Source organism: Falco rusticolus, chromosome Z (assembly GCF_015220075.1).
Source record: "Falco rusticolus isolate bFalRus1 chromosome Z, bFalRus1.pri, whole genome shotgun sequence".
Taxonomy (NCBI): Eukaryota; Metazoa; Chordata; class Aves; order Falconiformes; family Falconidae; genus Falco; species Falco rusticolus.
The window spans coordinates 68417089-68519965 of record NC_051210.1 but is presented as its reverse complement, the minus strand read 5'-3'; the positions used below and the strand labels follow the sequence as shown (position 1 = coordinate 68519965).

General features: G+C 40.0%; 2 protein-coding genes across 7 annotated transcripts; one reads left to right on the top strand and one right to left on the bottom strand.

Moving 5' to 3' along the window:
* Positions 1–2390: 2390 nt before the first annotated feature.
* PAIP1 (poly(A) binding protein interacting protein 1) lies at positions 2391–29992 on the bottom strand. Of its 4 annotated transcripts, XM_037374232.1 has the most exons (12): positions 29899–29992; positions 28688–28804; positions 25060–25241; positions 19710–19898; positions 16162–16274; positions 13309–13420; positions 11866–11991; positions 8330–8436; positions 6842–6959; positions 6651–6705; positions 5965–6058; positions 2391–3788 (listed from the first exon to the last, which is right to left on the bottom strand). In XM_037374232.1, exons 3-12 carry the CDS (start codon positions 25168–25170, stop codon positions 3695–3697), a joined length of 1119 nt encoding a protein of 372 aa, XP_037230129.1. In that variant the 5' UTR covers positions 25171–25241; positions 28688–28804; positions 29899–29992; the 3' UTR covers positions 2391–3694. The 4 variants fall into 4 exon arrangements, with proteins under 4 accessions (XP_037230129.1, XP_037230128.1, XP_037230130.1 ...); XM_037374231.1 differs by lacking the exons at positions 28688–28804; positions 29899–29992 and adding an exon at positions 26397–26732; XM_037374233.1 differs by lacking the exons at positions 28688–28804; positions 29899–29992 and adding an exon at positions 25841–26368.
* Positions 29993–30350: 358 nt separating this feature from the next.
* On the top strand, positions 30351–77300 carry NNT (nicotinamide nucleotide transhydrogenase). 3 transcript variants are annotated; one of them, XM_037374227.1, is made up of 22 exons: positions 30351–30431; positions 31427–31624; positions 38179–38408; positions 40105–40322; positions 41721–41808; positions 42499–42587; positions 44196–44383; positions 45086–45219; positions 46927–47118; positions 48203–48356; positions 49254–49415; positions 51069–51179; positions 51944–52089; positions 53038–53233; positions 53493–53726; positions 55053–55213; positions 55947–56126; positions 61036–61195; positions 62550–62631; positions 72671–72789; positions 73767–73882; positions 75130–77300. In XM_037374227.1, the coding sequence occupies exons 2-22, from the start codon at positions 31474–31476 to the stop codon at positions 75277–75279; spliced, it is 3261 nt and encodes a 1086-aa protein (XP_037230124.1). In that variant the 5' UTR covers positions 30351–30431; positions 31427–31473; the 3' UTR covers positions 75280–77300. The 3 variants fall into 3 exon arrangements, with proteins under 3 accessions (XP_037230124.1, XP_037230126.1, XP_037230125.1); XM_037374229.1 differs by lacking the exon at positions 30351–30431 and adding an exon at positions 30556–30575; XM_037374228.1 differs by lacking the exon at positions 30351–30431 and adding an exon at positions 30693–30789.
* Positions 77301–102877: the final 25577 nt, after the last annotated feature.

The following is a 102877-nucleotide window of genomic DNA, read 5'->3' as shown; positions in this document are numbered from 1 at the left end:
CTGTCAATTTATTACCAATTCCTGCTTAAAGCAGTTACATGTAATGCAAGATCCTTTGCTATGCAGGCCACCCCATGGTCTTATCCAGCCGCAACAATCACTCCTTTACCTATGGATGTAGGGGTTTCTCAGGTCAGCATGCCATCGGGGGGAGATGCATTCAGTACAGCTCCCCGCTCCCTACAGCTGCTTCCTCAGCAAGGCAGAAAGCAGGCCAGCATCCAGCCAAGCCCATGCATCAATCTGGGTCTACTTGCAATACCCTTTTTAATATTATTCTGCATAATACCTGCCTGAAGCAAGTTTGAATGTGTATGTTTGGCCTATGAATCTTGCACTGTTGTTGTTTGGGTTTTTTTGGTGGTGTTTTTTTTTTTTTCTGTTAACCTCACTGCTACAGTTGGAACCCTTGGCGTAGGAACTATGTAAGTAGGTCACGTAGGCTGAACTCGAGGTGGCAAATCAGCAATTCACAAACAGTGCAGGATCTTCCCAGGCTTTTGGCTGGAATGTCATTTTCTGTCCCAGTATCAACTGCTAGGATCCACAGGCATAAACTTGATCATTAGCACATAATTCATTCAGAGAAAGTTGCGAACTTGAGCTATAAATGAATTTCTGTGCAGCAGGAAGGGAAGACTGAACATGGCAAGGAAGTACTGTCCCACAGAGAAGTTAAAATTTCTATTACAAACCAGATTGGCACTTAATGCCATAATGGATTATTCTATTTAAAAAAATAATAATCGCAGCTATGTGCAGTTTGTGATACTGGAACATAGCTAAACCAGTCTTGCTTCTTTCTGTAGAGCTATAATTACACTTTGAACCCAGCACTCAAAACCACTTTTTTTTTTTTTTAAAGGCAAACTACTGAGAAAATGTTTTCATTTCTTAATATGTAGCTCTCATTCAAAAACAAAGCATATGCAAAGCAGTACCTCTTGCAGCCCAGTTTGAAACTGCTTTTTAAGCTATGTATAATTAACTATGTATAATAATATATAAAATAGCTATATAAAATAGCTATAAAATATAGCTATTATTAGCTATGTATAATGTATAATAAACAATTTTGTTAAATCACAAGCGATTTGTAATGAGTGACTATTACTGTGCATACTTTTTCTGATGTGGTCTGTTTCTGAAGCTTGGTCATGCACTTGAATTTGAATCCAGATTATGTTTCTTTTTGGAATCAGTGCTAAATAAGTTTAAGAAGTCAGCTTCACTTCTCCCCCAAAGTTTGCTCTCCATGCTTCCGTGCCTTCGCTAGCTTACCATCATGCCACAAAGAAAATAAATCTTTTTAAAGGGTTGTTTATCTTCAAGGTACTGTTCAGAAACTTGGAGATGAGAAACACTTTCACACAGTGCACTTGGAATTTCTAAATGCTGAAATTCAGGTGAAACCATCTTTCAACCTCTCAAGACCCCTCTCTATCATACATAGAACTATCAGCAGCCAGAAGCGGGCAGAGAAGCAGCAAATGGCAATTATGACAGTGCGAAATGTGCTTTCTTCTGCTCTCTTGCAGAAGGTCTCATTACACCATCACTAATTTGTATTAGATTCCTGGAAGATTTAAGACAAGTAGGAAAGATTAAGTATTTAAGGCAAAGATTATCCTGTCTCCCTTACTCAGTAGGCCAGAATTAAAACTAATTTTTCCTTATTGCAGTACATGCTTAAAGCTCTTACAAACCTTCGTATGTACCAAGACCATGAACTTCTCCACTACCCTAAACAAAAAAGTCTTACTTCATGATTTTTCAGTATTTCTGGTGGAGGACAAAGCTTATTTTGCAAACCTGCATCTGAATTGCTTCATATAAACAATTCCCAGTTCCCAGCATTTTCCTATGGAATGACTTGGCATTTTTTATCTACATGTAAGACATACTGTCTCCACAAGCTGACAGAGTACACATCTAGAGCCTGACAGCTACTTTACAGAAAAAAGACACACTACAAAAGATGTAAAACTAAAACATGTAAAGTGGAGTCTCTTGAAGACACAATTATTTTACTCTAATGCATATATAAATGCTTGTTCCTTGAGATTTTAAGTTTTGAGTAAGTATGTTTTCCACAAGACATCTGCTTGTAAAGTCAGCAGGAAGTATGAAAAATACGCTCAACGTCAGAGAATGTGTGTGAAAACCATCTAATCTAATTTTCACTTTTCTAGTTTCTGGATTTTAGTCTACAGACTTTGAAATGGTGATACAGTTTTTACAACCATACTGCCCTTTGGTAAGTTTTATTTTTCCAGTGAGTATTAACAGATAATACTCTCTGCAACTGTGTACTTTAAAGAAAAACGGGGAGACAAAAGAACACCCCCCCAATTTTTTTTTTAAAGCAAAATGACAAGGTAGTGAAATTATACCAAAGGAAACAAAGCTAGTTAAATTTTATTTTTCAAAACTCCAAACTATGTAAGTATGTTAAATAAACACCCAGAAAACAGTCAGTGCTCACTCCATTAGCAGATGCAGAAGTTATTTAACCAAACAAGTAACAGTGAAATATTAACAGAATTATTTACATGCATATTTACAACATGTGTTCTTTATAGTAGCTAACTTTTGGGAAATATTTCCCTTTGGTTTTGGTAAGGGATTCTACTCAGTCTAACCAGTAACATAACAGGAAACAGTACAACTGAGTTTTGGCAACAAAATGGAGTATCCTAGGAAAACTAACACGATTATATGGAGTCAAAAAAGAGCAGCTGGCTTCAGAAAGTTAACATTTATGAAATATATGAATTTACTCCAACTACAAAATCAAACCAAACTACACAGAATTAGAAGAACGGAGAAAGTTACACAGGTTGCTGGATGGTTAGACATGTTAAATACATTACAAAGAAAAAAAAATACAGGGCACTACACATACTCTTTGAGAAGCATGGGTTAAAACAACTGTATGCATATAGTCTTAAAAACAAGAATTTATAGGTTTTTGCTTGTAAAAGTTTAAAATAAGCTTATCTGAACCAAAGATCTTGAAAGCACCCGACTTATAAAATACTGCTTGCTTTTCACATAGCAACATATAACACATTATTCCACAAAAAAAAAAAAAAAAGATCCAGACCTCACCCATATGGGTTTTGGAATAGGAAGAAAAAGAGAATAAACAAAACAAGAAAACCCCCACAAAACAAAACCTTCACAAACCACTTCTCATGATTGTGATCTACAGAAAAAAAATATCCGTATTTGTATCATAGTCTCCTTAGGGGGAAAAAAAATAATTAAATACCTGATATTTTGTATATGGTGAAAAGGATAAGTAAATCCCAATATATACTAAACCAAGCAAACAAGCAATTAAATTTAGATCAAGCTATTCTTCCCCCCTCTCCCTCAAGGGAAATTTTATGGGACAGTTCCACATTAAATTTTCATGTCAGTTATGGTAATTTAAAAATTATTTTTATTTCAGCCAAAACATTGCTCATATAGCTGTACATAAAATAAACTATGATATATACACAACATTTTAAGTTACCAGGTGTAAGTTTACAATTTTTGGCAGATTCTGTTAAAACAAAATGGAAATTGTGTAACTTCAGTACTTAGAGAAACTTAAGTTCCTTATTTTGGTACAAATGTTTTGTGTCCCCTTGTGTTCTAACCATACCTGAACTGGCTTAATAAACTAACATTAATGTGTAACATCTCACTGTCTTCTCTTATGTTCTGATTCTAGACAGAATTTTTCATATGCTTCTTCAATTTCTGGATCCATCTCATCATCAATGTCATCGAAATACCTTAAAAAAAAAATCACCAAAGATGTTAAGTTTACATACAGGTTTTCAGAAACATTTATGTAGATGTCAAGAATAACACAGAGCTTTACAAACAGCAGTTAACTGTAACTTTTTCTTAATGGGGATGAAGAGGAAAAAAAATCATGGGCACTAGGAAAACAAATGGAAACCTCAAAGCAGAATAGATAGAAATAGCTACAGTTTTTTGTCACCAATTTACATCATCTTATGCTGTTCAGAGTTTTAAAGACAGAAGTAATTCCTGAGATGATAGAAAATGTGCTAAGACAATCCAAGCTAAGACAATAAAAGCTTCCCAAAATTTAATAATGCATCTGTACTGATCTATTTGCAAAAACCGTAATTAGCGTCATATTAACATAATTCTTGGTTGGTCAACTTCCTAGTTCCGGTGCTGCATCAACCATCTTGGCTGCACACTAGTCAAAAGATGTATTTATGTAGAAAACATACATTCCTGTTTGTTGATACATGAAGGAAGGCAACCTTCATTCCCCTCCCTATTGCATCTGCATTACATTATGTTCTATTCTATGGTAACCAGCCTTTCAGAAAAGACCTGTCTTAGGTCACAGAAAAGACTGGATCCCATTAATGACAGTAAGTATTGCACAGAGTGGAGACTATTGCAGAGTTTCAAAATAAAGCTGGGAAGTGATGAGCATCACTTCAACTTTCTTTCTCCCCAGTTACGGGGACATAACTTGAGTATTCCTTGTTTTCTCTAGGTTCAGCTGGAGTGTTCGTCAACATAAATTAAAACAATGGACATGGTAAGTGTATATAATTCTGAACAGCCTTAAAGAAAAGAGTCAGCAGCTACTGATGCAAAAAGTGTGCATTAATTTCAGGTGCTCAGTTTATCATCTTCTGCATGCCTTAGTTCCAGACTAGGGAATGAGCGTATTTTATCTGTAGAGAGGTCATAAATAGTATGTTTCACACAAAAATTACAGTAAGCGTCATAGAAACATACAAGGAAAGCATTTTTTTCTTCAGCATTGTGCATTGAATCTCAGAATCGTGGAGTATCTTGAGCTGGAAGGGACCCATACATATTTATTTGTTCTTTCTTGTAGAAGTGTAGTGTTGAGAAGGGAGTCAACACAGAACCTTCTCCCTGATCTTGGTCATGAGAAATAGCTGACAGAGGATCAGCATATATTTGGCTAAGCTCTTCTTAAACCTTCAACAAAAGAAGGGTCCACAGCCACCTTGCATGAAGGTTGACTAATGGTCTTCCACATGTCACTCTTCAGATTTGCTGTGTTTCGTAACCTTCTGTCTCCATTTTGCATTTAATTTAATCTTCTAAGCACAGAGGTTCACATGGCTCTTTTTTTCCCCTCCATATGAGCTTGTTGATTTCTAATGACATGTCTAGTCTTCCAAAGTTCTTGCCATGCCCCTCAGCTAGGTGCAATCTAAAAGTTTTCTAATTTACTTACAAAAATACTGATCCAGGTCAGAACTCTTACCACACATAAAACACCTGAACACTGAAAATGTTCTTAGGTATCAAATCATGATCTGAAAGTCCTCCTCCTTCAACCAGATGAGTACAAAGCTCACAGCAATTTATTTCAGACCGTACTTCTTTTACTGGTTTCCTACCGAATTCTCATAAACCAGTGTCAGAAAGTCTGACTACAGTCCCATCCATTCCTTCCCCCTTTGCCATTAGATTGCTTTTCTAGTTCTACAGGAATAAGGAATAGCCATTTAATTGAGGGAACACTACTTATCCTAAGGAGAGAAACAACCTCCTCCCTTTGAAAAAATGAAAATTTTGTAATCAGCTCTAGCTGGGATGTGTATGTGCATCAGACAAATGAATTTAGGTTGCCTCGCTACCAACACTTGAAGGTCTGGTGCTTCATTTTGCTTGTAAATTAAAAAAAAAATGCAGAAGAGAGTATGTTCATACATGTGCATAAATATCTGAAATTTAATTACCCTACTCCAGTGAATAAATATAAGATTTGTTAAAACCTGTCTGATTACAAACCAACTTATTCCCAAACAAATGCATAACTTCCACTGTAGAGCTAAACAGTAATTGTATTTAGTTTCATTTTTGTCAGGATTGGATTCCTAACCCTGCAGCAAAAATAACTTCTATTAAAAAACCCTGTAACTCAAAAAGAAAACATACGGATCTCCAGGTCCCGATAGATCTGTTCCATTTTCTTCATAATCTGGAAACAAATCTTCTCTTTCAAGCAGCTCTTGGTATTTTTCTTGATAATCTGGCAAAGTAAAAGTGAGACTAAATAATATGTGGGAGTAGCCCGCTATATTACCATACATCTATACAGTTTGAAAACAGCCTGTTTAACGAAACATAAATGTCATGAAACATATTCTAGAAAAAAGTTCTGCTAGTGTTTTCTCAGGACGTCAGCTGACTTCTAAGAATGATACCTAAGCTCCCAAAGAACTGTAAAGGTAATCACAGATGTCTTTACCTCAAATGATGCTATACCACATTGTACTCAGTTTACAGAAAACAAAAGAAACCAAGGAAGAAACAAACCCTTTTGCTACTAACAAGTGATAAAACAAAAGAAGACTTGAAGATACCCGACTTTCTGGAGAGACCAAGTGCTGAGGATTATGGCACAAGTTCTGAACTATAATAACTCAAATATGTATTCTCCATTTAATTTACCTTCTTTTAATACAGAATAAGGCATGTGTTATACAAAGCCAAGAATTCAGATACAATTTTGTCTTTTAAGTTGTATGAATTTCAGACATGTGAAGAACAACTTTTTATGTACTTAACTAAAACTTTTTAAAGAAGACTGAGAAGACAGGTATACTAAGCTTGTGACATACCTGGATCTGCTGCAGTGAAAGGAACACCATCAGATGTGTAAAATGTTGGCTCATTCTAAGAATAAAGTTATACAGAAAGTTATATGAATTCAGAAGAGACAGCTGTTTGTAGTTTTCAGCAACATGTTTGTCTATGAACCAAATTAAATTTGCATTAAATTAAGGAATCTTAAGTGTCTGTACATCCTTACCATAAAATAGTTTGGGTCATTTTCAGGGGTAGCTTCTGTAAGTGGAGAAGTTCCATGAACTCTACCCCAGTTACTCGATCGCAGTTCTACTAGTTTCAGAAGCATATGTTTCACATCTCTGAAATAAAAAGAAGCACTGAAAAAGTTAGAATATTTTGTGCTAAGCAGTAAACTGGGCATCCCTTATCTTGCAAATACTAGATAATTAAATACCCACCCTCCCCCTCCCAAGCTCTAGAAGACTGTATTTGGTCCAGTGTCTAGGTAATTTTGAGTTTGTTTTTTTTCCCCCCCTGCAAGTCTAGATGCTTTATGTGTCAATTATGAGACAGTCACCCTCTCACTTCCTCTGTGGTAAAATAAGGAGCCCATATGAAGCAGGAATTGTTATAGTTTTTATCAAGATACCAAGCCTGAGCACAGGTTAAGGAACAAATCCTTTTCTGATAAAAGCATAGGACTGGGAAAAACAAGGGGATGATCTTCAAATTCATTTTAATCATCTAATTTATGCTCCTAACTTCAGCCCTCTTAATCACACTGAAATTTTCCAGTCAATAGTGAGAAGTAATGTCTCTCACACATTAGGTACTACCACCTATTTCATCCCTAATATAAGAGAAATTGCGTTCTTCTTTTGAGCGAGTCCATTGAGAAGAGTCTCATTAAGGAATAAAAATACAAATAAAATCTTCAGTTGTAGTTTGTGCTTCTGTGTCTTTGAAGCCTTTGCCTGTGCTATCAATTTTCTCTTGTTCCTGAAGCAAAATCTTCCTCATCCTCACTGGGGGAAACTCAAATTACAACCCACAGATGCTATGAGCTACCTGTTGGCCTCCCTCCATGTGGCAAGAGATCAGGTCACAGTATCTGAACCCTCTATAGGTTTTTATTAAGTCTGCAAGAAGCTGAGGATAAAGCACAGCAAAATCAGGTAACCTCATGCATGCAGTTCTTTGCAAAAAGAAGCACAATACATCAACTAACCACTCATTTTTTTCCAGACTGCATGAAGAACCTGCCAAAAAGACATGCTCTCCAGAAAAAAAAACACAAAGCATATTCCATTTTGCCTTTACATGTATAGTAATTTGCATATATTTAATACTGTTTGTATCGATTTAATACTGTTAAATTCAGATATAAAAGTATAAACTATGAGATTTCAACACTATTGTCTCTTGTATATATACTTGCTCTTAGAGCCTAAAGCACTTATGGAAGTTTTCAAGACCTAGAAGGTTAAAAAAAAATAAAATAAATCATTAAGAGTGGAACTTGCAACTCTATTAAAAAATAAAAAAAAAAAACAAAAAGCCCCCAAACCCCCTCAACTGAAAAATACCCTTTTTTTAACATAGAAAGTGACCGAAACATCATCTTACTTTTCATAAATAAAAGTTTTTAACGTGTTCATGATTCTTGCAGATTTTATAGTGTTCTCTGTAATATAAAAACAAAACACTGCACATAAATTTATCTTCTCACCTGCTACAGTTTGCATCCAACACAACATTTTCAATTCTCTGAATCATTTCCTCCATATCATTCTTTCCTTTTTCTTTCCAGGCATCTTCTAAAACTGAGCCTGTCAACTAAAGACAGACAAAAGGATAAAGTTTGGGTTTTTTAAGAAGAAAACTACAAAAATTTAATAAACTATCAACAGAAGAGATTCTGTAACAATCCATAATGTTCAGATACAGTGTGTGACTGCCTGAGGGCTGAAGCTCCCAATTGGCTACATCTTTTTGCCCCACAGATTAACAGACCTTGTAAATAAGACTATGAACAGTATGGTAGCTCTGTGTCCAATGTTTATTTTACCTAGAAGTTTACAGCCACTTCTCTCCTTTCAGTGAAATAAGATTTTAAAACAACTCTTCAATGACATGTCAGATGTTACTTGATTAAAGTACATGCTTCAAAAAGGGGAACCTATTTTTGCAGGTTATGCCACCAGCTCACCTCACAGTTACAAGTGGTTTAATAAACTTTAGAAACCCTTCAGTCAACTTAGCTGACATCACATGTGCCAGAGAATTTCATCTGGGTGTATATATGAGGAGCCAAGAATTATCTGACCAAGCCAGCCTGAATTTTAATACAAAAAATCTGTGAGACTGAAGCTGCTGCTAAGAGAGCTCTAGAACTGCTGTGGATGAACACATTTTATGTTAAGAGTAAGTGCTTCATTGCCCAATAATTGCACAGTAGGAGTCAAATTGGAAAAAAATATTTTGACCCTATGTCCTGGTTTTGGCTGGGATTAACTTAATTTTCTTCTTAGCAGCTGGTGCGGTGCTGTGTTTTGGATTTAGCATGAGAAAAATTGGTAATATATCAATGCTTTTAGTTGTTGCTAAGTAATACATATTTGTATCAATTTATACCAAGTCAAGGACTTTCACTTTTTCTGGCCCTGCCAGAGAAGGCTGAAGGGGAATAAGAGAGTGGGAGGGGACAAAGCTGGGACAGCTGACCTGAACCAGCCAAAGGGATATTCCATACCACAGAGCATCATGCTCAGCATATAAAGCTGGGGGAGGAAGGAAGAGGGGGATGTTTGGAGTGATGGCATTCATCTTCCTAAGTCACCATTACGTGTGATGGAGCCCTGCTTCCCTGGAGATGGCTGAACACCTGCCTGCTGATGGGAAGTGGTGAATGAATTCCCTGTGTTGCTTTGCTTGCATGCGTGGCTTTTGCTTTACCTATTAAACTTTATCTCAACCTTCTCACTTCTCCTGATTCTCTCCCCTTTCCCACCAGGGGACAGTGAGTGAGTGGCTGCATGGTACTTAGTTGCTGGCTGAGGTTAAACCATGACACACTATGATCAAAGTTAATTGCAATTCCTGATCTACTCAGCATAAACATTACATGATCCACAATGCCTGGAATGGCACCTGACCATACAAAGGAACAAAATGCAAAGATAAAAGCAAGCATCTTGTTGGTATTCCCAGTTTTCTACTGTGGTCCTAGCTTGATCCTAGATACTTAGATAATAGCACCAAGAAAGTTTAATTAAGAGTAAACATACTGCAAAGCAAACAGGTGAAAAATCTTTATCTACCACTATATTAAATGGAAAAGACAACCGGAGACATTTATTGCTTCAGTAGTGTTGTGGTCTAACCCCAGCCAGCAATGAGGGTTTATCAGGTTGCCCAATCTTGCTACAGATACACTCAAACATTTGTATATACTGTAAGGCATCAGAAAACACTTGCATTGGAAAAAAATAAGTATCTGTTCTGTAACACCTTTTAGATTTAGCAACATGTCATATAATTATTTATTCACTGTCTTTTATTTTAGAATGGATGCTGTGAAGCCAAATAAATATTCCAAGAATATCCACAGAAACAGTGAGATCTCCACCTTCTTTGGGGAAAATAATAAAAAATAGCAGCACTGGAAAGATTCCTGATCTGTGTACTGTCTTTCTGAAAGGTCCTTCAGTGGGCCTTGCTTCAGAGAAGACTGCCAATATAAGGATTAACCACAGCTGTGAGTGGACTTGTTGAACACCCTCACACTTGCTGTGAAGCAACCTTCATAAATATCCAAACTTCAATAAGGATTTAAGTCAGAAGATGTAAAATCTCTCTTCCATATCCTCTATTTACCATATCAAAAGAAGCTGCCAGAATTGGAATTAAATTCAAAAAAGAACAGTGTAAGGAACTGTTATATTGATAATTGCCTTAAATGTTGCTTAGTACACAAATTCAAGTGGAGGTGGTGCAAAGCTGTTCTGCACAGACTAGAGAGGAACTGAAGAAACTTCTGTGGTAACATAGCGCAATTGCTGATGTGCACAGCAAGGGTGCCCTAGACCCCTCACGACCACCAATGAGGACCCCCTGCTACCACAGCTCACATGGTGAGCTTGCACAGACCATACCTCACTTTGTATATAAATAAGGAGGCATCCTCTAGAGAGTATAACCCAAATCAACAAAAAGCTTGGGTGGGAGCCCCACCATGAAAACACCCAGAGTGAAAAGATCTAGTGGGATGCTGCTGGAACCACAGGTAGTGATATCTCTTTTTTCTCTTTCACTCTCTCTCTTTTCTCCTCTCCTCTTGTTCTTTGTATTGAATAGTGACCAGATCTAAGTTACAACGTGTGGCACAGGACTTGCTTATCCAGTTAAAATAACCACCACTGAGTTATTGTATCTGACCATGTCTTGTATTTTGTGTTAATAAATCATAAAACTAGTTGGTCGCTGGTCCTAAGGGGAAGAAGGTTGTCCTACACAACTCCTTCTGGGTCAAAACAAAAAAGACTGAAAAATAGTGGAGTGGCAGGAAGAGGGTAGAGTGAGGAAAAACAAACCTACCAACCACAAAAAACCAGAAATAAACCTCCAGAAAAATACTGTTTAGCTTTTAAAAACCCTTCATTTCTAAAATAAACTGTGTTTTCCCAAATATGAGTATAACCATGGCTAGTGAAGATAAAAGTTTCTCCCTGTATAGGGTCTAACAATTTTTTTAAGAGAAAGTAAAACCTAAGAGCAGAGGTTTGTTTTTATCATGAAAGAGACATACATATTTCTACAGCAGTAATGATGCAGACAATACAGGATGAAGTCACTGATATCAACAACCTTCTGCTACAAAAAGTAGTAGACCCTAACTGCTAAGTGTCATTCAGAACAGAGAACATACCCTAACCCCCAAAATTCATTCAAGTTGTGTTAATTTTTCTCCCGTAGCAGAAGCAGCAAAAGGAGCCCTGAATAGACTGCTTACTCCTTTGTGCCTTGCTTCAGTTCTATTGCTCTTTTATGTACATAATTAGCCTTGCATTTTACTTTCACAGCAGTATGTACTTTTTTGTTGGCTCAGTTTCATAATGGTACTAACTGGCGGGGAAGTACAGCTTGCTTTGCTACTGATGTAATGCATAAAACCATGTAAAGAGTTCCCATTTGCCGTTTCCCCCACTGCTCCCAACGTAGGAAGTTTAAAAAACTTGATGATTTTTTTAAGAACTACTGTTTCACCTTCAGGAGTTTCACTGCACATATCAAGTTACTGTCCACAGGGTTAGAGAAAAGCGCATTTAGTAATTCCCGAAGGCCTTCTTGAAGAATTTCTGCTCGTGTTACCTGTCCCTTTGTTCCTTTAATCTGCAAAATACATATATAAAAAATATTTTAAAGACTTAAATTTTAGAAATTAATTGTTCTATTTTCTCTCTTGAATGCTGTATGATTTGGTTTGTGATAAACTTATTTGAGCTCTTCAGTTGGAAGAACATACCAAATACAATAGCTATTTTCAGAACACAGACTTCAGATTAACATCCTTCCAATTCCGAAATATACATAACAACGCATGTCTAGCATTCTGTTTCTTTGCTAATAAATTGTTAAGAAAAGCTACCAAATGCCTGGCATTGTCCACAAAATCCGAAATTGCCCAAATCCTATGCTCTTTCCCATACTACTTTAGGCACTCCCTAAAACTGTAGTGGCTTACTTCCAGAAGACACTATGTATTTAAAAATTATAGAAAATGTTTTTTTAAAAAAATGGTATACTCCAGAGAACTGGACAACTCCCTCTCCCCCAAACCCATAGCAAATCTTCCTTTTTACTTCTAGCAAGTGAAAAGTAGATTTCAAGGCCCACTTATGATCAGAAATGGACGAATCAGAGAATTATTTTCTATCGTCATGCCAGCAGAACATTTTTATAATGTCTGCTTAAATCAAACCATTGAAATTATCAATCAAAAATGTATTTTTAAGTACATTACAGCACAGGTAGCGTAGTTACTGAACTCACAGGTATAAAAGTCAAGCAAGTTTTAAGTGTACATACACTTTTTTGTACATATCACAGATACAAAAAAAGCAATCTCGTTACAAGATTTCATGCTTCGTGCATAAGCCAAGGACTTGGCCTTTAGAAGAAATATCTTTAAAGGTCTGCATTTTTAATTGCTCATTTTGATTTTAATTGCTCAATCATTAATAGGAACTATTAGCAAACCCTTGAGGATTTAATAAAAAGGGTTTGCTAATAGTTCCTATAAGTGGCTGAATACAGAATTACATGGTTATTGATCCTGCTTCTGCTTCTGCTAGATTGTAGTATTTCCTATGTTGCTTAAGCACAGTCATCTTGGTGGTTTTGCCAGTTAAAGAAGGTATCAAAAGCTTCATTGCAAAGGTGGTTTATGGTTGTTTTTTTAATGAATTCTTACACACACCCACGCACACACCACTCCCCACTCCCTTTATATACTTCTCTTCTAAGGCCTTGTCCTTTTTTTGCTTATCTGTTTCTTGGATATGCATTACAATGAAACTGTTCTAAGTTCTTTTACTGTATTCCTGTCTCCCTTCAGAAAAACACCTCATATTATATTCCATTTCAGGGTTTACCTAAACACAACAAAAAATTAATTAAAAACTACCTGACATGCAACTTTCTTCTTACCTCTAGATTAAGGTAAAGTTCAGCCAAGAACAGCACAAAGGCATGAAATTGTTTTCGAGTAGTCTCATCCCCTTTGGTAGCTTCATCTCTGTTTTCATACTCTGTTCGACACCTGTAAACATTAAAACAAAATCATATCTGTAGACATTGCAACACATGTAACATGATACTTATTCAACACAATACTCAACTTACGAACTGCATTAAAACTGCTAAATGCTGAATGCTGGGAAGTATGATTTGTGAAGGAAAAGAGAGGACTTCACAAGGACACTGTGGATTTGTGTCCTTTTAGATGAATATGTATGGTTACATGATTAGGCTTTCAAGCACTGAGATACTTGGGACAGCAAAATTAAATAGAGCAAACTGTAAAGACAGTTACACAGCATATATACTAGAATATGGGACTAGGAAATCTAACACAGACAGCCAAATATCCACAGAAATATAAAAGAGATACACTCTGAAAGACATTTTCCCCTTTTCAGGGTGTTGCCCACATTGTCTTAGATGCCTTTACACTTGTTTGTTAAATTCTCTATGTCACCATTTTAAGTGGCAGTGATGTGTAATTCATGACACTAGGCTGAGTGGTGCAGTTGATTCGCTAGAGGGAAGGGATGCCATCTACAGGGACCCTGATAGGCTTGGGGTGGGACCATGTGAACCTCAGAAAGTTCAACAAGGCCAAGTGCAAGGTCCTGCACATGCACTGGGGCAACCCCCAGCATCAATACTAGGCTGGGCAGAGAATGGACTGAGAGCAGCCTTGAGGAGAAGGACTTGGGAGGTGTTGGTTGACAAGAAGCTTGATATGACCTAAAGCATGCGCTTACAGCCCATAAACTCAACCATATCCTGGGCTGCATCAAAAGAAGCGTGGCCAGCAGGTCAAGGGCAGTGATCCTCCCCCTCTGCTCAGCTCTCATGTGACCCCACCTGGGGTACTGCATCCAGCTCTGGAAGCCCCCAACATAAGGAGGACATGGACCTGCTGGAGGTCCAGAGGAGGGTCACAAAGATGATCAGAGGGCTGGAGAACCTTTCCTGTGAGCAGAGAGAGTTGGGGTAGTTCATCCTGGAGAAGAGAAGGCTGCAGAGAGACCTTACAGTGGTCTTCCAGTACTTGGAGAGGGCCTACAGGAAAGATGGAGAAGCATTCTTCACCAGAAAGTGTAGTGATAGGATGAGGGGGTAATGTTTTTTAAACCAGTTTAAAACCAGTTTAAAGAGGGTAAATTTAGATTAGGTATCAGGAAGAAATTCTTTATTGTGGAGGTGGTGAGACACTGGCACAGGTTGCCCAGAGAAGCTATGGATGCCCCATCCCTGGCAGTGTTCAAGGCCAGGCTGGATGGGGCTTTGAGCAACCTGGGCTGGTGGAAGGTGTCCCTGCCCATGGCAGGGGGGTTGGAACAAGATGATCTTTAAGGTCCCTTCCAACCCAAACCATTCTGTAAGTCTTATGGTTCTATAATTTAGATATAAACACAAATAGAGACAATTAAGATAACATAGCAGTGAGGTAATTTTTCTAGTAGGATTCAACAACTGTACCAAAAATATACAAGTTTACATAGCTGTTCAAAAACAGAAAAAAAAAAAAAAAAAGAGATAAATGGAAAACAGACAAATTCTAATGTATCCTCAATGATTATGTAATGGATTAAGAAACACTACAGAAACTGAAAAAGCTAAGAAGCTGAAATACAAAATTTAAGGTAGAAACTCAGGCTGAGAAATAGAAGAGGAGCTCTCTGAGGGCATATTGTTAGGTTGTTCATTCCCCAACCCCCCCCTCTAGTTCCATCAATATTAGCAATAAAAACATAAGCAACTTTAAATTCATGGCTTCAGAGTGCTAAAATGAATGTTACCTGTTGGGTTGGCTTTAAAAAACAGGAACCAGATAATCCAACACTAACAGGGATTTCCTTCAAGTTCAGTAACAAACACAGTTAAAAAAAAATCAGCAGATGAAAGTGCTAATTTTGAAGGCAAAAGGGCTCATCTGCTTTGGGAGAAGGGAAAAAAAAGTATTCCCAGCTTCTCCATACAGTAACACTCCTGAGAAAAGATCATCGGAGCACACTGCTGTCAAAAGTTTATCACGCTTTTGCTCCTAAATATAGGTGGACTAGAGTGAAACCTTTAAAATAGGCAGCAAGCCTACGACTTAGAAAGCCAGAAGTCCTTAAAGAAAAAAAGGTTAATTTCTAAAGAATTCTGAAGTGTTAAAGTGTACTACTCTTTCAAATGTCATGCTGTTAAGATTTTAAAGGAAATATATCCATTTAAAAAACCTTGCATTTTTGTTAATTACAAAGTCTAACCATTATTAAACCGTACGCTACCAGAACTCTGTAGTAACTGAAAATCGAAGAAATTAATCCTTCTGGATTTTAGCATCTACTTCATAGACACAAAATCAGTTAGCCGATCAATGAATGAACCTTACACTGCAACTGCAGCTGGAAAAGTAATTAAAGAAAAAACACAATGAAGAAAGTCTTGGCAAGAGTCAAAGGACAGGGACAGTACATATGCATTTAGTACACTTTTAAAGTTGACTAGCTTTCAAATTTACCCTGTAATTTGGGATCAGTCTAAGATACTCAGTTCAAAAGAGCCTACAGTACTCTGAAGAGACCTATTTGCATGTTTAAAAATATTAAAATATTTTAGAATACATATATTCAATATCCAGTACATACCTGTGCTTATTAACCCTCAATCTAAACTTCTGTATTAAATATATACCTCTTTGCACACAACGTTGACAGTTACATACAAAATAGGAAGACGTAACCTGAGGAAGTAATAGGTTTAAAATTACGTGCTGCTACTGACCTTTGAAGCAACAACTGTCGGAAGTTCCCACTTTGTGGACTAATGGTTAGATGGTGAGACAGATAGTTACACAACCGTGCTCCCATGTAGGAAAAGTTTGGGACAGATGTGGCCTTCCAAAAGAAATGTGAAAAAATACATTATTCATAAAACTCATGATTGGGCTGTCAGGAAATACCTTTACAAGCTTTTTTGGAAACTGTGATAACAGTTGATTAGAAAACTGAAGAGCAGAAGATTAATAATTACTATTTTTCATGTTAATTTTTGTATGTCATCAACACTTTGCTGTATGCATATCAGCACTCAGAAATTCATTATACTGTTGTGGTTTTGAGGCTCTAAGAAAACAACTGTCATTATGCCACGTATCCTCAAGACTCCTCTGTTTTGACCTACAACCAGAGAGTGTTTTAAAGTCACTTACAAACTGTTCATACAAAAAAATCAACAGTGGACACTAAGATACTTTTTCAAAGAGTGATGAGTACATTAAAACAACATTAAAAAAAGTTGCCTTAATTCAGTCTAAGAGCTCTTTAACCTAGAATCTGTGCTTGGCAATAGTGAGTGCACAGGGAAGGAGTGCAAGAACACAACTAAAGATAAGTATTTTCTCCTGTACATGCTGTAGCAATCTGCAGAATAGCAAACTCCTCATTCAGACATTAAAACTGTATCATGACAGTTAATAGCTCTTGACGGATCCTTTTTTCCAAAGCAAGTCCTGTTTCTGTTGAACTTTTACACTTCTGTCATCGAAAAACAGGTGGTAGCAATGAAATTCCACAATGGAAGTTACAGACTGAAAATATTTTGCTTTAATCCTGATACCTTCTTCCACCCCTTGAAATTTTGAAGTAATTGGGAACTCAACAGCATCTACATTCAACCTCTCATGGCACTTAACACAGAACATGCCCTTATTTTGGCAATTTATTACTGTTCTCTTGTTTTGAATTTCCTTTCAACACCACCTGAATTTGAGATTTTTTCTCAGATACAGCTTCAGTGAAAATAGGTTCTGGTGTAAATAAATCCATCAGCTCTGCCAAAAAGAAAACATGGACACCAAGAATTCATTAAACTTCTCCTTCGGCTTTATCATCTTTGAACATTCCTTTTACATCTTGATTATCTATTAGTGTCATAGATGTGCTTGCATGCTTCTGCTTCTAACATGTTCAAAAAAAGCATCTTTCCATTAGCACGTCAGTGCATTACAGCTAGTTACATTCTACAGGCAAATAAAAAGATGCACTCACTGTAACTGTACTATATGCATAAAGTTGCTGGAAAAAAAAAATAGGAATATACAACAAATTAAGTAATTAGCATAGTCTAATAGAATTTCGTTTCCAGTAAGAGACATGTGAAATAGCTAATGAGCTTTTTTGGTGCTTTGGTTCAATCAGTTATTTGGACCAGAAGAGGTGCCCTCTTTTCTGTGCAAAATACATCACTTAAACTACACTTCTCTTTCCTAACAAAAAACACACACCCACACTCAGTTCTCCAAGCCTCATTTGGGTTTAAAACATCATCTTCCTCATTAGTTAGTCTGTATTTGTTGTTGCATCAAATACTGAAACAATTAAATTTTAGGTATTATGACCTGGCATAGCACACAGAGACAAAAACCCCCACCTTATATCATCTTAATAACTAGTCATTAAAACACAGTATCATCTTCCCTGAATTACTGTTGCTGATAAATTCAGTCTATCTCTGACTCAAAAAAGTCACAATCTAAGCATGAAGGCTAATCTACCAATTCATATATTGAGAAATTTTAGTTGCTTTAACACAATCCACTGTATTAACTACACAACTGTAAAGATTCTTAAACTATGAAGTCAGTTCAAAAGTTCAACTTTTGGAAAACAAGAGAACTGGAACTTCACTCCGTCCAGAGACATAAATGGATTGGGAACAACGGGGAATTATGTAATTAATACTTTTAGATAGGTGAAGATAATTGACACGCAGATGAAGGAAAGACTGTACAGGACTTGGGTTTCCTTTATTTTAGTCTTTTTCCTTCACAAACCTAACAACTGTAAATCTGCTCATTTGGGCTAAATTAGTATCACTGACGCAAATGCTTATAAATGTACTTCAGCAATTTTAACTGTTTTTTGGTAAGCCAAGAAACACAAATACTTGAGCCTCTGCTCAAGAGAGAACAAAAATAAGCATAGTTGACACTGGAACACTATCCTATCCTGACATACAACAAAACTAGAATCAGATGCTTTTGGATACTAGCACAGATGTTTTGTGCTGTTCTATTTTTCACGTAATTTCAGACTGATAACATTGAATGCTTCTCAGTTAAGGAAGGCACAGCCAACCCTAACACTGTACTTGTTTTTAAATAGAGGGAGAGAGGAAGAAGCAACATTAAGACTTACATTAGAGTCAATGTATTTAACATGTAAGAAGTTAAAATGGGATAAATTCCTCTTTTTTTCCTCCAATAAAGGTAAGAGAGAATATGCTCTTTTTTAACTATCATCCATGTGTTCAAATAAATTACGGGAAAATGATGTCACCAAACATAGCACAGGTAATCTTAACATCTAACTAAATCATCCTGAATTGAATGTGCATCAATTCTGTATAATAAGAAACCTGAGACTCCACAGTTCTGTACAACGACTAACCAGCCATGCAGATTCTACATCCCCCAGATTACAATATTCTGCAAGTACCTGCACTTAAAAGGCGAGTAAGAATTTGCACTCTTCAAGGTAGAATCTGAAAGCAACCAACCCAGGAAAGTGAGAGACACTTGATGTTAAACATAGCAAGCACAAGCCTGACTTCACCCTTTGCAGCAAGACCAAAAGACAGTGACAGCAGCTCATTTGCTAAGCAACATGTATTAAGCTGTTCTTTTCAATGGCTCCCCCAATTAGTACAAAGTTCAGCTCAAGGTCTGTGTCCTCATTTCCACATCCATCAATGGGTTTGGACGCAGTTACCATTAGATGAGCTTTCCTTTTCTCCAATTATGCTATTGTGAAATAGGTACATTCCAAATGAAGAAAGCCTGTCAAATAAAGGAGCATTTCCAAAGGGTGATGTGTACAGTAGGTATATATATATATATATATTTATTTTAAATACCAAGGAATTAAAGGTCTCATAGTATTATGAAAAAAATTTTTGCAGGGTAGAATAAAAATGTACAACTCATTGCTCAAGTTTCTTCAATCTTTCCTACACAAATACAGCAAGTCAAATATAATTCCTTCAAGTGCTGTAATTTCAACTCTAGTACGTGACCCAGGAGATCCAAACACACAAAGGAAACAGAGTAAACCAGGGAAATTTATCAACCGTCCAGGTGTCCTACTTGAGCTACCATTTCAATTTATTGAACAAAATCTTTCCCTGTATGTTTCTGTTTAAAAGGAAAAATTCAAACCATCAAAATACTGTGTAGATACGACTATGTAACAGATAATACTGGTATGCATATCTTGGATACCAGGTAACAGAGGTATAATATCCATGTTTTTAAGACAGAATATACAGGCTACCTGCTGATAGATGAGTTCAACAAGTTCTTGTAAAGCTTCATCTGCAGTGACCCAGCCATTCAGTGTTCCGGCAAACTGCTCAATTTCAGTTTCAAAACAACCTGGTTGCTCAGTGAGATGGTTTAGGAAGTCTTGTACATATTCTGCCAAAGTCAGATAGCCATCGTATCTATCTTCAAAGGAAGAATCCTATAGCAGTGAAAGAATATACCAAATATTTAAAAGAATCTAAAATAATATTGTTACACTTACTAGCTCCAGAAGTAACCATACAGTGCTTAAGTCTTGAGTCTCTGCATGCTTGACAGTGATCTTATTACACAGTTCACGTCATCATTTTTAGAGAGCATAGGCCTCAATGCATCTGAAAGCTCCAGCAGTCCTATCATCTTAAAAACTAGTGTTTTTATAGATATTTGGGTCTCCCAGCAAAACACATCAAAAGACAGATTAAAAATAAATCAGTCTGCAAAGTTGGGTGCAAGATTAACTAACAAACAAAGTGTATCTGTCAAGAACAAGCTGAGGCTATGTGCACATAAGCTGTGCTACAGCTATATGAACTGTAGAAGGAAAATCTGAAAATTTGAAACAAACTATTTGGGTTTACACAGAGTTATAGCGTTCTACAATATGCAGAAGAGGGAGAGATTACAGAAGATAAATACAGTGTTCCCATGTAGAAAGTGTAGCCAGGAAAACTGATCTTTTCAAGTTTTCAAGCGAATTCGCATCTCTTAGCAATGGATGAAATATTACAAGGTGTGACATGAAACTATTCAAATGGTACTGCATTATTTCCAGCTGCTGAGGTTAAAAAACAGACAGCAAACACACCTGTCCCCTAGAGAAAGGATAAGGTAGCATAATATCACTTTATTGATGTTTATGCTCCCGCTGACAGAACAGAAGCCTGCTAATTTTGTCCACTCAGAAATGAACATGTGTAACAACACAAGTCAATAACGTGCTGGATGATTACAATGCTAGTGTGTGAGAGGAACAGCAAAGGAAGCAGCATACTTTGTGATGTCACCAGTAATGTACTGGCCCTGGCCAAGCCCCACGGCATCCATCATAGTGCTGTGCTTGTACTGGCAGCCAAAAGGGTGGTAGTAAAACACCAGTTTTGACTACTGCTAAGCAGTGCTCACACATCATCAAGCCTGTCTCTCCAACCTTCCCTTCCCCACCCGCTGTCATGCCCCACCCCCCGCCCCAGTAGGCTGGGGGTGGGCAAGATCTTGGGAGGGAATATAGCTGTGACAGCTGACCCAAAGTGACCAAAGGGATATTCCATACCATATGACATCTGCTCAGATACAAAAGCTAAGAGACAGGAGCAGGAAGGGGGGCACTTATTATTTATGACCTTTGTCTTCCAGAGGAACTGCTATGCATATTGGAGCCCCAGTTCCCAGGAAGTGGCTAAACACTGCCTGATGATGGGAAGTAGGGAGTAACATCTTTTGTTTTCCTTTGCTTCCATGTGTGTGATTTTTGCTATTGTTCTCTTTAAACTGCCTTTATCTTGACCCACAAGGGTTTTTTTTTTTTCCATCTTAATTTCTCCCCCACTGTTCTAAGGAGCAGAGTGATGAGTGGCTTGGTGGGCAGCTGATGTCTAGCCAAGGTGAACCCACCACAAGTAGTAACACAGTACAACAGTGTCATGCTACACAGAAGGTTGTTGAAATGCATCTCATATAGATGTCAAAAGTGCAAGCAGGAGCTGTAGGAGAGACTGCTAAAGAAATTACTTATAATTAACAATTCAAGATGTAACTGTAACATACAGAATATCAGAATCCTCAACTGAGGTACTACTTACAAGAAAAAGGTTTACAATACACCTACTGTAATGAAAAATTTAGCTAAAAATGGTAAAAGTTTCTTTATTTAGCAGACATAAATACATTGATAAGGTTTATAATTAAATTCTCCCTCTCCCCACCACCCCTCCCTCAATGACAGGGTGTTGTTTGCTGTTTTCAAAATGCCTCAGTCTCTACTGTGAGGCAACATGGATCTGTGAAAGATTTTTATCTCGATATGCGCTGTGGAGAAAGGCAGATACACATTTCTGAAAATCAAGTATTGACATTAATTTCACAACCTGTAAAGAACATGTTAGGAAAAAAATTTTTTTCAAAAGCCTTCAATAGGTACACAACTTAAGCTAACGGGGGACATATCAGTATAACAAAAGGAAAAATAGAAATATTTCCTAGGATGTTTAATTAGCTAAAGTATTTGCTCAGTGAACAATACTGAAGATAAAGTTACTTAATGTTGCCCATCAGAAATAGGAAAAAAACCCCACGAGTTTATGGAAATGGTGGCAAATTGTTATTACTTATAAGGGTAAAACCTTCAACAACTTGACCCAAGTTGGTTTTGCTTTGACTTGGGGACTGAAGTGGAGGAGCTTCAGAGGTCCTTTCCAGCCTAAAATATTCTACAATTCTAATGGTTTGGAGCTTATAAAGCCAAAGAATAAAGGCTAACAGGCCTATGTGTAACTTGCTAAATATTCTGTTTCACTGAAGGAAATCAAATGTACTAGGCAATTTCAAATTGCTCAGTAAAAGTTCTGTACAATAAACTTATTTTGTTCCACAGAACTATGACATCATTGTGCAACAACTGCAGCTTAATCACACACAGCTGAACTAGCATCTCTCCGAACAACCTGCTTGGAAACTCTCCAGCCAGGATACACCAGAAAGCTGTGCTGCCATTCAGTGAGACCTGGACAGGCTGGCAAGTTGGACAGAGAGGAACTTAATGAAGTTCAACAAAGGCAAGTGTAGGGTCCGGCACCTAGGAAGGAATAACCCCACGTGCCAGAACAGGCTGGAAGGCAGCTGGAAGGCAGCTGCTGGAAGGCAGCTTTGTGGGGAAGGAACTTGCTGTCCACTAGGGCTCCCTGGTGCCCATGAGCCAGCAGTGTGCCCTGGTGGCCAAGAAGGCCAGTGGGATCCTGGGGGGCATTAGGAGGAGGAGCGTGGCCAGCAGGTCGAGGGGCGTTATCCTCCCCTCCTACTCTGCCCTGGTGAGGCTGCACCTGGAGTGCTGTGTCCAGTTCTGGGCTCCCCAGTTCAAGAGAGGCAGGGAACTACTGGAGAGGGTTCAGCAGAAGACTACACTTAAGATGATAAGGAGATTGGAGCATTTCCCTTTTAAGGAAAGGCTGAGAGAGCTGGGCCTGTTTAGCCTGGAGAAGAAAAGACTGAGAGGCAATCTTGTCAATGCACAAATATCTCAACGGCAAGTGTCAAGAGGATGGGGCAAGGCTCTTTTCAGTAGCACCACGTGACAGGACAACGGGCAGTGGGCACAAACTGCAACACAAGGAAGTCCATCTGAATATGAGGAGGAACTTCTTTACTTTGAGGGTCACACAGCCCTGGAACAGGCTGCCCAGAGAGCGTGTGGAGTCTCCTTCTCTGGAGACATTCAAAACCTGCCTGGACGCAACCTGCTGTAGGGGAACCTGCTTTAGCAGGGCGTTGGACTAGATGATCTCCAGAGGTCCCTTCCAACGCCAACCATTCTGTAATTCTGGAATAATCAAATGTTGTATGGACACACATAGTAATTACAGTAATGTGTGATTAAACAAGAAATCAGCATTATTTCTAAAACAATAAATGCTGAACAGCAAAACTACAGTGTAGTTCATAAAAGAAATGGGAGTTTTCAGATTGATAAATTCCAGGAAACATTCTAAATGAAAGCTAAAAAGTATTAATTTTAGGTCATAAAAATAGAAGTTTCTCAAAACTTTGATTCAAATTTTAAAAGTTGTCAAAATGTGTGTAACAGTAAAGTGATAAATTTATTTTTATTGCAGCTGGGCCCAATTTATGAATTTAATTCAGTCACTAGAGTAAAAATTCCAAAACATCATAATAATGAAGAACAGAAGTCTGAAACACCACTATTCTGTGCCTAGAATATTCTGATTAGATTAAGGTCCCTGCAACATACTTCCAAATAAATGTTCTAGGTGTTGCTAGCATTTTAAGACTTATTTCTACCAGTAGATGAGTCACATATAGCATATTCCCACAACATAGCAACCAGGAACTCCTACATACTTGTGTGTTTTTGCAAAACAGCTGAAAAGCAACATTGCTGGCCTCACAACTTTTCAAGTATGCATTATGTACGCCATTCCCAATGGTGGGGATTTTGGCCTTTATGCGCTGAAATCCTTTATTTACAGAAAACATGTAACAAGTACGGGGGCAAAGTAGTTATTTTTCCCCTGACTGTCCGTCACTGAAGCATGTTTGTGTTGGCATTTTGTTAACAGTTGTTTGGCTATGGGTTTGTATTACCGAGGACAGTAATTCTATTCAGTAAGCTGGCAAAGCTGGTAACGTTTAGATAACATCAATTTTACTGCTGAGGAAAAGACTTTTAAAACACGAAACCACTGTATTTAGCATTCAAATCAACTGTTTTTCTGTAAGTTATTCAAAATTCACTTGCTTCAGTATAATTGATCACTTGATTGCACTTGTAAAAGTAATAGTTCCCATCTGTTTATATATAGTAACAGAGTTTGGCTGTGTAACAGAAGAATATTCCAAGAATTCACATAGAACCTCCCTGGAGTAGAACTACTAAAGCAGTAACATGGAAGAAAATGGCGTAGACAGTAAGACGTATCAACTTTTTATACATGATGCACCTACAATATTGATCTGCGAGCACCTTTAGTCTGGCTGCAAAATTCCTTACAAGGTATGTGGGTAGGTAACTGCTAGGAATGAGCCTAACCTATTTTTTTTGCCCTCTGGGGATACGATATCACTGAAGGAATTACAAGACACGTGACTGTACACTGAATTAGGCAGTCATGGCCAATCATATCTATGGCACGGTAAGTTTAGGAAAGGTAAACTTTAGGCTCAGAAAAACTAAAGTTCAAGCTTTCTCCCACACTTCCTTCAAAAACCTGTGAAATCTGCATAGAAGTGCAGCCAAGCCTTTACTTAAATTGCAGTCTTGGTGATAGAGGCATCATAGTTCTGCCTAAAATCTCAGTCACCAAAAAGACAGCTTACTGTGATATTGGGTGTAATCAACAAGGAACATGGTTATGTACAGCAAGCTTTTGCAAAATATCCCATGATAAAAGCTCTCATGTACACTGTAATATTCACTCATTATCACTTAACATTCTGACTGTGACTCTGGGGGGTTATGATCAGATTTTCTGGAATATCTTCAGTAAATGCAGCATTCAAGTTATCTGATATAAAAGATCTCAAGAAAACACTGTTAATTTGAATAGAAGTAAATTGGCATATACTAAGAAGAGAAGATAAACACTCACTGTGAAGTTCTGATGGAAGTTCTGGTTGTATCCTGATGGATAAAATTCAGGTGCTTTAACAGACAACTTTGACGTTACCACAGGAGCCACAGCCACCTGAGGTTCAGCCATTTCTCGTCCAGAATCAAGAACTGAAACTTTATCTTGTGATCCAGATGGAATTCCCGTTTGTTGCAGATGTTCTGAAAAGTTTTTGTTAACAGCTTCTCTCAGAAATCACTAAACTAGTATGTATTCACACAGAGTACACACAGAACATGTAATTTTTTTGGGACTTTAAATATACTTTTACTACAAATATGCTTTCAAGTTTGAGTATACTGCTTTTGCTGTTTTTCTTAAATATGAAGTTTTCACTTTAGCAATCTCCAGATGTCTTTCAATGCGACATAAAGTAAACATAAGGGTTATGTGAAGGTGACAAAAAACCTAGGGAGAGGAAGGATAAAAAGAAAAAAAGAGCTCTCTCCCCTCCCATGAAAACATGTTTTCTGAAAGAGCTAACCTGAGAAACTAAACTAGTATGTCTGCTTATGGTACGCTTGCTCATCTTGTGGGTTTTTCTCAGATTTCAGACACAAATGCAAGACTCTGAGGGTTGACGAATGGAAGACATCACTAATCTTTAACATAATCTTCAAAGAAACATCATTCTTGTACATCATTTGCCAAAAAAATCCAATGAAATAGTTTTTTTAAAACCGTATTATCCACATTTTCCAAATGTACCTCTATAGATTAGCAGCTCCTGAGTCTACGGAAAACAGAATCTGATACGTACCTGAACGCTAACTGACAAACAATGCTTTGTGTTACTGTTCGGTTGGGTTTACTTTTTGGCAAACCTGTAGGCTGGAGTTCTTCAGCGAGAAGGTTGAGGCCATCTGCGGTCAGATTAACGGACGGATAAAACGCACACACCGATGTGCGGGCACAGAACGGGGGGAATGAGCAGGGAGGCGCTGCGAGCGGCTGCCACACCGCACACCGCTGCCTGGGGACAGGCCCGCGGCTCGGACACGCCGCGCTGCCGAGGCCCGGCGCCCCCCGCGCAGCGACCAGGGGCCGGGCGGGCCCTCACGCCGCCGCCACCTCTCTGCGCCTGCGGGGGGTGGGAGAAAGGCCGCGTCCCCGCCGCCCGGCCGGAAGGAGGCGAGGAGGAAGCCCCACGGCTCCGGCCTCAATGGGACGGCGAAGGGAGGGCAGGGGAGCCGGAGCGACAAGCGAAGCAGGAGCAGAGCGGAGCGCGGCGGGGTTCAGGGGGCTGCTACCCGCCACCTCCGGCACTGGGGGCCTCCGGATTAGCGGGGAGGGGGCCGCTGCGCGGCGGCCCGTACCTGTGATTCTGGTGCCCAGCGGCGCCGTCTTCGGAGGCCGCAATGGTTCCTGCTGCGGGAAGAGGCCGCCCGTTTGCTGCTGCTGCTCCTCAGCCGAGCCCGAGCTGTGGGCGCCGCTGCCCTCGAGGCGGGCCGCGCCGCTGAGGGGAGCGGCGCTTCCCCGGCCCCGGCCGGCACCTGGAGCTCGGTCGAAACTCTCCGACATGCTCAGGCCGGGGCAGCTCAAGCGCTCATGGGAGGGAGCTGGCGACCGGCGCAGGGCTAGGCAGGGGGCCAGGCGCAGCGCGGCAGCTCGGTCCCGCCTCCCCGCGGCCCGATCTCTTCACTTTCAGTTTCACCCCCACGGGCACCGCCGCGATGGTCGCGGCCCGGCGCCACTGACGGCACCCTCTCGCGGCTTGGCCACGCCCGTCGCCATAGCAACCGCGGCGCCGGGCGCCGCCGGGGGCGGGGAGCGCGACGCGCCGGGGAAGCCCGGGGCGCCCAGGGGGCTGCCCCCGCCCCACGGCCCGCTCGGCTGCCCCGGCTGGAGGCCCTCGCCCGCGCTTCGGGCCGCGCTGTTCGCCTCGCGTACGCAGAACCGGTACGTCGGCATTCCGCCCCCCCCCCTCCCGGGATCGGCTTCAGCATCCAAGCAGCGTGCGCCTGCCCTGCGCTAGCGGCCGGTTCCGTCCCTCCGTCCCCGGGAACCTCGGAAGCTTGGAAACGACATTTCCAAGAAGGCAATATTCTCTGGTAGTTGCTTCCCGACACGAACAAACAGCGCAAGGTGTCCGTAACGGGACCAAGGCTGCAGCTACACCTAGCAGGACACCTGTAGCTACAGGTGCATCTCACCCCGCCACACTGTGCCCTGTGGCTGCCTCCGCAAGGAACAGGCTCCTGCAGAAAAGCTGCAGGTGAAATTCTAAATTTAATCCAACAAAGTTAAGCCTCCAATGTGACAATATTATTGAACTGTCGAGGCTATTTAAAATAAGTGTTTTTTCAGAATAATATATTTTCGTGCATAATTTATACATGATGTGGTAACAATCTTTTTAAAACCTTCCACACCAACAGGAACTAAATGAAGGAGCCACCATGTAATGCATTTTTCTAATATTATCACATTAACTGCAAATGATTGAATTCACATGTCCGCAGCACAATTTAATTCACCTATTTTTGTTCAATTTCAGTCCAGAGTCTTGCTCCACTTATGCAAACTCCAGATCACAATTTGCTTTTAGGATGAGGCAGATAACTGATATCTGGGGTGCCCAGAATACACGTCAGCTGATCTGCTGGTTATGCTTTTATTTTGTCTCCCTGAACAGGCTGGCCTGTGCTGGCCTCACCACCTGGTTCCTTCCACAGCCAAAGTCAAAGGCTGGTGTGATGCTGGGTCAAACTCTGTTCCAATCACTCATGAGGGGATGGAAAAATACGAAAGTAGGTATGAAACATTATTAAAAAACTCAGAATAGCACTGTCTTGTATTTTTAAAAAATCCAATTGTATTGTAAAATGGTGCCTTTAGAAGTTCTGTTCCTATTTGTTTTATTACATTTTTACCATTTTTGATTATTAAGGTGGAGGGGGGGCATGGGGTGTGTGTAGGGTGTAAAGTATTTGTGACTTCCCCAAGGTGTGAATTGGACAGGCTTTTGGTGAGAGAAAAATTTGGGCAGACACTAAAGGTGACACAGTTAAAATTAATTAGGCTCATATGAAAACTGTTCCTAGGCAACCTTACTGACAGTGAAGACTAGCAAACTAACAAATCTATACTCTGCTACTGAAATGAGAGCAAATGTAGGAGATTTTGATGAGTCTTCAAAAAAGTTGGAAGACTTCCCTTGTGTATACAATTGTCAAAACTAGATTTAAGCAGTATTACCAATCCTTTAAAGATCAAATATTAGCTACTAACTATATTGGAAATATTCAGTATTCTTGTGTTATTTCAGGTCCACTTTCAAAGCCTAGATTGTGACCTCTGGTCAGACTTTACCTTGCCAGGGAGAGAAGGAAAAGCTTACATCTGTATGAAAAGGGAAGCTGAGATTCTCAATCGCTGGTCTCAGGATCCTGAGGTTTTAAAAAACCCATCATCATATACTGGCATCACTTTTTAATATGCCCATCTTTCAAGAAAACAAAGCTTATTCTTTAACGTATATACCTATTATATGCCTCTGGTTATCACTATTGAACCAGACAACGTTTCACCTTTGGTCCTAAATGTGAACTCTTTTCACTTAGTGGATGTTCTGTATTATCTTAACGCCTGTTTGGCAACTACTCACCATTTACAGTGGAATGTGATCATGGATCCATCTTTTTGTTACAGATACACTACTGAAGTTTGCATGAGAGCAGTTGTGTTTGGTTGGGAACCCAATTTCTCCTCCCCGATGTAGACACTTCAAACAAAACCAAAAGAGATTCTTTCAGTTAAATCCATAATTACAATCCCCCCAAAATACCTACAATAGTCAACCCCTTTAGACGATGCCTGAAATTCTGCTTAGAATGTTCCAGTCTGAGTCCTGACAATTACTTCAGTCCTCTGAAACCAAAAGAGCAGAAAACTGGAGATAGCTAAGCTAGCAAGACATATCCTAAGCACCAAATGAGTGGGTTAAAACTTTCACCAAATGCAGTTATGACCACTTATAAATATCCAGTAAAGGAGTCACCGGCTTTGTCCTAAGTGTGTTACCTCATAGTCTAAAACTTAATTCAGAAGCAATACTGTGCAGACCTGCAGTACCTGCTGCTAAAAAACTACAAACTGCAACTTTTGTCACTATTCAGAACAAGCACTTTAACTTTTTCCTTTTTACGCTGATGACATATTTTAATTAGGAAAATGGAAAGGGCTGGTTCTAGCTTTTGAAACTGAATATATTATTAGTAACTGGAATTATGCTGATCCCTACCATACTGATGAGGCATGTTGTTGCACTAGTCAATGGTTACTGAGTGCAAAACATAAAGCTCATATATTAGGCTATAAGCTGTAACTTCTAAATGGAATCTTTTCCACAAATTATTTAAAGGCATGGTAGTCTCCTGAACATCTAGTAATAGGGTACCCTATTAATTACTCCTGGAGACTTGTGTTTTCAGTGCTTCACTTCTAGTCATGCATGTATGAGACTGGAAGCTGTGTGACACCTCTGGCAATGCCTGTTTTGCAGGAACAATTACACAGATGTAAATAAATGAAAAGCCCGATGTACATAAAACACTCTTAGCTCTTATGCAGAAACTACGGATTGTGTGAAGTAAGACAACATACACAGGCAACAGGTAACCTGGCAAGTTGTCCTCTGTGGACTGTCTCTTTTAATAGCATGTTCTCTTTATGGATTCACGTATTATTTACGCGATTGCCAGCTCTCCTCTTTGTTATCCTCCAGCACCATAGCTAGCACTCTTGAGTCCAGCACACACACCAGACCACCTCTTTACTACACGTTTCAAGAAACAACAGTAATAAGGAAGGTACCACCTATACGCTGCGGCGTTTGTCCCCGTGAAACAAGCGCGCTGCAGCCGGCCTCTCCGCAAGACGCCCGCCTCGACCTTCCCCTCCTCGCCCCAGCCGCTGGCGGCCAGCCACGGGAGCGCCCGCTGCTGCCGCCCGACACCCGCGGGCTCCCCCAGCGGCTGCGACGCCTTCAGCCCTAACAGCGGCACCGCGGCGTCCCCCGGGACACCCGGCCAGCGCCGCGGCATTGGGCGCAGCGCAGCGCAGCAGCGCGTAACGGGGCCGCCCCGGCGCCCCTCAGCCGCGCGCGGGCTCGAGCGGCCGGCGGCGCACAGGAGCCACGTGACAGAGGCCCGCCGCCGCCTTCCAGATGGGGGACGGGGAGGCCGCGTCACACGACCGCTCCGACCTCCGCGTTCCCGCCACTCCTTCCGGGTTGGCAGCCAGCCCCTCCCCCCGCCCGCCCCGTCCCCCGCCCCGCCCCGCGCCTGCCGCGCCGCCTTCCCCCAAGGTCGGTCAGTGCCGCGGCGGGGCTGGCGCCGGCGGCACCGTTGGTGGGTACGGCGGGCTGGGGGCTGGCGGGGCCGGGGCGGTGGCACTGCCACCGCCGCTTTCCCCTGGCGTGGGCGGGGTCTGGCCGTTGCTGAGGAGAAGGCGGCGGCGTCCCGCTCTCGCAGCGCCCGGGAGGGGCGAGAAAGGCGGGCGGGAAGGGCGGGCGGGAGGAAGGACGTGCGGGAGGAAGGACGTGTGGGGAAGGCAGGTGGCCTGGGCAGGGGCCTGCGGGGGCGCTTCCAGGCGGGGAGCAGGGAGTTGGCGGCTGCGGGCCGATCCCGGGCGGGCGGGTGGCCACCAGCCGTGGTGGCGGCGGAGGACAGCGTGCCCGGGCGGCGGAGGGCGAGCCGCCCGCCCAAGGTCAGTTAGTGGCCGCGGGCTATAAATAGCGGCGGGAGCGAAGCGGGGCCGCCGCTGCCTTGCGAGGCGGGCCAGCGGGGAGCGGTGGGCCGCCGCCGTCAGCAGGAACGGGCCGGCCTGGCGCGTCCGAGCCCGGCGGACGGCGGGGTTGCGGGCGAAGGGCCTTCCCCTCCGCCGGCAGCAGGCAGCCCCCGCAGCGGGCGCGGCCCGGCCCCGCTCGCCCGCTGTGCCGCTCGTCCTGCCCCGGGTCCTGCCTGGGTGCAGCTGCTGGCTCCCCGCAGGCTGCTGTCCCGCTCCGTACCTCCTTCGGGAGCTCTGCGGGGGGTGGGGGGTGTGTGTGCGTTGTTTGTCCGGTTCCCTGCGTTGCGGGAGGTTTTCCTCTGTCAGATTTGCTTGTTTGGACCAACGGTGTAAAGAGAATCTGATCTCGAGTCGCAGAAATACGATCTCGTGGGCTTGCTACGTTAGTCTGATAGTTGTCTTAGTTTTAAAAAAAGTTGTTTTCTAGCTAGAAAGAAAAGGGGGGGAGAAACAGTCATCCCATGGCTACTGGCAGTTGACCAGTTTTAAGCTGCTGGGTTTACATACCTTCTATCTATTGTGATTAATAATTCTTGCTTTGTTTTTGCATGTGCAGCAGGGATTCCATACGTGGCAAGGAGTCTGCTGTGAGGTCTGAGTGAAATGGCAAGCCTTCTGCGTATTGCTGTTAGTGGGTGCCCAGCTCTTGTTTTTGGCAATGTGTTGCCACCTAAGGTGCATTCTGCAAAGATGCCGTGTTTGCGAATGTTTAGAACCCACCAGATGCGCATGTCTCAGGCAGCTCCAAAGCCAGGTAAATTAATTCAACCGTTGTAAATAATCTTTTGGTTTAAAACGTGAAGATAGCTTGAATTTTTCTTTCAGATATGCATTAGTACGGAAAGACTTAAAAAGAGCACTTCAGTTGTATCAGCAGCATAAAGGGCTTATACAGAAGGTGTTTGTGTTCATTATGAATACTTTGGATACAAGTAGTTTTTTACGGGTGGGGGATCAGAGTTCCTGCTGACACCTTGCTTGAGGGAAGTATTTAAACAAATGCTTTTCTTAGTTAAAAACCTGAGTTCTGCATGAGTTTTGGGAGTGCAACTCTTCATGCGCATGCAGGGGAAAACAGCCCCAGCAAAGAAAGCATCTGCAAGTGTGACTATATGTAGATGTGGTTAGCCCATCTAAAAAATCTCTTAACTTTGTTTTGGAAACTCTTACGTTGTACGACCTTGAAGAACTTTTGATCTGCATCTTCACATGTAGGGTTTGTTGGTGTATTTGCACTAATTACATTTCAGTGCAGGTAATAGACAGCTTTGGGCATTTTCAGGAAAAAAAGGAGGGGAGAGTGGGTCATCCTTGATTCCAGTTTATGATGTGAGCCTTGTGTATGAAAATCAGAACGGACTTTTTTTGCTCAATCATACGCTGTGGATAGCCTGACAGCTGGAAGACTGGAAGATATATAAAACTGAGTTAATGATATTTTTGCCCATTATCCTGCATGGCTCATGTCTCCCTGAAAGAGTTTAGAGACCCTGCTTCAGTGCAGATCTAGGTTCTTCTCAGTCTGCCACAGGTTAATGTGGAGAGTTAGACTGATTATACATGTGCTGTTTGGTTCTTCCAAATATACACAGTAGGTAACTGCATTAGATATTTTAGAGTATTAGGGAAGTAGTGCTGTTTGTGAACAATGTGTCTGGTTGTGAAAACACAGCGACGTAAGACTATGCTGTATAACTCTGAGAAGCCGTTGTTGCATGGAATTTATAGTGATATTAACAGTGGCTGGTGCATTTTGGGGTCCTTTCAAATCAGTGACTTGGTGTTCTGGAGCTTCTGAAGAAACGTGGTGAGAGGAAGAGTTTATTTACCCTGAGAGGTCTTGATAATTGTATTGCATGGCTTTTTACCCCAGTTGCATGGTGAAACATGAATTTCTTTGCTGTGACTGACAGATTTGTGATGTTCCAATTTTTTTTCCATATTAAGTATCTGAGTGAGACATCTGTCTGTCTTGATATGGCAAATTGTCCCTTGGTTGGGAGTGTTAACCTGGGACGTAGGAAACTAGGTTCAAAGTTCTTTCTCAAATGACCCAGGTAAGTGCCCTTGTTGTTTGAGTTTGGTATCAGTCTTTGTATTTGACTTAGATCACAAATTTGATCATGAAACTGAAAGATCTCTTCAGTTCTACTGAAATTAGTATGCTTGTCTCTGTGTGTGTGTACTTTTCTTGTTTTTATGAATCACTTTAGAGAAATTTTTCCACAAGGACAGAGAATTCTGGTTAGTGTCATGTTTAAGAATTCAGTGCTGGCCCTTCAGATTTGTTGTGTGGAAGCCCTTATTTAAGGACGAGTAGTATTCATGCAACGCAGTTATTTAATGCTGAGAATTGTAAGTTTGGTAAGTCTTTTGATAATTAAGCTGTCCTCATAGCTCATTTTGGTAACATGAGATTTGTCATTTGGTAGAGGACAAACCAAGGATAAAACAGCCATTGAATGGCAAATAAGTAACAGTACTATTGCCTACGTATACTTTTTAAGTGCTCTTGAATCAGAATTTAACAGCATATAAAATAAATTTTATTATTTTAGAAATTATCTTTGATTATAGTGGCACTTGGTAAAATCACTGTAATATTAACAGGAGTAAGTTTTCTGAAAAGACTAGTGTCACAATAATTCTTCTTAAGCCTGTCGCTGTTACTTCTCTCAGATTAGCTTTCATTTAGTGGAGGATATGTTATGTACAAGAACAATAGCTGCTTGAGGAGTGAAGAGATTGAGTCAGTCAAAAAGTAAACTTGGAGGATGGATAATTTTCTTATTGCTGTTTATTTTGCTGCTCTTTTCTTTGTTTCTTAGAAACATAGGTGTTTTCATACAAGAGTAAACTAGTATTCTGTAACCTGTCTCAAATTGTTGCTAGCACCAGATGCTTGAAATGGATGCAAAACTTTCCAAAGCCCTGGGAAAGCTGCTTACAGAGTGACAGACTCAGAGGTTTCTGATATACTTCCAGATTGGTTTATCCTACAGCTCTGTGACTTTTACCCCACGTATTTTGGAATTTTTAATGTCCTTTTTATTTTGATGCTTCTTTCTTGCAGTTCTAAGTCTTGCAGAACTTTTAAACCTTTTATAGTCTATTAAGTCTCTAGATAAGCTGTGCATTATTTATAAAATATAGACATTCTCCTTTAATTTCTTTGGGTTTTTTGAATCCTCTTGCTTGTGTAAGAAGAGGGATCAGGTGTTTGTTTAATACTCTGTACTATTCTTTTTTTTATTTTTTTTCTTATTGCCAACAACATATTGCTGTTCTTCGGAATATGTCCTCATCTTCAGGACAGGTGAGATGGTGTTTTTAAAGCTGCTATTAGAGTAACTTAGAAATTAGGCAGGTTACATGTCTTGTTTTCCCATCCCAGAACATGTGGTATGTGGTCAAAACTTCTCCTTCCTCTATTCTCAAAGGCAGTCTCTAGTACTGATACTGTTTTGCTACAGACTACTTCCTGGAATCAGGTTAAGGAAATGAAGCCCTGTATTTTCGTCTATTTCTCTATGTAAAGTGTTTTGAGTTTTCTTGATTGTTTTAACTTGGGATCTTCTTTAAACCCTCAGTTTATAGATAGAAGTTAAATGGAGAAAATCGCTTTTATAGTTATTTTCAGTTGTTTGATTTCTGAAACTTGGAGATGTAGACTACCTACTTACTTTGTTTAGAAGTCTAGGGACTGTGCTTTGACTATGTCTTCATTATGCAGGTGAGATTATGTTAAGGGGATGAGAAAAAGTGGCTTCTTTACTAGTTTTTCTAAATTGTAATTCATGTATATTCCATACTAAGCTTCTAAGGCCTGTGAAATTTAATGATTCTACTTTTGATAGTGGCAGGATCCTTTTGCTGTTGATTTTTGGTATCAAAAAAAGTCCTGCATTTCTCCTACTCAATGAACAGTATGTTAAAAATCTTCAAGTAACTCAAAGGTGCTCAAGGTATGTGTGTGTTGGTCTGTTTCTGGAAAATGTTCTTTATGTCATAAAGCAGTAAAGTAGTTACTATAACATACTTGAAGCAGTTCTGAAAGAGATTATTTGGTGTGAAGGCTTAGGAAGGCAACTTGGAAGCTTCACACACTCATGCAGTTTTAAACCCATGGCAAAGGTGGCAGATGTGCTTCCTCAAAACCTAAATTAAGATCCTACATTTTTAATTTTGGATTTCAACCTTTCAAAAGTGATTACTTCGATGAAATTGCCAAGTTCAGCAAACCAAATCTGTGTTCATGGTATAGCTTCTTTCAAACACAGTATTTATCATACTCTGTCCTGAACTTTTAACATAGACTTCGCAGTTGTAGACATCTACTCTGTTGCTCTGCTGAATGATGTGATAGCTCAGGGTAGTCTGCTTGAAAAATGTCCTATATGTGCTGTGGCTAAAAGCTGGCAAATGGACATGTATTTGCTTCTGTATTTACTGGTTGCCAGGAATTTGGTAGTGGGACAGAGAAGAGGTGAGAGGTAAATGATACTTGTTGAATGTTTATCTTGAATTTGATCCCCAAAACATTGGAGGAGGGCATAGTCCTCAGTATGGGTCTCTGATCATTCTGCTTACTAAATAAGGTGCAAATACTTTCTACCTGAAAAAGGTTTACCTACTTTTATTGCATGCAAGATGTAACAACATGAAAGGAAAAAAAGGAGGAAACACATTTGGCATATAGCAAGTGCATATTCATGTACCATCCCTCCTAGCCGTTTACTCTTCTACTCTGGTACTCCACACAAAAGCAAGTGAACAAAAAGAAATCAGAAGCAGCAATTGTCATTTGAGCCTTAGGAGCTAAAACCCCCAAATCTTAAGTTTTTTGCTTGAGAAGTGTATAAGCTTTAGTCAAGCGTATGTGTAGCCGAGTACAGGGGTATGGTCACTTCCCTACTCCTGTTGGCCACGCCATTGCCCATACAAGCCAGGATGCTGTTGGCCTTCTTGCCCAGCTGGGCACACACTCCTGGCTCATCTTTGGCTGGTAGTCAGCCACTCCACGCAGGTCTTTTCCCACCAGGCAGCTTTCCAGTCGCTCTTCCCCCAGCCTGGAGCGTTTCATGGGGTTGCTGTGACCCATGGGCTGGACTCGTCACTGAGCCTGGTTGAACCTCATACAACTGGCCTGGGCCCATCGCTCCAGCCTGCCCAGATCCCTCTGCAGAGCCTCCTGCCCTCCAGCAGATCAACACATACACCCTAACTTGGTGTCACCTGCAAACTCACTGAGGGGGAACTCAATCCCCTCGTCCAGGTTGTTGATAAAGGTATTAAACAGAACTGGCCCCAGTACTGAGCCCTGGGGAACACCACTTGTGACCAGTAGCCAGCTGGATGTAACTCCATCCCCCACCACGCTCTGGGCTCGGCCAGCCAGCCAGCTTTATACCCGGCGCAGAGTGCACCTGTCCAGGCCATGAGCAGCCAGTGTCTCCAGGAGAATGCTGTGGGAGATGGCGTCAGGCTTTATTAAGGTCCAGGTAAACAAAATCCGCAGCCTTTCTCTCATCCGCTAAGCTGGTCATCTTGTTGTAGAAGGAGATCAGGTTCATCAAGCAAGACCTGCCTTTCACAAACGCGTGATCAGGACCTGATCACCTGGTTGTCCTGCACATGTGTGTGATGGCACCCAGGATCTGCTCCATAACCTTCCCCGGCATCAAGGTCAGGCTGGCAGGCCTGTAGTTCCCTGGAAGAATTGGAAGTAATACACTTCTTTGTCTGGTGATCTTCCATTCTGTCTTGTTGGATGTGTTCAATCAGGCTTTTTTAATGGGTTGGAAGACTGACAAGTACAGGTAGATACATAAGTACCAGTTCTTAGCAACTCTGTATTGTGTTTTCAGAACATTCTAGGTTGATAGTGTCTTGAAAATCGTTAATTAAAAACATTTTCAGATCTTCAGCTTTAAGCACCTTTTAGTCCCAGTTTTATTTCTTAGATTTAGAATTAAAAATATTAAGATAATTCAGTTCAAAGCTCTTACGGTATGGTATGCTTTTGGCTTTGTTTTGCTTGTTTCTGTCTTAACAAACAAAGAGGGGGAAAAAAAAAAGTGAAAAGAAGACCTTCCTGAAATGTGCAACACATTACTAATCTAGTACAATTTTTGTAGGACAATACATAGCGTGGCCAAATTAAAAGCAGATTTGTAATTTAAAACAAGCCTTTCATCCCCCTTCTATTTTGCTTGGGTGTGTTTTTTTGTTTTTTTTGTTGCTTAATCCTTCATATGAGTGACTGTTTAGGCTGCTCAAGTTATATTTCATTAATATGTAGTAAGTGTCTTGTGCAGGAATGTCACAATCCAGGTTTAAGTATTTGATAGATACCGGTGAAAGCTGGTGTGGAACCGGGCCTGTATGCTGGACTGCATGCTGTGTATTGTAACTGATATGGTAGTTCGATATATGATTGTTATGCTTGAATCTGTGTATTTATAAATAATATATCTTAAACACTTGATTGGATCTGAGAAGTTTAACTCTCAGATATTAGACTGGATGCCCACAAATTCACATGAACAAAGTTTAATGTCTGTAATTTGAAACCTAAGATAAAACTGATAAATTGCAGCTTCAGCAGTTTCCTGGTGTAGTTTAGCAGAGCTTTGAACAAGTTAAGACAAGGAGATAACATTGAAGAAACTATTTATTGGACTGATATTGCATTATTCTTCAGCTAGTCCTAAATTCACATTTTTCATTTCTGTAGCAACTCTCTTAAGATTACCTTACTGATGTGGTTCTGCCTTTCAATGTACTTTGTGGTATGCAAGTTATGCTTCATTAATAGATTTCTGAGACAACAGTAATTTAATAGACATTAAAACCATGTTCAGTTAAAATGCAGTTCAGCTGTTCAAACTCATTTGCTTATTTATTCACAATAAAGTTGAAGTAACTAGAGAGGCATTAAAATTCTTTTTTGGGAGCAGTGTGTTATCACCAGAACACTGTGTATTCTATAAATCAGAACACCAATTAGACAGTCAGAAATATATACATGCAGATGGGTATGAACTGCACCAAACAGTTGTTACCCCTTGTGGAGCTGATTGTGCTGACCTGCTGATTCCTGAAAGAACTGGGATCTCTAGGAAGATGCTGTAATTAAGGAAATGTAAACTACACTGCTAGAAAATACTGTTCTGCTTCCTCTTCCCTTAGGAGGGAGAATTGCTGAGTGTGACATGTCTGCATGTGTCTCTACAAACACTGAAGAGTGCCATTAATATCAACTAATCTTCAGTCCAACTAATGCTGTCTTATCTGCCATTCTTACAGGAATTCCATATAAACAGCTGACTGTAGGTGTCCCCAAGGAGATATTTGAGAATGAGAAGAGAGTGGCTCTATCACCAGCTGGAGTTCAAGCCTTGGTTAAACAAGGTTTCAATGTTGTGGTAGAATCTGGTGCTGGAGAAGCTTCTAAATTTTCTGATGACCAGTACAGAGAAGCTGGAGCAAAGATCCAGGGGACCAAAGAAGTCCTGGCTTCTGATTTGATTGTCAAAGTAATTGCTTTATTATATATTTCCCATTACGTTATTTTGGAGAAACATATAGGTCTTTTTTTTTCCAGTAGTCTGCTGAAAGTTCAGTAAGTAAACTCCTTTAATATTTTCCATTTTAAGATCTGTTTCAGTTTTAGTCTGTTGTTTTTTTTTAATAGCTCAGATGGGCACCTACAGTAATGAACTAGTAAATGGCAACGCTGAAAAAAATTGAGGGTAATTTCTTATGAAGGTTTCAGCTGCTTACTGTGGCTTAACACCAGCTGGCAACTAAGCACCACACAGCCACTTGCTCACTTCCCCCTGGTGCGATGGGGAAGAGGATGGGAAGGGTAAAAGTGAGAAAACTCATGGGCTGAGGTAAAGACAGTTCAATAGGAAAAGCAAAAGCTATGCACACAGGCAAAACAACACAATGAATTCATTCACCACTTCCCATCAGCAGGCAGGTGTTCAGCCATCCCCAGGAAAGCAGTACCTCTCCGTCACGTGTAGCAGTTACTTGGGAAGACAAATACCATCACTCCGCGCATCCCCCTTTTCCTTCTTCCTCCAGCTTTATATGCTGAGCATGATGTTCTGTGGTATGGAATATCCCTTTGGTCAGTTGAGGTCAGCTGTCCTGGCTCTCCTCCCTCTCAGCTTCTTGTGCACATGCTCACTGGCAGAGCATGTGAAACAGAAAAGTCCTTGACTTAAGAGTAAGCGCTACTTAGCAACAACTAGATAACAGCGGTGTGTTACCAGTAGTATTCTACTAAATCCAAACCACAGTGCTGTACCAGCCAGTAGGGAAAAAATTCACTCTATCCCAGGCAAAACTTTGAGGAGTTGTTTTCTAGAGCGAGGTAGACTGTTCCAGGCTCTAATGAGATGAGACGCCTGCTCTAAGAAACTGTCACTCCAAAATTCATTAACATACATGCAAGTTACTCTTTAGAAAGAGTGGCTTGGAATTTTGAAGATACAAGTTCCTAGCTTTTCTTAGTCAGACATCCAACAATTCCACAGCAGCAGTGTGTTTCGAAAGTAGTTGTAACTAGTTGATTTATAGCTGATGTGGGAAGGCTGCTAAAAGTGAAGTTGCTTAAGAGGTATTAGGTTGTGCAGAGTCCTGAAGCAAAAAAGAAAAAGCTTAAGCTTGGATGTTTAAGCTTCCTTTAACTGCCCTCTTTGAAGTTATCCTGTCAGGTTTGAACACAGAATTTCTGTGAACTACTTTGTGAACAACGCTTTTAAGTAGGTTTCTTTTTGAAGAAAAGTGAGAAACTTGGAAGAAGTGAAGGCATATCAAGATGAGTATCTGCTGGACTTCATCCTTGAAATTCCCTGCATGTAATGGTGCATTGCAGCCTTATTAATGATTCTTAGCCTGTAAAGCTTAATTGGCTTATCTATTCAGTAATAATTTTGCTTAAAAATGTCAGGTTTTGAAGCAGCTGTCTGTCATAAAAGCCAATAACTGCTCGTTGGGAGCCATGAGATCTTGCTGCCCTGCCACCAAGAGGAAATTCTAGTATGTGCACTGCAGTTAAGTGCCATTACTTGGTTCAGTTGTGTAAACAGCCTTTGATACACTTCCTTCCTTCTGTCGTTGGTGGGTGGGAATGGACAGCCTGCAGGCTGGGAGAGAGGAAGTGGAATGTGTTCTGATTTATTGCCTCAGATTAATTTGGAAACTTCTTTCTTTCTTCAGGTGAGGGCTCCTATACATAACTCGACTCTAGGTGTACATGAGGCAGATCTTTTTAAGACAGCGGCTACCCTGGTTAGTTTTATCTACCCAGCACAAAATCCAGACCTCCTGAAAAAACTTGCAGAAAAAAAAACTACTGTGTTGGCTATGGATCAGGTTCCACGGGTCACCATTGCTCAGGGATATGATGCACTTAGCTCCATGGCCAACATTGCCGGGTATGAACCTTACTTCTTGTGATTTTTTGTTTTTTTGTGGGTTTTTTCCCCCCAGCCTGAGTAAGTATAGCTCAATTAAAAGCTGTTAGGTGTATCTAAAGCAATTCTGCATCTCTGTACAGCTGTTTCAAGCAGGATGACACTGTTGGGGGTGCCAAACAAATTTTCTTATGGTCAGCTTTGCAGCAGATGAGAACAAGGCTTTGAAAAAAACTAAACCAAACCAACCAAAACTGAAGACAGTTTTAATTCCTCAGCTGCTTTGTCTAGTGCCTTTTTGATCTGTACTAGATTAGAGCAGGCACAAAGATATCCTTAAGACAGCTTGAACACAGATTGTCTGTAGTTGGGATCTGATGATTTTGGGAGATAATTAACCCAAACTGCTTAGTATGACTGCAGTTGCTATGGCAGTTATGAACAGACCAAATACTCTCAGACATCTTCATGCTTTGCGCCTGGTATTCGCCGTAGCGAATTAAGATGTTGTCATCAAGCTGACTCCTGTTATTAGGTTCTCTGTTCTTTTTTTGGTAATATTTTTGGCTTTGTACTTGGTTGATGTCTGTGAGGTGTAATAAGCATTGGAGAAGGCCACCATATTTTGTGGGCACCAGCAGTGTACATCCATATACATGTTTGGCTACTTCTCTGTGTTTTTATTCTTGGTAATTTTACTAAAATACAGAAAATCATAATTATTTAAAGATATAAAATCTACAAGCTGTATTCCAAATTAGAACTAATTTTATGGCATACGGATCTCTATATGTGCCTGATAAAGATAGGGAAGAGAGTGGAACACGACTGTTGAATGACAACACTGTTAGGAAAAAAATGCAAGAAAATGTGCACTGTTGTTAAGAAAAGGCATAATTACACATTAATCTGCATTTTCAGATAGCTCTACTGATGTCAACTTGGCATCCAGCCACCGATTCTCAGATGGCTACAAAGCAATGGGACAGAAGGGGTGGCAAGGTTAAGCCATATCGTTCTGCAAAATTAGGGTCAGAGTATGTTTTTTGAATGTGTGCTTGCTTGTCTAGGTGAATTTACATAAAATTATTCTGGGTTTTGCAAGTGCTTGTCTTCAAAGACCACAGAGTTAACTTTTGGAAAGTTACCCATTTATTGTTCAGATAAAATTGTATTTGAGAGTGAACAGTTGTGGACATGTAGTATACTGCGATCCAGAAACTGTCTAAAAATGCATTCCATGATTTTTTTTTTAAAAAGGAAGAAATATTAAGAAAGACATACTATTAAACTTGTGCTTAATAGTAAAATATTGAATCTGCATGCTATTGTCAAAAGTTCATCCCTTTGATTGCTGTCATGAATGAAGTTGTACTGAGCCTGGGAAAATACTGATGTGTGTTCATCCTTAATTGACAGTTACAAGGCTGTGGTACTGGCAGCAAATCACTTTGGCCGATTTTTCACGGGTCAGATCACAGCTGCTGGTAAAGTTCCTCCAGCAAAGGTATGTGCAATTAAACAGATACTGTGGCAGAAGAATATTTGGGTTTGAGTACAGCTAACCATTGCTGAAACTGTGTTAAAGGACTTTTCTGCCTTGAGGCTAGTTCTAGAGACTTCAGAAATCCCTGTAGTTATTCCCATACCATTTTTTGTTCACTACCTGTAGTGCCATGTTTTTGGGGGAATCACAGAATAATTTGAGTTTTATTTATGTTTGCTTAGTTTTAAACATCAAACTCTCTCTCTCTCTATATATATATATATATACACACCTTTTTTTTTTTTTTCCAGATGGGGAAAGGCAAGGAGGCAGTTAAGTCAGAGATGGTGGAATTTCTGGTGCATGGAAGGCTGTGATGGAAGGGATTGCTTGATGGGAATTGCAGGTGGATGGGATTGAAGAAAAACTACAGTAGAATTAGGGAAGGAAAAAGAAAGAAGATAAATTAAGGAGAAAACCTGTTCTTACATAAACTGATGAGTTGGCTTTTGGAGTTAGGAGCTTTTAAACTGTTAGATTGATGGGGCAGCTTTACCAAAGTCATTTTGGGTTCTCTATCCTGATGTAACTTATTTAAATGGCTGGTTAATGAGATCTGTCTGCAGTTGTGAAAGCAGTATAATGCCACTGCTCTTCTAACCAGCTGTAGTACTAGTTTATACTCCAAGCATAATAATGGTATCATTCTAGGTCTTGATCATTGGAGGAGGAGTGGCTGGCCTGGCTTCTGCAGGAGCAGCTAAATCGATGGGTGCAGTGGTTCGTGGATTTGATACTAGGTGGGTGTGTAAAAATGGTAATAGCAATCAGAAATAATTTTAAGATGAAATAGTTTATGGCTGTATTACAGTGAAAGCACTTGTACTGCATTGAATCACAATTCCTTTCCTACCATTTTTACTCCATCATTATTCCTCCTTTTTTATACCTCAAAACAACCAAACCTTCCAAAGCATCCTTCTCATTAAATAATTTGAACTATGAGAAATTTAGGGCTTTTATCCAGAAATTCATGTCTCTGTTCTTCTTGGGGACATGGAGAAAATAATAAAGAAATCATCTTTAATGCCCTCATTTATAGCTTGTTTTGATCCAGGTTCCTAGCTACATACTCTCATTCACTTGTACTCTCCTGGTCCCAGAGAGGCCAGCTAGGATCTCTATGGAGTGACACTTCTTTCAGTCTGCTGAAGGAGAGAAAAACATAGAGTTACTTTGTTCATGAAACTCAAGATTCAAGAACAGAAACTGCAGCTGAAGCTGCTTCAAATACTGGTTTCTCAGGTCTCTTCTTTATGTTCAGAAGGATTATTTTGTCCCATAACCATTTTTTAGAGCAATAGACTGGGAAAATTACAGAGCACAAGCATTTTCCTTCTTATAGCTACAGGGTCTGCAAACTTGATTTATTTGTTTTTCTATTATATGGCTTTCTTATATTGAATTTGTATGTGCTTAATACTGTATTTGCATTAAAATTACTTGTATGTTTTTTTGCAGAAGTGGCATCTAGTGCCACTTTGCTATATCTAATATGAAAGAATAAAAATTAATATATCTGCAGTTTTATGATGTGCAATATGAAAAAAACATTTGCTCTGGTTTGCTAGAAAATCTGCATATGCCTTAAAACAAACTGGAAACAGTGTATTTTTTATAAAAGTATGATCAAAATCTGTCTAAACTTCCCAGATTTTTTTCAATTCCCTTCTTAAGCATCCTATATACTTCTGTCTTGGTGTGCAAGAATTTGTTAAATCCTCTGCATGTTGCAAATGTTCACCCAGCACTGAAATTTAGTCTCATAATTTACTGTGATGCCACATGATGCAGACTAAATTACAGATTTACAGGATAACCGTAAAAAAAGAAAAAAAAAAAAAAAAAAAAAAAAAGAAAAAACCCAAACTCCAGAACAGCGTCACCTGCCTGCACCCCCCAACCAGTTCTCCCTGTTCAAGTGAGACTGACTCCTATTCCCATTTCACAGATTAAATCAGGGCCACAGGCTGTGTGTTTATCACCCATCTTAGACATCGGAGTTTGGGCTGTAGATTTACCTGGTCATGACAAGAGAAAATGTGAGCAGACAGTTAACAGTTAAAGTTCCTAGGTTTGAGACTTTTCTTGGAGCAACTCTCCTGATCATACAGGAAACAGTAAGCTATGTTCATTCCTCATCCAAGTATCTTTATTAGGACATAAATAGTGATGCAATTACTTTTTTCACTAAATACACAAAGTTAAGGACTTTAGTTATGGTCTCCTTAATCCTAAAATAAGTTTTAGATCTCTTGTCTGAAGACTTGCTACTAAAAATACCAGAAAAGCCATGGTGGATTTTTAAAGTAGTGGTTGTTTTCTGTCCTGCAATTTTCTTTTCCTAGAGCTGCAGCTCTAGAACAGTTCAAGTCTCTTGGTGCTGAGCCTTTGGAGGTAGACTTAAAGGAATCTGGAGAGGGAGAAGGTGGTTACGCTAAAGAAATGTCCAAAGAATTTATTGAAGCTGAAATGAAACTGTTCGCCAAGCAGTGCCAAGATGTTGATATTATTATTACTACAGCGCTTATTCCAGGTATGTTTTATGTGCAAGATGCTAATTTACATTTATTTTGTGTAAGTTGGCATGTTTTGGAAGTGCATATGCAGTGAAAACAGAGGTGGTAACGAATTAGGTCTGTGTGAGCATGTATCTTTTTCTCTTTCCTGATAAATGCCTGTTTTTAAAGTGTGCGCCTTTTTCTAAAACTTGGTTTTTCACAAATTAAGTCTTTGACTCAGTATCATCATGTTTTCTTATTAAACAAGGACTAGATAGTAATAAAGTAAGAATATATAATTCTCTTGCATATTTATTGCATCATTGCTACTTTGCTATCCAGTTTGTGTGGTGAAACAGGACTGTCTCTTGTAAATAACTTACGATGTGGGGTTCTGTTTTTTTGGGAGGGTTTGGTTTTTGGTTTTTTTGATTATGACTTGAATTGTAAGATTGGATGTTGTCAGTTTACTGAGGACAAAATTGGACTTGTCAGCACCTTTAGTAGACTGCCCATACTTTTTTTTATACACCTGGGAGCAAGATGTTCTAACATATCCTCTCTGCCTGTATAAACACACCTTCTGTGACACTTCAACCCAGGTACCAATGACTTGAAAATTTGGCTTAGAGAAATACGGTTTAGAGAGAGAGAGAGAAGGGAAGAACTCATCTCCTGAGCAATATGGATGAAATGGTATTATTTTGTGTTTAACTTACTATGCCTTGTCTTGTCAGGCAAAAAAGCGCCTGTCTTGTTTAAGAAAGACATGATTGAATCAATGAAGGAAGGTTCAGTTGTTGTGGATTTAGCTGCAGAAGCAGGGGGAAACATTGAAACTACAAAGCCCGGAGAATTGTATGTTCATAAGGTGAGCATTTTAATTGCAGATTATTCTCAAGTTTGCATGAATTCATGTTGTGTTTTTTAAACTGTATGCTGAAAATAAGTAGCCGATTTTGCTCTTTGGGTTTAAGTAATCCTTTAGATTTATATTTGATTGCTAGTCATCTCTGTACCATTTTGATGATTTTTAAAGAAACAAATACCTTTGTATAGCTTTAATTTGGTTGTTAAGTGTGGAATTCTTACTGCTCAGACTTCCAAGTCCACTGATGTATTTCTGCTGAGTTGAGGGTGTAGTTTGATGTCTTTTGTCTTGATCTACCTGAAGAGACAGCAGTAGGAATAGCTTCATTGACTTATCTCATCACCTCCCACAACTGGAGGTTAACAGTCCCTGTCATAGGTAAGCTATGTCAGTGTTTACTTCGGTGCAAAGTCTCTGGCTTAGCACGGTATAATTTCAGCTTCAGGAGAGTGATGATATCTTAGTATGTCTTTAGGCTTGCCAGCATGAGGGTGTCTGCTCTAAAGTATCCAAACCACTTGTAACCCAAACTAGGATTAGCATGAATTGGTTTATTAAAATACACAGTTTTGCTCTAGATGAAGCTAACTGCTTTGGTTTTGCTCCCGTGTTCGTGACTCAGTTAAGAACTTGTTTTTCTGCTTTTTGGGTTTTATTTTTACTACTTGGGACAAATCTTCTAGCAAATAGAAATCTGGGTGATGAGATTTAAAGTAAGCTGTTATTTGGTAATGTAAGGACATAATGCTGTTATTGGGGAAGCCTGTAGCACATATTGATGCCATGATTGTCATTAATATAAGCAGGGCTGTGTGTGTATGTATGATGAGTCACGCATTGTATTTGGCTTTGTGGTTTTCTAGGGCTTTTGATTTCATTGCTTAAAAACTGAAATCAGAGTATGCAAAACAGAAATAAGTAGATGCTTGCATAAAGAATTTATATAGAGCACTTAGATGAACATTACCCCTGGATATAGTGTACTGGCACAGAGCTGTGGGCAAAACTATCAGCAGTGTGCTGGAGTATTGCATTAAGAAACCAGAATTCCTGGAAGCGTGTGTGGATCTTACCTGTAAGTTGTTGGAGCAGTATTCTAATACAGCTTGCTTGAACAGGAAGAGTGTATGCCAACCTCAGCTTTCCATACATTCCAAAAGCCTTGATAGCTAGTTATAGTCACATATATTCTTAAAACAGTTTGGATATATTGTGTTACATATTTACGTAAATGTGAACAGGGGCATATTACTTGCACGGCTAGCTAGCTCTGAGGAAGCTCCCTTTGCTCTGTCATACAGAAGGTTACATCCAGTGCACACCCTCCAGAAGGACTGGGAAGATGCCAAGGATTGGGCAGAATAATCTGTTACCTGGTTGCTTTAAGAATCTAGGTTCTGATAGAATGGTAGGATTTGGAGAGGACAAGCTCTTGCACCAATAAATCTTTCTTGTTGAGTAGGCTTATTGCTAATATCATTTAAGGTGTTGAGTTTGATCATGTTGGATTCTGTAACTGTTGTGAGTAATATGCCCCCTATATAATAATATTAGAGCTGCAGATAATAGTTTTAGCTGGGGTTAAAAACAGAAATCTAAGTGAAACAGTTTGCATATATATTTCCAGAAGGATATGTTGGAAGAGATGCGGCTTCTTCAGAGATTGTGCTAATCCTTAATATTTGATTTTATTTTTTTTTTTTTCAGGGTGTTACACACATTGGCTACACAGACCTGCCTAGCAGAATGGCTACTCAGGCCAGTTCTCTGTATTCCAACAATATTACCAAACTCCTAAAGGCTATTAGTCCTGACAAAGAGAATTTCTATTTTGATCCGAAAGATGAATTTGATTATGGGACTCTGGATCATGTTATTAGAGGAACTGTAGTAATGAAGGTAAGTCAGTAAATATTATCTTCCTAATCTGTTGTCTCTTTAAAATGCATTCAAAGATACTGCATACAAATAGACTTCAGATGTGATTTGATGGACAAGTGTGGGCAGGCATGTGTGTTCATACTCAGCTCAATATTCCTCTGTCTGTTCTTGTGAAGGGAAGCCTCTTTGCTTTTGTTATCTTGTCGTGGTTAAACAAATACCTAATGTCTACTATTGAAAAATACAAAAAATATTAAATCTGCATGTTGTATTCATGTGATGAAAGCATAGTTATTTAGAACATGTTTGAAACATTACTACAGGACAAGAAAAAGTCTTCCTTTTTTTAAAAAAAAATACATGTTTCTTTTCTTAGAAGATTAAGTTCAGAAAAAAATGGTGGAATTAGATTTTGCAGGATACTTTTTATCTAAGCTTTTCTAGGAAATAACAGAACACAAACTTAGGGCATGGGCCAGTGCAGGCTCTCCATCTGCAACTGTTAGGAAATAATAACTTGCAGTTTAGTTAAGAGGTATTAATTTCTGTTGAGTTTCGCTTCATAATGTTGTCAACATTTTGTAGCGCTCATCATGTCTGCTCTGGAGAAGGCTTGTATGGATTTCAGCTCTCCTAGCTGAAGTGGTGTGTACAGCTCAGGTCTGACAGCTCCACCAGTTATTCTTCCAGAGGCTTGAAGAACAGCAAGCAATGTGAGACCTACCCTGACGCCTAGCTGAGGTCTGGTCAGTCTGTAGCAGACTGCAGTTTCAGAGACCCTGTTTTATTTTGCATAAATGTTTTCCATTTAAGGAGCTTCACCTCTTTGTTTTGGTTTCTACTTTCAAGCCTTATGCTGCATTTCTACCAGGTGCTCTTGGACACTGATATTAAATCTTGTCTGGAAAATGTGTGAACTGGTATGGTTAACTTGATCAAGCTGTACTGATCATCCAGCCTTGCAAACTTCTGCAGATGCAGAAAAGGAAAATGTTCCTGTACAATGTTAAGACTTACCTGAGTTGCAAGGTTAAGAAGAGTAGGCTTCTCTAGCTGTAAAACATCTGCCATGTCAGGGATAACTGTAAATATCTCTTGTCAGGATGGCAAGGTGATTTTCCCAGCACCTCCACCAAATAACATTCCTCAAGGAGCCCCGGTGAAGCAGAAGACAGTAGCAGAGCTGGAAGCGGAAAAAGCAGCTACTATTACACCTTTTAGAAAAACTATGACTAGTGCATCTGTATACACAGCAGGTAGGCAACTTCCAGAGCTGGAGAATCAGTGTAGAGTGCTCTTCATTTGCTTAGTACTTTTTAAGTGATTCCTCATCTTACTCATTCAATTTAATAACTATTTGGGGGAGCAGTTGATTGGCTTGTGTATCCTCATGCAAAATCAGTGTAGTGTAGTAATTGCTTCTGAGAGGGGAAAACAAAATTTTAGAAATTTAACCAAAAGTATTAACATTACAAACAGTGCTGACTCATGTCTTGTGTATGTGTTTGGCTTTATTTAAATATCAGTAAAATACTTAAGCTTCTGAAGGACTGCTGCTAGGGACTGTGTCCATACTTCGCAGCAGAATCAATTCAATGCCATTACTTTCTTCAAACTTGAATATACTGTATGGGACTTACATGTCCACAGTCTACTGAAGTAGTGAGACGAGGACATTTGTCTTCACAAATAAATATTGGCTCTTCTTGTTAATTGGTATTCTGTGTGCATCAGAATTTCTGCATGAGGTAATTAAAGAATTCAGTGCTCTTAATTTTAATCTCTGTTCTTTGTAAGCACATTTCAAGTCTTCCAAGTAGTGTCTCAACATGGTTGTGATTCGGCTACGTGTTTGCTGTAGAACGATAGAGGAGGATTCAGTATTGGTGCAGAAACCTTAACTTTCCTGGTTTGTGTTCATGTGTAACAAAGATGTGTGTATTATATCTAGGGTTTTATTTTCTACTGTCAATGAAACACTAGCACCAAAAGAGCCTGGTAGTTGACAAAGATGATCCAGCTGATCTTGCAACAAGTCCATACATAAAACTCGTTTTTACTTTTAGCTCAATAATGGACTCCTGTTGTATAGAGTTTAAATGTAAGAAACCATTGAAAAGTTACAGAAATGTTTTGCTGTGCTTTTCTTCTAGGTTTAGCTGGCATGTTAGGACTGGGCATGGTAGCACCTAATAATGCTTTCACACAAATGGTGACGACATTTGGCCTAGCTGGAATAGTGGGGTACCATACAGTATGGGGTGTGACTCCTGCACTTCACTCTCCACTTATGTCAGTAACTAATGCTATCTCAGGTAAGTAGCTGTCACACAACTGCTTATTTTCTGTTTCAAGTAGGCACAGCTCCTTTTACTTGCATTTCAGACAGTAGTCTGCTGATAATGCCTTTTAAAATGCCAGACTTTGCATGTTCTGAATTTACTTTCATAAATGTCAAGGACACCTCAAACACACTCCTTGTGAGAGTGTGGATTTTCAAAAGGAGGGAGAATGTGATGCTGTATGTTTTTAATTTTTATAAGTAATTTTTCACTCTTAACATACTTGCCTTAAAGCTTGTTTTGCTTGGACTGCTCTGGTCTCTCCTTTCATAGAAGACATTTTCTTTCCCACCTCTCCAAAATGTTGCCCTGAAAGTAACTTCCTTTTTATATTTTCTATGTTCTTTCTCTCCTCAAGCTGTGTGTTTGGAGAGAGGGGGAAAAAGAAGAAATTCCTAAACAACCTCTAAGATTCATAACTATAAATATGTAAGATTTTATAGATGTGGGTGTATATGTAGAATTGTAGAATCATTTAGGTTGGAAAAGACCTTTAAGATGAAGTCCAACCCTTAACCCTAGACTGCCAAGTCCACTGATAAACCATGTCCCTAAGCACCACATCTACATGTTTTTTAAACACCTCCAGGGATGGTGATTCCACCACCTCCGTGGGCAGCCTGTCCCAATGCTTGACCAACCTTTCAGTGAAGAAATTTTTCCTAATACCCAATCTAAGCCTCCCCTGGTATAACTTGAGGCTGTTTCCTCCTGTGTTGTTGCTTGTTATCTGGGAGAAGAGACCAAGCCCCAGATGCCCACAGCCTCCTGTCAGGCAGTTGTAGAGAGCGACAAGGTCCCCCTGAGCCGCCGCCTCTCCAGACTGACCCCCCCAGTTCCCCCAGCCGCTCCCCACCAGCCTTGTGCCCCAGCCCAGGCACCAGCCCCCTGCCCGTCTCTGGACACGCTGCAGCCCCTCTGCGTCCCCCTGGCAGTGAGGGGCCCAACCTGAACACAGGAGTCGAGGGGCGGCCTCGCCAGTGCCCAGTGCAGGGGGACAGCACTGCCCTGGCCCTGCTGGCCACGCTGTTCCCGGCACCAGCCAGGGTGCTGCTGGCCTCCTTGGCCACCTGGGCACACGGGGGGCTCATGCCCAGCCGGCTGCCGACCAGCCCCCCCAGGCCCTTTCCCCCCAGGCAGTTCCCAGCCCCCTGCCCCCAGCCCGCAGCGCTGCGGGGGCTGGTGTGACCCACGGGCAGGACCCGGCACTCAGCCTGGTTGAACCTCACACAACTGGCCTGGGCCCATCGCTCCAGCCTGCCCAGACGCCCCTGCAGAGCCTCCTGCCCTCCCGCAGATCAACACTCCCCCCAGCTGGGGGTCACCTGTGAACTCACTGAGGGGACACTTTATGTATGTGACAGGTCACAAGTCTGATCTACTTTGACTATTTAAAGCAAAGTGACTCTGCTTGAGACACTGTGCTTCAAAACTGTATTTGTATACTAATTTTTTGGAACATGTTTGTATTGATGAAAAAGACCATGGCAGTCTTTGTTTAAACAGTAATGTGTAGAGTAGTGGTCTAAATTTGGGTCAGTGGGTACCTGTTTGCTGAAAGGAAACTTGATGCAGGTATTAGAGCTTTTTAAGGTTCAGTGACACTTTTTTTTCTCTTTTAAATAGGGCTAACTGCAGTTGGTGGGCTGGTATTGATGGGTGGAACCTATCTCCCTGCAAACACTCCTGAAACTCTAGCAGTGCTTTCTGCCTTTATCTCTTCAGTTAATATTGCAGGTATGAATGTAAGTTTTCTCCTGAGGGTAACTTTAAGGCACTTGTGTAATTCTTTTATTTCTTCTAGCTCATGTATTGTATAGATGCCAGAAATACTATTCAGGGAGTAGGATCTGAGAGCATACATCAATAAAGAACCCTCACCAAAATTTTCATAGTAGTTATTGCATCCAGTTTGTACACCCTGTGGTGTAACTTTTTTTTAGGGAAATATTTAAATGTGAATTTTTCTTCTGTGCTATCCTTTAGATGATGATAATTTGAAATACCTTTTCCTGTATATCCCAAGATGGTACTGTACTTGTCCTCATATTTCTTTTCCTACTTGAAAAATATACTAGTGGCAAAAACCAAAATTCTGCTTGCTTAAGCTTCAGAAGTCCCAGCTTCATGAATAAAAAAGATAAGAAAATGAGCCATGTGACTTGTAAATACTGTTTTTTGTTGGAGTAGATAGGGAAATGGACACAGTCATAATCTAAGCTGTATCCTACAATAGAGTATGAAGCCAGAGCAAGTCTTCAGGCTTTCCAACTTCTCCTTTTATGAATTTCTTCCAGAGGTTAAAAAAGACAACAGGATCTCACCCTGATTACACCTTTGTTTCCTGGCAGTTTTCCAGCTTCCTAGCTTTTCAGAGGCTTTATTGGTGTCATTTGCTAACTTTGTGTGATAATATGGTTGAAACAAAGATTTCTGTAATACGTTGGCATATACTTAGTTACAGATTTTAGTTTTGAAAAGTGTTCCCTTGCTTTGGCCAGGTGGGTTTCTCGTTACGCAGAGAATGCTGGATATGTTCAAACGTCCCACAGATCCTCCTGAGTACAACTACTTGTACTTACTTCCTGGTGGTGTGTTTGTGGGAGGCTATGCAGCTGCTCTCAGCGGTGGCTATAATATTGAACAGGTAAGATAACTTTGTGGCTTTTAGCCTGCTGTTCACAGCATGGTATGCTTCTTCACTGCCATGGTCTCTTCATCAGGTTCATATTCCCGCAAGGGCAATCTGAAATGTTACTAACTTTTAAGCTTTCATCATACCTCAGATGCTGAATCTGCAAACTTTAAAAAGCTTTGGGGTTTTATTTTTCATGTGAAGCAGCAGGTACTTTGTTATTTATTGGATAGTTTTCCCTCAATTACAGCTTAAATATTAGAGTAGCTACAGAAATCAGTCTTTGGTTTAATTTTTTTTGAAATTCACCTTGGAGTGACAGTTAAAGTAGGTATGACATCTGGGTGGGATGAAATTTCAGCACACAGGGATAGACAGGGATTGTATCTATAGAACCTTTTACAGTACATTTTTCTTTGCATTTGTTTTAATGGTGAGTAAAATCAGTATTTATTACCTTCTGTGTTTGGGAAAAGTGATCCAAGCATACCTTTATGCCAGGGGTTTGTAATATATTAGTTTTTCCAGTTATCTAGACAGGTACAGTTCATTTCATTTGTCTGTTTATACTTTCTGAAAACAGTTCATATATGCCATAAGTAAATCCTGAAACTGTTCCTATAATGAACAGGACTGTTTAGCTTTGGGCTTGTACTAAAGGAAAACTTGCTTCTGAACTGATGATGAAAATTGGCTTGACTCAAGTTTAGCATTCACAGTGCAGATAAACCAAGGTCATAAAGTGGGGAGAAAGTTTTGAGAGATACCACATTTTATTTGACCAATATCACATCCCGTAGAACAGTTTCTAACAATCAAGAGTTTTGACTTAAGAATTGTGACTTATACATATTCTGGAGAAATCAGCCCTTTTGTGTAATAATCACAAAGATTTTTATAATGATTATGCAATTTGTCTCTATTTCATGTATGCATTTTGATGTTTTTCTTACTTTAAAGATTATGTATCTGGGCTCAGGCTTATGCTGTGTTGGTGCCCTGGCTGGTTTGTCCACCCAAGGAACAGCTCGTCTTGGAAATGCTTTGGGTATGATTGGTGTTGCAGGAGGTTTAGCAGCAACTCTTGGAGGCCTTAAACCTTCACCTGAATTGTTGGCGCAGATGTCGGGTGCAATGGCACTTGGTGGTACCATAGGTATGTGTATGATACTATAATAATACATGCTCTGTACATGCATTTATGCAAGTTGTATATACACAAAATACTGCATAAAAATAATGTGTAGCTCACAGGTGAATTGACTAACTTGCATTTATGGAAGTTCCAATTTTTCCATTGCAACAGGCATGTGCATGCATGTATTCATTGCACACTGAACTGTCCCTGATACGTTAATTTCTAGCTGTACAGATTGGTTGTGTTTTGTAAGACTTCCCTTCTCAACTCTCAATAGGTTTGACGATTGCTAAACGCATCCAGATTACAGATCTGCCTCAGCTAGTGGCTGCTTTCCATAGTTTGGTTGGTTTGGCTGCTGTGCTCACCTGCGTAGCAGAATACATGATTGAATATCCTCACTTTGCTACTGATCCAGCTGCAAACCTCACCAAGGTTGTGGCGTATCTTGGCACGTACATTGGTGGAGTGACTTTCAGTGGCTCTCTTGTTGCCTATGGAAAACTTCAAGGTGAGACCTTCCATTTGGAATAAAGTATTTGTTAAAGGGCATTCCCTGCTCCCCTGCCCAGGGTTTAGCTCTGCCTTTAGACTGCTGTGTAATTGGAAAGAAGTCTTGTATTTTGCATCGGGTAGAAGTTTATATGTTTAATTGTTATGAGTGTACTTTTTTTATTAATTGTATTTAACTTATATACAGCTTTAGCTATGAAAAGTTTTTCTCCAGTGCCTGAGCATACTACTGCTGTTAATTACCAACTCTTGTAACCTTACCTCCATTCATCTTGTCCAGAAATGTGTTGCTTTAGTGTTGTTAAGACACTGCCTGTCACTGTTTCTCTAATTAATTTCATTGAACTTTTATGATCACAACTTCAGATTCCTGAGCAGACATTTTAATTGAAAATCTGGTATTGCTGCACTTAGCACCACTTATATTTATGGGATGTTGTTCTTAGCATAGAAGGCTGCATTTAGTTAGGTAGGTTGCAGTATCAGTTCAGACTGCCTCACTTTAAACGACTCAAGTTCACTGTCTTTTTACCCACAACGCAAACTCCATCAAACTCCATGCTTCATACCTCTTACTGTTTTAGTAAATATGCCTTCTAAATTAAATACTCACTAATTCCTGATTCTTAAGCACCTGAAGGTTTCTTTATCACATTTATTTTTGGTTTTGTAAGCACACAGCTTTTGAGAGACTGAGATAATACCATAATAAGAAGTTCCAGCTTAGAGCTTTTTTTACTACTAATCTTGTTACTAGCTTTGCAATAGTTCGTTTGGGAGACGTCTGTTTGCTTTCTTCAGTGTTTATGAGACCAGCCATTGAGGGAGAAAGCATGACACGGATGGAAAGCTGTCTTCTCTAATAATCTTTTGAAGGATTTGTCAGTAGTATGTATTTCAGATGTATTTCTTCTAAGTAATTACTCATTACTGAGATAATACTGTACTGAGAAGCTCTGGATAAAGGCTTCCTGTTACAGAGTGTCAGACACAACGCGCAAAGACTTGAGGCTAGAATGAGAGTACATTTTTAAAAAGGCTTTTCAAGAGAAGAGTTTTTTTGGTTTTTCTGAAGCACTTCAGTGAGATTAGGAAGTAAGACAAGTTTAAACAGGAGTATTTGAGAACCTAGAGGAAGTTTGAATGTGTTGCAATACTCAGTCGGCACAATGTCTCAGCTTCAGCTAGCTTGTTTTTTCTTCAGCCCCTCCCTTTTTCTTATTTTTTGATTCTTCTTTTGCTGAAGTATTCTGTCTTCTCTGAAGGTGAGAGACAGGCCCTCCTGCATATATCTGTCAGTCTCTGAATATGGATTTGATTGCAGGTATCCTGAATTCTGCACCACTGCTGCTGCCTGGTCGACATGCATTGAATGCAGGATTGTTGGCTGCCAGTGCTGTTGGAATGGTTCCGTACATGATGGATCCTAGTTATACTACGGGAATTACTTGCTTAGGTTCTGTGTCGGCTCTCTCAGCTATAATGGTAAGTTGGGGAATTGCAGGAGGTGAAACAAGTTAAATAATCATTTTGTTGTTCAGCTTTGCAAGTTTCCTGGTTATGATTATATTTTACCATCCCGAGTCACAGTTGCCACAGGTGCCCATATGCTAACTTTCAGTAGCAAGTAGCCACTGACTCTCTGTAAGCCAGAACTGTTGCTGAAAACAGGTATGTATGTATATAATTACTTTTTGCAGCTATGTCTTAATGGAGCCTTTTATATGACAAACTGATATTTTAAAAGACTTTTTGTAAAGTTTACCCTTAAAATACTCAAAAGAGCAGTGGATCTACAGGTTATGATAATAACTTAGTAAGACTATCCCCAGGTGTAACTTTTTCTGTTCACTCACACCAGCTCTTGCAAAATTTGTGCTGAATGTTACCATTGTGTAAACTGAGTCTTGCAAAGACTGCTCTGTTGTGAATCCTTTAAGGGTATGAACAGTCCCGTGGAGCTGGTAGGATATTTTGTGAGTAAAAATATGTGGCTAAACACAAGACTAAGACAGTGGAGTGCCTTGCTGTCTCCTCTCAAAAGCCAGAACCACTGACTCCTATCTCAGGCCACAGCTTCATGCCTCCTACGTTGAAAATACCTTAATACATTATTAAGTACCTTGGTGTTTGTTTTTCAGTGCTGGACGCAGACAGTCTTCTCTGCATGTTCTCCCTGGTCATAGCTTATACTGAAGTATTTTCTTTCCTTTTCCAGGGTGTCACTTTAACAGCAGCTATCGGAGGTGCTGACATGCCTGTAGTTATTACTGTCCTGAACAGTTATTCTGGATGGGCTTTGTGTGCTGAGGGCTTCCTACTGAACAACAACTTGCTGACCATTGTTGGTGCACTTATTGGCTCCTCTGGGGCTATCCTCTCTTACATCATGTGTGTGGTAAGAAGTCAGAAGAAACTGTGCTTGTTCTTGAAGTAAAGAACCTTATTCAGCATGTTTGTTAGGAACATAAGCAATCAGAAGACCAAACTGGTAGGTGTTTACAGAGTAGAAAATTCTTGATTGAAACTGTTGGACTGGATGTTGGTCATCTCTCTTTGTTTTGGAGAGATAGGTACCTCAAAACTGAGGAAAACTTTTGCATTGACTTGGACATTGAAGATTTCAGTCTGAACTGAAATATTTATGATTACATGTGCTCGGTCGTTTTGGTTTTTTTAGCCTATCACTCCACAGTGTTGTTAAAGTATCTCCTGCTGATAAATTTTAAATTTAGCTTAAATTTAAGTAGTGCGTTCCTTTAAAAAATTATTAGTTAAATTAGAGAATAATTTAAAATTTGGATTTTGGAGTGTAAGAAAGTGTGCTACTTTCTTCAGAGCTGTTACTTTGAAGTACCACGTGGTGGCAGCAGTTTTGCATTAATGTATTGCTGATGCCAATGTTTGTGTCAGAGCAAACCTTAGCTTCAACTTTGTGCATAAGTCATACTATATTACTAGTAATGGTCTCCTTTTCTCCAAAACAATTGTTTGGAAGTGTCGTGTTTTCCTCTGGCTCTCTCCTTTTTGTTTTCAAAGGTGGATGGGTAATGACTTTAAAGAAAACTGTCCACAGTGCAGCAGCTGCCAATGTCCCGATTTTCTGTAATGCAGTTCTGTTTCACTTATGCTCTTGTGTTCTTGTATGGCCATTGTCACTGTTCCTGTCATGATGTTTTGCTATGGTCAGTCCTAGCTGTCTTCTTTTATTGTGTCTCTGCTGATAAATAGTGGTGTTACCATGTATCACAGTCCACTCAGTGGACCCATGATGGTTCGTTAACCATGATCTCGAAGTGCAAAAAATCAAGGCGACCATGCCAAGGGGTTATGCTTCAATCAAACAGCACAATTTTATTGTTTGCCCGTAAAGCGGAGTGCAATAGAAAGACAAAAAGTGAATAAAAGGAAAAGTAAAAAGAAAAGGAAAGAGGATTGTAGCTACCACCACGGGTCCAAGGCGTCCTGTGGTCCCAGGTCCAGGCAGCGTCCCGCCGGTCCTTCCGATTGTCGTGATCCCTGGTGGGGAAGATCTCCAGAGTTCAGTTGCTAAGAAGGCATCTTTTTATGCTAAGCAACACACCTTGCTCCTCCTCTGGTCCATGGACTTCTGCCAGTCTCCGCCCTCTCGAGCCAGGTTAGCTTGCCCCAGAAGTGGGTAGCTTCAGACCAGGAGGCATGTTCTCGTATTGTTTTCTGGTTCGTTGTTATGAGCACAGTTGTGATCCATCTTCTGGACAGCTGTTATGCAGCCTTATTCAATCCCAGGTGGCAGGGAATGGCATAGTACTCCTCGTACCGTTCAGTTCTCCTTCCCAGGGTGTTCAGTCCCAGGTTGCAGGGAACGGCATCGTACTCCTCGTACCGTGCAGTTCTCTTTCCCAGGGTCTTTGTGTCTTGGTGTCCATGAGGACCACATTCCATCTCCAGGTCTCTGTTGGCAATGTTGAGACAATATTGTTCTCTTTAGACCGACTCTTACACCATGTTAGGAATGTTTAGTATGATTAATTCTTATGTCTCTTGAGGAACAATTGCAGTAAACCTTAAAAAGTATTTTTGAGCAGCTTTGTGAAGGTGAGTTCAAATGAACAATCCTAGGTATGAATTTTAAAGAGTCTTGTTCTTTCTTGAACATTTTGTGTATCCTTATCAAAAGGAAATCAGATTGTGGCTCGTGGGACTTCTTTTTAGATGTAAGTGTATATACATGTGTATTTGTATACAGTCAGTGATTTAGTCCATGTCATAGAAAGATTATGCTTATGAGCAACACGGGCATGAAAAGTATGTTGTTTAAAGATCAAATTCTTGTAAGTCTTGTGAAAATACAATCTGTTGGGTATGGACTTAGCAGTAGGCATTGTCATTCTATACCTTCATTTTAATTTTACTGTCCTGTTCCTTTTTTTTTGTTTATTTACTGGTAGCTTCTCTCAGCACTTGTAAGAGTTTTGAGGTATTTACATCTGTTGGTTGGAGGAATCTAGGTAAATAGGAAGCCTGGGGAAGTAATTGTTGAAATAGTATGCAGTGACAGAGTGGCTTTCCTCTGTGTTTCTCAAACTTCAGAAAGTTTAGCTTTTGAGGTAGTAATCTAGAAATACTGTGCTGTGTTACATAAGCTTAGACAATTACAATTGATCAGCCATTAAAATTAAAATTACTTTGTATGGTTGCTGCACAATAAGCAGAATAACTTGTTTCTAGCCCAGCGTTTTTCTTTTTTGCTTTACTTCCTTTAATGGAAATCATTACTTTTAAAAGCATTGTTATAACCAGGGGATTCACTGTGATAGTATTGAAGCTGCATTTCATGAGAAAAGATGTTCAAGAGTTTCAGTGAACTCTGCTTCAGGCATTTGAAACCTGTGCTAATGAAGTACCAGGTTTCCCCTCCCTCCCACCCCTGTATGACTTCCATCCAAAGCAGTACATTTATTGAAGCTTATCTAGTACAAATGGGAAGGTGTTTGTGGAAACATCTTAATGGTTGAAACCTCCTTTTTACAACATTTCCAGTTACTTGTTGTCATAAAAGTGCAGCTTAATCATCCAAAGCCTATCCAGATAATCTCTTAAAAGTTTAAGTTTATAAAATTGGATAGTGTGTATTCAGATAGCCACTTTGGTTTTGCACTCTTACCTACTTGATTTTCCATCCATCCCTTTTACACCTACTAGTAGGGTGAGTTAAGGGCAAATAAATGAACTTCAAATCAAAAAAGCAAAGGCATGTACTGTTCACTCATCCTGTGAATTGTGACATTTGAAACACTAGCACAGTGTGTCTTCTTCAGAACACTTGATTGTATTAGCATATCCTTCTCCCATTGTTTTGCAGAGTGAATACTTGTTGATTGCAACTGTAGTGTTAGAATTGGTATGCTTGGGGACGGAGAAACTGCTTCAGGTCAAAGAAGAACCATTAATTGGAGTGATGAAACAGCAAGAGAAGGGACGAGTCTTCTAAATAGTATGCTGGCCCATCACCTATATTAGCTGTGTGGTTTCTGTGGGCACAGTGGAAGGACTTGGGAGTTCTTGGGAGTCAAGAGTTTGGTTTTCCCTGGGCTGTAAGCTCCTGGCCAGTATCACCTGTGTATGCATAGCATAGAGGGCTGTTTGCTGCTGGTTGAATTATTTGTGAATGTACTTTCTTCATGTATGTTTGTGGTGGTAAAGAAGGTGGAAGAGGCTGCAGAAGAGTTTCCACACTGTCTGTGTGCTGAGTAGGTCATAGCTGCATTGGTTAATTGTTGCTTGGTGAGTCTTGGCTCATTTTTAAGCCTTCTGTACCCACCCCCTTTTTTTTCCCAGACTTCCCTTCTCTTTCCTTGACTCTTTGGTGCAGACCCAGGCAAGGGTGCTTCGATCTCATGCTTGTTTTGTGTGGGCTCTCAGATTTCTAATAGTTGAACTTTTTTTCCCTTTGGCCTGGTCTTACTGTTCTTTTGGTTTAGTTGTGTGTAGAAAGTGGTTTGCTTCTTGTAAGCTTAGTGCAGTGTCTGAAGAGGGTATTTTTCTGTCTAGGCTATCTTACCTAGATGCTTAACTGTTGTCATACACCAAGTAGTCTGTTTTTCTGTTTGGCAGTTTAGTGTTGTGATACACATCAAAGGCAGTGTATTCTTGGAGGATATGAACTTGGAGGACAGTAGCAAGATGATGGTTCCACTGCCTTTGTGTGTTTTCCTTACAGTATCTGAAACGGTGATGATTTATCAGGAAAAACAAAAGTTCTAGTATCTTTGTTGTGCTTATTTCCTAGATGATGAATTTCACAGAATAGCATATCTTAGGCTGTAGCAAAAAACTTGTGGAGTTGCATGATTTAAAATGTCAGTGAAAAATGGATGCTTGGAAGCATACTTTTGTGTGGGTGTTTCCTCTCACTTGTATGTGTGCCTCTCCAGATCCATTCTTAAAATTTGCTGTGGTTTCTGAGCTAGCACAGCAGATGTATGACACACATGTTTAATTAAAGAAGCAATTTATCCTGTTCCTTTCCTGCTTCTAAAGTTTTGTTTACTGCAATTACAAGTTTTGCCTACTTCCAGATACTGCTTTGGGACCACACTCGCAAGGAGACATGCCAGTGAAAACATTTAGCCAGTGGCTTTTCCTGGCTATGTATCTAACAGAACCAAATTTTCAGGATGTGTTCTCCTCTTAAAGCTCCTAGTTTAAGATCTCTTGTTCCTATTTGGTGCTCAGCCAGTAAGTTAATGGTCCCATTCAGTTCATTACAATTTATTTTGAGTTAGCATTTGGTTAGTTTTATGTGGCTACTTAGCTTTGTTACGTTCTTTCCTGTCTTGGTGCTGTAGGATCATTGCTTCTGTACTACCTGTAAGAGCTGCTGTCATATAGCAGTTCTGTGCTTACATGTTGAATTGTTCAAGAACTTAAGAAAATATCTTGCAGAAATTGTGTGGGTGTGTATATATACGTATGTAAAGCAAAAAATCAGTCATCAATTGTGCATTCTTTTATATCCCTCCCTTTTAAGATATTTGCTGTTTGTGGTGTTTTGTTCTCTCTTGTCTTGGGCCACTGCTGTTATCCTCTGGTTACATGTGTAATGCAGTGTATTAGAAGCTGATGTTTGGCTGTTATGTTGATCTGGGTCTCTGTTTTAAGGACCCTGTTTTAGAGAAGCTCTGGCTTGTAAGCAGGGCAAAACCAGCAGATAAAAACTATTGTCAGGAAGGCTGTAATATTTTCGTAAGTTTTCTGTGTGGTCATTTTCTTTCCTTTATTGTTTTTATTTCATCTTTAGCTGATCAAACCCTCTTGCCTTTCAGGCTATGAACCGTTCCCTTGCAAATGTGATTCTAGGGGGGTATGGCACCACATCAACAGCTGGTGGGAAGCCCATGGAAATTACCGGAACCCACACAGAAATCAATGTGGACAATGCAATTGAAATGATAAAAGAAGCAAATAACATTATTATTACTCCAGGTAAGACACTCTTTGACTTCCTACAGCAAGATGTTTAGATGATGTATTATTAAAAAACCAAAACAACCAACAAACAAAAACCCAAACTAAAAAACTGTAGCCTGACTTGCAGCTGCAGCATCTCAGTATGTCAAATATTGACTGGGTCTGTAGAATCTGTTTTTGTTCCCAGGTCAGTTGTCATTCCTCTGTGTAGACATGTGTATGCCACTTTATTTTTCCTTGTGTATGTCTCTTCAGAATTCATCGTATTTTTTTAGATTTTAAATTCTTCAGCACAAAGGCTGTCTTTTGTAAATTTTATTTACAGTGAATTTTGTGTGCAGCTGTTGTGGTGTGAGTTACCAAGCACTACCACAATACCAGTGGTATCGATACCAAAACACCTGTCTGTTAAGTTACTGAAAGAGAGGATTTTATTTACACTTCTCATCTACTTGCTTGATGCTGCATTGTTTTATTAAAAAAATTTGCCAGAAACCCATGTAAAACTTAGTTAGTTTACCATATATACTGGAAATAAAGTAGAAAAAACCCTAAAAACCAAACCCCTGAGTTTTCTGAAACTGTTACGTTGGCTGTAGGCTCATACGGTTTGATAGCACATTCCCTGTTAAGAGAGGTAAGGTAGGGAATAGCTCGAGACTTGCTTTCCTTCAACTGAATGCTACAGCTATTGTGTTAAATTTAATTTTACTGTTGGAATGAGAAGGTGGCTAAAAACCAAAGTCGTCTTTTATTTTGCTTTAGCTCAAGGGAAAAACATCAGTGAGGTGGAGTTCTAATTTGGGAAGTTACCTTTGTTTCCAACAAAGTTTGCAAACATCTTCAAGGAGTTTTCCTCTTACTGCTGTGGTCAGACCTTGAGGACACCATTAATAATTTATACTTTCCTTTTTCTTCCTGGACATTGTTGCTGTGATGAATTAATTCAGACAGAAAGACTGAAAAGAGTATTTGCTGCTAAAAGTCATATTCAACTACTAGATTTGCATTATGCATAATTTTGTTGAGGATAATGGTGGTGAAGCAACCTGACAGTAGCCTCTTTATCAATTTTTCAGTGTCTGAAACGTCCTTTTTTAAAAAAGGAACATGTATTTTGTGAAGCTGAAATAAGTTGCTTGTGTAGTTTGGCTGGTCAAACAACTACATTATTAGTGGCCAGGAGACCAAAAAGAAGAGATAAAGTGGTTAGGCTGTGAATGTGAGAGTATCAGAGGGATGTGTGTATGTGTATATATATTTATAATTTTTTTTTGTTTATTTTTATTTATGAGAGCTTCTGTTGGTGTGTAACTGTTCTGTCTGCACCGAAACAGAAAAATAGTTTAAAACTTGGAAATTCTTTCAGGTTATGGCTTATGTGCAGCAAAAGCTCAGTACCCCATAGCTGATTTGGTGAAGATGTTGAGAGAACAAGGGAAAAATGTCAGGTAAGTACTTGCCTTGATGAAAAGTATTCCAGGTTTTTGTCTTCCCCCCCCCCCCCCCATTCCATTAAAATCTCCTACAAGTGTTTGTTTTGGTCTCATTTTTCTTTCAGCAGTCATGATTATGTTGACCTCTTTCTTGCAGAAATAGTAGCCGGAGGAATGCTGTAGTTTTATTAACCTGTAGCTGAATATCTAGAAATTTTATGCTTTAGTGTAAAAGATCCCTTACTTTCTTACATTCTTCTTAAAATTGGCTTTTGGAGGTAACCCCAGCAGCTGGAGAATAGGTTTTTGGTTTTTTTTGTTTGGTTTTGTTTTGGTTTATGTCATGCTGAAGTTCAGTTAAAAAGAATGGCTTTAAAATGTCATACTTTATTGTAGCAATAAAATCTTACTTTCTTGGAAGGTAAGTTAGCTCCTTTAGGTATGTATGCTCTGCCTTTTTGATGTAGTAGTGTTTTTGTACAAAACAAGCAGGAAGTTTTTTGTAAAAATAAAACTATTGTAGCTTTTCGTATTGTGTTCAAGGGAACAGTTAGAAGCCTTTTCTAAAGGTGGGGAGCTTGGAGAGCTCTATGAAAGCAACCGTTTGTGGAAATACGTTACCGTGAGGAGTAATCACAAGAGCAGACTTCAGTGCAGGAAGAACAGTTACTCGTTACGCTTGTAGTCAACAGGGAGAGAGCACAGGCCTAACATAAGTGCCTTGAATTGCCTACTAGAGAAACCTCCATTAATGGGGATTGTTTACTAGGCTAAAATAGCTTTATTTTTTTTTCTAAGTCCTGATTTCCTAGGGAAATGGACTCGTCTGCTTGGGGAGTAGTTAAAGGTTTGCAGTGGGAATAGTGTGAAGATCCTACACAGAAAATGAGAAGCCCCTTGCAGTATGGAGAAGTGTTTGCTGCGGTCAGTCTGGTATGAAGTAGAAGGGTAGATCGGATTGGGTAGCAGCCTCTGCACCGTGAACATGGGACTTTCTTCTTTCCTGGGATAACTGACTTGCATGGATAGAAGTGATGCTTACTACTACACAGAAACATTTTTATATATATAAACCCCAAAATATACAGACAGTAACATCTAATTCTGATTGACATGTTTTAAACAATACTGAGAAGAATTAACCACACTATAATATTAGGTGTCCTTAGGTTAGGAATCCACAGTTTACCTTGCCTGTTCACTCTTCTGCTAACCCCTCCTGCAGCTGGAATAGCTGAAGACATTCAGTGTGCATTGATGAGAAGTGTCTTGCAGATGCTCAAGAGCTCCTGTTTCTGGACTGCATATAGTGTCTCTGTTAAAAGTAGATCTTATGCCTGTTACATTCCTTGCAATCCTCGTAAGTCAGTCCATGTGATCTTAACATTACCAGCAGGACTTTAGCTACCACAGATAGCCCTTTGCCTCTTACAAGCGTTAAGGTTGTGGTATCTTCTTTCATGCCATGCTTTGAAAGTTTCTACAGTCTGATTTGTTCAGAAAGTAGTTAGTGAACACAGGAAGGTCGGAGGGTTTAAACGTCTGTCACTGTTTTGATGTAACTTGAATCTTCACAGAATTCCAGAGTGGTTGAAGTTCAAGAGATCTGTGGAGATTGTCTGGTTCAGCTAGCCCCCTTGCTCAAACTAGAGTCAGCTGGAGAAGTTTGCTTAGGATCTTGTCCAGTTGGATTTTGAATACCTAGTCCCCCAGAGATGAAGACTTGAAGCCTTCTGGGCAATCTGTTCCAATGTTCAGAGTAAAACAGGTTTTTCCTGTGTTTCAGTTTATGACCGTTGCTTCTTGTCTCTTCACTGGATACCAGTGAGAAGAACCTGGCTCTGTCATCTTTACTCCCCTCCATCAGTATTTATACACACTGATAAGATTCCCTTGAGCCTTCTCTTCTGGAGGGTGAAGAATTGCAGCTCTGATCCTCTCCTGTTGTGATAATCCAATCCATTAAGTAACTTAAACCTGCACTTACTGGGTTCCTGTAGTTTTTTGCTATTGGAAGCAAGGCCACTATTAGACTTATTTGATTACTTCATGGAAGCATTATTGGAGTGCATGTGGCCAGTCCCATGGATTTATTCTGGAGTGCTGCTTCAAAAAGCAGAGATAATTCTTAGGTGCCAGTATTGGCCAAAAGTCATTTCCTCCTTCAATTTTTCTTAGGCCTTACAGATATTGAAAGTACTGGAAAGCTGACATTATGCCTGCCTTGCTGATTGTTTGGGAAACTATTTTCCAATTATGGTAACTTAATACTTTAAAATTAGTCAAGGCTTGGTTTTCATTTTGACAGATGCTGGTTAGCCAAACTCATTCTCTGATTTCCATGTGTTTATTTCAATTGGGTGGTAACGTTCCTTGGGACTCAGTATTCTAGCAATCAGTGTATTTTGGTTTTGGTTTTTTTTTTCTTGCAATATTTTTCTAAGCTTACTAAAAGTTCATGGGCAAGTTTTTGCAGTGTTTTACAGCAGGTGTTGTGATGGATAACAGCAGGGTTACTGTAGGGTTTATAGGCAATTACTTGTTAGTGTTAACGCAGAACATTGCAATTTTGCATATAAAATTGCTTTATCAATGTATTTGTTCATGCATACATGAAAAATGAGTGTGTGTGCTGGTATATCTGCTTCCTGGAGCAGTTCTCTTCACACCTTACTTCTGTGTTTAGCAAAAGCTCTGTGTGTGTCCAAATGGCATTAAAAGTTTTGAAGACCCATTAGCTGTGCGACAACAGAACCTTTCTTGGCTAATGCAACGAGTGTCACATGCTTTTGGCTTTCCTTTCAGCACTTCTGTGGGGGTGAGCTTTATGTTTTTTATCAGCCTTAGTGAAATGAGAATTAATGGGTTTGCCTTTTATGTTGGCTTTGCAAGGGAGAAATGTGAATGAATCCTTGAAATAACTGGCTTATACTTGAAATGAGTCGATTTCAGGAAAGGATCACTGCAGTGGTTACCTAGTATTTAATGAAATAAATCTGTATTTACAGTTTGTGGTAATTCAGGCCTTTCATCACTTTGTGGAGCTCCCACGGTGTTCATTAAGTGCAGCTGCTGTCCCTCTGGTTTCAGTTGGCCTGGAGTGCCTCGGGACCCTAGTACGGTCACCATCCAGATGTAGTGACACTCACACATCCTCTGTGGAGGGGTGCCAGCATGGACATACTATTGTCATCAATTTGTAATGCCCATGCTGTGCCAAGGAAAATTGCATCTGTCTTATGGGTTTTTTTTGCTTCATGACTCACGATTGATCCAGAGGAGCTGTTGTTTTCATTTACTTTGCCTATAGCCATAACATTCTCAGTGAAGTGCACAGATTATATAACATGATGCATAACCTTTGACTAGGTTTAAATTTAGAAATATGGGAGAGTGTGGAAACTTCAGACTCTTTTAGTTATTAAATTGCATAGCTAACATCATTGCTTACTTGAGATAGTTTTGCAGCAGAATACATCTTTAATGCATTAGCAGGATCACATAGAAAGCTGGGTATTGCTGAGCCTTTGTTATAGTTTTCCCGTGTGAGGGATGGGTAGAACAGCAAAACTACTCATAGGCTGAATCCTGTAGTCCCCAGAATCCATTGGCCTTAGGGAGGAAATGCCTGTTCTGCAACTGGTGTATTTCTGCAGAGTTACAACTGAGGAAATTGTTGAAAGATCTCACCAAAGTTCCTTGGTGACATGCTGTGTTGTTTGTAGGCCCCTAGTTGTGAAATTCTGAGTTCTTTTACATAATTAAATTATATTCCATCGTAATCTTATATGTAGATATATAACGATTCTGTGTCATTATAGTACTGTTAACTGTATATATTCCCATAGGTGCATGAGTAATTGACGCTGTTTGTGTCCATGTCTAGTTAACTGTTTTGCCACAGTATGACTTTCCTGAGACTTTTTCTAACAATGAGGGGCTTTTTTTGTGTAGTAAAAAATTCTTGCTAAGAAGAATGTATTGCAGGTGAAAGGACTCTTAAAATTGTGCTTTGTATAGAGTTTCTAAACCTAACTCATAATTAAATATGCTGCTTTTCTCGTAACTCATAGTTGAGAGAAATGCAAATTGCCTCTTTAACAGCCTTTCAAATTAGTTACTAAGATGCTAGTGTTTTGGTTTGGGGTTTTTTAACCTCATTTTTATGGGTGGATGTCTTAGAATCGTAGATTATTTAGGTTGGAAAAAACCCTTTAAGATGAAGTCCAACTGTTAACCCAGGGCTGCCAAGTCCACCGCTAAACAGTGTCCCTAAGCAGCACATCTACACATTTTTTTTAAACACCTCCAGGGATGGTGATTCCACCACCTCCGTGGGCAGCCTGTTCCAATGCATGACCAACCTTTCAGTGAAGAAACTTTTCCTAATACCCAATCTAAGCCTCCCCTGGTATAACTTGAGGCTGTTTCCTGTTGTCTTGTTGCTTGTTATCTGGGAGAAGTGACCAAGCCCCAGGTGCCCACAGCCTCCTGTCAGGCAGTTGTAAATACGAGTGGTAAAGGCCCCCCCTGAGTCTCCTCCAGGCCAAACACCCCTGTTCCCTCAGCCGCTCCTCGTAAGAGTTGTGCTCTGGACCCTTCACCAGCTGCACTGCCCTTCTTTGGACACGCTGCAGCCCCTCTGCGTCCCTCTTGAAGTGAGGGGCCCAAAACTGAACACAGGATTTGAGGTGCAAAAGTCTTGGATTTCTGTCTTCTGATGTTAGAGAATCTTAATTACTTTTGAGCACATGGAAGCACGAGTTTTTGAAAATGTGACAGCATAGATTTAGTGTTGGACCTGAATTTTTTTTTTTTTTTGTTGCTACCTTTATGGCAGAGCTCTAATCAGATGTTTTTAGGGTTTTGGGTTTTTTTATCTCCATTGTTCTAATTGCTTATGAGTAACAGAGCATGTGAATGGGTGCCATTTATACATTTATGTACAAATTAATAAATAAAACAGATTGGTAAAGTTAATCTTTGTTGCTTTACAAGAAAATCTAGAAGAATTTAAAGGATGAGCTGTTAAGATACTCTCCCAGCCAGTCTTAACATACTGCTTGGCTCTGGTGTGTATAAAATAGAAATTACTGTCACTGCTGAATGGCAGCATAGGAACAACATGTGTTAATGCAAGTTGCTAGGACACTGAAGTGCACTTACTAGGAAGACACTAAGTGTCTACATGTGTGTCAGTTCTTCATTGGTTTTTTCTAGTCAGATTAACTGTGTGGGTTCTGAATTACTAATGATGCAGATGGAGGGACAGATGGAGTCCAACAGTTCTGTTAGCTCAAGTGCTGTCTTGGTGTAGCCAGGGAGAGCTAGCAAACCTTGCTGTATCTGATTTGCTGCTGCAAGGAGGCAGCTATAGCTATATGCTCCTGGGGGTCTATTATAGGTATGCCATTGGTTCCATATGGGCCAGCTGAGCTCTGGGCGACCTTAGTTTGCGATGCTTTATGGAAGCAGACACTTCTTTCTTCCTTGCAGTTGGATTCTTGGGAGGGTTATTGCATTGAGCTAAGGTCCATACCATATATTTGGATCTTGCCCTTGCTGTGATAAACCATAGTGGATGGAAGTAGTTACCAATACTTACTTAAGTGTGCTTAATTGAACTAATTTAATTCAGTTAAACTGACCTGCCCCCAGCAGAACCCCTGAGCTTAGTCTGTGCTGAAGTACTGTTTCTGGGGATAGGTTGCCTCAGACATGACACCAAGCCTAAGGTAGCTATGTCCTTTGAAGCTAATAATCTACATAGTCATCTGTAATGTGTGATGAGAGCATTATACTGTGGTACAAGTCATGCTACACTGCAGCTGTTGTTATATGGCAGGATTCAAGCTGTGGAATATCTGAATGATGTACTACGCAGTTCATCTAGTTGTTTGGTGTTCCCCCCCCCCCCCGTTAATCTTGAGTAACAGATTATTGTTTGTACTGGAAACAGAGGTGGAGAGGTGTCAAAACAGAAATAAAGTGAATGTGGCTGGGAGGAGGTGAGGCAAAACCCTTGGGCAAATTATTCTCTGTATATACAATGTTGAAAGTGTTGAGTAAGCTAAATTAGGCACCAGCCAAATGTTACTTACGTCACTCTGTCCAGCTTTGGCGTAATGACAGGAATCCTATCTTTACATAGATGAAGTGATTGTGACACACTTCTGCATTGAGTTATGTAGATGCTAGCTCGTTCAGTATTCATTACAAGCACATCATCTGGCCAGTTATAGTAATGATAGATGCTGACTTTATGGACTGTATAAAAAGTAATTTCCATTTTGAGATTTTCTGGTGATTTTTTTTTAATGAAATAGTATTGACTGTGGCGGTATGAAAAAGACAACTGCTTTAACTTTTTTACCCCCTGAATTTAAGCGCACTCGATGTGGAAAATGCTGTCCTAGATAGGATGTGTATGTCAGGAGTTTTAGATATTTAGTCTAAATTTAAAATAAAATGTTGGACTCTTTGTATTACACAAAAAGGTTCAAAATATAAACTCATTTTTCAGTGTGCTGTGTTGCCTTTCTAAAACTAGAAAGTATCCAAAAGAAGCTGGTTAAAGAGGCTGGATATCGTTGCCTAGTACTATTGCTGTTCAGGTGTGAAGCTTAGCAGCAAGGAGGTGTACGCTCACTTCAGTTACATGACAGCTGGGCATGATAAGCCAGCCCTACATTACATGGTCAGGGTCAAGAGAAAAATTTCCTGGTGAATTCTGTGTTTCAGTGAATTACCAGAATAATGTTTCAAGTCAGACACAGTATGATTGTGAATCTTTGTTATGAGTAAAGTATATGTAGACTGAAAACTTGATGTTATGTAAACAGAAAGCCAAAGACTGTGAGATTTCTGGCTTGATTTAAAAACAAACCAACCAACATAAGGGAGTGCTGATATTAAAAATATACCAAATAAACTTGTCAGTTTTTCACTTTAGAACATTTTTTTTCCATGAAACATGTCTCTTACAGTTGTATGTGTGTTCAGTTTTTGAATATGAATGAGGTTCATATTTTGAACATCTGGGAGAGCATACATGACAATGTTTCTGCCATAACGCACAATGCACATAGCTTTGACGAACTGCTGCTGTTGCGAGTCAGAAGCAAGATAGGCAGCTTTTATTAGACGTGTTGTGAGCCATCAAGGATTTTGGCTGTCACTGTTTCAGTGCTTACCTGAATTCTGCTTTCTATTGGACAGGTTAATTTTTCTCCAGATGCATATAGAATTTATCTTGTGAAATAACGAAGATAAGCACGTATTTTTAATGATTCTTTTTGACACACTTGCACATCCAGTTTCAAGAGGTACTGGCTGGTTACTGTCATATTTGGTTAACAGGCTCTTAGAAGCAGACCTCTGGGAGTCACTTCAGTATTTATCCAAAAAGCTTTTGTCTGAGCAGCTTTCTCAAACTTTGTGAGTATGCAGTATGTGGTTTCAAGCAGAGTCTGTCAGAAGTCTCCAGCTGCTGATGGTTCATGCCATGACTCTTCCTGAACAAAGATAATTATCCCCTTTATTTTCTTCTTTCTTTGACTTCACCATTCCTGGCAAGAGCCAAAGGTGACATTAATTCTCTTGGCAGCTTAAATTTTGGCTTTCCAGCCCTTGAAATAATATTGTATGTGTATATAGTATTTAATAGAAACCTCACAAGTATTTTGTTTTGTGTATTGCCAAAGTAGCTTTGGTTGAAAAGATGCTCAAATAATTTTATTAGAAACAAAAGAGAATTTTGTTGGAAAATCTATTTTCACTGCCAGAGTAGTGATGGGTTTTCTCAAGTATACTTCAGAATAAAAGTTCTCTTACTGTACTGCAAGTGATTGAATTTGGTACACTTGAAGACTAGCTGCAGTACTACACATGGTTTATATTACTGAGTGGTGTGAAACATAAGCTGTTAATGTCTTGTCCTGTAATTTGCTCACCTTTTTCTGATTCTAGGTATTGTCCTTTGCAAAAGGATCCCAAAAATTTACTAGCCAAATACAATCTATTCTCTTTGTTTCTTTAAAAGTATTTATTTTTAAAGCTAGCGTTTATCCTGCTGTTTGACCTAGAGCTTAAAATTGTAGTATATCTGGTATTATGTGGATTAATCATATGTCCTTAATTTTGTTGCTGGAGTTACCCATTGTCCCATCTTTGCATTGTCTTAATGCTGTCTTGCTGCTGGAGTGTTCGGTTGCCCTTTTAAGGATGTTTTTGCAGAGTGTTAAATTCACAAGTGATCTGTGATGATTGGACTGTGACTTGTGGACCATCAGTGCTGCGTTATCCACTTCCATTGCAGTGGAGTTGAAAATAGAAATATGTGATAGTCTGTCTGTCATGCAGAGCTGATTTATCAGTCTTCCCCTCCTTTCTGAAGAAGTCCTTTTATTGCATTCCTGACTGACTTGGATTTCTGCTCAGAAATTTCTGTTCAGAAATCCAAGAGTTTACAGTTTTCTCATAGGTATTTTATGTCTCTTCCAAAGTACATGTTAGCTTCCTTATTAAACATTTAATTTCAGCCATATACAACATTGACCTGAGGCATTTCTGGTGTGCTTGAGTCAGCATGACATTTGGCGATAGCTCCAAGGGCTGGAAAGACAGAAAATGCATAGGAGAGTAGACTTTGATATGCCTAGTTTATTCAGGGCCAGTAGATGAGCAGAAGAGTACAATCTGCCCACAAGAAGTAGATTTGCTTGTAATTAAAATATATCTTTGGGAGTTACAGTTAGACCAGTTTAACGTCTTTGTTCTGAGTTTTGTCAGGTTTTTACTCTTACAGAACTGCATTCATACCGTAAGATTCCCACTGCTACTGTGTGTGTCTGTCTGAACTTTTAGTAACTCATAAGCAGTGTATTCTATCTAAACTGGTTTTTAGCTGTTCTGAAAACATTTCTTAAATTGTTACGCTTGAACTGGTACAGCTTCTAAACTCTGCATCTTCTCAATCCCCCTGCCTTTTTTTTTTTTTTCCTTTTTTTCCCCTCCTCCTAAGTTCGATCATGAGAAGAAAGCGGCATGTTTAACCTAATTCAGAAAAGCATTGTCTTGTGCTTAAAGTAGAGTCCCTGATGATTTTTCTCTTGGAGTGTTAGACCATGGTAACCACACATACTCTCTTAGAGACACTTGAGTCAGTAAGGTCATTTGCCAAGACCATTTCAAGGTCTATGAGTGGATTTGTGCTTCAGGAAGGCTGCACAGTGTTTAGGCCTTTTTATGAAGAGTGTTGTGTTGTGGCCAGTTCATTTATTCTTTGGTGCTTTCACTTTTCCATGATGTAAGAGACCTACAAAGCATATTAATATGGGTGGTTGTTTTGCAGCAAAAAGGCTTACTCATAAGAAGCAAATCAAAGGTATCTGTCAAAAGTTTTTAGATGTATTATTTGGAAGGAGGATGCAGATGCTTACCGTGTGTGTTATGGCTAAGGCTGATGATTGTATCCAGTCAGAACAGTGAAATTGTCATATTACTTTCAAAAGTAATCGAAGAAAAGCCTGTTGGTATAAGCCATTGCTGGGTGGAAAATTGCTGTCTAGGGCCATCTTACAGTGGTGCATTCCTAGGCATTTTTTGCCACGAGTTCCTTCTGTGTTGCCACTAGAAGAGTCCATCAGGCTCTCCAAAGCCACTTTGCAGATGCAACAACTTTCTTAAAGAGTCTTCTTATGATGGAAAGATTGAAAATGTGCTACTAGCTTATTTAACTTTACTGGGAAAAGAATATATTCTTTTGCATACCTGTTATGTCAGTCATACTTCTAACTTTGCAGAAAAGGAACAGCTGCTCTCCAGGTGAGGAGTCTAATCTGTGGACCTTGTTCCTTTTCCCACCCATTCAGTTCTCTGCAACACTGGGAAAATAATTACAATATTGTTAAGGTTTAACCATTTAATTTTATTAATTCCCGTGTGTGTTTACACTTAAGCATTTCTCAGCCCTGTAGGTCACAGGGGGCAATTTTACTGTATAAAACAGAGTGTGCAGTCGTCCTTAATGGGGTTGAACTTCCTTTCCTGTTAGGTTCGGTATTCACCCTGTGGCTGGCCGTATGCCTGGTCAGCTGAATGTACTCCTAGCAGAGGCTGGTGTTCCCTATGATATTGTGCTGGAAATGGATGAGATCAATGAAGACTTCCCAGGTAAGCATGCAAGCTGTAAGTTTCCAGCAGATTGGATTTGATCTTATCAATTTTTATTTGATTCTGTTGTTACATCACACAACGATTTTAAAAATAGAAAATCTCAGCCAGGCTATTCAGTTTCTCTTGTGCCTGTTGTGATGCCACTGGAGAGAGCAGAGGTCTTTCTCTTGCAACCTGAGTGTGCTCCCAGCTGATGGCAAGTGAGCACAGAGGAGTACAAGAAATAGCCTGACTGAGAAGCAGAGAGTATAGACAGGTAAAACAAAGGGAAATATTGAATGAAGGAGTACAGAAGAGAGTAGATATTAAAGGGAGATTAAACAGGCTTGTCAAACATGTTTCCTCCAGAACCAAGGGCAGGTTTTTTTGGTTGGTTTGGATTTATTTAATTGCTTATAGCTGTGAAATAAATGACAAATTCTGTTTCTCTCTTCTCTCTTACTGCTACATACAGGAAAACTACAATTAATTCTTCAGGTCAGGTGTTGTACTTGACACTGTCATATCTTGCAAACCAGTATAGAATTGTACAGACAACTTCTTGCTTTCTTACGTCTTTATTTAAAAATCAGAAAGCTGCTGGTAAAAGGTTTTTTGAAAGAGCAAGGAAAAGCCAGGCACAAATAAATTGTTAAGTGATGATGTGTGTATGAAATACACACAGATGTGTATGGAACCACATTTAAATATCAAAGGATTTAACTTCTGTATGGCAGTGGTCTAACAGTTCCCTTGGAATGGGGTTGTGGATGCTTGCAGTTTGCTGGAGGTACGTGGCGGACACTTGGACTCTCACATATAATTTACCTGATAAGTTTGTAAAATATTTGTGACCGAAGTCCCTATAAATATTTGTAGTGTAAGGGGTTCTTCTGCCTCTTAAAGATCAGTTTTAACATGAAAATGAACATCAGCCTCAGTGTTCAGGTTTCAGTTAATTTTTCATTAGTTTTCTCTTTTTTGTCTTGCTGCAGAAACTGACTTGGTGCTTGTGATTGGTGCAAATGATACAGTTAATTCAGCAGCTCAGGAAGATCCTAACTCTATCATAGCTGGCATGCCGGTTCTTGAGGTCTGGAAGTCCAAACAGGTGAGATAAGAATTGTGCTAGCACCTGCCATAGTTAGCATGCTTTTAAAAACAGGGTTTGTAGGATAAGATAATAATACTCTACTTTTATGGTTTCCATGAAAAGCTTTTCTGCAAGGCATCCAACAAACCAGTCAGTATTTTGCAAGTGTGATGCACTGTACATGATTTTGTAATCATCAGCAAGTGCTTTAGTGGAACTAATGATGACTGCAGTAGAAGAAAACAATGAAAGCACTTTACTAAAAATGGGATTAGAATAAATTATATTCTGCTGACATCTGCAACCCTGAAGCATTTATGGGAAATTTGACAGTTTTAATGTTGAGGTAGAAATAAAAATATTAGTATTATACTTAAATAATAAAAAAAACCCAAACAATGAATGAGTAGAGAGTGTAGCCTGTCTAGACTGATCTGACACTTTAGTCCTTGCCAGTGTTGCTCTTTGAAAGCAGCAGTGACTTACCTAAGATACGTATACTTGAGTTTCCTTGATAGGAGATCTTTGATCTCTTGTTCTGAAGCCAGTTGTAGCCCCGGTACTTCTGTTGGTTAGCCATTCGAGTACTCGGACACGGGCACATACATTTATCAGTTTTGTGCATAGCTATGTGTTGCAGTTTGAGAAATAAACATGTATATGGTCAAAGCTGGTAAAGCGTCACAATTTCTCTGCTGAAGGTGCTGTGGTTAACTAATTTGACAATCAAGAGCTAACAGTGGCTGAAATGTATTTAGGTTTGTGGGGTTTTTTTAAAACTTAATTTAAATTCCCTGTATGAAGTAATACAGAGTCATAGTCTGGACAAGTACCAGAGAGTGTTACACCAAGTATTGATGTGAACGCTGATCTGAATTGTGTTGCTATCAGGGAATTGGGTTCTTAACATAATTAAAAACAAAAAAAAACCTTAAAACCCTTCTATGCTACAATCATCAGTGTCCATCTTGCTTTGACTTTATTTCATGGAATAAAGTAAGAGCATATGGATGTGTAGTGTCTACAGTCTCTTCATCTGACATGCAATACTGTGTTTAATAATAACATGTTTCTGAACCTCGTTCAGGTATCAATTTGTCTGCTATATTAAAATTAAAAATACATTTTTGTAGCAGTGAGCACACTATTTGGGTTTGGGATCTCTCTTCCTCTGCCTTTTCTTTGTGGCAGCTGGTTTTGTGTTGTCTTTGTGTGGGCGTGGTGGTTGGTTTTTGCTGTTTCAAGCATGAATTCTTTCTGTGCAGGTCATTGTAATGAAGAGATCTTTGGGAGTCGGTTATGCAGCGGTGGACAATCCAATCTTCTACAAACCCAATACTGCCATGTTGTTGGGTGATGCTAAGAAGACTTGTGATGCCCTGCAGGCCAAAGTCAGGGAATCGTATCAAAGCTAAATACTGATTTATATTCCACTCATGATTGTGACTACAGTTTTGTCACAGAGGTCATGGAAAACAAGACTTAGAAAAATCTTTTATTGTTACAATGCAGCCAGTATTTGGAGAAGACTGCATTGATATCTAGGGGATATAGTTTGGTTAGGAAATGTAGGGTTTTATGAAAGGATGGGCACATTAGCGCTTCAGACTAAGTCTCCCATGAGGCAGTACATTAAAGAATGAAAATGTGCTTTTTAAGGTTAACATTGGGCTGTTAGAAGCAGGAACTAATAACTTGGGGTAATCTTTAAGTAGTTATTGGCTCCTCCTCCTTACTGTCTTTACTTCTGTCATGGAAATTCACTAAAAAATACTGTGCCAAAATTGTATTCTGGCTTACCAAAGCTGGATGAAACAACTATTTATTTCATTAAAACTTAAAGCAAAATTACAAATGGATGCGAGCAGATGCATATAGTTGCTTACATGATTTGAGATTCTAAACAATATTTTGTTTCTTTTGTGAATTGTGTGGATGCTGTGAATCAGGAACATTTTAGGAAAGCTAATTCTTTTTAAAATACAGTCCTACTTTTTTGTAGTGCCCACTTACATTACTTAAAACAAAACAGGGGATTTCAGGGACCTACCAAGTCATTTTCAAGCCTGGCAATGAAATGTACACTTACTTGCACTGCTTAACTGTTTTAAGCAGCTGCTAAGTTCTCCATCTTTTCCAGTCATTGCCTTTTTGAGTGTATGGGGAAAAATGTGGTCCAGTTCTGCACAGATAGAGCATCTTGATACATCTGATCTGTTCACAGAATTTGGACCACACTCTTTCAGTTTATGTTCACTTAGACTTTTAACTGTATTTGCTACTTTAAAATTCAATGATGCTTTCTTAATTAACATTTTTGTGATGCTGGAAAAGGCACTTTTGAACATATTTAAGATGCTGGAGTTTATTAGATTTTTTTCTAAATAAATAAGCTATTGTTTGGACAGCACAGAAACATACCAAACTTAATCCAGTGTTTTGATTATTTGACTTCTCCCTAATGTAATTAAAATCACTGTTAAATTCTCATAATAATTTCAGCAAATAATTATGACATTTTTTTTTTGTTTTGATTATGTTAAATGTACTTGAGTGGAACTCAAATATTTGCCTAATAAAATGACTTTATCATCTTTACATAATGATGTAGCAACTGTCTATGGTGACAAAGGCCAAACAGGAATAGCTCTACTTAAATTAGAAAGCATTCATATCAGAGGAAGACAAACTATTAGGAAGTCAGTCTTGAAATTAATCCATCCTGATTGATAGAACAAACTTTTTTTTTATTACACCATGTATAGAGACCTCATGTAAACCATAGTATTTCTACTTAGCTACCTCTGTTTTTGTGAAGATCGCTTAAAGACTTTGAACAGGTAATGCATTAAGAAATGTAACAATGTATGAAAGAAGCTACCCTTTTTACAATATCTTTTATATAATTTGAAATAAAAAGTATCATGTAAGCATTGATATGTCATACACTGCAGGAAAAGACTTGCAATTAAATTTTAATTTAAAACATCATGGCAGCTGTATTTGAATGTAGCGTGTATGGCCTCTTGATTTCATTTTATTCAACTTTTAGGTCTGCAAAAAATAGGAGGGAAATGGGAAGAGGGGGAACACAAGGAAATAATCCTCTCTTTTGCCCTCCTAACTAAGCAAAAAAGGGATTTGAAGGGATTTTAAAACCTAAAGCATTCATTCTTGTCTTGTCAGACTCGAAATATCTAACTGCAGTATGCAACATGTTTCTGCTTATAAGTAGCCAATGTAATACTTAGCTTTTCTTAAATAAACAAAACAAAAACAATAAGGGGAGGACGCTTCTTTTTTCCCTTTCTATTTGGAAAAAACCCATACTGTTATGTTGGTTCAGAGGTACCAGTGTTATCTTTAAAACTGTGCTTTACCATGGAACATCAGGTAATTTTTGAAGTGCTAATAAAAAGTCAATTATTTTTCTTTACTGATTGTTTCTTTTCTCTCCTGTTGTGTTTCCTGAGTAAGTAGTCTGAGATTCTTTCTGGGAGTTAGGAGATTGAAATGCCACAACAGGATGTTGAGGTTGAATAATATAATGAAAAGGGATCATAGTGAAACATGCATATTTCTTTTTATAATTTGAATGGTTCCTTAAAATACTCATGACTGATGTCACCTGACTGTAGCAACTTCACTATGAGCATTTTCTAATAAATGAAGAGGGTTAGACAACTTCTGGGAGTAGTTGATCCCACTGTGTGTTGCCTTTTTGACTTAAAAAAAACCAGAAGGCAAGAAAAAAAAGCTGTAAGAACTAACTTGGCTGAGTACTTCCTTTTCCATTAGCTGAGGTGTGAGGTGAATCCTGTCCCTTTGAGCCTGATACACCATATGAGTTTGCTCTTAGTTGTTTTTTTAGTTTGCTGTAGAACTTCTACAAGATGGTCAAGCTGGTTCTTGTGATGATTTCAGTTTGTACCTTCAAAGTGAGTGATAAATGAATAACTTCAGCCATCTGATAGTCTGTTCAGTTGTATCATTGCACAAGTCTGATGTGGAACTTCCATATTTTCTTCAAGCTATGGTCAAGCCAAGACTTGAGGTCTCTTTCAGGGGCTGCAACCTGGTGTTGATTCATTAAGTAAGCTGTCTTGATCAAGCAGCCCACCTTGGGAAGAATATACCCACGGTATATGGATTTGCAGTCTGACAAATGGCAAAGCCATAGCCTATATCCTTTTGGGGATCTGAATGCTAGTGTGAAGATTTTACTCACTCTACTCCATCTCCAGCTGCTTATTATCACCCAAGAGGTATTTACTCTAACCTGCTTCAAGCAGGCTATGAAAATCTGATCAAGTCATGGCAAAGCACCACAGCAAGAACAAAAGGAGAGGGTAGAGGACAGTAATCTCTGTTCAGCAGTTAGAACTTTTCCATTTGGCAGTGTGTGTCCATGGCCAATAAAACACATTGGATATTTGCTTTTGATACAAGTTACTGTGCTGCTAAAGTTACAGAAGAATGTTGTTTGGAAGGATCCTCTAGAGATAATTTGGCCCAGCCCTCTGCTGGAAAAAGATCAAGTGTGATCAGATTGCTGCAGGCTTTGAGTCTCAGTCTCTTGGGTGGAGATTCCGCAGTCTCTCTTACCCTATTCCAATGTTTGATTCTTCCCATTGTGAACAGTTGGTTTTTTGGGTGTTTTTAAAAATAATTGGCATTTCCTTTGCTGCAACTTGTGTGCATTACCTAGCCTAATCCCGTTACTGTGCACCTCTCAGAAGAGTTTGTTTTCATTACTTGCATCACCTTGTCAAAGGCCTTGCTAAAAATCAAGGAATGCAAATTCCGTTGTTCTTCCTGTGTCCACAGGGTCAGCCATCTCACAATAGAAGGCAGTTGGGTTGGTCAGGTGTGATTTGCCTGTGGTAACATCATGCTGCTTGTTCCTAGTTGCCTTGTCTTTCGTGAAGTTGAGTAGAACTGGCTGTGTAACCTTCACAGGGTCAAAGTTGGGCTGCCTGGCCTGATGCTTTCCTGTTCTTCCCCCTTGCCTTTCTTGAGCCAGCAACATTATTACTCAGATCAGAAATTAAATTCTAACTTTGTAAAAGCTGCTGTTTCTAGCAAATCCACTGTTTACTTTGTCCTGATAATCATGAAGTTTTGTGCTGGTAAATTGGCTTTGTAACTTTTTGGAAGTAGGGGAATTTCACTGATTAGAAAATGATGAGCTTGCAGTTACGTGATCTATTAATTTGTCGATCTGTTTCTCAAATTCTTGCTTTAGTCAGGAATTTTAGAAACCATGTCATGACCATTTAATGAGTCATATGTATCCTGCTGTGTTGGTTTCTTGCAAGTATGTAATTCTGTTTTCATTCAGATAGGGAAATTGGGGACTGAGCTTGCTTTTTTAATTTAGTTTGAATAAAACCCCAAGCTTTTGGGGTGAATCACAGGGTTTTTTTTGACTTGCTGAATTTTGGTTGCTATTGCAGAGCACTCTTGGAGCACACAAACTCAAATTCTTTTGAAACTACCTTAGAAGATGATTTAGAGCTGTGGATGCAGTCACTAGGGTCAGATTCAAGGTAGTCCACAGTAAACACCCTCAAACATACAGGAGAGGATTTCATATTTCCAGCACAGAGTGCCCTGTTTGCCATATTTGGTTCTATTGTGCCAAAATAACTAAGTTAGACTTCCAGATCTCCTGAGCATAAGAGAGAATGAGAGGCTTAATTATTTATAATTCATTACCTTAAATTTTAAATATAAAAAGCACCCCAAAACAAAAAAAAAACTTTACAGGAAGGAATTTGAATACTGGGAGATCGCCTAAGCAGTGAAGTTTAAATGTTCATTTTGTAAGATTTGCAATGAATACTGTTCCAACAATATCACTAGTGGTTTGGTTTTTTTTTTTAAATAATTACAAATGGTAATGACTTGCATAATCCAACTGCTCTGTAGCTGCCCAAGAGGATGTATTACATTAACTGTGTTAGACTAATGTGATACACGTTTTTTCCTGAGGGGAAGGTATGTACTTACACATTTTCATTAATGGGCTTAGTACTTTTTGAAGATCCAAGTTCTCATGTGATTTTTTGAAGTAGCAAGACCAGTCCTAAAACATTAAGATACTACTTGAGAGGTTGAGAGACTCATTTGTAGTCCTTACTCCAGGGTGGTGATCATAATAACTTGTAAGGACAGAACTTTTTCTCCAGTTGCAAAGATAATGAGAAATGTTAGCTATAGTGAGAAGAGAGTGAATGGAAAAAAGTGTTGGAGGAAACATGACCTAACTATTCTGCTTTCTCTGTTTCAGTTTTTACTGGAGACATATTTTCCCTGAGAATGAGGGTGGTCATACTCTTCAACTGAACATATGCATAGGTAGTTTGTGTTCTTCCCTTAATGACAGTTGATCAGTTTTATTTTTCCCAGTATACTCCAAAGCTGCATGTAGCCCTGTACATCACTCTGAAACCTGGCATTCCACAGTCTAATTTTCTGCACAGCATGCAGAAATCAGAAATTAATACCCAGTTTTACTTACATGTTAGGCAAATGGCTCTCTGAATTCTGCATTGCTAACTTTTAAATTCACAGCCCCAACACTTGTTTTTGAGCTCTGTAGGTAGCTTTTGTACTTCTGCAAAGCAGTTTCAGTTAGACAAGGATATGGAAAGTTAAGTATTAAAACCTGTTTACCGACTATAGCTGCCTTTAGAACATTATGTGAGCAAGAGATACAAAATATGCCTGTTACAACTTTTGAAAAAGGATAAAAGTAGGTCAGACAAGATGGGAAAGAAATTGTATGGCAGAGAAGTAAAGTAGTTACTTTGCAAAGACCAGACCTTTAGTTCACATGTAAGCATAGCTTTGAAAATAAGGTTATTCATGGTGCAGTCCTGTTAGCAAATACCCTATTTGGCATATCTAACGGTATGATGTTCTGCGATTAGACGTGAGATCAGGTAAAGGCCCTGTGTGTCTCTTAACCTTTTCCTGTCTCTTGCTGACAAAACCCATCAAAACTGGTAATTATCCAAACCATTCTCTGTTAAAGGAAGGAAGCAACAAAGGAGTTGGAGGACAAAGTGGTTGAGGGGGCTTCACACTCAGTAAGAAGTGTCTTTTGGAAGAAGATTGATGCTGAACTCTAGCACAGCATGAAATTAAGTTATTCTATTACATGGTCAGTCTAACCCATAATTTAAAAAATCCCTAACAGAATGGAAACTAGCAGCTAGTGAACATAAAAAGCTCAAGCAGATGTTAAAGCGGCCTCATGCAGTAATAACTAGCAGTTGCCCATTCTCCCTATTAAAATATTACAGATGTGGATAGGAAAAACCATTTGGTTTTCTGATTTCACATTCTCAGAAGCCCATTGTTGTTGCAGGCTATGGTACAATGAACTTAAAAGTTTAAAGTGTTTTATGGTGGATTTGTTAATGTGCAGACATAACACAAGAAATTGGCTTTTTAATTCGTAGGCACATCAACAGTCCTTATTTTTCATCAGCGTTCTGTCCCCAGATGAATCCATTGGATGTTAGTTTGGTGAACCAGATAATGTGAGGTGACCTAATTATATTTAAATTTTAAAATCAGAGAAGGGTAGTCAACATTGTGCAATGTGCTAAGTAATGCTGTAATTTTCATGTTACATTCCTGATGTAACATCTCTTTTCAGACTTTCAGAGATATCATAAACCACATTTTCTACCTGGTCAATTTGACCTGTGAGCAGTGTTAAAGTTACCCATGGAGCTGCTGAATTTTGTCTGTAGATCTCTGAACCATTTTTTTTTCTGCAGGACGATGGAGCAAGAAGTATCTGTTGCCTTTTTACCTAATTGTTCCTGTTTTGGTTTGTGTGAAGTCATTATGGCATTTGATATTTAAATGCTAACTCTTTCTGAGGGATCTAAATTCTGTTGTTCTCCAGAGGTAGTCACCTTTGCATTTCTGGTGGAGTTGATCTTACTGGAAACCATACAGCAGCCACACCTTACTGTCCTGTATATATAACTGTTGCCAAGCTAGAAAAGAGTGGCAGCTTCCCATCTCTGCTATAGACTGACCATTGCAGTTGGTCCTAAAGTGTTACTCAGCTGCTCTAACATTTGTTTTCAAGTATAAACCTGCTCACTTTTCTTCACTGTGAGGGTGGTGAGGCACTGGAACAGGTTGCCCAGAGAAGGTGTGGTGACATCCCCAAATCTTTGCCTTCTGGCCAGTCCATAATAATTTCCAAGATTCCTGGACAATTGGGATTTCCTATTTGAGTTCATTGTCTAATCACTGCAACCCACTTACTCCATGAAGCCCCAGCTGTGTAATGTGTAGAGGACACCCTCCCTCTAAACATCCAGCCCAGCACTGGTGACCGGGGCTCCAGGAGGAGCTGCACTTCAGTACTGATCACTTCCAAAGCAGCTCAAACCCCTTTGTAAGCTGTTGGTATCTCTTCTCCAGTTGGAGTATAGCAGGCCTCCCATCCTCTACATCCATGACTCCAACAGCCCAAGGGTCGACCTCGAGTCTCCCCTGGTGCTTCTGCCAGAGGCTCCAGGTAGGGCCATTCTCCCTGGTGGCGGTGCGGAGCACATTCTTTACATCTTGCCCAGTCTGAATGGGCCCAGGGGCTACTGCTTGAACTGTCTCCCCTTTAATTTGTTCAGTTTGTTCAGGACCCCATTTAAAATCATCCTTCTTTCGGGTCACATGACAAAAAGGGCTTACAATCATACTGTAGTTTGGAATGTGCATTCTCCAAAAGCCCACACCACCTAAGAAAGCCTGAGTTTCTTTCGTAGTAGTTGGTGGAAACATGGCTGTTACTGTGTTCATCACATCCACTGGGATCTCATGACATCCATCTTGACATTTTCTTCCCAAAACCTGGATCCTGTGCGGGTCCCTTCACTTTACTTTGTTTTATGGCAAAACTGGCTTTCAGAAGGGTTTGGATTATCTTCTCCCCTTTCTCAAAAACTTCTTCTGCTGTATTGCCCCATATGATAATGTTCTGGAGCTCCACCCTGTTCCAGCACAGCCTGGATTGGTCCATGGTGGGTGGCAGGGCTGTGTTTCCACCCCTCGGGCAGTTGATTCCAGGTGTATTGGATGCCCCTTCAAGTGAAGACAAACAGTGGCCTGCACTCCGCAGCCATAAGGACTGGGAAAAATGTATTTGCAGTATCAATAGTGGCATACCACTTGGCTGCCCTTGATTCCAGTTCATACTGGATCTGTCTGGCACAGCAGCACTCAACAGCAGTGTGACTTCATTCAGGCCACAATAGTCCACTGCTGGTCTCCACTCCCCATTAGGCTTTCACACTGGCCATATGGGCTATTAAAGGGTGAACGGGTCCTGCTGACCGCTCCATGGCTCTCCAGCTGGCAAATCAGCTTATGGATGGGAATCAGGGAGTCTCGGCTGGTGCGGTACTGCCACCGGTGCACCTTTGTAGCAGCCATCGGCACCTGCTGTTCTTCGACCTTCAGTAACCCCACCACAGACGGGTCTTGTGAAAGGCCGGGCGAAGCGGATGCTGCTTACATTCCTCCCCTTCCAAGGCAGCTATACCAAAAGCCCACCAATACCCTTTCGGCTCCTTGAAATACCCTCTGCTAAACCAGTCTATGCCAGGGATACGCAGAGCCTCTGGGCCAGTCACAAGGGGATGTTCTTGCCACTCGTTCCCAGTCAGGCTTATTTCAGCCTCCAACACAGCTGAGCTGTTGAGATCTCCCTGTCACTCCAGAAACACCGATGGGTTCTGCCCCTTCAAAGTTTGATGGCATTAGAGTTCACTGTGCACCAGTATCTACTGGAGCTTTACATTCCTGTGGGTCTGATGTGCCAGGCCATCGGATCCACACGGTCCAGTAAGCCCAGTTATCCCTGACGTCCACCTGGCTGGAGGCAGGGTCCCTCTCATCCTGGTCGTAGGATTCTCCACTAGCATGGCAAGCGGTGCAAAGTGGATGTGGCATGGAGCAGTTCTGCTCACTTATGTCTTGCCAGAATGGATTAGAAATCCTTTTCACAGGATCAAAAGTAAAGTCAGCCCTATCACTTTGCCTGGAAAACTGTCCTCTGGAGGCTGGAGCAGCAACCTCCCTGGAAGACTCCTTATCTGTGATTGTCTTTCCTTGTAGTTCATGCACTCGTGCCTCCACAACTGAGGTACGTTTTCCATCCCACCTCCTCATGTCCTCTCTGTGGTCACGCAGGTAAAACCACAGCGTACCCCGTGGTGTGTATCTTCTATATTCTCCCTCCCAAACGGAAGGGCATCTATGGTTGATAGCTGAGATGCATGTCTGTATGGGTGGAGAGTAGGACATATCCTCATCAAGTCGCTGGACCAACCTGTCCACAGCTGAGATGATGGAGGTAGAGATACTATCTTCATAGCCCTGCAGACAGTGAACCACTTCATCCACAGCTGGTGGTGTGTTGTTTTTCCAACCCATTACTGTGAATGAGTTGGCATATGCTGATGGTGAGGGCTGTACCAGTTTCCGCCACATGGGTTGTGTGCATTGGACTTCATCTGGATCAGTGGGTGACTGTGGATCATCCTGGTCATAATAGATCATCTCTTTCACAGCTAATTCTCTCAAGTACTGGATACCCTTCTCTGTTGCAGTCCACTTGCTTGGGCAACATCTACTGTCCTCTTTGTAGGGATACTTTTCCTTAATGCTTGATGGAAATTGCTTCCAGAGGCTGATGGCTTGTGCTCCTTTTCCAGTTGCCCTGTCAATGCCCCCTACTTTAGAAAGTGATCCCAGCCGCTTGGCTTCCGTACCCTCCAATTCATTGCCATTAGCCCCACTATCCCAGCACTGAAGCAAACAGGTGATAATGTGTTCACCTGATTGATGGGCATAATCTTTCCACGTATCTTGCAGTTTATTCAGAGATGGGGATCAAGTGGTTACCTCTTGTTCCTCTTCTTTAGCTTGTTCCTGTGATGGGCCTGCTCCTTCATCCTCCTTTACCAAATGAGCTGCTTTCTGTTTCCATTTCTTCTTCTGCATAGGGGCTACTGGCACTGACACAGGTTGGTCTTCTGCATCACTCACTGTGGGGGCCGAGGCAGCTGCAGTGCCCACCGCAGGGGCTGGAGCAGCTGCAGGGGCTGGAGCCACTGTTCTTTCTGCCATGGAGGCTGGAGTAGTTACAGCTGGTGGCGTAAATCTCTACCAGGTCCAGGAGCTGAAAACCACATCCAGTATTGCTAGCAATAGGGCCAGGACCTGCGCTGTGGTGCTTCCAATGAACCAAAGATAATCAGAATTTCCTAAAATCCTATGTTTCACTAATTAGCCCTGAGGAGAAGGTGGAGGAGTGGACCCCACCCATAGGTCGAGGCTCTCCAGGAAAACCAAGCCAAAGGTGCCGTTGTTGGTGTTCCCACCCAGGGGTCACCTGACACACAAGGACAACTGAGTACACAGACCAGATTAGTTTTATAACCAGAGAGTCCATCCTATCATAAACCAGTGCTATCTAGTACAACACTATGATAACGTTAGCCCAGGTCCCAAAGAGAACTTGCAGCATAACAGGGAACACATACTGTAAGTAAATTAAACAATGCAACCCTGAGACCATGGGCAGCAACTTCAAGAGCAAAGAAATCAGCATTGTAGCCAATGATTATTAATTCAATACAACAACAACAATTTCATTCTAACACTCTCTAGTTGGGCCTGTTGTTATCTCAACCCTTTGTGTCCCTGTTTTTGGGCACCAAAAAGGACTGTCGTGGTTTAACCCCAGTTGGTAATTAAGTGCCGTGCAGCCACTTGCTCACTCAGCCCTCACCCAGAGGGGTGGGGAGGAGAATCAGAGAGGAATGTAACACTCGAGGGTTGAGATAAGAACAATTTAATAATTGATATAAAATAAAAATAAAAGAGCAATAATAATAATAATAATAGTAACAATAACAGTTGTAATGAAAAGGAGGGGGAGGGGGAGACAAACAAAATCCAAAGGGAAGGGAGAAAAGAAAACAAGTGATGCACAATGCAATCACCACCTGCTGACTGATGCCCAGCCAGTCCCCCAGCTACGATCGGCTGGCCCTGGCCAACCCCCCGCAGTTTTTATGCCCAGCACGACAACCCATGGTATGGAATACCCCTTTGGTTAGTTCAGGTCACCTGTACCGCCTGTGTCCCCTCCCAGTTTCTTGCACCCCTCCAGCCTTCTGGCAGGCAGGGCCTGAGGAACTGAAAAGTCCTTGGGTTGGTATAAATGTCACCCAGCAACACCTGAAGACATTGGTGCACCATCAACATTGTTCTCACACCAAATCCAAAGCACAGCACTGCACCAGCTACCAAGAAGAAAATTAATTCCATCCCAGCTGAAACCAGGACACTGTGGTATCCTTCCATCTCAGAAAATGTACCATGACTTCAAACAGCATCCATTTTTAAAATAAAACAAGCAGTAGTCTTAGAAGCACATTGTTCCTGTGCATACATTCTTCTCACAAGAATTGCCTTTAAAATCGTTGGTTATTAAAAAGAAGAAAGCTGGGTCTTTTACCAACCAGAACCTGGAACACATACAGTCTCCAGACTTCTCCCTTGTTGGTTTTGTGTTTGTTAGGTGGTGCTCTACCATTAGTTTTCAATAAACCTGTTGCAAAGCCTTCCATGAATGAGATAACTTCTCACTGCAAATAGCTAGAAAAGCATTTTAGCCAACTTGTCCCTTTAATTCAGAAATTAATTCTAGTATTTGGAAAATGTCTTTCAGAAAACATTTTGTTAGAATTTTTCCCACAGGCAATGCTTCTCCCCCCCCACCCCCCCAAAAAAAAAGCATGTTGGCGAGGTGCAAAATTCAAACCTTAGTTTTCAGCCATTATCTTTTTCATTTTATCTTCAAAATACACTGATTTGACTCTTAGCCAGACTTCCCTGTTCCAACCTAATATATTACTAGGTAAGTAGCTCAAGTTTTGATCAGTTTGACATTAAGTTTACCATACCTAAAGACTGAAGACTTATGTTCTTTGCAGGAAATACTGAAGCATTCTGCCAGAGTTTAAATTCACTAATACTTTCCCATTTCCCAAGCAGAAGTTATATCAACTCCTCTTTGTCTATTTAGCTCCAAAAATTGCTTCCCTCCTGGATTTTACTTTTTCATTTGGCAAATACTCTGATGAACTTGCAGTATAACTTTTATTGGATTCATGTTGTGGGTGACAATTAGTTTCTGTTATTTTCTTAATTGTCTGCATTTTGTGTTGGAGGAGGTGGCCATGGTTAATAGCAGTGAAAACATGGAAAAGACTTGTCATGTTTTGCAAGCATTAAATTGGGTTGAAAAGAAAGATAATAGAAAGGGAACAGAGACAAATGGGACTTGGGCATCTTCAGCAGTTTGTTTTTTTCACCCAAAATTTTAGGTTTTGTATGTGAAAGTTTCATCAAAATAAAGACACAAAAACATACTTTACCCAGCCTGCATCTGATGCTGTATCCACAAATTTCAGTGCTCCTAACATGAATAATTTGTGATTTATGTCAGTATTGTCAAGCTGTCAAAATAGAAGCATTTAAGAAATGTAAATGTTGAGATTTTTCTTTAAAATATTAAATTAATGTTTTCTGATTAAAGTATAGACAAAAAACCCAAACCGTTATCCCCTTACTAGATTGTGTACTTGTGAAGAAATACTGATGCCCAAAATAAGGGATGGCTGAAAAGAAAGCCCCTTAAAGAACAGTATGTTTCAGACCTTTGTGTCCCAGGGAAGGTTTGATACTCTGAGAAGGGGAGTTCCAGTTTCCCCCTTTGACGACCCTGTGATGGCAACACATTTACTTTACAAAAGGAGTTAGGATCTTTGTCACCCCAAGCACTATGCTGAGGATGAGTTACCAGGAAAGAAGCACATCTTTTAAGGCTAGTGTTCTACCATCATTTATTAAATTCTGTAGGAATACATACTGTGGAGGCCCCAACAGTGGGGGTAAAGCTCTGTTTTGTTACATGTGTTGATGTATGTAGATATAAATTGTCAAAATGTAGGTTTCAGCTGATATTTATCACAGTTTGCTTGAACATGTAAGACTTTTACATATGCTGCTGCCTGGTTGCATGTTTAGAGATTTTTTTGAAAGTTTGTTCCAGAAATGTCGAAGTTAGCTGTCTTTGGCTTAGCTTGTGGTGGTTTGATCCTGGCTGAATGCCAGGTGGCCACCAAAAATGCTTGGTCACTCCCTTCCTCAACCGGATAGGGGAGAAAATATAATGAAAGGCTTGTGAGCTGAAATGAGGGCAAGATCACTCAGTAATTACTGTTGCAGGTAAAACAGGCTCAGCTTGGGGAGTTTATTACCATTTGAATCAGAAAAAACACCTTCCCCCCACCCATCCCTTCTTCCTGCCCTTAACTTGAAAGGGAATGGAGATTAATGCTCAGTCCATCACACATTGTTTCTGCCGCTTCTTCCTCCTCATACACTTCTTCTCCAGCGTGTGGTCCTTCCCATGGGACACAGTTCTCCATGAACTTCTCCAATGTGAGTCCTTACTGTGGGCTGCAATTCCTCATGAACTGCTCCAGTGTGGTCCCTTCCACAGGGTGCAGCCCTTCAGGAACTCAGTGCTCCAGCATGTGTCCCCCATGGGGTCACAAATCCTGCCAGAAAAAGCTGCCTCAGAGTGGCCTCTTCTCTCCACAGGTCCACAAGTCCTGCTGTCACTGAGATTTGGAGTAAACCTCTTAACACCAATGTAGCATTAAGAAGCAGGAATTCTCTTTATTCACAGTTCTGAATGCACGGGGTATAGATCTGCCCAACGTGCACACCAAGTTACTTGAGAGTACACATATACAGTACTTACACATTCATAGTGTCTTGCATATTCATTTTCATTTACATACAGGATTGGTTGCAAGTTTCTTACTTCTAATGCAAACTAGTATGCATCCTCAGGTAGCACTACTGAAGTTTTTTACTAACAATACATGCTCCTCAAGTGGGGTTTGTCCTCTTTCCAGGGGGCTATTTGAATTGTAGGTTGTGGTCTCCCACTGCCACAATTATCTTTGTCGTACTTTCAACCAATTTTCTGTGGATTACAACACTTTATCAGCTTGCCTCCTCTTGCAGCCAGAACTTCCTACCTTGGAGGCTTCTTTCTGTGTAACTTCAGATAATGGTGTTCTTTTCCCCATCCATTCTTTCTTTCCCATCCTTCCCAAGGCTGACTCCCTTGATAGGAGTCCCTACATTTATCATTTTAAACACTTTAGAGAGTCAGCTTGGCCTAAACTCTGTGCACAGATTTGTTTAACATACAGTTAAACACTAAATGAGACTTTGGAAATTTGGGAGTTTAGGTAACACTGCCAGCAAACCTTCCTCAGCATGGGCTTCTCACAGGTCACAGCCTCCTTTGGGCATCCACCTGCTCTGGTGTGGGGTCCTCCACGGGCTGCAGGTGGATATCTGCTCCCCCACTAAACTCCATGGCTGAGGGGGACAGCATGTTTCCCCATGGGCTTTACCATGGTCTTCACCACAGGCTGCAGGGGAATCCCAGCTCTGACGCCGGGTTCGTCTCCTCCTACTCCTTCTGCACTGACCTGTGTGTCTGCAGAGGTATTGCTCTCACGTAGTCTCACACGTCTTCCATGGTGCAGATTATTTTCTTTTCCTCCCTTCTTAATATGCTATCACAAAGATGCTACCACTGTCGCTGATGGGCTCAGCCTTGGCCAGCGGTGGGTCCATCTTGGAACTGGCTGGCATTGGCTCCATTGGTGGTGGAGGGAAGCTTCCGACATCTTCTCACCAAATTCCCCCATATCCCCCTGGCTACCAAAACCTTGCCATGCAAACCCACTATATCCCATTACTGCTGAGAAATGGTCCTCATGCAGAATGTGTAATGGAGCAGCTATGACATCGTCTTCTGGAAAAGACCTTTCTTGGGGAGTTGGTTGTTGCTATTGTTTGGTGGCCTGTTGTCATAACAGACTAAAAATGAAAGAGGTAGTTGACATCTTTTTTTAGACAACTGCTGTAGCTGGGATAAGAATAACTGCATTTTTCTGACCTCATTTTCTTCTCATAGTCAGAAATGGCCTTGTGCTCAGCTTTGAAGAGTGCATTAGCCTGAAAGATTATTTGGTACTTTTCCCAGCTATGTTGTTTGGTCTTGTATTATTTCCTCTTATGAAACTTGTTTTCTGTGGTATGTCAGGCAAACCTGTACCTTCTAACATTCCTTATTGCTGTGGGATCTAAAATTATTAAATATTAATGTGGTGTTAAATCTATCTGGTGTGTTTTTCTGGCATTTATTCTTAAATTACTTTGCCCATTTTTCTCTTTTTCTAGCAGCATTGTTTGTTAACCTTTTCATTTTAAATCCTAAAATTTGACAATTGCTAGATAAGAATTTAAAAGAGAATAGACATGTTCATTTTAACACAGAAAAAAAGCATCATACGGTAAGCAAGCTACAGCAAATAAAAAGTGGTGCATGCATGGTGAATAGGTATAGAGGATATTTCAAAGTAGAAAATAAGGACAAAGCTCTTTAAATACTATATTGTATTTTCTACCATTTGGGGTCTTTCAGATTAATTTAAAATTAGCTAAAATACTTCACTTTGTTACATAATTACACAGTTTATAACATTCTCTTATTATTTAACTGGGTTCCAGTCTGTATCTTGCTCATTAATAATAAAATAATGTAAGGTAAATGTCTGCTGTCCCAAAGCTGTTTGGTGTATTCATTATAGCAGTTTTCCTGACACGAATGGTCAGTGTCTGCCTTTTGATGGGACCTGAGCTGCTTTTCTATGCTGTGTCCTCTTCCAGTGAGTTCTGGAATCAGTAGTAAGAACAGTAGCAAGGTCTGGTAAGTCCCTTGCTTACGCAAGGGCTTTTTTTTGCACAAAACATGTGCACAAAAAAATTGCACAATTGCTGTGACTGGGCCTTATGCTTGAGAGATATTCTATTTTCTAGGCATCATTCCAGAGTGCCCAGGCTGGAGATCTGCCCAGTCCCATCTTCCCTGGTGTATAAATTCTGCCCATGTGATATTATGAGAAGTGTTCAGTAAAAAACAGATTAAGGTGATAATTTCCTAGTTCTTTATGTTACATTATCTATGCCAAGCCAGTTAGTATGGAAATGTTTGATTTTTGAGCTCATAAAAATGAAGTTGAATGTAACTTGTAAGTATGAAAGCACCTTTGGATATCATATATTTCTAACAATATTACCCAGGCAAGATATCTATGCTGCTTCTGTGTTCCCTCTCCCAGTCCTAGCGAAGTCTTGCTTGGATTTTAAAGAAACAATTTGTAAATATTCAGTTCAGCTGTTAATGTATAACTTTTTTGAGGGTATTCTATACAGCACTTTGAGATTTTATGTGTATCACAGACAGCTAGCACATTTCATTGGAGTACCTTTAGGGAATCTGTTCTCATTTTGTTTTTTTGAGGATTAAACAAGCTGCGTCATAAAAGGCTTTGCAATCAAATGCCACTGCAAACCTGAACATCAAATGTAAATGTGATCTGGGCTTCCTGCCTACCTCTAAGCATCCTGTGAAAGGTCTCCTCAGACAGAAGAACTGGTTGACTTGCTACGGGCACTTGGTGTAAGCTGGGGTCAGGAGGGAGGGAGAAAGATACGGATTGAGGGAGCACCTGGCTTGGGAGTTGAATAGTAATTGACCACACTAGCCACTGGATGTCACTTGTTCCACATAAATATGTGCAAGAAGTCCATAGTCTGGCATCCCCGTGTCTCTTATGAACATCACAGTGGTGCCCAGGTGAGCATGGGCAGCAGGATTTTTCTTTCTCTGCCTTGAGTTTTTTTGTCTGAAAATCAAGAGAGGTTAATTTAAAGTGACATCTTGTTACCTCGGAATGTAAGATGCTTGTAGCTGACTTTTGCCTATGTTACTTTGTAATGCTTCTTAAGTGGGGTTTACATGTTGACTTTTCCTATAAGGTGTAACCGGGAGACAGCCACCAGGAAGGTTCCCATTCCTGCCACTGCCATGATGGCCTCCACCCCCTCTGCAGCTTTAGCATTGACTTGCACCATGAATTTGCATCAACAGAAATCTGGTTTTCACAACAGTGCTTCTGATCTTCTGTGCCTTTGTAGGCTTCTGTTAAAGACGAAAACATGAGCATGGTGAAAGAGGTATCAAAGGCAGGTAAAGGAAAGAAAGGAACAAAACCCAGGAGGAAAGTATTCTCTTCTTGAGGTAGTGACTATTCACTGGAATATCTAGCTAAGGAGATTCACAACTTGAAAAAAAAATTTGTGGGCAACTTCAACACCAACCATATTCTGACTGTCCTTCTATGTATCTATTGACACATGTGGTTAGACTCGATCTGGTCACGTGTTGTGCAAACAGAATTGTGCCTGTATTTACAGCCTGTCTGTTACGTTATTCCTGACAGCACCATCTGACAGCGTTATGAAAAGGCTGGAATAAAAGGAAGAAGGGTCTTCTCTTGACTAAGCCATGGAGAACTGTGGTCTTTTTTACTTATGAGTCAATGTATATACAGGTAATCCTCAGCCAGAGCACACTGTTCCATTATTTCTTTTCTGTTCCTGGCTAAATTTTATAGAATAATTTAATTTTAATAATAAAATACAACATGATATATTATATAATAAAATATAATAAATATATGTAAAATAATAAAATATAAATACTGTTCTACATATATTAACCAAATATAAACCATGTCAATTAAATATAAAATATATAAAATCCATAATATCAGCAATATATATAAAATATACATAATTAATGCGTTAATATCATTGCCATCTTTATGATATTAATAATACAGACTTTCTGTAGTGTCAGAATGTTCTTTTCTACTTAAATTCTTCCTGCCTAGGTGTCACCTCTTAAAATTCTGCTGGTATTTCAGATGTAGAATGACATCTTGTCCTTGGTGAAGTGGCATCTAACTTCTTCCAAAGACCTCAGGTTGAACAGGTTTTTCCTATGCGTGTCCTATGCGTGGGTTTCCTATGGTATTCTGAGGTGCTATGGCATTCTTGCAGGGGGAGCCAAACAAAACTGTTCTCTGTTATCTGTGAAACAACATTTAAAATATCATCCAGTGAAAAATCAGTTCTAATTTTTATTTCTAACCAGAACTTTTTGTTCAAAATGAAAACACATGCTTTTATATCTTACAAAATTCCGTGCACTTGACTTTGAAGAACAGAAGTTCAAGTGTGGATCCAATCCAAAACCCAGCAATTATTACTAACAACTTGCTCCCATTTGTCATTCCCCTGAAACTTATGACATAAACGCTTCAGTGATAGTGTCTTTGCAGGGTACATTAATACATTTTAAATATGTTTATATTTGTAAATTTCTATTACGTTTCATCTGTTTATGGTAAATTGCTGTTGGAAAGGTTTATCTTAGAGGTTTATTTAGCATTCCGGAAAACTTTTTAGTTTTTACAGTTTGTTTTTTTTTTTTACAGTTTTTATGAGTTGTTACTTGTGAGTGTGTTTGAAACTGAAATAATCTTTTTTTCCCTTCTAGTTATGTTTTTGTTATATTAAAACTGAAGTAAGGGTCACTGCATGGTAGAGTCTTAGGTGGCTGCTTGTTTCCAACTCTACAGTCCTTTTTGCTAAAGAACTGTCTCTTTCAAGGGTCTTTTAGTTGATGTAAGTATTTTCATGTCTGGTTTTTGATCACAACTTTTGTAAAAAAGTTCTCTTAGTTCTGTTGTATCTTGAAAGCCTACAATGAAGTTTTTAGTCACAGTTTTTCATTACTCTATATAGTATTAGTTTCCCAACAGGAAAGGCTGCCTCTGTCTGGTTATTATAAAACCACATTAGATACCAATGGAGACAACAGAGCTTGTTTACTCTGAATTACATACAATTCAAGCAGTGTGTAATACAAACTTTTGCTAATTTTGTTTTAACAGTTAAACATATTGGTCAAATTTGGTAAATGATGCCCTAAAGGACTGTGCTACAGACTACAAGAGCTGAAGTAGTTTGCCAGCTCCTTTCTGGTGCTATCTTAATTAAAAATATGAGCGGAGCTTTTGTTGCCACACACATGTAAGGAATAAAAAAATGAAAATAGATAAAACCCTCACCTTTAACTTATTGTTGTGCACTTCAAGAAATTTTTTTTCTTGTAACAGCTATACCATGAAATTTCAAATGCTCCCAATAGAATTCAGTCAAGGGAGGAGACAACAGTTTCCACTATCGCAGTTCATGGAGGTAAGCTTTCATGTGCTAGGTCTCCATCTCAGTTTTCAGAAGAAGGCGTATTCACAGTTCATTGCTTTCTGTTATGACTCCACTAGTATTTGGCTGGTGTTTTATTTCACGTTTGAGGAGGAGGGCTGCTGCAGGTAGACAGTGGCATGCATTATGGCTTCACATCCTGTTACCCCATTTGCCTTCTGTCCTTTGAGCAGTGTGGATTCTACCACAAGCGAGCCATTCCAAGTAGTTTTGTTTTGGGTCTTTTGTGCCACTTCCTGCTTCACATGGTGAAGAATTCTAAGAAGAGCAAAGAGGAGGCATCACGGTTAGTGTGTCTTGGAGTTTCCACCTCTCCCTTTCTTTGCCTGGTAACGAAGTGAGGGAGACCTGGGTGTTTTCATTTATTTATTGTCTTGGAGTCCTATGGGTCTTTTTGTTTTATCTAGTTATAAATTACAGATGAGTAGAAACAAACAGATTAATCTTTGGTTACTTGCTCTAGGTTGAATTTTATTAGCTTCTTCCAAAGGAGCTGTTCTACAAATTTCATAGAATGTCTCCTATGTCCGATGTATAAGATTGAAAACATACTTTAAAGTAACATTTGATAGCTTTACATCCATGATATGTGAAGTCACAAAGAGTGGTATCCAACAGAAACCCATGTGTATAATGGTACCAAAAGTATACTTAGGGCAGTAGTATATTTATCATACCAGAGCCCAGTGCTGTAAATTTTACTGCAGTCAGGTTGCAGGCACTGTAAGTGATGAAATGAAACAGTACCCACTAGACTTCCTCTTCATGCAAACATTTCAAACAAGCTGAGGCAGAATGAAAAATGCGTGCATTAGTGTTCTGCAGCATGATATATTCATTAATTTTTTTAAAGCATATGGTGGACCTACTTGTGAATCATGAGAAAAGACTAAGTAGTTCCAACCTGCTGAGTGTCAAAATCTATCTGAAAGTGGTAGAAAACCTCATTTAGGCTCTGCTTTGTTCATTCTTTTGAAAACTTGTGTGACTGTATACTTTAAGTTCCTGCTAGGCTATAAAAGAAAACCTTTTTTTCCAGTCTTGTATGGCAAATAATGAAAGAGTCCTGCCACTGACAACTCACAAAATAAGTAGAGAGAAAAAAATCCAGGTGAAATAGTGTAGGTATAAATCATTTTGTCCAAAGAAAATAGGGAAGAAGACCTGACTTTTTCAATGAGTTCTGGCAAGCAGCAAAATGATCTGGTGTAATATCTAACAATGGGTACAATACATTTAAGCTCTATGCTAACATCCAGGAGAGCCCTGGTAGACTCACCATTAAACTGGGAAAAAAGTCTTTATCTGGAGCCTGAGCATCTGTTATCTGAGTCTTAAAATGGTCCAGGTTGGTAAGATGACCATAGCTTAGCATAAAATGGTAACTTCATGCCTGAAACGAGCAGAGTTCTCTTCTTCCCACCCTTCTTGCTTCAGTGAGGAGATTTTGGCATCAGCTCTGGGACATTTGTATGAATGACCCATTTCCAGCAGAAAACCTTAGTGACTCCAGGCTCAGCAGAGCAGGTCCAGCTGAGAGCTTCAGCCTGGCATTAACATACGATGTGTTCATGGCCAGGGTGCTAGTGCATGCAGATAGTCCATGGCTGAACAGCATGTAATGCTAGATTTGCCTACTGCATCTCCAGAAGCACAGACCTCTCGTGGCTTGAGTTCAAAAGGAATTTAAATCCAGATAGCTGCTATGGTTTGGAGAGGTTTCATCCTCCCCAGGTCAACCAACGGGGAAAGACCAGTTTGCACGCAATTTGCAAAATCAGACATTCCTTCTAGTGAAACTGTGTAATAGACACTCAAACAAATACGTTGCAATAGGCAAAGTAACGTGTAGTGTTTTCTGTGATTAGAAAATATTTATATGACAAACCTCTTAGGAAAATGGGGGAAAAAACCTATCAGTTGTCCCACACTTCAAACTCTAGAATGTAACTGAAACCACTGAGGTCAAAAGGCAGAATAAAAAAAAATAATAAATTTTTTAAAAGAACAGGTATATGTCTCGGTAGAGAAGGTAAAGAGACGGAGTCTTTCTGCCTTTCAAAAAATCACTTATTCACTTGAAGTTTTACAGAAGGAAAAGTTATTTACACACTGGGCAAATATGTTCTGTTTATCTGCCAAGACAATTCTTGCACCATAGTAATTCCTTCTCAAGAAACAAATGTCCCCTTTCACATTACAGCTATGCACAGTTTACATTAATTTTTCCAGGACTCCACTTTAGAAAAACTGCAGTAACACTTACATGTTTTTCTTTTCCCTCATGTGTAAGCTGTGACCTTTTTATCATGGCCCCATGCTTATACAAGCCAAAGCACTAGTAGGTGATAACCTGTAGGTGTTATGAAAAGTACTCTGCTAAACAGGAGCACTGCAAGTTTTGTCACAGAAAATAAAGTTTTACCACATCCATGTTAGAAGGGCAGACAAGAACCGGCTTGATGTAAATGTGGGAGTAACTGATCCGTGAAACACCTCCAGCCTTGATTGCTCCCCTTCTTTTGGGTCCCCATCTACCAACATTGAGAGGCCTGTTATGCTTAAAGCAAGTCTCCTAACATCTGTTGTTCCAAGAATTCCATTGTTGCCTACCAATGAACTCTTTAAATAAAATCTCCTTTAAAGTCCATTCTCCCCAGCTTAAAAAAAAAAAAAAAAAAGGCAACAGCTCCTTCTGAACAGAGACTCTGAACAGAAATTGTATAGATTCCTTTAGCCTAGTGGCGTATCCAAATGTTACCAGGAAGATGTGGAAGTAGTGATGTATTCAGTTATGAAGCATCCTCTGCCCTAACAGCTGAAGCTGTTGTTAATGATCTCAAAGCACTTGGTCGGGACTTTTTGCTCTGTTGTCCCTCATTTAGAGATGCAGAACTAACAACAGGGAACCAAATTCAAAAGCAGTCCAAGTGAAATCCTAAGTAACCCCATTTAGCTGCTACCTAATACTAGAAGTGCTTAATCTCATAAAAGACTGCATTTTTTTAAATATAAAAATCTAACCATACCTTTTTTTTTTTTTTTTTATCAATGTGAAATCAACACCTGTCTACTTATGAGGGTCTTCAGGCTGCGCTGAGTGATGGCTGGTTCCCCTGGGATGCCAGTCCTCTCGGAATTCTCCCAGGACACTTAATTCCAGGTGCCCAGTGAAACTGTATTGCTCTGGAAATACAGTTGTAAAGATGATTTATTTTAAAACATGATTGGCACACAAAATGTCAGCAAATAGCCTGTAAAAATTAATCTGCTGCTCAGAACATAGGCTCTGGAATTAGATGATGTAATCTATGAGGAGACATTGTCCTCCTGATTGGACTAAGACAAGTCTCCAAGAAACTCTCTAAACCACGGACTTAAAAAAGTCTTGCGCTTTTTTTCTGTTTTTTTTTTTTTTGTTTTTTGTTTTTTTTTTAATTAATCTTGACTCTTTAACACTACCACGCACAGGCTTTTAGAAAAGGGGTGAACAAGTTTGAGTTGCGAAGAGGGAATTGGGTCCTCTCCTCCTTTGGTGATCATAGTGCTGTAATCACATTTACTGGTTCTGCTGGCCATGTCTGGAGATACCCCAACCTGATTCTGCACAAATAAACACCTAAAAGGCATGCCCTGAGAAAGGGTGAAGCCTCTCAGGGGACAAGGCTAAAGAAACACCAGTCTGGAAGCTGGACTTTAAATTTTTAAGTACTTTCTAGCCATACAGGTGCCCATACATAAGCCCATCCAGAGGTAGGATGGATTTAATACCATAAAAATCTTCCCTGAAAATCTAAGCTGTAGCTGTTTGCCCAGGGTAACTCAGTGTGTGGTGCAGCAGCTCAGAAGGCTTCCTTACGCTATGTCCTCCATGGTCACTTTGCACTAGGACCCTATAGCTCTGCAACCATTCTACTTTAATGCCTTGCTGTACAGAGCTCTGGGCAGGAGGTTTGTTTATCGCTGCTGGTTGCCTAAAGGGCCAGTGTTCATTTCCTCCCAGAGGAACACAGCCCTCCTGCCAATTTGGATGGTTGTAGTGGGTGCTGAAGGCAGTTTCTGAGGCTGCAGCACATGACCAAGGATAGCACCTTAAGTTGCCTCTGCTACCCATTCTTTCAGGGGCAGACCTCTCTGGCCATGATGAGCGGTCACAATAAAGCTGTTCTTGCTGGACTAACATCCCTCAGGTGCATTGCCTCCACCAAGAATTCTTAATAAAACTGTAGAAGCATTGTTTTTAAACTCATAACTGCTCAGATATTCCCAACTGCAAATCTTTAAAATACTTTGCATATCACTAGGATTAAGCATTATTTGCTTTGAGTCACCCATGCCTTGGAGGTTAGCAGTTACATGTTTGCTTTTACTCTTGATAGTGTCTTACTTTATTGAAAAACTGGGTTTTTTTCTTGCTAGCAAGTTCCTCTTCTATTGGAACTGATGTATCATGTCATTGACCAAAGGCTTGTGACATTATTCACATGAAATGTAAGATGTCATTCACAGAAACCCTTTACAGGTGTTAGCTGTGGAGAGTAATATTAAATTGATAAGCTGCATTTTCTAAACACTTGTGGAATTTGTAACTTTCTTACATTGTCTTGTGTTTCAAAAGCAAGCTAAAAATAGACAGAAATTAAATGTGCAACACCAATTTTATGCAGTAAATTTGAATGAAGATGTAACAAATATGTGTCATTTTATAAACATATTTCCCTTTTTTCTGGAGAAGAGTTTGGTCACCATTTCCTGTATTTTAATATTCTTGACATATTTGTTATGATTAGTCATAGGAAAAGTAGCTAGACCTTTGGCTAGTGGAAACGGAAGATATATTGTTGTTTTCATTACCAATTATAACTTAAGGGTTAGGACAAAGGCATATATTTTCTTTTAAAAGGCTACTGGTTGCCAGGTTGTAAGTGCTGTAATAAAACCTAATATATCTGCATGGTGTGAGATTAATATAAGTGAAAGCTTTAAAAATCAAAATTCCAAATTCCACCCCCCCGGCCCTTGCATTTTTCTCTGCTTAGATGGTGAGAGCAGGCCAGTGTGGACTTTAAAAAAAATCTGTTTGGTTTCACTTACTAGCTTTTATAGAGTGAGACATTTCTTAGAAATGCAACAACATTAGGGGCCTCTTAAAATATGAACTGCTTTTTTTGCTGAGACAGTTTAAAATAATCTTAAATTTTGCATTAACTTTACATTTTGTTTTAAGTTTTTATTAAATCCAGAATTTAGGCCTAAGTTATCCTGACACCATACCTTTAAGAAAATGTCAGCATATAGTAAGCACTCTGGTTATGCTTTAAATTTTATTATTGTAGAGGTTTTTTTGGGGGGAGAGGGAGGCAGAGGGAATGTTGGACAATTCAGAGCAAAGGGGAAGAAAACCTAACAAATTCTTGGGTACTGTCCAATTCTTGAGCTAAGCCGTGAACTCCATATTTGGCTTGAAGCAAGGAATTTTCCCCTCAACAGCTGTCCCTGGAGTCAATATAAACTGTTCTGAAATATTTAGTTACCAGCGGAGAGATACTACAGGAAACACTAAAACAAACTGTTGTGAAGCACTGGCTGTTGTAAGGGAGCCCTGATTCATGGGCTGTACTGTACATTGCATAATGATGCAGCTATTCCCCTACATGTTCTCAATGTTATGGCATGTTACATAATGAGAGGGCTTCCGAGGCACCCAAGTGGCTCTTTTGGGAGGAATGACACAGAGATCAATAAAGCTGTTTGTAAGGAAAGAATGCATGACGGTAGAGGCTGAACTGCCTTTCCTTTATTCCTTAGAAGAGTTTTAAAAAGAATACGCTGTTCAGCTCTTTGCCTACCTTTGTACTTTTTAAAGACTTACTGTTCTAATAGATGATGATTTTTGAAAACAATACTTCCTGAAAATGGAAGAAAGCCAAAACCCTCTTAAAACCTAACTGGAGCATTAGAAAGAAAAGGACCCTTTGAGTAAAATTTTACCATTTTGAATGAACCATGTATTCAATCAAAGTCCCAAAACGCTACTTAAAATGAATTCTGAATAAAGACATTAATTTTCTTCTTTCATTTATAAATCATCATAAAAGCAGGATAAAAAATTCTTTGTAAAGTGCTGCTTGATGACTCAGCTGCTGAACTGAAATCCTATGCTAATCTGGTGTATGCAACTGAATAATGAACTGAAACTGTGATTACCTACTTAAGGTATATTTATACTGCTACAAAAGCGGCAACCTTACTGTATATTTAAACAATGTATAAAAGAGTGCATGCAAATAAAGAATGTCAGGTAGATATAAACCAGAACTGGCTGGAGTAAGGGGGCTGTGGAGCTGTATCTTCTCTTACAGAACATTTTCCAGTCTGCTAAGAACCCTGTGCATTTTATTATCATCACGGATGGTGACTGTTGAAATCTGAAGTATTGATGTAGGAAATTTAGATGTAACTTTTGCAAGGAAAGTACTACTAGAATGCACCACAGGACAGAATGGCCTTTGCGATATTTCTCCCTTCAAGGGCAGTTCAAAAGAATGCAACAAAATGGGTTTATTTCGTACTGAAATGCAGCAATTGGCAAGAGCTGTCTTGCAACTAAAGCAAAAGATTAAACCTGTCTTGGAGTTGAATGTGGTACAATACCAAGAGGTAGAAACTGAAGTCTTTGGCTCACAGATAGTAAATTAAGATTACTGGCAGTGAACTCACTCATGGTTTAGATGTTGGATGTTTCAAATGTGGTTAACCTCATTCAGTTAAAGTAAAACTGTTCATACTGTTACTAGAAGGAGAACAGCACAAAAAAAAAGCTCAGCATTTACTCAGTTGAGGAGAACAGAGAAGGTATGGGAACAGCGGATAGGAAGATGATGGTAGAGGACAGCGAAAGGAAAAAAAGACAAAAAATGTAAATACATAAACATGCAGTATGTAAGAATGCAAATGCCTGTGGGCTCTGAAAAGATGACGAATTTTCTTGTATTACCCATAGCATTTGGGGACTGAGCAGTTCACAATAGCAAGTAAATTGTGTATTTTCTAAAGTGAGGCAAGGGCTTGGTATTAGATTTCTTTTCAAAATTCTTGTCTTCCTCAGTAGAACTATTGCCATGAATAGATGTTATATGTATCTGTCCAGATATATAGGAAATAGACATAGGAGTTACACCTAGACATAGGAACTATTTGTTTACATAAATTGGGTCATGTGCCTTGAACTGTGATTACTTTCTACTGGAAAGAAACCATTTTCTAGGGACAGTCTTAGAATCATAGAATCATAGAGTCATTTAGGTTAGAAAAGCCCTTTGAGATCATAAAGTCCAGCCATTAACCCAGGACTGCCAAGTCCACCGCTAAACCATGTCCCTATGCACTGCATCAATGCATTTTTTTAAACACCTCCAGGGATGGTGATTCCACCACCTCCCTGGGCAGCCTGTTCCAATGCTTGACAACCCTTTCAGTAAAGAATTTTTTCCTGCTATCCAATATAAACCTCCCCTGGCGTAACTTGAGGCCATTTCTTCCTGTCCTGTTGCTTGTTATCTGGGAGAAGAGACCAAGCCTCAGGTGCCCACAACCTCCTTTCAGGCAGTTGTAGAGAGTGATAAGATCCCCCCGAGTCTTCTCTTCTCCAGGCCAAACAATCCCATTTCCCTCAGCTACTCCTCATAAGAGTTGTGCTCCAGACCCTTCACCAGACTTGTTGCCCTTCTCTGGACACGCTCCAGCACCTCAACATCCCCCTTGCAGTGAGGGAACCAAAGCTGTGCACAGTATTCAAGGTGTGGCCTCACCAGTGCCCAGTGCAGGGGACAACCACTGCCCTGGTCCTGCTGGCCACACTATTTTCCATACAAACCAGTATGCTCTTGGCCTTCTTGGGCACACTTCTGGCTTATGTTCAGCTGGCTGTCAACCAGCCCCCCAGGTTTTTTCCCACTAGGCAGTTTCTAGCCACTCTGCCCCCAGCCTGCAGCGCTGCATGGGGCTGTTGTGACCCAAGTGCAGGACCCGGCACTGAGCCTGATACATACAACTGGCTCTTCCTCATACAACTGGCCTCAGCCCATCGCTCCAACCTGCCCAGATCCCTCTGCAGAGCCTTCCTACTCTCAAGCAGATCAACACTCCCCCTCAACTTGATGTTGTCTGCAAACCTACTGAGGGTGCACTCAATCCCCACATCCAGATTGTTGATAAAGATGTCGAACAGACCTGGCCCCAGTACTGAGCCCTGGGGAACACCACTTGTGACCAGTAGCCAGCTGGATGTAACTCCATTTACTACCAATCTCTGAACTAGGCCATCCATCCAGATTCTTGAAAAGCTGCTAGACTCTCTTTCCCCTTGAGTTCCAGATAAAGCTCTCTGTTCAGCCATGCAGGTCTTCTCCTCTGCCAGCTCATCTTTTGACAGATGGAAATGGTCTACTCATGCACCTTTAAGACTTCTTGAAGAATGTCCAGCTTTCCTGGTCCCTTTGGCCCTTCCTGCCTCACAAGGGAGCCTGTTGACCAGGCTATTAAACAGGTCAAAGTCTGCCCTTTGGAAGTCCAAGATAGCAGTTCTGCTTATCCCCCTCCTTACTTCTCTGAGAATTGAAAGTTGTATCATTTCATGACTGCTATGCCCAAGACATCCTCCAACCACCGCATCACCCACAA

Excerpts from the sequence above, each read along its gene's own strand:
- NNT (XM_037374227.1), top strand. The coding sequence starts at position 31,474 with ATGGCAAGCCTTCTGCGTATTGCTGTTAGTGGGTGCCCAGCTCTTGTT. Across the intron at positions 41,809-42,498 it reads GTAAAGTTCCTCCAGCAAAG|GTCTTGATCATTGGAGGAGG; the intron begins GTATGTGCAATT and ends GTATCATTCTAG. Across the intron at positions 42,588-44,195 it reads GTTCGTGGATTTGATACTAG|AGCTGCAGCTCTAGAACAGT; the intron begins GTGGGTGTGTAA and ends TTCTTTTCCTAG.
- PAIP1 (XM_037374231.1), bottom strand. The coding sequence starts at position 26,601 with ATGTCGGAGAGTTTCGACCGAGCTCCAGGTGCCGGCCGGGGCCGGGGA. Across the intron at positions 8,437-11,865 it reads GTGCAGTGAAACTCCTGAAG|TTGACAGGCTCAGTTTTAGA; the intron begins GTGAAACAGTAG and ends GTCTGTCTTTAG. Across the intron at positions 6,706-6,841 it reads ATGACCCAAACTATTTTATG|AATGAGCCAACATTTTACAC; the intron begins GTAAGGATGTAC and ends CTTTATTCTTAG.